Raw genomic sequence first — 142,622 nt, forward strand, 5'->3', positions numbered from 1 at the left:
TGACTGGGGTTTCCCAGCTGGTTCAAACAGTAGACCATGTACCTCAGGGCTGTAAGTTTAAGCCTCATGTTGGGCGTAGAGCTTACATTAAAAGAAAAAAAAAATTAGGAGAGCCTGGCTGGTCAGTTGGTTAAGCGGCTGCCTTCAACTCAGGTCATGATCCTAGGGTCCTGGGATAGAGCCCCACATTGTTGTTGGGTCCCTGCTTAGTGGGGAGTCTGCTTCTTCCTCTCCCTCTGCTGCTCCCCCTGCTTGTGCTCTCTCTCTCTCTCTCTCTCTCTCTCAAATAAATAAGTAAAATATTTAAAAAATGGAGTGGGCTTTGTTATGTCAATTGTATATCAACAAGCTGAAAAAAAAAACAAGCTGTCAGAAAATTTTATTAACACATGATAAAATTGCTATGGAAGATAAATCTGACTTCACCATGAAGGTAGTAGATCTGTGGCTGCCAGCCATTCCAGACTCACATGGTCACATTTTTTTTCCTCCAGAAAGGAAAAGAGCATTTTCCTCCCAAATTTGCTTTGAAAAATCTTAGGGAAAATATTGACTAACCTGTCTTGCGTTATACTCTCATCCTGTTTCCCTGGAAGACCACATGTCTATGTTCAGGAGAGAGGAGTCTACAGGGAGTCTGAAAACAAGATTGTGCTGCCTTAAAGAATATAGGCAGAGTAAATTGCAGAAATTGCTTAGAGAATTTTGGCAGAATCCAAGAGGAAATCTAGGAGCTTGAATTTCAAGAGTCTATCACCAAGAAGCAGCAAGTACACAGTTTGATCAGACTTCTTTGTTTGCTTTGAGGAGTTTCAGTAGAGATACAAGAGTTAGGGGATTAAGTAAGGCAATAACCATATGGGCGTCTGGCTGGCTCAATGGGTCGAGCATCTGACTTTTGTTTTCAGCAGAGACCATGATCTCAGGATCCTGGGATGGAGCCCCACCATGGGCTCTGTACTCAGGATGGAGCCTGCTTGACTTTCTCCCTCTGTTCCTCCCTCTCTCCCTTTCTCTGTCTCTCTCTCAAATCAGTCAACCAATGAATCAATCAAATCTTTTTTTTTAATGATTTTATTTATTTATTCATAGAGACAGAGAGAGAGAGAGAGAGAGAGAGGCAGAGGCACAGGCAGAGGGAGAAGCAGGCTCCATGCAGGGAGCCCAACGTGGGACTCGATCCCGGGCCTCCAGGATCGCGCCCTGGGCCAAAGGCAGGCGCTAAACCGCTGCGCCACCCAGGGATCCATATTTTTGTGGCATTTAAATATTTTGCAATATTTTATAAGAAATAAACAAAAGAAAGATTTTTAAAAAGATTTTATTTAAATTGAACACCAATAAAAAATTAATTTATAAAAAAAAAGATTGTATGTATTTATTTATTTGTTTATTTATTTTAGAGAGAGAGAATGTTCTGGCAGAGGGAGGGGCAGAGAATCTCAAGCAGACTCCATGCTGAGGTGCCGAGCCTGATGTGGGACTCCACCCCGAGACCCTGAGATCATGACATGAGCGGAAATCAAGAGTTAGATGCTCAACCAACTGAGCCAACCAGGCTCCCCAAAAGAAAGATTTTTTTAAAAAACAAAATCTGTCTGAAAAAGAAATGGGGTTCTCATTGTCATCAGACTCTCCTTATCTGGTGTTGGGTTCCCCAGGACTTTTTCTCTCTCACCAGCTATTAAAAGTAGACTGGAGGAGAAATAAGTATTAGAAAAAGAAAAAGAAAGCTTCATGCACTGTGGGTGGGAATGCAAACTGGTGCAGGTACTATAGAGAACAGTATTGAGGTTCCTCAAAAAATTAAATATAGAAATACCATACAGGGCAGCCCGGGTGGCTCAGCAGTTTAGTACTGCCTTCGGCCCAGGGTGTGATCCTGGAGACCCGGGATCCAGTCCCAGGTCGGGATCCCTGCATGGAGCCTGCTTCTCCCTCTGCCTGTGTCTCTGCCTCTCTCTGTGTGTCTCTCATGAATAAATAAATAAAATATATAAAAAAAAGAAGTGCCATATAATCCAGCAACTCGACTATTGGGTATTTACTCAAAGAAAACAAAATCACTAATTCGAAAAGATATATATATCCCTATGTTTATGACAGCATCATTTACAATGGCCCAGATAGGCAAGCAACTCAAGCGTCCATCCACAGATGAATGGGTAAGAAGATGGGACATATATAGATACAATGGGATATTACTCAGCTATAAAAAAAATAATGAAATCTTGCCACTTGTGAGAACACAGATGGCCCTAGAAGGTATGTTGCTAAATAAAATAAGTCAAAGACAAACACCATATGATTTCACCTACATGTGGAAACTAAAAGAACAAAGCAAATGAACACACACACACACACACACACACAAAACAGAAAGAGACTCATAAATACAGAGAAGAAACTGGTGGTTACCAGAGTGGGGGAAGGTTGGGGGAAGTAGATAAAGGGGATAAAGAGGTACAAACTTCCAGGTATGAAATAAGTAAGTCACAGGGATATGAAGTATGGCATAGGGAATGTAATCAATAACAGTGTAAAAGTTGTGCATAGCAACAGGAGGTAACTATACTTATTGTGGTAAACATCCCATAACTATACAAGTTGAATCACTATATTGTACACTTGAAACTAATAAAGCCATTATGTGTCAAGTATGTTTCACTTAAAAAATGAAATTTAAAAAAGTAGACTGGAGAAAAACAGTGTGCACCTTCTGCCCCAAGTATGTGAAACAAAAAGGGAGGGTTATACAGGCACAGATACACGGATTATCATTGGAATGATAAACAGGAAGCTGGTGAAAATCAATGATTCTTGGGAGAAAAAGGAGGGTGAGATTTGGAAGATAAAGGCAGGTAAGAGACTTGCTTTTCTCTTTTCTTTCTTTTTAAAAAGATTTTATTTATTTATTTATGAGAGACACAGACACAGGCAGAGGGAGAAGCAGGCTCCATGCAGGGAGCCCAATGTGGGACTTGATCCTGGGTCTCCAGGATCAGGCCCTGGGCTGAAGGGGGTGCTAAACCACTGAGCCACCCGGGCTGCCCAGGATTTGCTTTTCATTGTCTACTGGTGATGGTGTTTGAATTTTTTTTTTTTACCATGCAAATGAATTACCTATTAAAAATTATTTTTTAGGGATCCCTGGGTGGCGCAGCGGTTTGGCGCCTGCCTTTGGCCCAGGGCATGATCTGGAGACCCAGGATCGAATCCCACGTCGGGCTCCCAGTGCATGGAGCCTGCTTCTCCCTCTGCCTGTGTCTCTGCCTCTCTCTCTGTGTGTGTGTGACTATCATAAATAAATAAAAATTAAAAAAAAATATTTTTTATTTTTTAAAATAATTTTTTAAAAAAGCATTCAGGGACTCCTGGGTGGCTCAGCAGTTGAGTACCTGCCTTTGGCTCAGGACATGATCCCAGGGTCCTGGGATGGAGTTCTGCATTGGGCTCCCTGCCTGCTTCTCCCTCTGCCTATGTCTCTGCCTCTCTCTCTCTGTGTGTCTCATGAATAAATAAATAAAATCTGAAAAAAAAAAAAGCATTCAGAGTTTGAATAAAAGGGAAGGGGTAGTAATCTGAGGCCAGGGGGGTGGATAGCATGCTCGGCATCTGCACCAAGCCCCACTATCCAGCCTGCCTATACTGCAGAGGCTAGGAAGTTAAAACTACACTTCCAAGATCTTCTTGGAGCTTAGTCTCCAGATGCATTTTAAATTCCCCAGTCAGATACATGGGAGGGGGCTTGAATCTGAAACTGAATTTCTCTCTGGGAGAAATGAGGCAGCATGTGAGCATTTAGGATGTCACGGTTCTGGAACCAACAGCTCTGACACTGGTTTCTTTTCTCCCAGATCGTGTCTAAAGGGGTGCGTTCTTGGAGCCAATAGTTGGGACAGTGGCTTCCTAATTTCCTAATTTTCCCATGAGGAAGAAGTAACAATTTTCTTGGTGATAATATGTACCTGACTTAAATAGACCCTCATTCAATCACTGGCTCTAAGTACAGGTCATGACAATTTGTGAGCTTTGTTGGCAGCAGGCTCTGTGGGGGAACTAGAACCAGTCCAAAGTTGATTTTAATCCTTAGTTTAATTCAGAAGTCTTAATTTCATTAACTTAATTCTTTTTTTTTCCATTAACTTAATTCTTAAATTGATCTTAATTCCCTGGCAGGGGTGGTCTTGAAGTGGGTATATAGTGGACATTTGACATTTCCTTTGGGGACTTGGCATTGGAACTCCTGTCCTGCATTTAGGAAATTATTTCAGTTTATGAATCTGAGATATAGGGCCTATCATCCTCTACAAAAGGTAAAAGTGCTAGGTGTTCCCGTTGCCATATCCCTTGGCACGTGGATGGTGCTGTGCCGGTCACGTACCCCCACCTCGAAGCTAGCTGGAGAAACTGGCTTCAGGAAGATTGTTTCCTGGACAGGCAGTGGCCATAGGGGTGGTGGCCAGCCAGTACTTAGCCCAGCTGCGTGTCCAGATCTCCGCAGCAACAGCAGTGGTGTCCTTACCACCAGATCCGTCCTAGAACTTGATTTTGGCTGCTTTCGTTGCGTAACCCAGAATGGGATTCTTCTCCTCAGCCCTCTCTTAATTCTACTAGCTACTGAATCTCCTTCAAATAAATTGCTTTTCTGCTTTAAAAGACCCAGAGTTGGTTTTTGTTGCTTGCAATTTGGAATTCTGATGGTTCTCCAGGCACCTGGGTGGCTCAGTGGTTGAGCGTCTGCCTTTTGGCTCAGGTCATGATGCCAGGTTCCAGGATGGCAGGGAGCCTACTTCTCCCTCTGCCTGTGTCTCTACCTCTCTCTCTCTGGGTCTCTCATGAATAAATAAATGAAATCTTCAAAAAAAAAAAAAAAAAGAAGACTAATTCTCTCTCTTGGGTAGGACTTTTGCAGCAAGATTTTCAGTTTAAGGAACTCACTTTGCATTGACAGAAGTATGGCAATAAGTGACAAATGGATCCACTCGTGCTATCAGATTAGGACATTTCAAAAAAAAGATTAGGATATTTCATATGTATACGACACAAAATATGACACATTATTTACTTTAAAAAATTTAAAAATATTTTAAAGTGGAGTTGACACAATGTTATATTAGTTTCTTTTTTATTTTTTATTTATTTTTTGTTATATTAGTTTCAATGTTACACTAGTTACATAGTGATTTGACAAGTTTATTGGTTATGCTGTGTTTATTCCTTATGTTGTGCTCACTACAAGTATCCTTACCATCTGCCGCCACACGCTATTACAATACCATTGACTATATTCTCTACGCTATATTAGGTTTTACTTTTATAAGATCCTTATAAGGACACCTGGGTGGCTTAGTCGGTTAAGTATCTGCCTTTGGTTCGGGTCATGATCCTGGAGTCCCAGAATCCAGACTCTGTGAACTGAGCTCCTGGATGGAACCCCTGGACTAAGCCCCTTGTCCTTGCTCAGCGGGGAGTCTGCTTCTCCCTCAACCCCTCCCCCCCTACTTATGAGCTCTCTCTCTCTCTCACTCTCTCTCAAATAAATAAATTTTAAAATCTTTAAAAAAAAAGAGAGATCCCAATAAAAAAGCTTTTGAAAAATAGATTTATGTATTCATTTGAGGGGGTTGAGAAGGGGCAGAGGGAGAGAATCTTCAAGCAGATTCCTCAGGGAGCTCCGAGCCCATTGCAGGGCTGATCCCACAACCCTGAGATCGTGACCTGAGCTGAAGCCAAGAGTTGGAGGCTTAACCAACTGAGCCACCCAGGTGCCCCTAAAAAATGCTTTTTTTTTTTTTAAGATTTTATTTATTTATTCATGAGAGACAGAGAGAGAGAGAGGCAGAGACACAGGCGGAGGGAGAAGCAGGCTCCATGCAGGGACCCCGATGTGGGACTTGATCCCGGGACTCTAGGATCACGCCTTGGGCCGAAGGCAGGTGCTAAACTGCCGAGCCACTCAGGGATCCCCAAAAAATGCTTTTTTGTATGTGTTTCTATGTATGTAGGCATCCAACTATCAATCATACATTTAGAATCATAGTAGATTCCTGGTAAATCAAAGCTCTTTTAAAAAATATATGTAGGGACCCCTGGATGGCTCAGTGGTTGAGCACCTGCCTTTGGCTTAGGACTTGATCCTAGAGTTCCAGGATCGAGTCCCACATTGGGCTCCCTGCATGGAGCCTGCTTCTCCCTCTGCCTGTGTCTCTGCCTCTCCGTCTTTCATGAATAAATAAATAAAATCTTTTAAAAAAAGTATATTTTATTATTTTTTTCATTTTAAATAAGCTCCACACCCAGCATAGGACTTGAACTTACAACCCCAAGATCAAGAGGCCTTTGTTCTATCCACTGAGCCAGCCAGCCACCTCAAAGCTCTTTTCAACTCATAGTAACCCTCTTTTATCTCTGATAACTTTGTTAACTTAAATTCTATTTTCTGTGATACTGCTATATCAACTTTCTTTTGCTTAGTTTGACCATGTGTTTTTACAGCTTAACAAAAATCTTGCGGAGGCACTGGGCTGGCTCAGTTCGTGGAGCATGTGACTCTTGATCTTGAAGTTGTGAGTTCGAGCCCCATGTTGAGTGTAGAATTATGTAAAAACAAAATCTTTAAAAAAACTTAAGAAAAACTTTTATATACTTTAAACTTATATAATATTATATATCAATTATATTTCAATAATAAAAACCCCCAACCTTTACTACTTTCTTAATTTGGAGGTATGTCTTCTTTATTTATTTATTTTTTAATAAATTTTATTTATTTATGATAGGCACACAGTGAGAGAGAGAGAGGCAGAGACATAGGCAGAGGGAGAAGCAGGCTCCATGCACCGGGAGCCCGACGTGGGATTCGATCCCGGGTCTCCAGGATCGCGCCCTGGGCCAAAGGCAGGCGCTAAACCGCTGTGCCACCCAGGGATCCCGGTATGTCTTCTTTAAATAGATTTGTCCATATAGCCTTAGTTTCCTCCTGTTTCCTCCTAGGGATCTCTTAGATATCAGCCAAAGTTAGTCATGCACTAAATATATATATATATTTACATTTTATCTATTTTTTGGGTTCTGCTGTACTGGGCTTTCTACAAACGGCTACTATGTCTTTTTTCATAAACGGAATACCTTTTCAAAAATTCATATTTTACATATTTTAGACATATAATGCTAAATCCCAGAAGGAAAGCTACTTTATTGGGATACTCACATTTGCAGTTTAGCACATTTCAGGAGAGATTTCAGCATTTGGGAAACATATTCCAGGGAATTGGGAAAAATATAATGAGTAAGTTTATGCAGCCTAGATTATATTGCTTCCTGTTGAGTGGCCTGACACTCCGGTGCCTCGAGCTATGCCACAGACTGCACACCTCTGGGGACTCATCAGTAGTTGTACTACCCACTATGGATCACAATCCAGACAGGAAGCTTGGTGGCCCGAAGCTACAGAGATATGTCCTGACACCTGCTGGTGGCTGAGGGAGCCTTCACCTGCTAAAGGTGGGAATTGTTGCTCCTTCTGAGTTCAAAAGTTCAATAAACACTTACTGTTTCACACTTCTGTGCAAATTTTGGCATCATCGCAGGGATACAAAGATGACACAGTAGGTTACTGCTCTTGAAGAATTCATAACCTCAGGGCATGCCCTTTAGAGGGGCAAGAGAAAGACACATACGCCGATAATTTAAATACTTTGTGGTAGGTGTTAGGATGTGTGTGAGATAGTAAAAAATATATACTGGGCTCTCCCAAGTTCCTGGCACAGAGCTCCTAAAACCCTTGTAAATTCCTAAGGGATAAGAGCACTAGAAGCATCTTTTGTTCTACTGAGGTGGCTCTGGGTGGGCTTCTGGGTGTCTCCTGGGTGGAGCTGGTCATCAGAAAGACCAAGCCTCTATCTGAAGCTTGGAATTTTCAGCCCAGCCCCTTCCCATATCTTCAGAGAGGGGAAGGGATTAGAAATGGAGTTGGTAATTGATCATGCCTATGTGAGGAAGCCTCCATAAAATCCCAATAGTATGGGGTTCAGAGAACATCCACGTCTGTAAACCATCCATGAATTGGGAGGGTAACGCAACCCTTCTGTTTCCATGGGTACAGAGCTCCTGTGCTCAAGACTCTCCCAGACTTTACCCAATGTATCTCTTCATCTGGGTATTGATTTGTATCCTTTATCATACCCTTAACTAACCTAGTAATGATATATCCCTGAGTGAGCCACTCTACTAAATCAATCAAACCAGAGGAGAGGGATGTGGGAACGTCTTAGCCATGGCAGAGAGCTGTTGTGGGTAACCTGGGTACTTACTACTGGCGATGGGCATCTCAAGTGGGTGACAGTCTTGTGGGACTGAGCCCTTAATCTGTGGGATCCCATGCTATCTCCACGTAGGCAGCGTCATATTTGAGTTAAGGTGTATGACACCCGGCTGATCATATCACAGAGAATTGCTTGATGGGTAAAAACCTCCACACTTTTGGTGACCAGAAGTGCCAGAAGAGTTGTATGTGAGGGAAAGACTGCCCCCCCCCCCCCCCCCCCCCGCCATGTGGTAGGCTCACAGTGCAGGAAGGTTAGTTTACTTTGCATCTCCATCCAAGGAACTCTCTGTAGCTCCCAGATTTACTGCTTTTTATTTCAGCTACAGGCCGAGGCACAGTAGTCTTTCTGCCCCCAATGCAAATTTTTAGGAAAGGGAAATGAATTGCTTCCCCCTCCCCTTTAGTCAAATGTGTTTTCTGGTCCAATTGCTAGGACCAATGTTGGTCACTGAGTATGTATATATGACAGCCAAAGTCCCAAGGAATGGTGTGGGTACAAGCAGTTCTCAGAGAAATGGTATTGTGATGGGCCGGCAGGCTACTTGGCCCTTGGCCCTTGTCTTTCTGAAGCACTCAAACCTAAATCAGTCCTGCCACTGTCTTTGCCTGAGCAGCTAAAGCTGTTGGAGGAAACACACACACACACACACACACACACACACACACACACACACACACACACAAAAACCCCAAAAAACCCCACACAAATATTCGTGGGAATTTCAAATGGAACATCCAAATGGGAAGAAGTCCCCTGGGCTTCCTGAGGGTGGTTGGGCAGGGAGGGATGGTGCTAGGGGGGTAGCCTTGCAAAGACTGATCCGATGGCCCCAAAGAGTTAACATGAGCTTGGTGAAGTCACCAAGTTCAGGAGCAGGCTCTGAATTTTGCAAGCTGAGAAACGTGCGCTTAATATCTCAGAACTGAGGGACAACGGGCTGGCTCAGTCCGTAGAGCATAGGACCCTTGATCTCAAGGTTGTGGGTTTGAGCCCCACATCAGGTGCAGAGGTTACTTTAAAATCTTAAAAAAAAAAAAAAAGATTCTCAGAAGTGCGATTTTGTAGGTACGGATTCACATTAACAAGGGTCACAAGCCACTGGCGTACAAATCCTAAATAATGTGTAACAATTATTTAAGGGCATGTGGGCCCCCTCGGGGGCCTACTGCAATGGGAATTACTCCCAAAACGCATTGCATGAATAATCGGAAACTGGTAAACCTGTTTCACCAGGGACCAAGGTAGGAGCAGTTTGGTAGAGAACCCAGGGGGCTTGTGACGAAATCTGAGGGTCACCAAATCAGATGATTTGGTGGCCAGTGCCAGGCCTGGCGGGGTGACAGAGAGACCACCCTGCAGGGCGGTGGGGTGGGGGCTGTCCCAGGGGGCTGGGCCCGGAGGGACCTGGCAGGAAGGTAGGACTGGGAGGAGGGGCCACAGAGGACAACCTGCGACTGTCCCAGGTCCCCGGCTCAGACCCAGGCAGGATTCCTTCATCCAGGGCAGCCCCGCAAGGGGCCTGGGCCTGCCGGGCGGGGTGCGGACGGGGTGCGGGGGGAGGGGACTCCAGCAGGCTCCCTCCCCGTGGGCCGGGCGCCGGGACCTGCCGGGACGATTTCAGCTTGGGGAGGGGCCGGAGGAGCGGCGGGAGCGCTGGGCGCCGGCGGCCAGGAAGGCGGGGGCCCGGGCGCGTGGCCTCTGCAGGTGAGCGGGGACCCGCCGAGGGGCGCCCTGGGGCGGGGGGCGGGCAGCCCGCCTGCCGAGGGACACTCTTCCGGAACAATCCCCGGGAGGGCGGCTGGGGATCCCGCAACTTTCATTTTACAAGTTGCAGGCGGACGGGACTGGCGTGGGGCCCGCGCAGCCCCAGGGGCGCGGGGCTCCTGATCTGGGGGTCCTGAGTTCGAGCCCCAGGGTGGGCATAGAGGTCACTGAAATAAATAGACAATTAAACGGTAAAAATAAATAAAAGTTGCATGTTGAGTCAGGAGTGGGGGGCTATCTGGCTTCTCTCCTCCCCCACCCCCAGCTCCCCAGGACAGGGTGTGTGTGGGGGGGGGACGACCAGGTGATGCCATCCTCCTTTCCAGCCCTGGTCAATCACTGGCCTTCTGTCCCTACATCACACTTGCCACAATAACCAACCCCCCTCCCCCCCTTTGTCCCCCAACTCCTGTCCCTCCAGCCTGAGCCGGTTCTGCGCCCCTGTGTCGGGGCGCCGGTCCTGGAGACCTCAGCCCGGGAAGACAGTCTCTGGGCCCCTCCCCCTGGGCCCCTCCCCCCGGGGTTTCGTTTCCTCCTTCCTGCTGTGGGTGTCTGAGGGATTTCTATTATTCACTTGCTTATTCATCACTCTCAGAGCATATACCTGCCCTCCCGGGGAGGGGGGCACACAGGCTCCTCCTGGGAATAGGAAAACTGACATTTATTTCACACACATTTAATAATGATAGACTGGTGGGCAGGGGGGCCTAGGGTAAGATTATCTTGGAGACACTTGGATTCGGGTCCCATCTCTTTTCTGTTCACTTCCCGAGGCCTGGTAAAGTGATATTGTTAGGAAGATGCCATGAGCCAAGGCGCCAAGCCCTCCCCCCCCCCCCAATGGTGGGGCCTCAACAAACACCAGGCTCTTCCCTTCTTGGGCCCCTTTCCTTCCATGCCACCTCCACCTCCCTATGGGCTGGTAAAGATCTATAAGACAGCCCCTGGTCTTGAAAGGACTTAGGCAAGCTTGGAAATCCAGAATGGGTAGTGAAGGGAGAGGTGGAGAAGGGAGAGGGAGGCTCAGTAGGCGTGGGGGTGGCACTGGATGGGGAAGGTGCCTCCTGTGGGTCTCAGATAAGAACCTGGGACCAGGGCTGGGACCCCAGTGGAGGGAGATGCAGTTCTCAGCAGGATCTGAATTTGCACTCACACTGAGCAAGTGATGGCAATTACCAATTTCTAAAACCAAGTCTGCCTGGCCCCAGGCTAAGGGCTTTTAAACCCATTATCTCCTTGAATCACAACCCTGTTATGGTATTATTGTTAGCCCCAATTTACAGGTGAGGAAATGAAGATCCAGACAGGCTAGGGGATTGCCTGAGGTCAGTGGGCTAGTAAGTCCTGGATCCAGAGTTCAAGTCTAGGTCAGACTCCAGGCTCTATGCTCTCGGTTCAACTCCTTGCTGTCTTTCCAGCTCCTGTTGATCAGAAAGATCAAAAGGACGGCATCATTCTCCCAGCTTCCTAGACACGGGCTTCTCTCTTCTCCTACATCTACTCTGGGCCCCTTCATCCCAGTGGGGAGGAGCACACGCCTTCCCAATTCATTAATCCATTCATTCATTCATCCATCATTTATTCAATCAAGTGCTCTGTTGGTCACAAGAGGGCAGGGGCCATGTCTGTTCACAACTGTGTAACCAGCACCTTGTAGACCCGTGTAGCCATGGATGAGATGGTGATCATACAAAGAAGACATGGTACCTTAGGAGCAGAGGCTGCAGAGGGAACTAGGAGAGTTTAATTCCACCACGGCTCCTTTGTTCCCTACTGTATTCAGGGCCCAGCCAATGGCAGGCTCATGGTAGATGCTTATAAGGCTTTGCAGAGGAAGTGCTTAGGACAGTCTTGAAGCAGGTATTAGAAGTTCACCGGAAGAGGGGCCCCTGGGTGGCTCGATTGGTGAAGCGTCCAACTCTTGTTTCTGCTCAGGTCATGATCTGAGGGTTGTGGGATTGGGCCCCTCATTGGGCTCTGTGCTCAGTATGGAATCTGCTGGAGAGTCTCTCTCCCTTTGCTCCTACCTCCAGCTTGCTCTCTCTCTCTCTCTCTCTCTCTCAAACAAATTAATAAAACCTTAAAACAAACAAACAAACAAACAAACAAACAAACAAACAGAAGGGGCCCCTGGGTGGCTCAGTCTGTTAAACATTTGCCTTTGGCTCTGGTTGTGAATCCTGGGATCGAGCCCCATGTCAGGCTCCCTACTCAGTGGAGAGCCTACTTCTCCTTTTCCCTCTGCCCCTCCCCTTGCTTGTGCTTGCTCCTTCTATCTCAAATAAATAAATAAAATCTTAAAAAATAATATTTAGAAAAGAAATTCACCAGGAGAACAAATTGAGGAGGGAAGATATTCTAGCAGAGAGAGATGCTCCTGGAAAGGCCTAGTGGAGGGTGGGAGCTGGAATTGCTAGGGGCTCAATATGGCTGAAGTGTAGAATGTCTATGGAAGAATGATGGATAAATAGGCAGGGCTCAGGCCATGGGCCTTGTTAAGGAACCTAGATTTTACACCAAGGGTATTGGGTAACTATTGAAGAGATTTAGCAAAAGGAGGACTGGTATTTCAGAAGTGTGGCTGATGCATGGGGGTCAGGGAAATGGCACTCAGGTCTCTAGGCCTGACAGGGTTCCTCTCTGCTTAAGGAAATGAGCCTTCTTTAGGACCTGGGTTAGGACTTCCTTTTAAGGACATAATAATGGTTCCCAAAGGGCTTCCTAGGTTGCCTTGAGTCCTGATCCACTGTGTTTTGTCCTCAGCTGTGTGCTGGGTTGCAGCCAATCTCTTCTTTCTAGAAGTACTGATATTTACAAATGATTTACATTTGTATAATCTGGGGCAAATTCTGGGGTTTACCGCTTGCTGATCTGTGCTTTGTTATGTAAAGGAGAGAGTGGGTGGGGCACCAGGAATTATGTTGGGCTGTGAATGTGTCCTGGGAGTTTGTGTTGAACATGGTACTAGGGGTACATGGACGTGGATAGCTTTCAGAGAATCAGTTTCCAGACCCTCAGATTCTACAGGTATTCTTTCCTGAAAGGAAACTGCTTTATTGGATTTTTTTTTTTTTTTTTAGATTTTGGTGTTTTGTTATTATTATTATTTTTTAAGTAGGCTCCATGGCCAGCATGGAGCCCAATGTGGGACTTGAACTCACAACCCTGACATCAAGACGTGAGCTGAAATCAAGAGTCAGACACTTGACCTCTTAAGCCACTCAGGCCCCCCAGGCTGGATTCTTTTAAGCTCTCCTTGTGAACTCTTTCTTTCTTGCTTTCTTACTTTCTGGCTTTCTTGCTTGCTTTTTCCCTTGCTTTCTTTCAGTGGGCTTCATGCCCAATGTGGGGCTTGAACTCAAGACCTTGAGCCTGAGGGTTGCATGTTCCGCTTCTGAGCCTGCCTGGAGCCCCTAACTCAGCTTTGTTTCCCTTCTCTAGCTTTACTAGATTTGTCCTGAATCTTTTTATGGTGCATTGCTCGGGGCTATAAAACCAGAATGACAATTGGAGAATGCTTTGTTCCTTAGGGATTAGATAAAATAAACTGAAAGGGTGGTACCTCAGTGTAGGCTCTTAGAATTTACTTTTCATTTTATTTTATTGTTATTTTTAAAGTAAGCTCCACTCCCAATGTGGGGCTTGAACTCATGACACTGACATTGAGAGTCACATGCTCCCAACTGAGCCAGCTAGGTGCCCCAGTAACCAGAGGTTTAATAGGTTGCCCAAGGCCACAGAGCTATTAAGTGGTAGAATCAGGACTTTAATTCCAGAGCCTCCTTTCTAGAATTTGTACCCTTAACCGTTATGCTACTCTACTTTGAATTGAAGTGCCTTAGCTCTTTTATCTGTGTATTGTAGAATTAATTGGGACTTCAGTTGATTGTTGTGTGGATACAGATAAATTCATTTATAGAAATTTTTATATTTTTTTATTTTATTTATTTATTTTTTTAATAGAAAATTTAAAAAATGAAGATAGATTTTCTTACAGACAGAAAATTATTCTGGTTTGGCTAATTGGTTTGACGGTGAGGATTGGCTTTGACAATTGGATTACATGGCAGACATTTTCCAAACACTGAACGAGCTACATCTGGAGCTCCAAGGTTTAGATGAAAACCTATCTGAAAGCATGTTTCTAATAAGACAACACCAGAAAGTTCTGTCTTGGAACCTATTTTAACTTTTGAAAAATTTTAGTCATTATCGTAAAACGTGTGAGAGGGCCATGGCTTTTTCAAAATCTAATGGGGATTTGTGAGCAAAACTATGTGAAGACTTCTGGCATGTGGCTCGTGTACACATCACTGGCCATGTGCCTCAGGTGGGGATGAGGCTCCCGATCAGGTGAGCTGAAGTGACTTGTCCACGGGTAAGCAGAAGCCCAAGTGAAGCAAGATTAGGCATTTCTGACTGCTGTGATTTCTATCACTCCATGCTTCCTTCTTCATTCCTTGATGGTTTATTCGGCAAACATTTCCTGAGCACCTACAGATAGAGTAAAAAAATACACATTTTCTACTTTTTCTGGAATTTATATTCTAGTAGAAAAGACAATGAATAAGCATCCGATTTTTTTAGATAGTGACAAATGCTGGGAGCAAATGAGCAGGAGAATGTGCTAGAATATATGGGGCGGGCAGAGGGGTGGGTCAGGGAAGACTTCCCAAGGAGGTACTCTGTTATAAAGGAGCCTTGTGTATATATATGCTAAAGTGTGTGGGAGGGGTGGAGGAGAGATATTTAGGTCAAGGGAACAGCAAATGCAAAGACCCTGAGGCTGGAGAGAGCTTGGGGTGTTCTTGGGATAGAGAGAAGAACTCATGTATAACAACATGGAGATTTCTTTAAAAATTAAAAAATGGAAATAGCGTACAATCCAGTAATTCTACTTCTGGGTATTTACTTGAGAAAACAAAGACACATTCAAAAAGAGGCATGCATCCGTATGTTTATTGTAGCATTATTTACAATAGCCATGATACGGAAGCTACCTAAGTGTCCATCAGCAGATGAATGGGTAAAGATGTGGTATATATATATATATCTCCACTACTCAGCCATAAAAAAGAGAAGGAAATCTTGCCATCTGTAACAACGTGGATGGATCTAGAGGGTATTATGCTAGTGAAATAAGTCAGACAGAAAGACAACTACCATATGACTTCACGTATATGTGGAATCTAAAAAGCTAAGCAAATGCATAAATAAAAATAGAAACAGACTCATAGGTGAGGTGAGTGAAGGGGGATAAGGGGTATCAACTTCCACTTATAAAATAAATAAGTCATGGGGATAAAAAGTACGACATAGGGAATATAGTCAATAGTACTATTATGTTGTATGATGATAGATGGTCCCTACACCTATTATGGTGAGCATTTTGTAATGTAAATAATTGTTGAATCATTATATTGTACACCTGAAACTAATGTAGTACTGTATGTCAACTATACTTCAACTAAGAAATACATGTATTTGTATATAAAAGCAAGAACAGAGATATTGGGAGGGAGTGGTAAAATTCCACCAAGAAAGCAAGAACTAGGTCATATAGGACCTTACCAGCCCCAGTAAGGATCCTGTGTTCATCTCGAAGACAGTGAGAAACCATTGAGAGGTTTTAAGCTAAGTTGCTATACTCTGATTTATGGTTGTATTTGTTTGTTGTGGAGGGAGACAGGAGTGGAAACCAAGATGGAAAAGATTTCAGGTAGGACACTGGGGGTCTCCTCTGCGGAGAGGTAGTGAGATGAATAATGTTAATGGGAATGCAGAATGGTGTGGGATGCCATCTGTCTTCTGGTTCTGATGAGGTATGTTGGTAACTCTTGCTATATTAACAAATCACTCTAAAATGTGGCAGCTTAAAACAATCGTTTTATTTTATCGTGATTCTGTGGGTCTGGCATTTGGGCAGAGTTCAGCTGAGCAGTTCTGCTCTGTGAGCTGTCGGCTGGGGTCAGCAGCTTGGCTGTCTACAGATAATGGATGAGCTGGGCTGTACAGTCTAAGAAGGCTTCATTCAGGGGCACCTGGGTGGCTCAGTGAGTTGAGCGTTGGACTCTTGGTTTCCACTCAGGTCATGATCTCAGGGTCATGAGAGCCCACCCCGAGTGGGGCTCTGCTCAGTGGGGAGTCGGCTTGGAGAGTCTCTTCCTCTCCTTCTGCCCTTCTCCCTACTCACATGTGCACATGTTGGCTCTCGCTCAAATAAATAAATCTTAAAAAAAAAAAAAAAAGAGGAGCACAGAAGTGCCAGACCTGTATGTAAGTGGAGGCTTCTTTTCTCTAAGTGGCCTCTCTCTCCATATGAATAGATTGGGACTTCCTCATAGCATGCTAGCTTCAGGGTAATAAACTTTCTTTTAAAATTTAGTTTATTATTTATCTATTTAATTTATTTATTCCACTTTTCTTTTTTTTGTCTTTCACAAGAACTTTATTTTTATTTATTTATTTAAGATTTTATTTATGTATTCATGATAGGCATAGAGAGAGAGAGAGAGAGAGAGAGAGAGAGAGAGGCAGAGACACAGGCAGAGGGAGAAGCAGGCTCCATGCCAGGAGTCCAACGCAGGACTCGATCCCAGGACTCCAGGATCACACCCTGGGCCAAAGGCAGGGGCTAAACCACTGAGCCACCCAGGGATCCCCTATTTTTTTATTTAAATTCAATTAATTAGCATATAATATATTATTAGTTTCAGAGATAGAGTTCAGTGATGCATCAGTCTTGTATAATACCTGTGCCCATTACATCACAGGCCCTCCAACTTTCTTATTTATTTATTTTAATTAATCAATTAATCAATTAATTAATTAATTAAAGGTTTTATTTATTTATTCATGAGAGACACAGAGAGAGAGGCAGAGACAGGCAGAGAGAGGAGCCGGCTCCCTGCGGGGAGCCCGATGTGGGACTCAATCCCAGGACCCCAGGATCATGACCTGAGCCGAACGCAGACGCTCAACTGCTGGACCACCCAGGAGTCCCCCCTATTTATTTATTTTAAAAGCAAGCTCTGTACCCAGGGTGAGGCTTGCACTTATGACCTCAAGATCAAGAGTTGCATGCTCTACTGACTGAGCCAGCGAGGTGCCCCAGTCTTCAACCTTCTTATGGTCTTAGGTGTCCAAGAAGAACAAGACTGGGGTTGCTAATCTTTCAAGGTCTGGCCTTGGAATGTACTACTTCTGCTATGTATTATTGGTCAGAACCTGTCACAGGGCTAGCCCAGATCCAAGGGCAGGAGAAACAAACCCCACCTGTTAGTGGGAGGAATGGCAAATAATATACTTATACTCCATCATTAATCTATCACACTAGGCTTCTGGGAACTGATTAACCATAATCATCCTGATGGTGCTGACTCACTTATAAATCTAAATTGCAATATACCATGTTGGCACTATTTATAGATCTTTATTCCTCACTGGATAGGGAGGACCTGGGAACAGGAGGTGTTTTGGTTTTGTTTTGTTTTTTCCTTATGTTTCCAGAACCCAACATATATAAGGCATTCAGGGAATGCTTTTGCAGCGAATGCACACATCACATAAGAATTCATTGCTTATCAAGCCACAGTATACCTTAAGGGGCCCCCAAGGAGCTGTCAAAAAGGCATGCAGATTCCTGGGCAAGACCCCAGTCCAGACCCTCTGAATCTAAATCTCTAGGGTAGAGGTTTTTAGTCTAGGCTGCACATTAAAATATACCGGTACTCAGGCCCCAGCTCCAGAGGCTCTGATGCCACTGATGAGCTGGACTCCTAAGCCCAGACAGTCGTATTTGTATACAATCTCAGATAATTCTGACGTGTAGCCCAGGTTAGGAACCATTGCCAGAGGACTAGAATCGGCCATCTTCGCCTGACGTCCCCAGATGTTTCTGATGTAGGTGGTCCAGGAGAGGTGACTGTCCTCAGTTTGCCCAGGACTATCCTGATTTTAGCACCCCAAGTCTCACATCCCAGGAAATCCCTACTCCCACACAAACTGGCTCAGTTGGTCGCTATCAATGGGCCACTATTCAAGAAACATTGTAGATGAGGCAGTGAAAGCCCTCTTAAAGAATAATTACAAAAAATTTAAAAAAAAATTAAAAAAAAAAAAAAAAGGATCCCTGGGTGGCGCAGCGGTTTGGTGCCTGCCTTTGGCCCAGGGCGCGATCCTGGAGACCCGGGATCGAATCCCACATCGGGCTCCCAGTGCATGGAGCCTGCTTCTCCCTCTGCCTATGTCTCTGCCTCTCTCTCTCTCTCTGTGACTATCATAAAAAAAAAATTAAAAAAAAAGTAAAAAAAAAAAGAATAACTACAGATATCTAATGAAAGCAATGATTTTCCCTCCTTACTTAAGGGACCCACATGGTTGTACCATGCTATCAAGCAGAGTCAGCTCCTCGAATGAAGGCGGAAATGGCTCAGGGTCAATGTTTTCCTTCAGCCCCATACCCTGATGTACTTGGTTAACCTGGCTTATTTTATTTTATTTTATTTTATTTTATTTTATTTTATTTTATTTTATTATTTTATTTTATTTTTAACCTGGTTTAATAGGGTGTCCATCCCTGGTGATTTTTCCAGACTATATTCCTTAGTGTACATGAGGCAGCTTTGAAAGCCTGACCACAAACAGCAAGGATGTTGTGTTGAGGACAGTATGAGATGCAGGATGAAGTTCTTGTGTCTACACCAGTGTGTATTATTATTACTGTTACTTAAATTGTAATAAGGTACAAAGACATGTGTCCTATCTTAGCTCTGGGGGAAGCAGTGTGGTTAGTGGAGAGCCCAGGATCTCCAGATGCCTCAGAAAAATGGTTTTGTGTTTCAGCTTCGGTGTGGCGAGGTAGGCACATGAGCACGGGGGCCTCTTTTGCTTTAGTTGTTCATCTGTAAAATGGGCATAGTAATGACATCATTCTTCCCAGGGCAGCCAGGAAGACCCATTGAAATAGTAGAGGTAAAAGTGGCTGTCGACTGGGAAGGGGAGGCATTGTGATTTTGTGGAATGGGGGAGACACAAACAAATTATTCTGCTGAGAGAGGCCTTGCTGAGGACCAAGGCCCTGGCTCCCCCACCCTGAACCACAGCCACAGTTGTGTGGGATTCCAAGGAAGAAGTTTCACACGTAGTGGGCATGCACAGACCTCAGGAAGCACAGTGTCTCTACCTTAGTTGCCCTCACAGTGAGTGCAAGTTTGCTTTGCTTTAGGAATAAGAAAAACTTTTGGATAAGGGGGTTTGTGAGGGCATTTCTGTTTTGTTTTGTGTTTAAATCGCCTGCGTATTTGTTCCAAGTGTATCCTCAGAGAGGTAGCAAAAAGAAAACAACCACAGCCACAAACCCATAATATTGAAAAGCCGGTTCTTAATTTCTGTAGCTAAAAAAGCACTCTTTCAGGCTATAACCGCAGAGATGGCTGCAGGCCTCTGGAACTGGGCATAATGATGGTCTGCAGTGTGATGAAGGAGGCTGTTAATCTCCGTGGCCCAGAAGCCCAATCTGTGGCCTCTCCAATTACCAAGGTTGCCTGGCAACACCACCAAAAGCCTCCCCACGAGGCCCGGCTGGGCAAAAGTTGGGTACACCCAGCCCAGCCTGCCGCCCAGCCTCCTGGGCTCCCAGGCCACATCAAGGCTGGACTCAGCCTTGGCAGGGGCCCCGCCTGGTACCAGTGAATGGGTGGGGCCAGCGGCTTAAAGAAATAATTCAGATATTTAAAAACCTACTCATTTGAATGCAAGTAGGAAAGCGGCACAAACTAATGATCAAAAGTCTCTTCTGCCAGAGAGGAGTTGTCCTAAGGTGGGTGGCCTTGCCTGTGCTCTCCTGGGGGAGGTGAAGAAGGTGAAGGTGAGCCAGACTTAGACATTTGGGTTTTCAGAGAGGCAAATCCTTTTCCTTCCCTGGGTGCCTGTTTCTCTCTTGACTCCCGAGGGCAGCAGTGGGAATGGTGGGGATTCCCAGCCCCAGACTCAGGCCCATGACCTGCCCCTTCACAGCTGTCATTTGGAAACTCCCAGGCTCTGGTCTGGGTCTGTGTGTGGGGGAGTTGGAGGAAGATGAAGGAGATTAGGGGAGAGGGAAGGATGGATGCGAATAGTCAACGTGAAGGTGTGCACTTCTTTAACACTTGGTGTGCAGAAACCAGAGGGCAGAGGCTCACACCGGGTCTGGAGTCAGATGCCTGGGGCTCCTGGCCCAGCCCTCCCATCACTGGTGGGATTACCTTGATTAAGGTACTTGGAAGCCTGCATTTCCTTAACTACCCAATGAGGATGTTATAATCTTTTTAAAATTTAATTTTATTTTTAAAAATATTTTATTCGTGAGAGGCACCCAGAGAGAGGCAGAGACCCAGGCAGAGGGAGAAGCAGGCTCCCCATGGGGAGATCCTGATGCAGGACTCGATCTCGGGACCCCGGGGTCATAACCTGAGCTGAAGTCAGGTGCTCAACCACTGAGCCACCCAGACGCCCCTCTTATTTTATTTTTTTATTTTCATTTTTGGTTATTATCCTATTTTATGAGGTTGTTGTGAAAATTAATGAAGAGATTGCTCCTCAAAGGCTTAGCATAGAATCTGGCAGGTAGGAAGTGCTCACCTTTACGGCAAATCTTATTATTTCATTTGTTTCTTACAATAATTCTATAGGATACTGAAGGGAGAAGGGGGGGGTCTGCTTTATAGCCGAGGAAACTGAGACACAGGGAAATTAAGGGGTGTGCTGGGAGCAGAACTCGGGTCTTCACGGTGCCCAGCAAAAAGGCAGGTGACAAGCCCTGTTGTAGCCATTGCAGAGTGGTGGCCTTGGGGGTCTCCTCTGAGGGCTCCGTGACAGCAGAGCATGGGGTGGGGAGGGGGGTGCAGAGGAACAGGGCGGTGGAGGGCACTTTTCAACACAAAGTGTTATAAGGCTCTTGGTTAATGTGGTCTTCGTAGAATTCCCCTCTCCTTCCTTCCAGTATTCTTTTAAATAAACTCTATTTTGGAATAATTTTAGATTTACAGAAAAGTCGCAGAGAGTTTATTTACCCTTTACCGAGACGCTAGGATTTTCCGAACACCTCCTGTGTGCCAGGAACTTTCTGGGCACAAGGAATCCAGCAATAAAAGTGCCTCTGGTTTCCACTGGAAGATCACAGAGTCTGTGAGAGGAGTGGGCCCCCGGAGCCCCTAGTTTATGGTTCTCCATGTCACTTGTCAGAGACCTGCTACATCTATTAAATTAGTTTTTTCAGGGGTACCCGGTTGGCTCAGCAGTTGAGCGTCTGCCTTCAGCTCAGGTCATGATCCCCAGGTCCTGGGATCGAGTCCCACATCGGGCTCCCTGCCTGGGGCCTGCTTCTCCCTCTGCCTGTGTCTCTGCCTCTCTCTCTCATGAATAAATAAATAAAATATTTGATTTTATTTATCTATTCCTGAGAGACACAGAGAATATTTTATTTATTTATTCATGAGAGAGAGAGGCAGAGACACAGGCAGAGGGAGAAGCAGGCCCCAGGCAGGGAGCCCGATGTGGGACTCGATCCCGGGTCTCCAGGATCAGGCCCTGGGCCAAAGGCAGCCTGAAACTGCTGAACCACCGGGGCAGCACCTAAATAAAATCTTAAAAAAAAAAAAAAAAAAAAAAAAAAGAGTTTTTTCAGGAGTGGGGCCCAGGAGGCTGTATAAAAACATGTCGAAAAACAAATGTTCCAGGGGATTCTAAGGCAGAACTAGTTTGGGGGAACTACTGGTCTAGTGCAGACCATCCATTTGACCCCGCAGGTAAGAGCCAGGGCTCAGAGCAGGGGAGCGACTGGCTCCAGCCTGCACAACCGGGGAGTGGCAGGGTCTAGGCCAGAGAGCAGGTCCCCTGGTTCCATGTCTCCGTGTCTCCCCAACGCAGAACAAGACAGGAGTTTAACTTGCCAACAGGAAGACCCCACATAGAGCTTAGAAGAGTTTCTTGGCTACTCGGGTGTTAGCAGGTTCTTGGTGCCAAGGGACGGAAAACTGATTCTGGCTGATGGACACCAGTGAATGAATCTGATGGAAGGCACATTGGGTAGGAAGAGAAAAAACTATTTCTTGACTCGTACTCACATTTCTGACACCAAATATGTGGGTTTTTTCACACGGGGCATTTCTGACACCAGCTACCCCACCGGGTAAGGACTCAGTGCCCATGACTGCTCCCTGCTTCAGATGCCAGTTGCAGATCTGGGCTTCCAGTACTTTTGATCAACTGGCTATAAATTGGGGTTCCTATGACCCCCTCCTTGGCTTAATAATTTGCTAGAACAGCTCACAGACCTTAGGAGAGGACTTTACTTATTATTACTGATTTTTTTTTTTCTTTGAAATATATAAAGGAGACAACTCAAGAACAGCCAAATGGAAGAGATGCGTGGGGCAGGGCGGATGGGAAAGGATGCAGAGCTTCCATGAGATCTCTGGGTGTTTCATTCTCCCGGTGCCTTACTGTGCTTACCAACCTGGAAGCTCTCTGAGTCTTCTGTGGTTTTTTTTTTTGTTTGTTTGTTTTAAATATTCTATTTATTAATTCATGAGAGACACAGAGAGAGAGGCAGAGACACAGGCAGAGGGAGAAGCAGGCTCCCTGCGAGGACCCTGATGGGGGATCAAATCATGCCCTGAACCAAAGGCAGATGCTCAACCACTGAGCCACCCAGGCGTCCCCAAATCTTCTGTTTAGAGTTTTCATGGAGGTTCCATTACATAGGCGTGATTGGCTATTGACCATTGCTGATTCAACTCAATCTCTAGCCCTTCTTCCCTTCCCAGAGGTGGAAAATTCCAACCCTGTAAACACAGGGTTATTTCCTCAGGCAACCAGCTCCCATCCTCCAAGAGTCACTTCATTAGCATGGGCTTATTATGAATAACAGAAGATGCTCCTCCCACCCCTGTCACTCAGGAAATTCCAAGGGTTTTCTAGCTCTGTGCCAGGAACTGGGGATGAAGACCAAATATATGTATCTTTGTACAGCACAATATCACTGGTAGGTTACAAAATCCCTGGAAGGCTGCAGAAACAAGGTTTGGGAAATAAGCGGTGACAAAAGGAGACCAGGCACCTAGAACGACACCGAGATCACATTGCAGGGCCTGGTAGGTGAAGGCGGCCCCCCTGCTACTGCTGCTGCGTGCTCATTGCTACCACCTGCATCAATGATGCCACTGTGACCCCAAGGGCATGGACACTGGATCCAGCCACCACTGCTTTCGAGTGCACCAGTGTAAAGAACTTACCCAGTTTTGAAGCTCCAGCCTCAAAAATCCTAAGCAAGTGTGGCTAATGGGTGAAGCTTAAGTCACTACCTGAGCCTAGGGACCTGGCCGAACAAGGAGGACTGGGAGTTTTTACCCTCTGTAGTGGGAAGTGGTCCCTGCTGCCCATCATTCATGAGATGAAGGATTCCCCAAGAACCCTGACAAGTGACCTTTATCTAAGTGTTATCAAAAGAAGACACTGGGAGCCCTTGACGTGTGCAGATTCAACACTTTCAGTTTTGCATTTCATTATCTACCCTCAAAAGCCCCTTGTAAGTGGATGTGAATTGGATGACTTTGCTGCAGCCAGTCATTCAGGAGCTAGTGAGCCAGGCCTACTGTTCCTCTTGGGCTCGCCTGTCTTCACTCTTCTCTACTAGTTACAGCCTTTGGGTAACCTGCATGCAGTGACGAAGATCTTTCTTTTGTGTTGGAGAAGAGACTCCTAAAAATAAATCACTTGATAGTGCTAGAAATAGAAATGAGAAGAAAGTGAAGAAGCTTGAGAAAGTGACTTTTTTTGTGTATGTGTGTGTGGCCAAAAATAGAAGTGGGGGATAAAATTGGCATGGAATGTCGGGTTCAGCGGTGCCTAGGATTTCTGGGGGAGCTACTATGTGTGTCACATAGCTACAAGGAAAGGTGCTTTGGGAAATTGTCTTAATGGGTGTTTCAGCCAGTGCAGAAATTGCTCTTCGAGAGACAGGTTAAACTTGGCTTAAAGACGAAGAGGCACAGTGAACTAACCAAGGTTCTATTTTCTTTTCTTCTTTGGGACCTTGGGTGCAAAGGGTTGAACCTGGTCAATTAATACTCCTCATATAACAAACTTTATAAATAACCCTACATCTACATTTATGGAATTATTTAGGGTCTGAAATGCAATTGCTTAAAATTTTCTGGCTATAATTTATGACTTGATCTTGGGAGACACTATGTGGTATATTCAGTTTCCTGAAAGAGCTTTGGAAAAATCTTGTGCCATTGTACAGGATCTCCTGTGTAAATCTCCTTATGGAAATCTTTTTCTACTTTTTTTTTTTTTTTTTTAAGGCAGAAGAGTGTTCTGGGTAAATGAGTAGGACCCCACCCTTTCCAGTCCTTGGCCAAGACAATGGCTCTATGATTCATCACATGAGCAATGCTTATTCCAGATAAAGTCGGGATGTAGGGAAGTTCTTTCCACTTTTCCTCTTAAGAATACTTGCTGGCGCGCCTGGCTGGCTCAGTTGGTAGAGCATATGACTCTTGATCTCAGGGTTGTGAGTTTGAGTGCCATGCTGGGTGTGGAGCCTATCGAAAAAAAATTAGAATACCTGCCAGCCATTAAGGGAAGGTCTTTAGCTTTTGCTGCACAGGGGGACATCTTCATTTTTTTTTCTTTTTTATTTATTTTTTTTATTTATGATAGTCACAGAGAGAGAGAGAGGCAGAGACACAGGCAGAGGGAGAAGCAGGCTCCATGCAGGGAGCCTGATGTGGGACTCGATCCTGAGACCCCAGGTCATGCCCTGAGCTGAAGGCAAAGCCACTGGTGAGCCACCCAGGCGTCCCTCCTCTAACGTTCTTTTTAACAATCTACCTTTATTGCTCCACACTGGTAGGATGAGAACTTTTCACAGCAGTGCCACCCAGTTTTGATCTGTATTTGTGTGTGTGTGAGTGTGTGTGTGTGTGTGTGAGAGAGAGAGAGATTTCAACAAGAGTTGACAGCCACCTGATAAAGATAAAAGAGATAAAAGGTAGGAGGTGAGGCATCACATCAAGCCAATACTAAAGAAAGGTCATGAAACTTGGAAGATCTTTGCTTAGTGAGTAAGAAAGCACAGCCAGTGCAATAATAATTCCACTCCATATGCAACACCATGATGAGAGTGACCAAGTGAATAATTTCACAGCTGCAATGCTTTTATATCTCTCCAAGAGTATGATGTGTTGCCTTGTTTTGAGGCGCCTGCTTTATTTAATTGGGCCTTCAAAAATTCTAAATCTAAAGTATGTTTCTGGAGACTCTCTCCCAACTTTGACCTGTAGAACCCATGGAGTATCCGGACCATGCCTATGCAAGGACAAAATTAATGGCCTAACCTTAGATTAGCCTAGGGAGGAAAACCTTGTACCTAGGAGCAGAGGTCCTGCTGAGCAGACTTCAGCAGAGTATAAGGAAGAGCTACCTAAGAATTAGAACTGCCAGAAAACTGAAGTTCTTTGTAATTTTTCGCTACGATAAATAGTTCTGCACTGAACATTTTGAAATATAGCTTCTTGCACTTGCTCAGATACATTTGGAGGATAGATTTCTACCAGTAGAGTGGTTCTGTTGAAAGGTGTATGCTTTTCATATTTTGTAGCTACTGCCCAATTGCCTTCCCAGAAGGCTGCACCCATTTCTCATAGCCTCATAAATACGAATAATCTTTTTTCTTTTCTTTTCTTTTTTTCTTTTCTTTTCTTTTTTTCTTTTCTTTTCTTTTTTTCTTTTCTTTTCTTTTCTTTTCTTTTCTTTTCTTTTCTTTTCTTTTCTTTTCTTTTCTTTCTTTTCTTTTCTTTTCTTTTCTTTTCTTTTCTTTTCTTTTCTTTTCTTTTCTTTTCTTTTCTTTTCTTTTCTTTTCTCTCTCTCTTCTTTTCCTTTCCTTTCGGAAATCTTTTTCATTGTTTGATCGGTAATTTCTTCAAGGTGGTGAACTGGGCTCTCAGGAACTTAGGTGTGGGAGCAGAAGATAAACAAGAGTGGGAGGGACAGGGAATGCCAGAGACTGGAAGCACACCTGTGAGCATCGAGCAGCAGATGGTGGAGAGCTGCTTCGCCAGGGGGAGGCCCCTGTCTCCAAGGAACAGGGCACACAAACAGAGCTGGAAGTCAGAGTGTGAGTGTCATTGAGAAGAGAGGTAAAAACCAAATTGCTGCAGTTGCTACCAACATGTTCGTCTATTGCTGGAGCCAGAAGGAGCTAGAACTGGTAGTCAGATCTCATTACTGGACGTTTCAAGGAAGAGAGCAGACCCACAGTGAGTCCTGGCCAAGCTGAATGGGTTGTATATCTTTGTAGCACAGGGAATACATTTTTCTAAAATACCTGAAATGCTGGGCTTGACTTTCCAAAAATTCTAGAAATTTTGAAATCGAGAGAAGACAAAATTTTGAGGAAATATGATCCTTAGTTTTTAAAGCTCCTTTTAAGCTTTAAAGTTGTATTAACAATGTAGAATTAAAATTGTTTTTAAAGATTTTATTTACTTGGGAAAGAGAGAGCGCGAGAGTGAGCACGAGCAAGAGAAAGAGCAGAGGAAGAGGGAGAAGCAGACTCCCCGCTGAGCAGGGAGCCTGACTATGTGGGACTCCATCCAGGACTCTGGGATCATGAGCTGACCCGAAGGCAGACACTTAACCAACTGAGCCACCCAGGTGCCCTTAACAACGCAGAATTTAATTTCCTTATAAAATGATCATGTATGGTATCTGTATTTACAGTAGAGCTTATTAATACAATGTTAACCATCCCTAACTGAACTTATTTAGTTAATTTTAAGATTTTACTTTAATTTTTATTTTCTAAAATTTTTTCTAATGATTTTATTCATTTATTCATGAGAGACACAGGGAGAGGCAGAGATACAGAGAGAGGGAGGAGAAGCAGGCTCCATGCAGGAGCCCGATGCAGAACTCGATCCTGGAACTCCAGGATGAGGACCCGAGCCAAAGACAGATGCTCAACTACTTGAGCCACCCAGGTGTCCCTACTTCACTTTTTGTTTATTTTTTAAAAATTTTTATTTATTTATGATAGTCACAAGGAGAGAGAGAGAGAGAGGCAGAGACATAGGCAGAGGGAGAAGCAGGCTCCATGCACTGGGAGCCTGACGTGGGATTCGATCCCGGGTCTCCAGGATCGCGCCCTGGGCCAAAGGCAGGCGCCAAACCGCTGCGCCACCCAGGGATCCCCTACTTCACTTTTTAAAGAGTAATCTCTATACCCAACATGGGGCTCAAACCTACAACCTTGACATCAAGAGTCTCATGTTTTACTGACTGAGCTAACCAGGGGTCCTTGAACTTTTATTATTGATTTTTTAATAAGATTATTTATTTATTTATTTATTTGACAGAGAAAGGGAGAGCACAAACAGGGGGAGTGGCAGGCAGAGGGAGAGGGAGAAGCAGGCTCCCCACTGAGCAAGGAGCCGGATATGATATCGGACTCAATCCCAGGACCTTGGGATCATGACCTGAACTGAAGGCAGACACTCAACCAACTGAGCCACCCAGGTGCCCCCCCCTTTTAAGATTTTATTTATTTATTCATGAGAGACACAGAGAGAGAGAGAGAGAGGCAGAGACACAGGCAGAGGGAGAAGCAGGCTCCATGCAGGGAGCCCGGTGTGGGACTTGATCCCGGGTCTCCAGGATCATGCCTTGGGCCAAAGGCAGGTGCCCAACTGCTGAGCCACCCAGGCTTCCCCAGATGCCCCATTTTTAAAAGATTTTGTTTATTTATTTTATTTTATTTTATTTTATTTTTTATTTTATTTTTTATGTTTTTTTGTTTGTTTGTTTGTTTATTTATTTTAGAGAGAGTGAGTGGCAGGGGGTGGCGGAGGAGCAGCTGAGGGAGAAAGACAAGCAGATTCCTTGATGGGTGCAGAGCCTGACACGGGGTTTCATCCCACAACACAGATCATGACCTGAGCCAGAAACAAGAGTCCAACACTCAACCGACTGAGCCACCCAGGTGCCCCGAACTTATTTTTAAAATGCTTTAATATTTGCTGTTAAAAGCTGCAGATCTTAAATCCGCACTGTGTTTTGCCAATTATGAGAAGTTGTGAAACTAGAAACAATCACCAACATTCAAGGAAAATTCATGAAACAGTGAGGTCTATAGACTTAGTGTCTGACCCTGGGGAGGGTGGGTGAGTGGGGAGGGTAGAAGATGTAGAGGAGGGAACTTTCTTCTCAGAAAAGTTGCTGGGGAAAAGTAACATAAAAGGGGAATTCTCTTCTTCTCTAAATTTACTGAATATAATCTATTGTAATGTGGAAACTGCCTAATGAACTATTTTAAACAATAAATTCAGTATGAGTTGATTGCAGTAACTTGCAGTCTGAAAATAGGCCCTAGACTCAGCCCTATCCCTTTCATCTTTCCATCCATCCATCCATCCATCCATCCATCCATCCATCCACACACCCACTCATCTATCCATAGCTAATAATAACTAATAATTGTGGAGTGTTTATTATGTGCCAGATACTATTCCAAGTGCTTTACATGCATTACCTTGAATGATCTTTCCAACAATGCTACAAGGTAAGGTCTATCATTATCCCCACTTTATTTTTATTTTTTTGAATTATCTCCACTTTAAAGTGTAATCTGAGAGTTTTCCAGTAAGTTTTTTTTTTTTTTAAGATTTTATTTATTCATGACAGACACAGACACAGAGAGAAGCAGAGACACAGGCAGAGGGAGAAGCAGGCTCCACGCAGGGAGCCTGATGTGGGACTCGATCCTGGGACTCCAGGATCACACCCCAGGCCAAAGGCAGTGGTAAACCACTGAGCCACCAGGGCTGCCCTCCAGTAAGTTAAATATAGAATTACTATATAGCTTAGCAAGTCCACTCCTAGGTATAGACCTCAAATAACTGAAAGCAGGTGTTCAAACAATGCACAGGGATGTTCATAGCAACTCTATTCACAATATCCAAAGACAGAAACAATCTAAATGTCCTTCAACAGTCCAACAGATAAACAAAATATGTTTATATATCTGTACAATGCAGTGTTATTCAGCCATAAAAAGGAATGAAGTACTGGGTTGCCTGGCTGGCTCAGTCAGTAGAGCACGTGACTCCGTTTTTTTTTTTTTTTTAAGTTTTTATTAAATTCCAGTTAGTAAACATACAGGGTAGTATTAGTTTCAGGTGTAGGTTTAGTGATTCATCACTTACATGCAACACCCAGCAGTCATCACAACAAGTGACCTCCTTAATTCCCATCACCTATTTCATACATCCCTCCACCCTCCCACCTCCTCTTTCTCCCACCTGTGACTATTGATCTCAGGGTTGTGAGTTTAAGCCCCACACTGGGTGTGGCACCTACTTAAAAAAAAAAAAAAGGAACAAAGTACTGATACAGGGCACAACCTGGATCAACCTTGCAAACTTACTACTAAGAGAAGCCAGACTCAAAAGGCCTCATGTTGTATGATTCCATTTTCTTTTTTTTTTTTAATTTTTTATTTATTTATGATAGTCAGAGAGAGAGAGAGAGAGAGAGAGAGAGAGAGGCAGAGACACAGGCAGAGGGAGAAGCAGGCTCCATGCACCAGGAGCCTGATGTGGGACTCGATCCCGGGTCTCCAGGATCGGGCCCTGGGCCAAATGCAGGTGCCAAACCGCTGCGCCACCCAGGGATCCCCTCCATTTTCTTTTCTTTTAAAGATGTTATTTATTTATTTATTTGACAGAGAGTGAGAGGGAGAGAGAAGGAGAGAGGCGCAAGCAGGGGGGAGTGGCAGAGGGAGAGGAAGAAGCAGGCTTCCTGCTTCTTAAAAAAAATCTTAAAAAAAAATAAAATGGCTAAAGTGGTACACTTTAGGTTATGTGTATTTTACCACAATTTAAAAAAATGCAATCTGAGGCTCAGAGAATTTAAGTGACGTACCTAAATTTACAGTTGACATGTAGTAGAGCTGTGTCCTAATCCCAGTCTTCCGGCTCCATGGATCATGTTTTTTTAAAAAAGTTACCGTGAAAAACCTTATTTGGGGTCATTTAGGAAATTTAGATGCATGAACCTAAGCTGAAAATATCAGTATTATATCATTGGTGAAGTACATATTGGTGACACAAACACTGTATCTAATCTTCACAAGGACTTTGAAAGTTTCACATTATTTGTGTGTGTGTGAAATATACATAACTTAAAATTTGCCTTTTTAACCATTTTTTAAATGCTTTTTTTTAAAAAAGATTTTATTTATTCATGAGAGACACAGAGAGAGAGAGGCAGAGACACAGACAGAGGGAGAAGCAGGCTCCATGCAGGGAGCCCGATGTGGGACTCGATCCTGGGACTCCAGGATCATGCCCTGGGCTGAAGGTGGCACTAAACCGCTGAGCCACCTGGGCTGCCCCCATTTTAACCATTTTTAATTTTAACCATTTTTAAGTGTACAATTCAGTGGCATTAACTATCTTAAATTGTTGTGCAAGTCTCATTACCATCCATCTCCAGGACTTTTTTGTCTTCCCAAACTGAATCTTTGTACTCATAAAACATACAGCCCCCCATCACCCACCCCCCCACCCCACAACTACTAATCTTTTTTTCTTTTTTCCAACTACTATTCTATTGTTTATGCTACCAGGCCCTAGGCCATTGTCTATGGTTGCTAAGAAAAATAAGACAAGGTCATTCCTCTGGTCTGTCTGGTGTTAGAACCCCATCCTCTAGGGACCTTGCCACTAGCTCCTCTTCAGCAGGTTAGAGAGGTCCAGTTGCAGGATGAGCATGTTGCTGAAGCCCCCAGAGGGGATGCCCATGGCTGGGGAGGAGGAGAAGGCAGTCAGTGGAGGCAGTGAATGAATTATGGTTGAGATGAAAGACGGAGAGAGAGATTTCAATAGGAAAATCTGTTAGGAAGGTTGAAGACGAAGAGAATTGGGAACAGAATCATTGCCTTTTTACTTCAGGTAATTCTGAGGAGTACGTGAGATTTTGCAGTGAGGCTGTGCTTTGAAATGCCAAGGGGGCTCTGCAAACGTGGTTGGGACTCACATCACTCCAGAAGTGGATTTGTTTGAAGGGCATAACTCAGGAGATTGATTTCAGTGGGGCATGCAGATGACCAGCTGGTTAGGGTATAGATTCCTCCTTCAAGACACTGGGCCCCAAAGGGAAGGGGAGAAATAGTATAGGAGTTGAGACTCTAGGATCAGGTAAAGTTGTCTTAGATATGTCTTTCTTAGTTTTTTTATTTTTTTATTTTTTTATTAAAGTAGTAATACATGGATAGCCCGGGTGGCTCAGCGGTTTAGCACTGCCTTCAGCCCAGGGCATGATCCTGGGGTCCCAGGATTGAGTCCTGCATCGGGCTCCCTGCATGGAGCCTGCTTCTCCCTCTGCCTGTGTCTCTGCCTCTCTCCCTGTGTGTGCCTCTCATGAATAAATAAAATCATAAAAACAAATAGTGATACATACTTTAAAAAATCAAATAGGGGCACCTGGCTGGTTCAGTCGGTAGAGTGTGCTACTCTCGATCTTGGGTTGTGAGTTCAAGGCCCATGTTGGATGTAGAGATTACTTAAAAATAAAATTTAAAAAACTCTTCAGGGATCCCTGGGTGGCGCAGCGGTTTAGTGCCTGCCTTTGGCCCAGGGCGCGATCCTGGAGACCCGGGATCGAATCCCACATCGGGCTCCCGGTGCATGGAGCCTGCTTCTCCCTCCGCCTGTGTCTCTGCCTCTCTCTCTCTCTCTCTCTCTCTCTCTCTCTGTGACTATCATAAATAAATAAATAAAAAATTAAAAAAAATAAAATAAAAAACTCTTCAAATATAAACAGAGGTGGATTTTCTCTGAGACTAATAGAGCTTAAATGTCAGGTCTCTCATTTGCATGGGCTCCTTCAAAGGCCGTGTATCCACTTTTGCAATTTTTATATTTTGTAATTTTTTAAAATAAATTTTTATTTATTTATTTATTTATTTATTTATTTATTTATTTATTTATTTATTTATTTATTTATGATAGAGAGGCAGAGACATAGGCAGAGGGAGAAGCAGGCTTCATGCAGGGAGCCTGACGTGGGACTCGATCCCGGGTCTCCAGGATCACGCCCTGGGCCAAAGGCAGACGCTAAACCGCTGCGCCACCCAGGGATCCCTGTATTTTGTGATTTTAATTTTATATTATTTTTTCCAAGATGAAACTCCGAAGGGAAAGGAGATCGTTTAGCTGGTCAAGACTTGGTTCAGTTATGCAGTGTGCATGGTTTAAGCTCTGAGATGCATCACCTCACAACAAACACCTCATCTCTTACACTGAAGGTTGACTTGACAGTCCGTGGCAGAGGGGAATGAAGGGGTATACAAGGTAGAGTTTCTATTCCAAGGCCCTAGTCCATCCTTTTAGGTGGCAGCAATAGAGGAAACCAGAAGTGATCCCGGGGAGTTCTTTCCCTCATCTGGGGAGATCCTCATACTTTGTCACAACTGAATACTGATGATGAGGGTATGGATATTATAAGTATTTGGAAACCAGATGTTTAATTGCCTTCTATTAATATACAGGAAAGCCTTGGAAACCAATGGTTATGCTAGAGAGCCCAGGAAAGAGTCATGGCCCAAGGACTATGGGGTTATCTGTTTTTCACTGACATTCATGGCCCTTTCAGGTGGAGGGAGGACTCAGGACAATGGCTGCTGATGGTGATTTGGAGATGGAGGATGTGAATCTGAATATGGGTAGAGACATGAAAGGAGAGCTGGAAGAGGAGAAGGAAATGCAAGAGGACTGGAGAAGCAAAGATCGCTTCAAGAATAAAAAGGTCCACAGGGTTGTCTCAAAATGGATGCTTCCTGAAAAGGTCCGAAGAACATACTTGGAGAGAGCCAACTGCTTCCCACCCCCTATATTCATCATCTCCATCAGCCTTGCGGAGGTGAGCATGTTGGGCGGGGGGTGCTAGAGCAAGTAGCACTGGGTGGGGGAGGGAGGAGGAGGAGGCTTTGACCTCATCTGGTCAAAGTGGTAACACGTGGGAAAAGAGCTTGGTAGTGGCCAGTACAGCACTCATGGAACTCAACAGCACCCTCTCTGGAGCCCCCTTAGGTCCATCTTCCCTATGATTGCAGCCACTTTCAGCCAAGGGTTGAGGTTTATTTTTCAAGCAACCGCCCCACCCAGCAGTGACTATGATTTTCAGTGGCTTCGTTTCATTTTAGTTGTTGGGGCTTTAGAAGCCAAATCATCTTGGAATCACAAATTGGTCTCATGAACCGACTTGGATTGGTAAGGTCTTTCTGTGGAGCCATTATAGGAGCCTCACCAGAAGAGCTGTGGGCTGCCTCCAGATTTCAGTAGGGGGAAAAAATGGGATCCCCTACTGATGTCTACTGTGGGCAGCCTGTAGTGTGTTTTGACTCTGATCTAGTCAGCCCTTTGATTTTCCAGAAAAGAGTACAACACCCAGAGAAGTGGAATGACTTGCCCAAGGTCACATACTTAGTGGCTGGGCCAGGACTGGGCTTCTCCTGAGCCTCATTGTGCCTACCTTTTCCTCCTTCACCACGATGCCTCATAAAGGAATTGGCAGGGTATGGATGTGTGTGGGGTGTGACTTTGGGGTCATTAGGAAGTCTCTAACATAATCCTCTTAATTCCCATCGATGTCATCCCTGGTGACATGAGGCTTCATCACTTGGTTAAGGCTTCTGTTCTGTAAGGTTATTACTGTTCCCTTTCCCCTCATCTACCCCTTGCAAGCCAGCAGCGATTTAATTTCACATTAACTTGTAAGTGAAAGACTAAATGATGGGAAGGGGCAGTGAGAGCAGAGGGTATTTAAGGGGGTCGAGGGGTTCTTTATATTTGGTCTCGGGCTGCTCCTAATCACTGGAGGAAGTAGGATGTGACTGCAGTTACATGGTCAGATATATGGCAAGGGGGTTTCATTCCTGTCGTCCTCTGAGCACACGCTGTGGAGAGGCCCACTTGAGAGCTAATCGTTTGGAAGCAAGGTAGGGCCCACGGGGCTTATGTAATAGGGCCACTCTGGCAGAGAAAGTGGTTGACATTCGTGTCTGCCCCTCCCTGGCAGCTGGCAGTGTTTATTTACTATGCTGTGTGGAAGCCTCAGGAACAGTGGATCACCCTGGACACAGGCATCCTGGAGAGCCCCTTTATCTACAGCCCTGAGAAGAGGGAGCAAGCCTGGAGGTTTATCTCATACATGCTGGTACATGCTGGGTAAGGAATGACAGTAAGTCGCGGATGTCGGAGGTGACTGCAAGTACTCGTAACCCCCAGCATTTGGTTGGCGCTCTTATTGATAAGGCAATTACATGGCCATAATCTTTGATCCTCAGCGACCCTAGGAGGCAGGTACTAGTCCTGCCCTACTGTGTCCGAGGCTTGGGGGATGTTACTCGCTCCATGTCACTTGGCTAAGTTGCAGAGCTGGAACCATTAGTGCTAACTCCGCGTCCAGTGTACTTTCTATTTCATGATCATTGCCCAATATTGGTATTTATATAGGAATATTCATGAGAAGAGACCAAATCATTCTAAACGATATGTATGTTCCCCTAGTTGCTTTGATGTTGTTAAAATGTTCCCTTTAGGATATGAATCATCAATCCCTCCCTCCCTACACCTGCCACACACTTAAAAAAAAAGAATTCGTGAGCACTTTGCTGAGTGTGTAACACGGACTAACACAAGCCATGGGCAATGCCCTGCCTGCCATTTGGCTTCTTATATGCTCATCATCTTTTGTGACCTTGCTCAGAACCCATGAATCACTGTGCCCATGGCAGGCAGTGAGCAAGCTGCCTGCTGCTGGGTTCCCCCTCCAGTGGACGCCTGGGGGTTCAGATGGGGCCAACTTCATCTTTGTGACCTACCCAGCCCTGGACCTTGAAGGAAGATGCTGGCCAGCATCCACAGCAGGACACAGGGCTCAGAGGCTTGACAAATCAAGGACAAAATTGCTTATTGCCCAGTTTCTATGGATCCTTTCGGTTTGGTTTTTCATTTAACATGTTCTGAACAAACATGGCTCCTGCACTCAAGGGATTTATATGGGCGAGCAGTCGGTTAGATAGTAACTCAGGGCCATATGGCATTATAGTCATAGTAGTGACTTGGTAAAATGGGGCAATAGTATCTGTCCCATGAGGATGCTGTGATTAAATGACACCGTGGTTATCATGTAATTTCTGCAGTGTCCAACACATAGCAAAGCACTCAAAAAGAGGTCTCAAGGCTGTGTAGGACAGTCTCAGGGCTGTAGAGGTTTGGAATGCTTTTGGATGAAAGTAACCAAAAGAATCTAATGGGGGCCTAAACAAATGGAGGTAATTCTTTACCATACAAGAAGCCCAGAGGTTTGTGGTTAGTTCATGAGTCTTTTTTTTTTTCTTAATTCATGAGTCTAATGAAGCCAAGACTCCTGGTTCTGTGCTGGCGTCTCTGGTTTTCCCTTGACCTTTCTCTCATGGCTGCAAGTTGGCAGCTATAGCTGGGTGTTAAAAGCAGGAAGGGGAAGTGTAGGACCAGGTACTGGTGAAATCCATCCCGTTTGCCTGGAAAGCAGCTTTCTTACTAGTCTCCCATCAGCCCATCAGTGCTGCTCTGACCTGCATTTTGTTGGCCAGAACCATGGACACGACTACCCCTAGCTGAGAGAGGCTGGCCAAATGATAAGGAGATCGATGTGGGCTTAGTTATTGTAGATATAAACAGAAAGAAAGGAAGGTCAGAATGGGGATGGTTTCACAGATGACATGGGTTCCAGCTGGACTTGGAAGGGTAGATAAAATTTGGATGAAAAAAGTTAGTATTTCTGTTCCGAAGTTTTGATAGGATCTCATCCTTATGCCATTTCTACTCATGTTATTGAGCAGCAGAAAGAACACCGAGGGTGATTCCTTGGGGTTTTTGTGCTACTGGTCACTTTGTCCTCAAGCTGTTGCCAGAGGACAGGATGGGTGGCTTCCTTTGACTTTGTTCAAATTCACTAAGGGCACAGATTTCCAAATACTCTTTATGTCTGACGTCTCTCTGTAAGGCCAGTGTCACTGTCCTTGCTGGACTATTGTGTGCTGAATTATATGTTACTTCTTGTATGTCTTTGAAGATGCCTTGGGCAGTGATAGTTGTGGCTGGGTGCACACGTGGCCATGAAGGTAAGTAATCCGTTCTGCAGTCTATGCCCGGAGAACCTCTGCTGGGTATTTGTTGAGCAATTTATAATGCAAAAACACAATCCTAAAGCTAGTATGAAAGCTGCTACACTTTGTGGAAGATCCAACACCTATTTTGTTTTTTAACTTTTTCGTTTAACCTTGAAATCTCTTACGTAATAACTAAATTGAGGATTACTGTAATGTGGGAATGTACCAAGATACATCCAGAAATCCTCCAGAGATAACCTGTGGGGTTTGGCAGGCAACATAATGTGAATTTTATTTAAAAATATTTTTACCTCTGTAAAAACTAGAATAAAAGCAACGGGTGCTCAAATATGTCATATGCCAATACTACAGTTTGGCAGATGCTAACTTTAGCTGGTGTTACTGGGTAAACTTTCTTTTTCATCCTGGTAAACTGTTTTTTTCAGCTTTTTAAGGTAGAACCGGGGATGAGGTTTCTCTTGCCGTCTCTGTTTTATTAAAGAATATCCTAAGACGGCAAGAGCAGTTGTTTAAAAACCTATTGAAACTTGGGGGCATCTAGCTGGCTCAGTCGGTAGCGTGTGCGACTCTTGATCTTGGTGTTTCCACATTGGGTGTGGAGATTACTTTAAAAAACAAAACAAAACTATTGAAACTTAAACTCTCAGTCCTAAAATTAGGACTTTCTCAATACCATGCGAACAAAACAAAATCAGATGCCAGGGGCTGATGTAAGATGGTAATTGTCATCTAAACCTAATATCAAGTTTCTGTTCCTTAAGCCATCCTTATTGCTCCCTGATATTGTCAGTCACTTGTTTTTTGTTTGTTTGGTTGGCTTTTTAAGATTCTATTTATTTATTCACGAGAGACACAGAGACATAGGCAGAGGGAGAAGCAGGCTCCCCACTGGGAGCCTGATGCGGGACTCGATCCCAGGATTGCGTTGTCAGTCACTGTTATAAAACAGAACTTATAATATGAATGTACACTTCCAAAATGTCCTTTGTCTGTTTTACATACTGAGATTTTATTTAAAAGAAAAAAAAAGTCACCTAAAAATACTAGAAAATGGCATTTGAGTGAAGCAAGTCTGTCATCAGGAACAAGACACCAACGCCTGTTAATGTCCCAAAGAAATAACTATGTGCGTTGGTCATAATTTTTGACTACTGTGTTTGTCTCTGCAGAGTTCAGCACATCTTGGGGAATCTTGTTATGCAGCTCGTTTTGGGTATTCCCTTGGAAATGGTCCACAAAGGTCTCCGAGTAGGGCTGGTGTACCTGGCAGGAGTGATCGCAGGTTAGTGTCCTCAGGGTCAACACAGAATCGATGCCTCTGCACTCTGAGGAGGCAATGCACAAAGCAAAAGTAATCTACGTTTTAAAAATAATATTTATTTGTTCATGAGAGACACAGAGAGAGGCAGAGACACAGGCAGAGGGAGAAGCAGGCTCCCTACAGGGATCCCGATGCGGGACTTGATCCCGGGACCCTGGGATCAAGACCTGAGCTGAAGGCAGACACTCAACCGCTGAGCCACCCAGGTGCCCCCAAAATCCAGGTTTTGAATTAGATCTGCTGAGCCACCCAGGTTTCCCAGTAATCAACATTTAAGTCAAGATTTACTGCACTCCTAATATGGGCTGGGGAACCTGATGAGCATTAGAAATTAATTAGGGGCAGCTGGCTGGCTCTGTCAGAAAAGCATGCGACTCTTGATCTCGGGATCATGAGTTTGAGCCCCATGTCAAGTATAGAGATTTCTTAAATAAAGCTTAAACAAAAAAGAAGTTAGAAGGGTGCCTGGATGGCTCAGTTGGAAGAGCATGCTACTCTTTATTTTAGGGTGGCGAGTTTGAGCCCCACATTGGGTGTAGAGATTACTAAACGAAAAATAAACAAAAAAAAGTTAAAAATATCTGAGAGAAGATAAGCAGATGGGTAGAGGTCATGGTGCCTGTCCTCAGATATCTCAGAGTCGGACTGGGTTTTGCACAATTGGGAGTTGTGTGTAGTGTCCAGGTGCACAGATTGGGTAGAGACTTAATAGCTAGATCATGAAGGCCCAATGTGTCAGACTGGTGATCTTGGGAAGTAACACGAATTTGCGTTTAAGAAAACACAAATTTGCGTTTAAGAAAGACAGTTTGAAGAGAATGCAGAGAAGAGCTAGAGGGGCCCCCGAAAGCTCAAGAGAGACTAGCTGCATGCCAGTGATCTCTGAAGTTGGGTGTGCCTTAAGATGATCCACTTTGGTCGGAGCAGAAAAATCTTAGAATTCCCATCTACCCTTTTATTGGAGACTTTATTTTTTTATTTTTTATTTATTTATTTTTTAATTAAACTTTTTTACATTGCAGTTGTATGAAATCAATACGTAGTGGTCCCATGTGTCCTTTAACCAGTTACCCCCAATGGTAACAGCTTGCAAAATGACAGTACACAGTATCACAACCAGGATATCCACCTGGATACTGTCAAGGTGCAAAACAAGGATCCCTCACGTTGTATTTTTACAGTCACACGCGCTTCCCCCCCACACCCTCCTTCACCTTGACAACCACTAATCTGTTCTCTATTTCTATAATTTTCTCACTTCAAGAATGTCATATAAATGGAATAACACAGCATATCACTTTTGGGATTGGTGGTCTTCGCATGGCATAATTCTTTGGAGATCAGTGTAGGTTGTTGCATGTATCAACACTTCTTCATTTTTATTGCTGAGTAGTATTCCAATGGCTAGACCACTGTTTGTTTAACTCTTTTTGTTTGTTTCTTTGTTTTTTTGTTTAACTCTTGACTCATTGGAGACTCTCTGGGTTGTTTCCAGTTTGGGGCTATCACAAATAAAGCCGTTATAGTGTGTACAGGTTTTTGTGAACAAAAGTACAGAGTTTTGTGAACATACATTTTCATTTCTCTGGGATAAATGTCCACAAGCACAGTTCTTTGGTTGTATAGTAGTTGCATATTTCGTTTTTTAAGAATCAGACAAAACGTTTTCCAGAATGGCTGTTCCATTTTACATTCCCTCCAATATTGTATAAGTGATTCCATTTTCCACATCCTCACCACCATTTGTTTTTTCCTCACCACCATTTGTGTTGTCACCATTATTTCAGCTGTGCTTGTAAGTGTGCAGTGATATCTCATCATGGCCTTAACCTGCTTTACTCAAATGGCTAATGATGCTGAACACCTTTTTTTTTCCCCCTAAGATTTATTTATTTATTCATGATAGAGAGAGAGAGAGAGAGAGAGAGAGAGAGAGAGAGAGAGGCAGAGACACAGGCAGAGGGAGAAGCAGGCTCCATGCTGGGAGCCCGATGCGGGATTCGATCCCAGGACCCCAGGATCGCACCCTGGGCCAAAGGCAGATGCTCAACCACGGAGCCACCCAGGGATCCCCATGAACACCTTTTGATGTGCATAACCTCTTTTGTGAAATACTTGCTCATGTCTTTTGCTTACTTCCTAATTAGATTTTTTTCATTAAGTTTTTATAAACCATTAAATTTTGAGAGTTCTTTTCGTTCTTCTTTTCTTTTCTAGTCATTTATCGAATATGTAGTTGACAGGTATATTTTTCTCAGTGTGTAGTTGTCTTTGCATCGCTTTAATCGAGTCTTTCACAGAGCAAAAGTTTTTTTTTTTTAATTTTTATTTATTTATTTATGATAGTCACAGAGAGAGAGAGAGGCAGAGACACAGGCAGAGGGAGAAGCAGGCTCCATGCACCGGGAGCCCGACGCGGGATTCGATCCCGGGTCTCCAGGATCGCGCCCTGGGCCAAAGGCAGGAGCCAAACCGCTGCGCCACCCAGGGATCCCCGAGCAAAAGTTTTTAATTTCGATGAAGTCTGATTAATTTTTCCTTTATAAATCGTGCTCTTGATCATGTCTCAACTCTTCACTGCACTCCGGGTCCTAAAGATTTTTTCTGATGTTATCTTCTAAAGTTATAGTTTTATGCTTTATGTTGAAATATGATCTATTTTGAGTTGGCTCATTTTTGTGTAAGGTATGAGGTTTAGACTGAGGTTCTTTTTGGGGTTTTTTGGATATCCAATGACTTTGCAACAATCTATTAGAAATTCTATCTCCTTCATTGAAAAAAAAATTCTTTTTGCACCTTTGTGAAAAATCACTTGGCTTATTTGTAGGGCACTATTTCTGGGTTCTCCTGTTTGTTTTGTTGACCGATGTGTTACCCCTCCACCAATACCATGTAGTCAATACCACTGTAGCTATACAATAAAAGTCTTGAAATCAGTTAGAGAGATTCAGTTAGAGAGTTAGAGATTTTGCTCATTTTAAAGACTAAGCATTTTTCTTTTACAAAAAGATGAGTGTCTAATTTGCTGACTTTTCCCCCTGTGGTAAACACAAGGCTTTCAGTAGGATGCTACCTAACAGATGTTGAAAAAGCAAATGCAAAATATGTTTCTTTGGCGACATAATAGCCTTTTTCATACAAGGAGAAAGAACATAACTGCTCTTCCAAAAACACTAATGCTCTGAAAGGGCATTTTAAAAACTAATAATTGGATATCGTTCTCTTGTTGTTTGATTTTGCTGCTGGGAATGATGCAATGAGTCTTAGAAATTCACACTTAAAATGTGGTGAAACAATTTCCTTTTTTTTTTTTTTTTGGAAACAATTTCTTAATCGGTTTTAAGATTTCTCAGTTAAGAGCTTTAGTGGGTTTTAAACATATTTTATAATACTTTCTGATTAAGAACAAGTGACTGATGCTAAGAAAGGTGGGGATTAACAGTTAAATTACAACACATTTTTTTTTCATAATTGAAGCACAGTCAATGATATAATTCTCCCATTGGAAACTACATGTCCTTTTTATTTTTATTTTTATTTTTTTACATGTCATTTTTATTTTTTTTATTTTTATTTTTTAAAGATTTTATTTATTTATTCATAGAGTCAGAGAGAGACAGGCAGAGACACAGGCAGAGGGAGAAGCAGGCATCATACAGAGAGCCCAATGTGGGACTCGATCCAGGGTCTCCAGGATCGCCCTGGGCTGTAGGCGGCACTAAACCGCTGCGCTACCGGGGCTGCCCTCAAGTCATTTTTAAATTGTACATTTTGGCTATGATAGTAAGAGAAAATTTCTATAGAAAATAACCAAATTTAGAAGTATATATTTGTAATTTCAGGGTTATGATTTTCAATGAGGGTTTTTAAAAAGTAATGAAGCTTATTTTATAAATCTGCTCATTGAAAAAAAATTTTTTAATTAAAGACTATTTTTTTTTTAGAGGAGTTTTAGGTTTACAGGAAAATGAAGAGGAAGGCACAGAGATTTCCCATAAACTCCCTGCTCCCCCCATATATGTCCCCCCCCCCCCCAACAGATGGGCCTTTGTTAGAATTGATGAATCCTCCGCTGGCACATCATAATCACCCAATAGAGAAGTTTACTCTTGGCATTGTACCTCCTGCAGTTTGGGACAAAGGCGTGATGACATGTATCCATCATTAGAGTAGCATGCGGAGTATTTTCACTGTCCTAAAATCCCTCTATTCATCCCTACAGCCCCCCCCCGCACCCCCCCAGCAACCATTGATCCTTTTACCATCTCTGTAATTTGGCCTTTTCCATTATGTCATATAGTTGGAATCATACATCATGTAGCCTCTTCAGATTGGCTTCTTTCACTTAGTAACATGCATTTAAATGTCTCCCTTGTCTTTTCATGGTTTGATAAACATTTTTTGTACCAGGGGTGCCTGGGTGCTCAGTCAGTTATACGGCTGACTCTTGATTTCCACTCAGGTCATGATCTCATCTCACGGTTGTGCGATCTGGCCCCAGGTTAGGTTCCACACTTAGCGGCGAGTCTGCTTGAGGATTCTGTCTCTCCCTGCTCACTCTCTCTCTCTCTAAATCTTTAAGAAAAAGCATTTTTTGTACCATTAATAAAGTAAAAATGATAATCGGGGATCCCTGGGTGGCGTAGCAGTTTGGCGCCTGCCTTTGGCCCAGAGCACGATCCTGGAGACCCGGGATCGAGTCCCACATCTGGCTCCCGGTGCATGGAGCCTGCTTCTCCCTCTGCCTGTGTCTCTGCCTCTCTCTCTCTCTGTGACTATCATAAATAAATTAAAAAATTAAAAAAAATATTGTGTAATCAATGTTTCATCCTTTGAAAATCCTATTTTTATACTTAAAAAAATATTAGTATATGAAAAAAAACCAGTAAATGTACCTGCCATCAAAAACCCTACATTAGTACAGTGGTACTTCTATATGCAACCTACAAATAAGTTCATATGCCTATATTGCGGTGGGTGGTTGTATCGGTTTCCTGGGGCTCTTATAACAAAGAACCACAAATTGGGTGGTTTAAACAACAGCACTGTACTATCTCACAGTTCTGGAGGCTGCAAGTCTGAAGTCAAGGTGTCAATAGGGCCATGCTCCCTCCTCTGATCCTGTTGTCCGGGAGAGTCTGGGGTGGCCATCAGTCCTTGGCATTCCCTGGCTTGTAGCTGCAGCCTCTCGAGCTCTGCCTCCATCATCGTGTGGAGTTCTGCTCTCATATGTCCCCTTCTTCTCTAAAAAGGACACAGTCATATTGGTTAGAGCCCCACTATACTCCACTGTGACCTCATCTTAATGAATCGTATCTGCAACAACCCTATTCCCACATAATATCACATTCTGTGGTGCTAGGGGGTTAGAACGTCAATATGTCTTTTTGGGGGGACACAATCCAAACTTTTGCAGTGCTCAGATTTTTTTTTTTTTAACTGATGAAAACCTTACTGGCCTCCTGGGGCGGTGGGGCCAGAGAACAGGAAGCACTCCTGAGACACATTAAAGGGATAGAATTGTCAATGCTCTGTGACGTAGCTCCCCATTCTGCTTCCCTTCTACTTTTGTGGAACCTGTTCTTCTGCCTTCTACCTTCGTTCCTGCACACACCTGTCTTTCCTGCCCTTGAAAGCCTTTGCACTGATGAGGCCCTTCCTGGCTCTGGCATTTGCGCGGGGGGTTTCCCCCGCAGCTTGATTTCAACCTATGGAATCAGCCCTGCCCCAGTTTCAGAGGAGAGAGGGGAGGGAATGTGATTAACCTGTTCACATCCCCTGCTAATTTTTGCAATAGCTTCTTGGCAGGTGTCTCTTTGCTATTCCAGTCCTCACACTGTTGCCTGGGTCACCTTCCTCAAGCACAGATTAGATCATATTATATCCTTCCTAGAACATTGACAATGCCCAGAAGAAAGTCAAAACATCCAAGATTGCTCATTACCCTCCACTGCGTGGCCCCATTGCCTTTCTTTTCTTTCCTTACCTTGGAAGAATAATCTTTACTAATGTTCAAAAAAGAAAATTATAAATAAGAGGTTAAGGGGATCTTGATGTAAAATGTTTTTTAATAACTTGCGACGCCTGGGTGGCTCAGAGGTTGAACATCTGCCTTCAGCTCAGGGAGTGATCCTGGATCATTAATCCATTCCGGGATCAAATCCCGCATTGGGCTCCCCACAGGGAACCTGCTTCTCCCTCTGCCTATGTCTCTGCTTCTCTCTCTGTGTCTCTCATGGATAAATAAATAAATTCTTTTAAAAAATAACTTTTTTGAGGTCTTATTGACAGACACAAATCTGTACATATTTAATGTATGTGCCTTGATGGGCTTGGAGATAAGTATACAGCTGTGAAATCGTCCCTATGTCATAAACATATCCATCATCTCTAAAAGTTTCTGCTTGCCTGCTGTCTTCTTGCTTTGCTTTTTTTCCAGATTCCTTAATACATCAAATAACTTTAGTGTCCCCATCCTTGCTCCTGGCAAAGCAGGAGCTTCAGATTAACAGCATTAGTATCATTCCTCATAAAGGCATAATAGTGCCCCACCCCAACAGACCTACTTATCAGAATCTGCATTTGAATGAACCCAGAAGTGATTTGCATGCACATTAAAGACTGAAGAGTGCTGGTCTGCAATCCCACCTGGGCTCCCCAAAGTTGACTGATCATCATAGTCACCTGGAAAGTTTGTCATAGCTACAGCTATCCAGAGCCTATCCAGATCTACTGGATCAGAATCTCAGAGGATATGGCCCTGGCATCTGGTTTTGTTTTCTTCTCTGTTTGGTGAGGTATGATTGACATATAATAGGCTGCACGTATTTAAAATGTATAATATGAGAATTTTGCTATGTGTATACAATCATGAAACTATCACCACCGTCAAGGCAATAAACATATCCATCGCTCCCCAAAAAAGTATCTTTGTGACTCTTGAAAATTGCTCTCTACTGTCCCTGTCTTTTCCCTGCCAACTACTGATCATTATAGATGAATTTGTATTTTCTAGAATTTTATAGAAGTGCAATCATAGAGTATGTACTCTATCTTTGGTTCTGTCGGTCAGCATAATTATTTTGAGATTTATTCATGCTCTATGTCTATCAATGGTTGATTCTTTTTTATTGCAAGTGGTATTTGATTGCAGGGGCATACCACAAATTGTCCACTCTCCTGTTGATGGACATTTGAGTTGTTGGCAGTTTGGGGTTATTGCAAATGAAGCTTCTATGAACACTTGTGTGTAAGTACTTGTGTAATCAAATGTTTTCAGCTTTCTCGGGTTAATACCTAGGAATGGAATGGCCAGATCCTATCAGAGGGTATGTTTAACTTTTTAAGAAACTGCCAACTGCTTTCCTGAGATATAAGCTATACAATATACAACTCACTCATTTAAGTATTTAATTCAATGTTTTTTTTTTTTTTACTTAATTCACAGATTATATACTCATCATCACAACTGAATTTTACGTTTTTGTTCCCCAAAGAAACCCTGGACCCCTCCCCACTCCTCACCCCATTCTCCCTTTTCCAGCTTTAGGCAACCACTACTACTACTGTCTTTTTAGATTTGCCCATTTTGGACATTTCATACAAATGGAATCATATAATATATGATCTTTTGTGATTGGTATTTTTCACTTAGCATAATGTTTCCATTCTTCATTGATGTTGTAGCATATATCAGTGCTTCACTCCTTTTTATTTATTAGACTATAGTCCATTGTGTGGCTATACATGTTTTCTCTACACATTCATCAATTGATGGATATTTGGATTATTTTCACTTTTTGGATATTACGAATAACACTACTATGAATATCTGTGTAGAACTTTTTGTATTAATCTCTTGGATTTATATCTATAAATGGGATTGTTAGGTTAAATGGAAGAAAGTACAGCTTACCCTTAGGGGGTTCTGAGCCCCCTCACACAGTTGAAAATTTGCATGTAATGTTTGACTCTCCCAAAATTTAATAGCCTACTGTTGACCCAAAACCTTACTGATAACATAGTCAATTAACATATATTTTGTATATATTATTATTTACTGTGTTCTTATAATAAAATAAACTAGGGGAAACAGTTAAGAAAACCATAAGGGGGTGGCAGGCTGGCTCAGTCAGAAGAAAGAGCCTATAGGGCAGCCCCGATGGCCCAGCAGTTTACTGCCTCCTTTAGCCTGGGGTGTGATCCTGGAGACCCGGGATCGAGTCCCACGTCGGGCTCCCTGTATGGAGCCTGCTTCTCCCTCTGCCTGTGTCTCTGCCTCTCTCTCTCTCTCTCTGTGTCTGTCATGAATAAATAAATAAAATCTTAAAAAAAAAAAAAGAAGAAAGAACATGTAGTCACATGATCTTGAGGTCATGAGTTTGAGCCCCATGTTGGGTATGGAGATTACTAAAGGCAAAAAATAACAACAAAACTTAAAGAAAATCATAGGGAAGATAAAACACATTTACAATACTATGCTGTATTTATTGGGAAAAAATCTGCATAAGGGTGGACCTGAGCAATTCAAACCTGTGTTGTTCAAGGGTCATCTGTAGTACCATTTTACACCTTCACCAGAAGTTCCAGCTCTTCCACAATTCTCAACACTTGCTAACATCAGTTTTTTAAAATTTTAGTCAGTCTATTGGGTGTATGAAGGTATCTCACTGGGATGGATGGATTTATTATTTTTTTATATTTAAAAAAATTATTTTGGGAGCATCCAGGTGGCTCAGTTGGTTAAGTAGCCAACTCTTCATCTCAGTTCAGGTCTTCATCTCAGGGTTATGAGTTCAAGCCCTGCACTGGCCTCTATGCTGGGTGTGGGGCCTACTTGAAAATTTAATAATTAAAAAAATAAAAGACATTTTATTTTTGAGTAATCTCTCTACCCAATGCAGGGCTTGAACTCACAACCCTGAGATCCAAAGTCAAATGCTCCACTGACTGAGTCAGCCAGGTGTCCCTCTCACTGGGTTTTAATTTGCATTTCCTAACAATTAATGATGGTGAATATATTTTCATGTGCTTATTTGCTATCCACATATCTTCTTTTGGGGTAAGGTATCTGTTAAATCTTTGCCCATTTAAAATTGGATTATATTCTTTATTATATATAATAATGTATATTCTGATCATAAGTCCTTTATCAGATATATGACTTGCAAATATTTTCTCCTAGTCTGTTGCTTGTCTTTTCATGTTCTTAATATTATCTTTTGAAGAATAGGAGTTTTAAAGTTTTGGTGTATAACTTATCACTCTGTAGATTTTAGGAATTGTGCTTTCAGAGTCAACTCTTGCACATTTGTGTGTATGTGTGTGGGGGGGTCAGATTTATCTCCATATTTTATATTTTTGATATAAATACTTTACAGTGCTGTAAAGTACTATTTATCTCCATATTTTATATTTTAAAGTATCTGTATCTAAAGTACAGATTTATCTCCATATTTTATATTTTTGATAAAATACTTTACAGTGCTGTAAAGTACTATTTAAAAATTTTCTATTTCCAATTCTTCACTGCTATGACATGGAAATAAAGTTGATTTCTTTGATCTATCCTCCAATTTAATTCACTTATTATTTCTAGTAAACAGTATCTTCCCTAGGAATTTAAGTAATTAGGCAAAATCTTGTGGGTTTGTTCATGTTCTCACCATTTCCAATGCCCTCCATTCCTTTGTATAATTTCATATTTTCATTTGATATTTTTTCCTTCTGCCTGAGGATTTCCTTTAACATTTTTTTTAAATTAAGTATTTATTTATTTATTTATTTATTTATTTATTTATTTATTTATTTATTTATTTGAAAGAGTGTGTGAGCAAGTGGGGGGAGGGGCAGAAGGAGAGAGAATCTTGAAGCAGACTCTCTGCTGAACACAGAGCCCAAAGTGGGGCTCAATCCCAGGACCCTGACATCATGACCTGAGCCAAAAACAAGAGTTGGCCACTTAACTGATTGAGCCACCCAGGTGCCCCTCCTTTAACATTTCTTGTATGAGTCTGCTGTTTATCTATTCTTTCAGCCTTTGTATGTCTGAAAAAAGAATCCTTATTTTGCCTTCCTTTTTGAAATATATTGTTATTAGGCACAGAATTCTAGCTTGACTGTATTTTTTTGTTCAATGGCTTAAAGACGGTGTGCTCTACTGTTTATTCATTTGCATCATTTCCAGTGAGAAATCAGCTACCATCCCTATCTTTGTTCCTTAGTAGGAAACATGTCTTTTTACTCCGGTTGCTTTTAAGATTTTCACTGCTTTTGAACAATTTGATTTTGTTGTGACTTGGTATAGTTTTATCCATGTTTCCAGTGCTTGGGGTTTGTTGAAATTCTTGGATTGGTGGATTTATAGTTTTCATAAAACTTTGGAAAAATTTGGCCATAATTTCTTCAATTATTTTTTCTGTACCTGACTTCTCTCCTCTTCTTTGGGGACTCCAATTATGTATGTATTAGGTTGCTTGAAATCGACTCACAGCTCTTTGATGCTGTATTTATGAAAAAAAAAATCTTCTCTATGTGTTTCATGTTGGATACTTTTACTACTATGTCTTCATGTTCACTATCTTTTCGTCAGTACTGTCTAATGTGTCATTAAACTCTACTGATGTATTTTTTCATCTTAGACATTGTAGTTTTTGTCTTTAGAAATTTGAGTGTTTTGTATCCTGTATGTCTCAATTTTTGAACATACAGTATTACAGTCGTAGTAATTATTTATTCCCATTATCAGCTAAAACTTACACTTGTGTTAGTTTGGGAACGTTTTAATTGATTGCTTTTTCTTTTTCTTATGGGTCATATTTTCCTGTTTCTTTGCATATCTGACCATTTTTGTTTGGATGCTAGACATTTAATCTTTGGATGGTGGATATTATTGTATTCCTATAAGTATTCCTTAAATTTGTTCTGGAACACAGTTACTTGGAAGTAGTTTGAAACTTTTTGGTAAGCTTTGCTAGATGAAACTGTGTTTTTTTAGTGTGATTATTACCCATTACTGGTGTAGGATCCTTCTGTGTACTTTACCCAATGCCCCATGAATTATGAAGTTTTCTAGTTTGGAAAGTTACTTAGCCTCTCTGGTGCTGTGTGAGCAAAGCTATTCGTTCTTTCCTTTACTCCTTTCTTTTTTTTTTTTTTTTTTTGGAAGATTTTATTTATTTATTCATTCATGAGAGACACAGAAAGAGAGAGGCAGAGACACAGGCAGAGGGAGAAACAGGCTCCATGCAGGGAGCCTGATGTGGGACTTGATCCTGGAACTCCAGGATCACACCCTGAGCTAAAGGCAGACACCAACCACTGAGCCACTCAGACATCCTCCCTTTACTCCTTTCTAGTGGTCCTTTCCCTGGCTCAGGTAATTTCCTCATGTGCTCCTCTCTGGGGTTCCCTCTGTGGTGCTCCTTCCTCTCTGGTGCACTGTCTTGCAAATTCCAGTTGCCTGGGACTATCTGGACTTCAAACTCTATCTCATCAACTTAAAGTTTACTGAGATATACCTGGGTTTCCCCTTCATGTGTTGTAGCCTGTAATCTCTCTCAAGGCAGTAAAGCTGGGCAATCAGACAACTCACCTCATATATTTCTTATATGTCAGGATTCACTGTCCTTTGCTATCTGGTGTCCAGTATTTTGGAGACCACTGTTTCACAGAGTTTGTCCAGTGCTTTTGGTTCTTCCAAGCGGGAGAGATAATCTTATCCTTATTACTCCATCGTGGCCAGAAGTGGACATTTGTATCTGTTTTAAAAATAAATTACTCATATGATTAAGATGCAACCACCCCAGCCCTAGTCTGAAGGTTGATATTTGAGGACCATTGCCCTAAACTTATTGGACTACTCCTAATTTTTAGTCACCCATATACTTTTGTTTCTATGTTTTTGCTTTTCCAGTTCCCTAAGTCCTGAATGCTTTCTCCTTATCTTTTATTTTATTTTATTTATTTTTATTTATTTTTACTTTCTCCTTATCTTAAAAATATTTTAGAGTTTAATCAAAATGCTACATCCTCTTTCTCAGAGCAGCAAGGCTTCCACCTCTCTGTTGAAAAAGAAATCATTCCTTCCTAAGTGCTTCCATAGTAAATTCACTACTTTTAAGAAATCATAGTAGTTATTTTATTCTGCATCTTATAATTGTTTACTCATCTGTATGATTCCTAAGGCCACTTTGTCTTTCTTGCACAAAGCAGGTATTACATTGTATCCTAAGGAATGAAGGCGAGCCTTAAGAGCAAAAAACTAAGTAGTAGAACAAAGCAGTACAGAGAGAGCAACTTAGAGTTTGACTTTAGGTGATTTGAAAGTCTTGTTTTGGCTCAGGAAATCTAAGATTGGGTTGGCAAATAGGTTTCCTGTTGTTTGGCGAATCTGATTAATGCTATGTTGAAAAGGGTTCTGAGGCCACATCTTGACTCCATGAGAAAGCCAGCCATCAGATAATGAAATGTTGGAATGTCTCAGGTATTTGGATAGTTTTGACTAAATGCTTGCAATATTTTGAAACAATAGCTAACAAGTACATAATGCGTGTCAGGCAGCGTTCTAAGTACGATGCACATATCAATCCATTTACTTCCCCTGACAATGCATTCAGGTAATTTCTTTTAATATTCTCTTTATGTAGGGAAACTGGGGCACAGAAAGATTAAGAGACTTGCTCAAGTCACACAGGTGGTAATTTCAGCACTAGAGTTTGTGCTCTTGTCCCTGTTATACTGCCCTCATGCTGAACATTTATTATTTCAGAAAAATTAAGGTAGTTAGCTCACATAGCTATACCTTTATAGGATGGAAGAGACAAACAAAATTACTTTGTTGCTTGTTAATATGATAATGGTCCAAACTTCCCAACTTCCACCTCGTATTAGAAAGATTTACCTTTCATGATTCTTACAATTATGTGTCATCCTTTGTTTTTTATTTCTTTAGGGTCCCTTGCCAGCTCCATTTTTGACCCGCTCAGATACCTTGTGGGTGCTTCAGGAGGAGTCTATGCTCTGATGGGAGGCTATTTTATGAATGTTCTGGTGGTAAGAACTTTGGGAATGGAATCTTTGGATTTTTTTGTTCTTTTAAAGAGTTAACTAGTATTTGGTTCAGGGAATCTTCATCATATTTACTGAGCACTCATCTTCCTTCTGGGCACCAGAATTTTCCTTTTATATTTTAATCTCTTTTTTTTCTGATCTCAAAAGTGATGAATACTAAAAAAAAAAAAATTAAGTTGAAAAATAGTCAAAATCTCAAATATTGTATCTGTTAACAGTTTACTGTACATCCTTTTAAACCTTTTTCTATATGTATTCAAAATCCTGCCAAAATTAAGGCTACAAAAATTGACCCACCCTTAAAGATACCATTCTACATCTTAACATAGTTACTTTGATCCCATTTACCCATATCAGTAAACAGAAATCACTTCAATCTCTTCAAGTGCTCCACAGCGCACTAGCTAGGCTGCATCCTGATTTAATCCTTCAATGAAAAGAAATTGGGGTGACTCCACCTATTCACACTTGTAGGTAATGCTGTAAGGATGTTCTCTTACATTTATCTTTTTGCATTTGTGTGTGTGTGTGTGTGTGTGTGTGTGTGTGTGTGTATTTTGGTAGGATAAATTCCTAGATATGGATTTACTGGGTGAAGGGTTTAAATTTTCATAGATAAATGCCAAATTGCCCTCCAAAGCTGGCATACCATGATATAGTATGTAAGAATGCCAACCACTGGGATCCCTGGGTGGCGCAGTGGTTTAGTGCCTGTCTTTGGCCCAGGGCGCGATCCTGGAGACCCGGGATCGAATCCCACGTCGGGCTCCCAGTGCATGGAGCCTGCTTCTCCCTCTGCCTGTGTCTCTGCCTCCCTCTCTCTCTGTGTGACTATCATAAATAAATAAAAATTAAAAAAAAAAAAAGAATGCCAACCACTTTCTAAAACAACCTATAGTGTAATTCCTAACTAGTTCTTAAATCCTTTAACCATGTAGGTATGTATACTTTATAAAAATACTCTAGGAGGAAAATATGAAGCAATTATAAAACTATTCCAAAAATAGAAGTTATTTAGAAAAATGTTTTTCAAAATTTGGATTGCAACCCATTAGTGGTTGAGCAGTTTAAGAATTGTGACCAAAAATTAATCAAAAAGAGGGGCACCTGGCTGGCTCAGTGGGTACAGCACATGACTCTTAATCTTGAGGTCATGAAGTCAAGCCTCATGTTGGGCATCGAGCCTTAAAGTAATAAAAAAATTAAGAAAATTAAAAAGAAAAAATTACAAAAATTTCAACATATATCACACATAATACTGGCTCTGTATGTACTGGATTGTTATGTAAATTGTTTCTGTAGGCTTTGATTAAAAATAACTGATTTAGAATAAACTTGGGTATTTCATTGTCTACTCTTTGGGAAGAGAGTCAATAAATTGAAGAGGAAAGGAGAAGTAACTCAATAAATTAAAGTGGAGATGTCTTTCTGATTCAGTAGTTATTTTTAAAAGTTTTTTTAAAGATTTTATTTATTTATTCAGAGACACAGAGATTGAGATGCAGAGACACAGGCAGAGAGAGAAGCAAGCCCCATGCCGGGAGCTTGACGTGGGACTCAATCCCAGGTCTCCAGGATCATGCCCTGGGCCAAAGGCGGCGCTAAACCGCTGAGCCACCAGGGCTGCCCATCAGTAGTTCTTTTTTTAAAAACATAATTTATTTATTTGGGGGGGGGCATGAGTGGGGTGAGGGGCAGGGGGAGAGGGAGAAGCAGGCTCCCCACTGGGCAGGGTGCCCAATGGGAGCCTTGATCCTGGAACCCCAAGATCACAATATGAGCTGAAGGCAGATGCTTAACCAACTGAGCCACCCAGGTGCCCTGACTCAGTTGTTTTTTAGTAACACAGAAGGGTACTGTAAATTGGACTGAGATTTTTTTTTTAAGTTTATGTATTTATTTTGAAAAGAGAGGGGGCGAATAGGCAGAGAGGCAGAGGGAGAGAGAATCTCAAGCCGACTCCCCTTGGCTGAGCCCAGAGCCCCACACAGAACTTGATGTCACAGCCCTGAGATCATACATGACCTGAGATGAAATCAAGAGTCAGATACCCAAGTGACTGAGCCACTCAGGTGCCCCTGGACTGAGATTTTTCAACTAAAATCTAACTTGATCTTTTTAACCAATATTTTAAATTCTTTTAAATTATCTAAAAGATTAAGGTAATACTCAAATTTTAACTAACTCCATTGGGAAAGAGGATAAAGTATTGAATGAATATTAACCAATAAAACCTTAAAAATATTTCATCAGTTAGTTTGACAGCATCTATCTATCTATCATCTATCTATCATATCACTGACGTGAAGTATTGATTTCATATTACTTATATTTATATTTTTTCCTGCTAATGTAATTATGTCTATTTCATATCATGGAGTTAAATATTCATTTTGTTCTCCAAAGTGCACCAGCATTGTACTTCCCAAATACATTTGAAAACTGGCTGCAACAGCATTGCTTTATTTTGTAAATATTTGACACTCAAACTTCAAATGAAAAAGCAGATGGAGAGAGAGAGTACAGTTGAAGTTTCATTGGCCAATAGATAGCTTACATTATTTTTATTTATCTCTTTACAAGAATTTTCGAGAAATGATTCCTGCCTTTGGAATTGTCAGACTACTGATCATCATCCTTATAGGTAAGTTTGTTTTGTGAACACTTCGCACCTATAGTGTTATTGGTTTGACCTCCAGAGGGCCTCACTTTTCCTAAACACTAGCATGGAGTGACAAAGAACTGTGGCTCCATAGCCCTAAGCAGAAAGGTCCATGGAGGAGTTTTCACAGATGCCCATGGGTGGTTTTTGGAGGTGCCTCAGTAATGAGTTTTTGCTTTTTGTTTCTTTCTGGAGTGGGGGAAGTCAAGAGAGCAGAGCTTTAGGTACTCTGTCTACTTTAGCCACAACAGTTTCATTTATGTTTCTTTTTCTTTTCTCATTTATGTTTTATATATTGGATTTTTCTCATTCATACATTGGACCCTGTATATGATTTTGCCTGAAATGGGAAAGCTTGAAAACCACTGACATAATCTGTTTTCTTCCTCAATTTATACATTGTCAGATTAAAAAAAAAAAAAGAATAAAACACCAATCTAGGATCTAAGCACAGAGTGGGTGGCTTAGGGTTGAAGACAGAGGCAGAGGGTCCAGGAACAAGCAGGATGGCGAATGTGGCTTTTGAAATCTCTAAGAATTATAGCAGAGAATTACATGCTGAGGGAATTTAGGAAGGGTGCTCAATCTGGAGAGGAGGTGGAATTTTAGCTGAGTCGGAATGTCAGGGCAGATTCTGGGTGGGGGCAGGCCACCCAGGGTAGAAGAAGAAGGAGCCAGGGCAGGGCTAGTACCTCGTGTTTCTGCACCTGCTCTGGCTGAAGCTGTAGCTGCACAGGGAAAGACAGACCCTGGGTCAGACCGTAGGGTCACGCTTGGAGGCCAAGATGGAAGATTTGGGCTGTCCACATGAAAGGAAGAAATGAAAAAAAAAAAAAAAGAAAGAAAAAGAAAGGAAGAAATGGTTCTGCTAATGGGTATCAAGAGTTCAATTATCCACATTGCTGGAAACAGGGCCAACTACCTCTGAGCAAAGACACTAAATCCAGCTTATGGGCACTTCAGCTGTAAACACAAAACTCATCCTGAGAGAAGATAAGTGACTTGTTTATAGGTCACATATACTCTATGTAATATTTTTGTCCCTGAGAAATTGAAAATGGGAGGGAAAGTTGTGAGCACAGAAGGGAGAGCTAGTGTCTGGGCTTGGTGAGGAGAATCGCTGTGCAGAAGAGCTGCCACCTGGGCTGTTAAGCGTCACAACCAGGACCAAGGGACAAATCCTGTGACCAAAAAATGTTGCCACACACAAGTTACCCAGTTTTCAACCTGTTTCTTTTAGGTAATTATGAATGACTTTGTAAAGGGAGCCTCAGACCCTTGATGGGGAAATGGTTTTAATACTCTTCAATTTTGGAGTAAAAACCCTTTCCTTATGCACAGGGAGGCTCCAAAAATAGTTTATGTAACATTATGTCATTCCTGAGGTAAGTAATAAAGTCACTTCATTTTACAAAGTAGCTAAGACCCCTTGGCGTTACCCTTCCCTTCTCCTTGGCACGGGCCACTTCTGAAAGTTCTTTGGCCTGGTTTACCTGCTACTGAAGATGACGAAAGTTGCAACACACGTTAGAGTAACAAAATATGAGTATTTAAAAAATTTTAAACACATTTCCTTGGGAAATATATAGTTTTAAAAAAGGGCAAAAAAAAAGGTAAATTATTATTAATTATGAAGGTATTATAATACCTTCCTTCATGAAGCCTTATTTTTGGATGTGTCTTCTAGTAAGGCAACTGGGCTTCCCTTTTGAAAAAGGAAATCCTGCATTTTCACCTTTCAAAAAAAAAATCCATATAAAGGCAACTTCTCTTAAAATCAGTGTCAGATTTTTAGTGAGGACAATGAGTTGGTTTATTGGAACAGAAGCTTCTTTTCAGGTGGGAAGACATGTCCTAGTGTAGATATTGCAGCGGATGTAGAAGCAAGCTCCCCTGGGAAGCAGAAGGACCTGGGCAGAGATATGGAGGAAGGGCCTGAGCCGAGAGAAAGAGATTGGAGAAACTGACAGTTGAGGGTCACAAAAACTTTCTGAAAGGAGGCCTCCTCCTGTGGATGACAACGAGGCCAGAGTAACTGCTTCCAGTAAGTCAGCCCTGTCCCATGGGGTGGTTTTCTTAGACTTTCCTAGTTCTGTCTCTGTGGTGTGCCTTTACACTGGATTAGGAGATTCACATGAGGATTGAAAATACAACACAGCCGAGTTTAATCCGGTGTGTTATGTAATAGTCATTTACAGTTAAATTACTATTGAGTACTTCCTCGACCTCCATTCCGGTCTAGTCACTTGAACATCATCAATACTGTCCTGAAAAGGGAAACGAGCCACAACACAGGGTCGTGATGCTATTTTCCCAAAGGCAAGGACTAAGCCTTTCCATCTGTGAGGACACGACGGCTCACTAAATGGAGCACAGGGTGGGGTGGGGACAGTGGGTGTGGAATGTGACAGCTGTACGAGAGGTTTCCAAGTGCAGGGCACACGGAGGGCGGAGTTCTTCTAGGCCAAGAGACCCCCAGGATCTGGCTTCTTCCAAATACTGGCTTTCACTGTCCCATTGGAGATGTGGATGCATGTCATTCCTTGGTCCGTCTTCAGTGCTCCTGGTGGGGGAGAGAGGGGCCTCCACAGCCAGACTGCTTACGGTTCGGATCCTGCCCCCACCTCTGAGCTGCGTGGCCTTGGATGAGTACTTACCCTGGGTATTTTGGTTTCCCTATGGATAAGATGCCACCGTCATTTCTTGCCCGGACTGGTGCAGTATCAGTTGTCTCCTGCTCCATCCTTGCTCCCTTCCAGTCCTCCCTGTAGGGCAGCGAGAACAATCTTGTGAAAACATGAGTTGAATCATATCACTCCTGTGCTCAGACACCTTCCTAGGTTTCCTGCCACTTGGAGTCAAAGCCCTTACAGCGGCCCATAAAGCCCCTACAGGATTTGTCCCCTGTTCCACGCCTATAATTTTATCCCTACTTATAGTCCAGAGTCACCTGGAGGTCTTGTTAAAACACAGACTTTGGAGCCTCATCTTCAGAGTTTTCTGGTTCAATAAGGCTGGGGTGGGCCTGAGAATTTTTATTTTATTTTATTAATTTTATTTAATTTAATTTTATTTTTATTTTGTTTTGTTTTATTTTATTAATTTGAGAATTTAAATTTCTACTAAGTTCCCAGGTGAATGTTATTGCTGTTCTTGGAGGGGCAGGGAATCACTCTGAAAATTAGCCAGCCAGCCAGCTCAGCTCCAGCACATCAGGCACAGTCCTGCCTCAGGGACTTTGCACTTGCTCTTCCCTCTGCCTGGAAGACTCTTACTTCAGATGTCAGCATGGCTTGCTCTCTGATCTCTGTCAAATGGCATAGTCTCAGTGAGACTGTCCCTGACTCTCCTACTAAACATCACACCCTACTCCCAGCTTTCCTAATCCTCCTTCCTCTCTTTGCATTTTGTCTATTTGATGGAGCACTTAGCATCATTTGATGTAGTGTATGTTTTACTGGTGTGCCCCAACCTCTCCGCCCCAACTAGACCATCCACTCTATGAGGCAGGGCTGTTTGGTCTGTTCCCTGCAGTATCTCCACCACCTAGAAGAGTGCCTGGTGCATAGAAGATAACCAGTATACAGGTGGGATGAACGCATCTGTAAAATGGGATAATGATATACTTATTTCCTAGGGTCTTTGTGAGGATTAGGGAATTAATACCCATAAAGCTCTTACAGCAGCACCTGGCACAGAGTAAATCTCAATAAATGTTAGCTGCCACCATTATCAGAAGAGAACCCAAAACATCTGGTGCGTTGTTGTGGCGCTCCTGGGGGCTTCATCAGGCTGTTTTTCTTTCTAGTTATGTTGGATATGGGATTTGCTCTCTACAGAAGGTTCTTTGTCCCTGCAGATGGGTCACCGGTGAGTTCAGTTTATTATGTTTTTCAATGAAAGCTTGTTTACCTATCCTATCCATAGCTAAAAAGGCCCAGCAAATAGGGGCACCCATTTAGGGCAGCCAAACTTCCATTAGGAAGGCAAGCAAATTCCTGAGGAAATCAGACTTTTGGATTGTCCTTTTCACTTAACTCTCTCACAGCCCTGATCCCCACCAGCTCTATTTCTCTGCACCTGCCCTACTGGGAGCAAAACAGGGGAGAAGGGATTTCACTGTCTACAGGGTAATAAAAAGCTGATTGGAAAATAGCAATGAAAATTTGGGTCCAGATGACTTGGCAGTAAAAAAAAAAAAAACCATAAAAACATAAAAAAACACGTGGCAGAGATTTTCAGTTTTAAGTAGTCTTTGAATTGGATAGTTTGTTTGCATATTTGTGTGTATCCATCATCTGGGTTCTCATTCGGACATTCCATTTATGTGGGGTCAGACACGGCTCCTACTGAGATCCCTTGTGGTCATGCAACACATTCTCTTGACATATAGAACCATCCCGAACGTGATGGTGACAGAGAATGAGAAACAGTGGCTCGGTCCTGTGCACTCAGAGAGCTGATGAAATGACATTTTTTGGCTCTGCACGTTCTCAGAACATTTCCTCTCTGTGCACATGGGAGTTTTAAGTGTCTCTTTTGCCTTATTCTCCTTGTTCTGTGAGCTTTTGGGACTCTTGTTTGATGGCATTTGTGTTTTAGGAAGAGGGTGATGCAGCTCGAATATGAAAACAGCATTTTCTTCACTTATTTTCATTGCTTCCCTCTCCCTCCCCAGGTGTCTTTTGCAGCCCACATTGCAGGCGGATTCGCTGGAATGTCCATAGGTTACACTGTGTTTAGCTGCTTTGATAAGGCACTGCTGAAGGATCCACGATTTTGGATGGCAATTGCAGCTTATTTTGCTTGTGTCTTATTTGCCGTGTTCTTCAACATTTTCCTATCCCCGGCAAACTGATCTGCCTCTCATAGGAAGCAAGTAATGAAAAGAGCCATCTGGGAAAAGAACTGAAGTCTAGGAAGAGACAGAGAAGTCCTTGCAAATGCTGATAGTTTTATAAAGAGGTCAGAACACAACTGAAGTTCTCAGTTGCAAAGACTGTTTACAAAAGGGGTTAGGGTTTAGGGATGGGGATTCTGAAAGCAGGAGGAGGGAGAAGAGAGAGAGGGAGCAGGGGAGGGACGGTAAAAAGCAGGCATTGGCTCTTTCTAGACATGTGGTCTCTAAAAGAGACTTGCTCTCCTTGGAGGATATATTATAGAGACTGTTTGATAGAACCCACATATATTGTACTGTGCTGATAATAAAAACTTTTCATACTTGTGTCAGACTATTGATAATCACCTTCAATCACTGTTGGGGTGGACATATCACTGTTTGAGGTGGTTTATATGCATTATTGCTCATCTTTTCAGTGACCCAGAAAGGTGGCTATTACTCTGTATCTGGGGGGAGGACATGGAAACTCATTAAGAAAAATCAAGTAACTTGTCTAAGAGGGCGCAGGATTTAAAGGTTGGTAATGACTCGAAAGCCCATCCTCTCCTCCCCTACTGGTCTAATGATGCTCTTTCCCCCAAATCCTACAAGTTGCTGGTATCATGGGAGTATAGGAACAAACATTTCTGTGAGTGTGCCATAAGTGGTAGAAATATTTGTAAAAGACGACTGAAAATTTTCTGGACTCCCAGTTTAAGATTCTAGAAGTGTGTCTAGGACCCCAAGGAACCTAGAAGTAGCTTTCTGGTGCATACGAGGCACCTGGACTCTGGATTCTTTTTTTTTTTTTTTAAGATTTTATTTATTTATTCATGAGATACATAGAGAAAGAAAGAGAGAGAGGCAGAGACTCAGGCAGAGGGAGAAGCAGGCTCCATGCAGGGAGCCCGACGTGGGACTCGATCCCAGGACTCCAGGATCACTTCCCGGGCTGAAGGCGGCGCTAAACCTCTGAGCCACCCAGGGATCCCTGGATTCTCTTCCTTTACATGAGTGGCTCTCCTGGGAGTGGGTAGGATTTATTTACAAAAGGTAAAATGTCAGATCTGAAGGCTGAGAAGCCTGTCTCCTTTCTTATTATAGAACCCAGATTGTTGGCTATTTATTTTTTTTTTTTAAGTTGGCTTCATGTTGGGACGCCTGGGTGGCTTAGTTGGTTAAGCATCTGACTCTTGATTTTGGCTCAGGTCATGATTTCAGGGTCATGGGATGGAGGCCCCCCCCCCCCCCCCATTGGGCTCTGAGCTCAGCCTGGAGCCTGCTTGGGATTCACTCTCTGTCCCTCTGCCCCTCCCTCCCCCCCTCCCTCTCCTCGCTCAAAAAAAAAAAAAAAAAAAAAGTAGGCTCCATGGAGCCTAACACAGGGCTTGAACTCACAACCTTGAGATCAAGACCTGAGCTGAGACCACGAATTAGATGCTTAACCAACTAAGCCACCCAGGCACCTTGGTCAGTCTTTTCCAAAAATAGTAGTTTGGGGCCATGTGAACACAGGAAATACAATTTTTTCTTTCATCATTGGTGTGTTTTATTTATAAACACCTATGTAAACATGTTGCTAAATAAATAAATAAATAAATAAATAAATAAACAAACATACATGTTGCTGTATCCTGAAAGGAGCATAACTACTTACATAGATATATTGAGAAATGTATTATTTCACCATATTGAGAAAAATGGATCGGAGATTTGTTAAAAAAAATACATAGATATATTGAGAAATGTATTATTTCACCATATTGAGAAAAATGGATCGGAGATTTGTTAAAAAAAAAAGTTTTTCAATTTGAGTAGGAGAATATGCATGGGAGTTTTGTGTCTCTTTTGCCTCACCTCCTTGTTCTGCAGGCTTTGGGGCCATGTTTTTGGTTAAACAAAGATGTGAACAAGAAGTTAAAAGAGTCCTTCTTACCTTCCCACCCCGAACCTTCTCTTTTCCCTGGTGATGCCTGCTGTCGACAGCTGGGTGTGTTCTCACAGAACTTTTTCCATCCATCATGCACAGAAAGGAAAATGGATTTGAGTTGAGGCCTGGCTCACTCACTGCAGTGAACGGCACTGAATCTGCTCTGCACCCTCAAAGGGGCAAGTTCGGAGATCATGTTGAAGATACTGTGGGATAATTTCTAAGAATGATTTGCTTCTCAAGAAAGATCTGGGTTAATCTCTGTTCCAGGTAATTAAATATACGTATGAAATGCAGATTTTAACAAGATAAGTGAGATTATACTACATGTATTGCTCTGTAACTTAGTTTATAATGGGACATAGAGACCTTCATTCTCTGAGTTGCTGAAGGATAAAGACGTACTGTGGTTATTTAACCACGCCTCTATTGGACACTCAGGCTACTGATTTTGTACTATTATCAACCCTATGTGAATTTCACTATGTGAATTTCCTAGTACATGCAGTGTGCCTTTGAGCATGATTGCTGAATGAATCTTTTAAGCACCCAGAAGCAGAAATGTTAATTTTCAGATTTAAACTGCCTTTTAAGTAGCTGCATCCATTTATATTCTTATTGAAAGTAGATGATAGTAATTTTCCTCACTTTTGCAAAAAGCAGGTATTGTAAATCATTGAAAAATTTGCATTTTGATAGTTAAAAAATAAATACTTCACTGAGATTTGTATTTGTTTAATGAGGCTTAGTGTTTTCCAAGTTTATTAATAATTTATATATTACATATTATATGTAATTTATACAATATACAAATATGAATAAATATTTATACTTTTTTCGCTGTGAAATAGTTGCATTTAATCTGAAAAGTATCTATTAATTGGCAAAGAAGCCCAGAGAAGGGGTGCCTGGCTTGTTCAGTTGGTAGAGCATGCTCTCAAGGTTGTAAGTTTGAGCTCCAGGCTGGGGAGTAGAGATAACTTAAAAATAAAAAATCTTTGGGGCATCTGGGTGGCTCAGTGGGTTGAGTGTCTGCTTTTGGTTCAGGTTGTGATCCCGGGGCCCTGGGATCGAGTCCCACATTGGGCTCCCCGCAGGGAGCCTGCTTCTCCCTCTGCCTGTATCTTTGCCCCATTCTGGTCTCATGAATAAATAAATAAAATCTAAAAAACCACCACCAAACAAACAAATAACCTTAAAAAAAAAAAAAAAAGCCCAGAGGAGAAATACTCATCTGTCATGGTCAACCCATCAGGTCACTAGCTCTGAAGACTTGAGATCTTTAATGACCTAAACGGAAGTCTAATTGTTCATAACAGAAAACTAGACAGAGAAACAATTCATCGAACGATGAAACCATTTTTAGTCAGGGACTTTTTGGTACTAGAAACATGGTGCATATTATCCCAACCAGTACTATTTAATTCGTTTCCCCAGGGGGCAAAATTACTGTTAAAAAAAAAAAAAAGCATGCAAACATCTGGTATTTTAAATTTGACATCTCTGAATTATAGAGGAACCATCTGAACAGCTTAATTTGGGGCTTATCACTTCTGTCTTCTAAGCTGCTGTGTTATTAGAAATAGTGGAAATATTCTTCATCTGTCCTGTCCAATAAAGTAGCCACAAGGCACATGAAAGCCCTTACGTTTTATTTTTATTTTTTTTAATATATTTTTAAAAGATTTTATTTATTTATTCATAGGGACACAGCTAGAGAGAGAGAGAAGCAGAGACACAGGCAGAGGCAGAAGCAGGCACCACGCAAGGAGCCCGATGCGGGACTCGATCCCGGGTCTCCAGGATCACGCCCTGGGCTGCAGGCGGTGCTAAACCGCTGAGCCACCGGGGCTGCCCCAAGCCCTTACGTTTTAATTAAAATTAAGTAAGATTAAAAAACTCAGTTCCTGTGTTACACAAATCATGATGCGAGCACCCAATGGTTATCTGTAGCTAGTGGCTACCTTATTGGTCAGTCCAGAGAGAGTTTTTTACAACCCAGGGAGGGTTGTAGAAGCAAGAACAATGAGTCCAAATGATTTGAGCTGACGCTGACTCACTGCTCAGACTGAACTTTTCTACACTTGCAAAGGGACACTTTCAGAGAACAAACATGACCTGCTTCTCCGATTTATCTAAACAGGTTTGTGTTAATCTCTGTTTTTGCAAATTAAGAAAGAGTTGTTTGAAATGTTTTCTTTTTGAATTCTATGGGATTGAATCTGTGTATACTAGTATTCATGTCATTGGATATGAAAGCTTCAGAACCTAAGATTTGTAGCTAAATGATTTACTGCTCCTTCTTTCAGTAAATTCTATGCTTTTGTACTTTAAGGTGAAAAGCAACAACAGCATTTTTGGGGGATTATAGAGGTGCTCATGGTAAAAACAAATTAAAATACATATAATTATAACAAATTAAGTCGATTGTAATCATACACCCAGAGATTATCATAGTATCTTTTTTTTTTTCTTTTTTAAGGTTTTATTCAGTTAAGGCACACCACTTAACTGACGGGGCCTCTCAGACACCCCCATAGTTAATACCTTGATGAGTATCCTTCTAGGCTTTTTTGTATGCATCAGTACATATAAACAAATATACAATTATGGGGTCATACTGTTCTATTTTGTAAACTGAAATGATATATCAAATATCTTTTTTTTTAAAAGATTTTATTTATTTATTCATTAGAGACACACACACACACACACACACACACAGAGAGAGAGAGAGAGAGAGAGAGGCAGAGACACAGGCAGAGGGAGAAGCAGGCTCCATGCAGGAAGCCCGATGTGGGACTCGATCCTGGGACTCTAGGATCACGCCCTGAGCTGAAGGCAGATGCTCAACCGCTGAGCCACCCAGGCATCCCCCAAATATCTTTTTATATTAGTAGTATTTATCATTTTTGGTTGCATAGTACCATACTATAGATGGACTATTATTGATTATGGACGATACTCTTTCTTGTATTGATAATTATTTTGGACATTTTCATTTTGTGATTATTATAAACAATATGAATAATAACATTGTTTACACTTTTAAAGTGTTTTGGATTGTGGATCAAAGAATATACTATCATTAACATTATAAAAGGTAAATAGAGATTTTCTCTAACTCAGGAATACAACTAAATTTAGAAGGTTGATGCTTTTGCAACCTTTTAAACTGTACTAAGTTTTAGAAAAAGAACTAAAGACTTTAGAACCAGTTATTTAAAAAGCCCAGATGATCACTATTTGACATACCTAATTTAAATAAACTTTTAAGAGAAAACAGATGATTTCTTAATTTTTTTTCATGCAAATCTCAGTGCACCCAAATAGGAAAAATAACAGTTTAGTAGAATAGGATCTGACTTTAATCTGATTTTTTTTCCCCACACTGATTTTTAATGCCAGTTCCAGCTGTGTGACCTTGGGTAATTTAAAGATTTTTATTTATTTTTTTGTGGGGAGGGGCAGAGGGAGAAGGAGAGAGAGAATCCCAAGCTGACTCTGCGCTTAGTGCAGAGCCTGATATGGAGCTTGATCTCACAACCCTGAGATCATGACCTGAGCCAAAATCAAGAGTTGGATGTTTCGGGGATCCCTGGGTGGCTCAGCGGTTTAGCGCCTGCCTTTGGCCCAGGGTGTGATTCCTGGAGACCCGGGATCGAGTCCCATGTCGGGCTCCCTGCATGGAGCCTGCTTCTCCCTCTGCCTGTGTCTCTGCCTCTCTTTCCCTGTGTCTATCATGAATAAATAAAAAATCTTAAAAAAAGAAAAAAGAAGGGGATCCCTGGGTGGTGCAGCAGTTTGGCGCCTACCTTTGGCCCAGGGCGCGATCCTGGAGACCCGGGATCGAATCCCACGTCGGGCTCCCGGTGCACGGAGCCTGCTTCTCCCTCTGCCTGTGTCTCTGCCTCTCTCTCTCTCTCTGTGACTATCATAAATAAATAAAAATTAAAAAAAATTAAAAAAAAAGAAAGAAAAAAGAAGAGTTGGATGTTTGGTCGACTGAGCCACCCAGGTGCCCTGACCTTGGGTATAATGTAAGGTGTGTCTCAGTTTCTCTATCTGTAAACTGAGGAAACAACATACCTACCTTCTAAGATTTTTGCGATGAATATATCATTTAGCTATAGCATCCCAGCCTTTATTTTTTTTATAAATTTATTTTTTAATGGTGTTCAATTTGCCAACATATAGAATAACACCCAGTGCTCATCCCATCAAGTGCCCACCTCAGTGCCCGTCACCCAGTCACCCCAAACCCCGCCCACCTCCCCTTCCACCACCCCTAGTTCATTTCCCAGAGTTAGGAGTCTCTCATGTTCTGTCTCCCTTTCTGATATTTCCCACTCATTTTTTCTCCTTTCCCCTTTATTCCCTTTCACTATTTTTTATATTCCCCAAATGAATGAGACCGGTACCCTACACGTTCAGAGAAACTTCTCTAGTAACAAACTATAGAAATGATCCCTGAAAGTATAGTCTTAGCATCCCAGTCTTTAATTGTGTAACATTTCCCTTTACATATAGGATATAGGATACACATTGATATTTTAAATTAAAGTTACAAAAACATTCCTCTTTGTATCTTTCCTGTGGGATGTAACTTCCTCTTAGAACTAGGATATCTATCTTAATATGGAATGTACTGCTTGATAATCCAAGCATGTAAATTATAATTTGCCCACTGCTCCTTCCACAAAAGCAAGCTAAAGTGTCTTAAATAGGTCAAATATTGTTACAATGAAAAAATATCACCACCACAACAGCCATCAGTTTATTTCAAGAACTATCTAATATCATTCTGGTAGCACAAAAATAGTTGAACATTTTTGGAGTTCTTTTTTTTTTTGCATTAATCTTTAAATTTTACTTAGTTAACTGGAGTTCATTTTAAGATGATAAAAATGTATACAATTATTAAGGATTTTACAGATATTCATAAATATTACTGAAATTTGTTTCGAAAATGCTCAACAACTGCCAGAAAGCCACCAGAAATTTGACACTTATATGTGGATTAAAAAACAAATCTAAATTCTTTAGCAAAAACCAGATCTGTTTCCTATGGTTTCATTAAGTGCTGTATCTTACTGACTTATCAAAAGAAACCCATTCATTTTCCCTTGAGTGTATAAATGAGGTTTTTAAAAGCACTGACTTTGGTTATAATTTTTATATAATCTTAATAAAGAGGTTTATAAAATCATGTCAGTAGTCTTAGAAACCTCTCCAAAAGTTCTCCGTTAAACAAAGTAAAACAGTAATAAACTTCAGCTAACAATAACAAGATTCCTTTCTTGTAGGGAATCCTACGATTGTTGTTTTTTTTTAAGTTTTATTTACTTATTTTAAATAATCTCTATACCCAACATGGGACTTGAACTCACAACCCTAAGATCAAGAGTCACATGCTTTTCTGAGTCAGCCAAATACCCATCTACATTCTATTCTTCATAGAGAATATATACAACCGCCTCCTCCAGGTATCTTTTTTTTTTCTTCACTGCATTATGACGTCTAAACATAAGTGATTTTAAATTCCTGATATCTTACATATATTCTTGATAAAATGATCAGTTCTCTAGGGAAAAAGTAGAGCAACCAGTACACTTAGAGAGTGATGCTTTGTTCATGTTTTGGCCATAGGTTTGCTTTACGAAACAGCACGCCCTTCAGAATAGAAGAATTTATCTGTCTCCTATCTGATGGGGTTCAGAGTGAAGATGGCTGAGTAAATAAGCATGGGGAACTGGAATTTCCTTGGAGGCATCCTGGAGGAAGTTCACATCCACTCCACCATAATTGGAAAGATCTGGCTCACTGTCCTGTTCATATTTCGAATGCTTGTTCTGGGTGTAGCAGCTGAAGATGTCTGGAATGATGAGCAGTCTGGCTTCATCTGTAATACAGAACAACCTGGCTGCAGAAATGTGTGCTATGACCAGGCCTTTCCTATCTCCCTCGTTAGATATTGGGTTTTGCAGGTGATATTTGTGTCTTCACCGTCCCTGGTCTATATGGGCCATGCTTTGTACCGACTGCGGGTTCTGGAGAAAGAGAGGCAGAGGAGGAAAGCTCAACTGAGAGGAGCACTGGAGGGGGTGGGGTTTGAAGTGCCTGGGGATCGGAGAAGACTGGAGCAAGAACTCTGTCAGCTGGAACAAAGGAAACTAAATAAAGCTCCACTCAGAGGAACCCTGCTTTGCACTTATGTGGTACATATTTTCACTCGCTCTATGGTTGAGGTTGGGTTCATGATTGGACAGTATCTTTTATACGGATTTCATTTACAGCCTTTATTTAAATGCCATGGTCACCCATGTCCAAATGTAATTGACTGCTTTGTCTCAAGACCAACAGAAAAGACAATATTCCTATTATTTATGCAATCTATAGCCACTGTTTCACTTTTCTTAAATGTTCTAGAAATTTTCCACCTCGGTTTTAAAAAGATTAAAAGAGGGCTTTGGGGACAATATAAGTTGAAGGATGAGCATAATGAATTCTTTGCAAACAAGTCAAAACAAAATCTTGCCAAATATCAGAGCACATCTGCAAACTCACTGAAGGGATTCTCTCCTGCACCTGATTATTATCTGTTAATGGAAAAGCAAAAACACCCAGCAGCGTGTCCTAGTTTAAGTTCACCTGCGTTCCAGGCAGATCCTGACAACCACAGTGTAAATGATGAGAAATGCATTTTGGATGAACAAGAAACTGTACTTTCTGATGAGATGTGTACACTTAGTGCTACGTGTAGTCATCTTCAACACATCAGCTCATGTAATAATGAAGACACTCATAAAATATTTAGAAGAGAAGTGGGTACCCCATTAAAGGAAAAGAGAGAAATGGCCTGCAAAGACGGCAAAAGGAACCACTGCTCTAGAGGTCATTGTTCTATTCCAGGTGTTGCTATAGAACTGGACAATCACATGGGGCAGTCATCCCAAACAGCTTTCCCTCCGCCTGCTCAGGGTGCTTGGGAACAGTCGTGGCTTAGCACGACATGGAGTCCCTCTCCAGAAGAGGAATATCGGGGGTCACCCCCTAAAGGAAACCTCAAGGGTCAGTTCAGAGAGGGCACAATTAGAACCCTTCCCCCTTCGCAGGGAGACTGCCAAGCACCTGACATTTCAGACACTCCTGATTCTTTGGGACAGTTGACCTTCGAATCTGATTTGGTCAGAGGCTGCAATAATCCTACTGCTTGTCCTCCAAATCATTTAGTGTTGCTGACAAACCACCTCACTGGCAGGCGGGCTCCCACAGACCTGCAGATCTGAGCAGCTGTGGGCTCCTAGACTTTCTGCATATTGTTATCACAGAGGTAGCCTAGTGGTGGTGGAGCACAGGTTAAGGGCAGCTCTAAAGACCAGCTGTTCCGACAGAACATTGCAAACCCATCTCAAGAAGAAAAACACACGCATCAATTCTGAATGGCGAAGGGGCAGTTTTAAATTCAAAGCCATAGTTACCAAATCAGGGTTACTGCTTCACAGGCTCCCTTCGGAATCCATGAAAACTGATTCTTGCAAAGTCACAAATTCAGAACTGAGGCTTCACGGTTTGGAACCAGGTTTTTCCTTGAAGGAAGTACAGCCTTGCGAGATGGTTCTGGATCTACATCATCCTCCCTTTTGGTTGCGAATCTTTTGTTTCTGGACGATGGTTAATTTGTTTGTCAATGGGACTTAATTTAGTTTCCTTATAGACTGCAACTTGCTGCCTCTTGAGTGTAACGATGACGTTGCTATCTAGTAAATAAAATCTTAAAAAAGATCGGTGGCTTCAGAGCATCGTGATTCATTGCCCAGGTTGGCGGGCGTAGCTCCACACTCCCCTGGTTCCTCTAACCACTTCACTCACCAGCGCCTACCTTGCAGGAGAATGAAAAGAAGAAACCTGTTTAACACCGGCACCCAGTACGACGTCACTGCTCACCCTCCAGGGGCCCTTCTCAATCACGCCGGCCACAAAACAAACTCTGAAAGTGAACAGCTGGAGCTGAAACACAACGATTCCAAGCGCTCGGTCGACCGGCGGCGGGTCGCGCGCCCCTTTCCGGGAGGAGCGCCGGGAAGTCAGCGCGTCCAGGTGGGCTAGCGCCCCTACCGAGGTCCCGGGGAGGCAGGTGCGCCCAGCCCCGCGCCCGCGCAGCCCGCCGCGCTCCGGCCCCTGCAGGCCCCGCCCCCGGGCGCCCCGCCCCCTCCGGCCCCACCTGGACGCCCGTCCCGAGTCCCCTCGACCTCGCCTCTCGCTGAGCAACCGAACCGCCGCAGGGACCGGAAGAGGAAGGCGAGGCGCGGCCCCGGGAGCAGGAGGCGGGCGCGCGCAGCCTCCCTCGGCCCGGCCAGCGGCGGGGCCCTCGCAGCGTCCCCGTCGTCATGAAAACAGGCCACGCCCCCGCGCTCGCCGACCGCGGTTCGCAAGTGCGCAGGCGCGCGCGCCCTGCGGCGCATGAGCAGTGCGGCTCGGAGCCCGCCAGCCACGGTCTCGGGCGCCAGCTACGCCGCTGCCGCTGTCACTATGGCCCATTACAAAGTGAGGGGGGCGCGGCGTGGCTGGGGGCGTGCGGGCGGGAGCCAGCCGCTGGTCGGCCCCGGGAGGGCGTGGGGGCGCGCGCGCAGGTTTGGGGGGCCTGAGTAGCCAGGCGGAGGCGGAGGCGGGGCTGCCGGACTCCCAGCGCCTTCTTCCTGCTCCGGCCCCTGCGCTTCGGCCGCTGACCCGCCGTGTCTCCTCAGGCCGCCGACTCGAAGCGCGAGCAGTTCCGGAGGTACTTGGAGAAGTCGGGGGTGCTGGACACGCTGACCAAGGGTGAGCATGCGCCGGAGGGGGCTCCTCGTGTCCACGTCGTGCTCCTCGGCGCTGCGCCCCTGCCGGGCCGAGGCGCGGGGCGGGGGCGGGAGGGGCAGCAGGTGGGCGCTGCCAGGTGGGCCCGGGGCTCGGCGGGGACGCCGCCCGCGCCGGGCCACCGCGCTCTCCGGGCGGGGAGTGGAACTCTTGCAGCTGTTGCAAAGTCCCTCCAACTTCCGTTGCTTTGCCTCCAGCGGCCGCACAAGGCATGTTTGCTAAAGACCCTGAGATCCCAATCCCTCCCTCCTGACACTTTTTGCGGAGTCAAAATTAGGTAAAGCAGCATGTTTCCCCCCGGACAAAGGGCAAGGGGGAAAATGACCGGATTTCCAAAGTTGCGGATAAAAATAACCAGGTGAACCGAATCCCCCAAATAGGCGATTAAGAATCAGTTTGTGGTTTTACAGCCCCGCTTTCGTAGGCTATGCCAGTTCCTGCCCTGTGCAGATTTCCGAAGTAGAATTAGAGTTTAAAGAGCTTGAGGGCACATGAAAATGGTTATATTGTTTACACTTAAGATGGAAGCTGTGACACTGTATCTCTTTCTGGGGGGGGGGTGTATGTCTGTGTGTGCCTGTGTTCAAGACCTGAGATGAGGAAGGAGCTTGAAACTGCAGCGTTCCAGGAGACAGTTGGGCTACTGCTTATTAGCTCAGCAATAATGTGAATGCCTGCTATGTATCGTTCAACTCACTGGCTAGGACTTTCAAGGGTATAGAACAGAAAAGCTGTTCGGGATGATGACTGCGTCCACACGAGAAGCGTCTGGGAGATAATTTGGTAACTGCTCTTTGGCCAGAAGCAAAGCTTATTAGGAGAAAATCTGGGAGAGTAACAACTGGACCTTAGCACAAAGCAGGGCTTTTAATTCCCATACCTGGGCTGATGATTTTGAATTGCTACCTACCTTAGGTTTGGGTACTAGTTTCCTTCTATCTGCAATTAAATTAAATACAATTAATTAATACAATTAAATTTCAGCAAACATTACAGGAGTACTCTATGAAAGTGCTGTGCTCTGTCCTCTCTTGAAATGTCACAGAAACTTGGAATTTCAATACCGACCCCCCCAACCTTAAAAAAACTCCATGAGTTCTTTTCTTTCATTTGTTAAACTGTTTTATTCAGGTCTCTGTTCTAGGCACTGGGGATACATCAGTGGGGAAAGAAGAAAAGAAAGACCCTGCTCCAAATAAGCTTCTATTCTAGTTGGTGGAGACAGATAAATAAGTAGTGCCAGCCAGTGGGAATTGTTATGAATGAAAATACAGCAAAGGGGGATAAAGAGCAAGAGGTGGTGGGGGAAGGTTTCTTTTAAGTAACATTTGAGCAGAGATCTGAATGAAATGTGATGTCAAGAGTTCCAGGAAGTGCAAGGAGGCCAGGGTGACTGCATGAAATTAAAGACAGAATGTAGGAAGGCAGAGAAGTGACCTTGGCAGGGGGTAACAGCCTTGTGGCCATACATGGATCTTCCCTCATGAGACTGGAAACCACTGAAGGCTTCTTTTCTCTTGGTCACATCTATTGGCATCTAACTCCTCCATCTCTGTAGACTTCCAGTCTCCTCAATATCAGATAACATAGTGTCTACTGATGTGACCTATCTAAAATTTGATTTTTCAGCTCCAAACGTGGGTACTTTCCACAAATTTATGATTTTAATACAGCTTATTTCTAAGAGGATCTGAAACTGCTTCTAACATCAAAACACTATAAGGATGGCTAAAGATAAAGAGAAGTCATTTGGAAAAAGGCATTTGAGTACCACACTAACCTCTAAAAAATCCCACCTCTAAGGCAAAAAGGGAAACACCAGCTATCAAGTTCTTGTCTGATTAAAAGGAAGTATATTTCATCTATAGAAAAGCACAGGAAGCTTGACATTTACATTGTGTTCTGTAACTATCAAACTCATGGTAGCACTGACAGAAATTTAGAAGCTGAAAGAAATGGGGTGCAGAAGAGGTAGAAAGGCTAAGAGTTATTCATGTCTTATAGAGTTAGTTGGCAGAGATCAGTAGAAATTAGTGGAAGAAGAAACAGGCTTGAGTATGTAATTTAAAGAAAAACATATTGAAGGGAGAGGGGGCTGGTGATGTAAACATACCAGATTCTTAAAAAAACGGGTTGTAATACATTTAGAAGAGTATCAGAACTCAGTCCAGGTTGTTAAAAGTCATTGATTGTCATTTGACTTTTTCATACTGTGTATTATTTTGATGAATTACTAAAACTAAAAAAATAAAAAAGGAAACGTGTAAGTTTTACAGCAGTTCTTGGAGTCTAGAGATGCACATTTTTTTTGTGTGTGTAGTTACATTTTTGGCTTTAGTCATTTTTCAAAGGGTTCCATGCACAAAAATTTAACCACTGGTTTAGAGAGATTTTTGTCTGAGTAGTAAATCCTAGGAGGAATTTGTTCAATAGAAGATGAGAAAGGTAGTGCTGACATAAGCTTTTGGGTACAAACTAAAACATCTATTTTAATGTTGATCTGAGCATGTCGATTACTGGTAAAGTTTTTGGTTGGTGGTTATTTAGCATGTTGTATATGAAACTATTCTTGAAGCACACTTTGAATTCAAAGCTTCTTCCGGTAATTACCATAAGTCCTGTTGATTCTCCAAAATTTTTCTCAAATTAATCTACTTTGTTTTCACCCCTCCATCACGCTAGCGCAGGTTACTATCTTTTTCAGATCGATTAGGACACCTGCCTCTTAACTGCTCTTCCTGCCTTCATCCTTGTCCCACTCTGGATCTTTCACACAGCAGTCAAGAGCGATCCTGTCACTGTCCTGCTTAAACTGTTTAATTATATGCCTCCTGTTCTGAGCATCAAAGTCCAACCAAACTTGCTGGATCCTTCCTGGTCTGCCTCCTGACCACCTTGCCAGCTTCCTTCCCTGCCACATAGTTCATAGCTCCATCTAGCCATATTTGAATTTTCAGTTCCTCAATATGTTGTTCTCTTGCCCTCCCCACCCCCTCACCTTCCCATTTTATCTGAAACCCTCAGAGCCAAGTCTCACATCTTATTTCCCTTCATTGGGGAGCCTTCCCTGGTGCTTTGGGCTGAGTTAGGTGTTCTTCCAATGTGCTCCCATAATCCATCATCCTGTATTGCCGCTTGATGCTCTTTTTTTGTCTAGTTCCTTGCCTTTGCACTAGACTGTAAATTTGTTGAGAGCAGGGACCTTATCTGCCTTGTTTACCATGGTATGGCAGCCCTAGCAATGTGCTTGGCATATAATGGGCACTTAATATTTACTGGGCTATGGAATATAATTTCAGTCAAATTTAAGACTTTAATTGTTGCTTTTTTCTGCTTTTTGATTTGCAGTATTGGTAGCCTTATATGAAGAACCAGAGAAACCTAATAGTGCTTTGGAGTATCCTTTTCATCTTTCAAATCAGAAAAAGGACTTATTTTTGGAACTCTTATTTTTTCACATAAATAATATTTGAAATATTTTTGATGATTGAAAAAGTTACTTCAAGTTTTGTGATGATGATCTCTGGGTAAATGGTGGTGGTAAGATGGGGTGACCGTGATCAGAGATATTGATACTACTCTGAGATATTTCATTAGTTTCATTCAGCTCAAGTAAATTCTTAACTTTGATATTAGTTTCTTAAAGCATCACTTAGGAGCTGCTACCCCAGAAAATCCAGAAATAGAGCTGCTTCGCCTAGAATTGGCAGAAATGAAAGAAAAATATGAAGCTATTGTAGAAGAAAATAAAAAACTGAAAACAAAGGTAAATGTTTTAAAAGAGTTCATGTTAAAAATAATTTCATCTTTAATGATTATAAGATCAAAGCCTCACTAAAACGGATAGCAGGGAAGGGAGGGGGATTAATAATCTCAATTAACTGCAAGGCTGAACTGATGCCCTATCTAGAAAACCACAGACAGATAGTAAATAGGACAAGCTACGTGTGGTCAAGAAGAGGTTCTTAGGAACCTACATCAAGAAAAAGATGAGAGGGATGCCTGGGTGGCTCATTCGGTCTTGACTCTTGATCTTAGCTCAGGTCTTGATCTTAGTAGGGGGTGTGAGGTCAAGCCCTACACTAGGCTCCATGCAGAGCATGGTGCCTACTTAAAAAAAGATGAGAGTACTGGTTACTGCTGCTTATGAGTAAATGGAGGTTTCTGGGAGTCATGAACAGTTGATTTAAGTAGGTCAGTGTAGGGTCATTGCTTTGTGAATAGCACCTCTTAGAGTTGTGCAGTACATAATCTGCACAGTCGTATGTGTTGGCCTATCTCTATAAATTTGTTTGCACCTGATTTTGTCTATTTGCTAAAGTTTTCTCTTTGTTGAAACGCCTGTGAGAATTTTCATAAACTTCAAATTAGTCAACTCCAAGTCTTTGAGGTTTTTCCACATTTGAATCACATAACGCATTTTACATTAGGCATTTCTCATAATGTGATTTATCTTCTCAACAACCTTGCGAGATAAGTGAAACAGGTACACAGACCATTTTATATTTAGGAACTGAAAGCACTTTGAAGTCTAATTATCTTCTCAAATCTGACAGCTAATTGGAACAACCTAAATCTTAGCCTAGTGTTCTTTCAGGGAACCACAGCTTAGCATAACAGAAAATGCAGCATCTTAAATTATCCAGGATTCCACAACACAAATACCAGTTAACTTTTTGGCACTTTTAAGTCAAAGACATGAGCTGCTCTTCATTGACTGGCTAGATTAATATATTCTTTTTCCTGCTTTTTAAGAGAAAGTTCAGTCAACGTTTGGTAAAGAGAAAGATTAAGTACCTTGCCAGAAGCCACAACATCTTTGGGAAGATACAGATTATTGCATATCAAGTATTTGAGTAGTGTAGTCACGAACTGGAATTCAGTTTTGGTTTCCCAGTAATTTTAAAGGCTTTTATGAAAAGAGTTTTCTTTCTTTTTTTTTTTTTTTTAATTTTTATTTATTTATGATAGTCACAGAGAGAGAGAGAGAGAGAGAGGCAGAGACACAGGCAGAGGGAGAAGCAGGCTCCATGCACCGGGAGCCTGACGTGGGATTCGATCCCGGGTCTCCAGGATCGCGCCCTGGGCCAAAGGCAGGCGCCAAACCGCTGCGCCACCCAGGGATCCCTGAAAAGAGTTTTCATTAGACTTGATTGTATTAAATCTTAAATTGTATTAATCTTAAATGGTTTAAAAGGGATAGGATATTCATATAATAAGTTACTGATTCAGTAATTAAACTGAACATAATAGTTAACTACTCGTTTTGTTACTATTAAGTTTTTTTTTTACCCAACTTAGAATAAAATTCACCTAAACTCCTCTGTCTTTGCCCTATAGCTTGCTCAGTATGAACCACCTCAGGAGGAGAAGCGTGCTGAATAGGATTCTTCTCAGTTGAAAAGACACTGAAAAAATGGTTTTGTATGACTTGAATAGTTTGTATAGTATATAATCTTTTCTGAACAGATGCTCTAGAACTCTTTTAATATGTTGAATTCACCTATCACACTTTAACTGTTATAAACACATATACTTAGAATCATCAATAAAAACTCAATATAACTTTCTTTGGGTCTTAAAAGCAGGAGAATCCAAAGTGAATCCTGAAAAAAAATCTAAACACAGCCATTTAATTCATTACCTTAAAGGACATTGTTTATTTGTCTTACTAGGAATGATGGTACTGGTTGTATGTAGGCCAAGAAGTTCAGCATGGAACTGTTCCTTGGTTTAGTGCAGGATGTGAGCACAGGTACAGTCATTCTTTAAAATTAAGAGGACACTGTTGTTTATATCCTCTGTAGGTAGCTGGAGAGATCTGTGTGACAGAAGATGCTTTTGCATGGGTTCCCATGAATATTGTACTCTTGTTTATATATTGTGGAACAAATAACTCTTCTTTGCCACCACTTTGCCTTAGATAACCGTGTGTGTGCCAGTTTGAACTCTGACACCACGTTTCCTTCTATGCAATCATGCCCTATCTGATAATGTTGCCTTGCTTTGCTCTGTGCTTCAGTGGGTTCCAGCTGCACATTGGCCTATGTTGTTTTTCAATTTGCTATACTAGCAGTTACCCTGATTGTAATTTATATACCTTCAAACAGGATCACACTGTTCCCCTGTCTTACTTAGTTGCTTAATTGACTGAGCACAGAACTGAGGCAATATAAATTTCTGGGTTCTCGCACAAGCTGGGATAAGAAGGGGAATGAGCCATATATCGTGGAGAATTATAGTTTGCGGGTATAATTATATAGTGCTTTTTTCCCCTCAAAGTATTTTTCTAGCCTTGAATTCATTTTATCTTCATTATCCCTGTGAAGTAGGTAGGGCAGGTATGAGGGGAGGTTGGGTGCTGAATTTTTAGGCCAAAGACTGATATTAATACAAATTCTTCACTAACTATAGAACCTTGGGCACTTCAGTTAACTGCTCTGAGAGTCACTTTCCTCATCTGTTAAATGAGAAGAATAATATCAGTGCTGCCTACCTCACAGGGTTGTTGTGAGGGTCAAATGGAATGTATGTGAAAGATTTGTCAATGGTAAAGCACTATATTCTTGTTTGTTAGTCCTTTTCCTTTCTTTTGGAAGACCTATAGTCAGATGTTTCATTTTAGTGGTCATTTGTTTTCCTTACTGATTGACTGACATTATTAAGAGTCATCCTGTTTTGTGTATTCTAACCCTAATGTTAGAGAACCTGTCTTTACTGTGGTCAACACACACACAGAACACAGAATGCTCCAATGAAAGCTGATTTAACTAGCAAAAGCCTCAGCACAGCTAGGAACTGTGACCAAACTAATTGTAAAGGCATTTTAGTCAGTCATGTTGGCAAGAATGTGGCAATGGTCTGTGTCTCTTCTAGTCACAAGTTCGTTTTTGGAGGGGGGCCAGATACTGTTGGAAGAACATTCACTTGAATCAGTTTATCTTTTACCAATTTGAGTGCTTCCTACATGCTCAGCGGTAGGCTGAGTGCTGGGTGTTATAGAGATGAATGACTTGAAGTTAGTTATAGACATGTACATAAGCAATTACAATGAGGGATAGGAAGTGCTAAGAACCGTAAGAACAATAAAACATGGCCCCATGGGGATTTTGAGAGAGACAGACAGACAGACACTTGGCTTCTTTAAGCAGTTGCTATGACAGTCCCTTTGTGGAATAGAGACAGGCAGAATTTTTTCTGGCAGCCAACCCTCATTTGCTTTTCTCCCATGGGACTAGTATTAGGGTATATATGTCAGGTTGCTGTCTCTTGTACCATACTTTTGGACAGAACAGCAACCTGTGAGTTGGATAATCACACTTTGAAGGGGGAACCGACCTGTTTTAAACTGCTGTACCAGTCAGTGCTATTTAAGAATTCAGAGTCAGCCTGGCCTCTGGAGGTCCTCTTCATTTCTATCAAGGATATGGATGAAGAGAATGTACAAGAAGATGCTCAATGAAGTGGAAAAAGGATGTCATCCATTCAGCTCCTGCTATGCTTCAGCAGCCTTACCTTTAAAATGTAGATTTCATATCTTGCCTACCTCACTGGGTTGTTGTAAGGATCAAATTAAATATAATGGATGAAAAGTGCCTGGTAAACTGTAAAGGACTACATATGGGTCACATGGTGTAAAGCCAAATCTGTAAATGCCACAAAGTTGGCTGGTTGGTAAACTATAATTGAGACAAGCTGGAAAATGAGTAACTCAGGGTACCCTAACTTTTGGGCTTAAACCAAAAAGCTGAAATGTCAGGTCTTACGTTTAGGTTAAAAAATGCAGTGGTACAAGTTTAGGCACTAGGATTGCTGACAAAATACTAGTCCCAGTGATTATCAGTGTGAACCACATATACTCTGGATATTAAAAAAAAAAAATTCCATTCTGGAAAGCATTAATAGAAATACTGTCCAGGTGCTAAACAGGCATCCTGAAGGCTGTATTGGTCAGTATCGCATTGCAGGTGCCAGACATTTGGTAGATGTTGACAAACTCAGATGCGTGTAAAAAAGAGTGATCAATAGGGAGAAGGCATCTGGAAATACAAGGTTGTGCTGTCCAGTATGGTAGCCACTAGCCACATCTGGCAACTTAAAAGGTTAAAAAAAAAATTCAGTTCCTCAATCATAGTGGCAACATTTCAAATGCTCAATCCTCACTGGCTGCTATATTGAACATTATGGTTACAGAACAGTTCTATCATCACAGAAAGTTCTGGACATCACCAGAGAAGGGATGGTCAAAGGAACGGAGTATATTTAACGTGAACAGAAAGACTTAGTGGGTCTTGAAGACAGCAATCTAATATTTGAAAGGCTGTCATGAAAAGAGATGAAGACTGCTCCTGTGTTCCATTTTAAGCTCCAGGGAGTGTGATTTTTGGTCTGAAGAGAAGACTTTCAAACAACGTTCTACTTCGGTGGAAGTAGCTGCTTTTTTAGATAATATGCTCTCTTCCTTTGCAACATTGAAGTGTATGCTGATTTACCAGCTAGAGGTGCTATAAAGTGGACTCCCTTTAGGTGAGACATCGGACTAGACCGCTAAGGGATGTAGCCTACCTTTAACTTACAGCTTCACAAATAACGAAGTCCCAGACCGTCAAGAACATGCTTTCCGTTCATAATCAAGAAATTCGTCTCTTTGGAAAAAATCAGTGCCAACGCCATCACCTCCATTTTAAGAGGAGGCTCTTTAGTCAGATTTTCATTTCTAAAACCTGACTGTCCAGAGCGAACATTCCTGTAGCTTTCTGAAACGTATTTGGTGAAAGCATTTCAGTTTGCTTTCATTTTTCATCCCTTTGGTCTGTGATCCCAAAGTCCTAGAAGATGTAACGTTCTGTTGGGGGGGGGGGTAAGTTACATGAAAAGCAGATCTGGTGGGAAGGAGGGAGAAACAGTCCTTTTGAGTCTGAAGTGGTAGTAGTAAATAACCGCCGCCTGATGCTCTAGCTTGGCTGCTGTGGCTTTCTTCTCCGGGTCCTGCGACTTGCTAGATCCAGCTGTGCGTCACAGCCACGACTCGGCCTTTGGTTGAGGCTTCGCCCTCCCTCGGGCTGGCTCCTCCCCGCTCCCCTCGCACATCCCGACCGCATCCATCCATCTAGACCCACCCAGACGTCACCTCCGTACAGACTTTTCTCACCCAACTCCCGAGCATTTTTGTCTCTCTCTCTATATATATATATATATACACCCCCTTGACCTTTCCAGTTCCTATCTCGTACCGGAGCTACTTACGCGGACGGAGATCCCGAGCTCTGTTACTCTCCGAGCAACTGGAGGGCGGGCGGGGTCCGGGTCCGTTGCAGGCTTGTGTCCCCTTGTCCCCCGCAGGGCATCGCGGGCATCAGCCAATGCGGGTCGGGCGCGTGCCGCTGTAGGAGCGCCATCGGTTCTCCCCCCGCCCCCCCACGCCCGGGGGGCACCTCCCGCTGCGGCGGCCTCGGCAGCTCCCAGGAAGGCAGGGGCGCGGCGGGAGCGAGGCGCTCGCTAGGGCGGAGGGCAGAGGGCTCCGCCGGCCGGGCCGCCCTCCTCGTGACTCCTCCTCCCCCCTCCACGGCTCCGGGTCAGGTGATTCCGGGCACGTGACGGGCACCACCTACCCTGCTGCCCCCGAGTGGCAGCTCGGGCGGCCAATGAGGGGCCGGGCCTCGGCGCGGAGCCAATGGGAGCCGGGCTCCGGGGGGCGGGCCGCACGGCGGCGGCGGCTGCCGGGGGCGGCGGCGGCGGCGGCGGACTGGGGAGGCGGCGGCCTGGCTCGGCCTGGCCTGGCCTGTCAGGGCGCGGGCGGCGGCGGCTCCGGCACCATGTCCCTGCAGTACGGGGCGGAGGAGACGCCCCTGGCCGGCAGTTACGGCGCGGCCGACTCGTTCCCCAAGGACTTCGGCTACGGCGTGGAGGAGGAGGAAGAGGAGGCGGCGGCGGCGGGCGGCGGGGTCGGGGCGGGGGCCGGCGGCGGCTGTGGCCCGGGGGGCGCTGACAGCTCCAAGCCCAGGATCCTGCTCATGGGGCTGCGGCGCAGCGGCAAGTCCTCCATCCAGAAGGTGAGCGGCGCCGCGCCGGCCCCTCCTCTCGTTCCCCTCCCCCCTCCCGGGGGCTCGGGCGGCCGCCGGGCACGGACTTGGGGGGGGGGCGGGCTGCCCCGCGCGCTGGTTCTGGTCCGCGGAGCCCACGCCGAGGCCGCCGAGGCCGAGCGGTCCCCGCCGGCGGGACCGGCTGGAGCGAGGCAGGTGCCGACGGCGCCGCCCGGGACCCAGCCCCGCGGTCCTTTCGGAAACCGAGACGTACCCTGCGGTTGCAACTTGGAGAACTTGTCCGACTCCCTCCCCTGCCCTGCCCGGGTTTTGCGTGTTTTCTCCCACTTCTGGTGACCTGGGTTTGCAGGGCTTCCCAGGTGAGCCCCAGGGAGCAGCGCCGGGAAGAGCAGTGACCAAGCCACTCCTACTACGGGGGAGGCTTCACACCCCCGGGCCTGGAGGGCAGGGGCTGCTGCCGTGCCACCAGCTCTCGCACTTGGGGCCCGGCGACTGCAATCGCCGGTGACAGTCCCTCCCGTTCCGGGTGCGGATACGGACATCTGAGACCTCGAGAAATAGTTGCAGACCTCTGTCAGGCTCGTGTGCTTTCACTTCGGGTCTGTCAGGAGCAAATGGAGGGCCAGACCCTTTAGAGTAGGGGGTAAACTGAGGCAGGACTCCGTTGCCCATCCCTCTGACACACAACTGAGCCGGTAATGAAACGCCAGAAGCCTGGTCCGTCGCCCTTTCCACTCCGTTGCAAAGGTCTATTCAAAACAAATGTGTGTGAGATTTTGTAAACATGATGGTCCTTAAAAAAGAGTGGCCTTCTTCTGAGATTACTGGATTACTGTGTTTTATTTACTTCCGAATTTACTAGATTGCTGCGTTTTGTTTGTTTTTTTTCATCTCTACAAGCAGGTTTTGGTAAATTCGGGGTAGGATTTTTTTTTATTTTTTTAGCAAGCTGAATTTAATTCTTCTCACTTGTTACTCATTGACTAAACTGATAGTAACTACCCGTTTTTCTCTTCTACAAAGTAACAGCGAGACACAAATTTAGGTTTATGTTAGAGTTGTATGGATTGATTATCCTGATTCTTCTTTTCTTTTCTTTTTAAAGATTTTATTTATTTATTCATGAGAGACACACACGGGGGGGGGGGCGGGCAGAGACACAGGCAGAGGGAGAAGCAGGCTCCATGCAGGGAGCCCGATGTGGGACTCGATCTCGGGACTCCAGGGATCACACCCTGGGCCAAAGGCAGGCGCTAAACCGTTGAGCTACCCAGGGATCCCCCGATTATCCTGATTCTTAACAATTACTTTTACCACTTCTTTTTTCATGGGAGCTGTCTTTTCCCTGTCAACTCAACTCCCACCTACCCCCCAATATAATTTTCTGTTAGGTATAATTGCTGTCCATTTGGTTTCTTCCACAAGACTGCAGACTCGGTGAAGGCAGAGTCTAATCAGTCACCTTTCTGATTCTCAGAGCCTGATTTAGGCATTCCGATAAGTTTTCAGTGAACAAAAATTCTTAAACCTCAGCTATAAGCTTTTATAATCTTAAAGCAGATTATGGCAGAATTAATACATTTTTAATAGAAAAAATCGATTGACATGAGTAGAGGCATTCTACTCCTACTACTGGGATTGAATGAATGATGCAGAGAAAATAGACAAGTTTCAGCTCCAGAATAGGCTTGTTGGAGAATAATTTGGTGTCTTCTCATCTCATAGAAGTTAAAGGATAGTGAGTACTGAGGATACACTGTTCACTTTTTATCTCTTTTTAAATTTTTACTATAGGTTGAAATTCTCTATATGTTAATTCAGAGTGGAATTTTGAACTTTGAATACAAAGTTGAATAGTTATAAAATGACCTTTTTTCTTTGAACAGGTGGTGTTTCATAAAATGTCACCCAACGAGACACTCTTCTTGGAAAGTACCAACAAGATTTATAAAGATGACATTTCCAATAGCTCCTTTGTGAATTTCCAGATCTGGGATTTTCCTGGGCAAATGGACTTTTTTGACCCTACTTTTGACTACGAGATGATCTTCAGGGGAACAGGAGCACTGATATATGTCATTGATGCACAGGTAGTAGGAATAATGACGCTTATTTCTTTTTTCTGGTGTCAAAAGATGTAGACACAAAGGAAAGGTGTTTACCATCTTTATCATGTGCTTCTTGCAGCTTATTTCTTTGCTGGTAGATTCCTAGCAGTATGAGAGATGCAACCGCAGAGGTGTGTTTGGGAGCAGGCTGCCATCCTGCGAATTCAAAATATGCAATGATTAGGAGATAGTGGCTTATTATCTTTGAGTTCTAGTTAATGAGTAGTTCTCCACTTTTATTTGTCCAATAGTGGATATTGCTGTACTTCATTAACTATTATAGTAGTGATGTCACTCACTGGAAAGATCTCCTCGGTGCTTATATCTAAAGAGGAATAGGAGAACTGAGTAAATATTAAAGTGAATAGTTTTCTTGGTTGCCCAAATTGGGTTTGGCTTAACAAACATGTATTGAGGGCCTAGCAGGTGACAGGCCCTGAGATGAATGGGACATGTCCCTGACATTAAGAAGCTTACTTTTGTAAGTTTATAAACATTAGTTAGGAATGCTTTCTGAGTGACAGGCTCTGTAATCGATGCTTTCACATACATGATCCAACTTAATTTATTCTTCATGATACTGTGAGCTGGTTACGGTAATTCCAATTTTATGGATGAGTAAACTGAGATCTCAAATTTAAGTGACCTGCTTAAAGTCACACATCTAGTAAATGGCAGAGCTGGGATTACTTTTAAAAAATTCTATTCGGAAGACATGTCCATTTCCCTTTTTCTTTTTCTTATATTATGGATATTAAAAATTACAAGCATTAACTTGGTAATTGATTTTTTTTTTGTCTGGAGAGATTAAAGATTTAGAGAGATAAAGGAGGTTAATGTATTGGAATGTTTGGAGTATTTGTGAATGGTTAGGGTAATATATTTTCTGTGGTTGGGGAAAGAGGTGGTTTGAGGCTTTCTTAACTCGTTACTGACTTTTACAAGATTTCTTTTTAAAAAATATTTTGTTCTGACTTACAGGATGACTACATGGAGGCTTTAACAAGACTTCACATTACTGTTTCTAAAGCCTACAAAGTTAACCCAGACATGAATTTTGAGGTTTTTATTCACAAAGTTGATGGTCTGTCTGATGATCACAAAATAGAAACACAGAGGGACATTCATCAGAGGGCCAATGATGACCTTGCAGATGCTGGGCTAGAAAAACTCCACCTTAGGTAACAACATGTGTGTTTGATATGAGAGCCCTGAAAAATGTGTAAATGTATTCCCATCTCTGTCATTACAAACACATAGCTTTCTGTTACTGATAAACCCTTCCCGAATCTGTAATGTTCTTGATCACTTCTTTGTTGAATTCAGTTTTGGGAGTCTGATGTGATTTGAGAAGTTACTTTCCCAGTGTTTTGCATTTTCCTGGAGATTGAAGTTATACGAAGTGTTCTCATTGGTGCTTTTAGAAATTAATCTCAGGAGACTGGAATCAGCCTGTTTCCTCGTGGCATAAATCTGCGTTGGGACTCCCCTTTCTTGATTCCTTATTTTATTTTATTTATTTAATTTAATTTTATTTTTTTATTTTAATTTAATTTAATTTAATTTAATTTATTTTATATTTTATTTTTGCCTCATTTCAAGGACTGTCAGATTTGTAGAACTGTTGCTTGAGTCTTCACAGTATTTTCTTTTCAGTAGGAAAAGCCTTTTAAAGAGGGTACATTTTCAAGCCTGGATTCTTTTTTTTTTTTTAAATTCTATTTATTTATTTATTTATTTATTTATTTATTTATTTATTTATTTATTTATTTATTTATTTATTTAATCTATCTATCTATCTATCTATCTATCTATCTATCTATCTATCTATCTATTTATGATAGAGAGAGAGAGAGAGAGAGAGAGAAGCAGAGACACAGGCAGAGGGAGAAGCAGGCTCCATGCACCGGGAGCCCGATGTGGGATTCGATCCCGGGTCTCCAGGATCGCACCCTGGGCCAAAGGCAGGCGCTAAACCGCTGCGCCACCCAGGGATCCCTCAAGCCTGGATTCTAATGTATCTTGTATATGTTTTTAAAAACAGTTTATGCTTTTATGAATCTCTATTGTTTAGGTTAGCGACTTTATTCTATCAATCCGTTTAGGGTTCCTGTTAAGCTTAAAGAACTGATTCATAATTGTCTTTAAGAATTATTATTATTAAAGAACAACTACTAGAAAGGATTGATTTATTTATCTGCTGATGTTCTGAAAGTGTATGAGGAATATTTTCTATATTTTGCATTTTTTTGGTGGTATAGGTAGATATGAGTAATAAAAAGTGCCCAAGAAAATATTCTCTTGATGATATAAACAAGTTAAAGGGGAAGCAAGGGAGAGACACATGTGTAGCTATTTCCTTAACCCTGGTCTCTTACGGTGACTTCCTGATAGCCTCAAGCCAACCCCTGTCCCTACCCCTAATATTCCTTAGGGCCTCAGGCTCCAAGGTCTTTCAGTTACTTTTCTAGGAAATACTGTAGAAAAAGTCTTTATTGATCTGTAGTTTGTCTGGATTGAAATTTTAAAATACTTTCCAGTAATTCATGCTTAAAAAAATTCAATATTTGTAAGATAAAATTGCCTCCCTATGAAATTCCTCAATCTTACTTTTTGGAAATCTATTAACAATGGATTTTAGGCTGCGATTGTCCTGTGTCCTCTAGTGTACATGGGGATTCTCTTAATCCTCTTTACACCACTTCTGTGTCCCTTTTTGGGGCTTCCCACCCCAGTGGTACACACCATCCCTTTCTCTAGTTCCTTATAGGGCCTGAGGCCTTGTTAACCTCTGTAGAATCTTTGCGCTGAGCTTTTATTAATTACTAGCATGCCTCTGGATTAGGCTCTATTTGATTTCCGGAAACTCAGCATACTAAAATGCCCTGTATGGTGTACAGCCCATGTCCCTATCTATTTCCAAGCCTCACAGTTCCTCAAGGACCTTTCCACATTGCTAACCTTTTTGCCTAAGGGAAACAATAAAATATTCCTTTGTCCCTAGTGTGTGTATGGGGTCATTTTGGCTTCATTTGTTTTGTTGCTCTAACTTCGGGAGTCAAGCTTCATCTTGCATAGGGTTAGGTTCCTAGGTCAGCGTCTTTGAAGTATTTTTAAGTTGCTTGTAAAGTTTGATATCCACAGTTCTGTATTTTCTGACTTCGTAATATATACTTATAAATAAACAGAACAACTATTAACGAGGAATGTACTCCCTGAGCTAAAAAGCAGGTAAAATTGTCTCTATTGTTTAAAATGTTCAGGGTCTCTCTCATATATGTTTTGTTAAATCTGTGGATGTTACTTCTCCACCATATGTCATTTTAAGGCCACCAGATTCCTGTTCCTTTCCTGTTCTCTTTAGGGCCCCAGCTCCTATCCTTCTAATCTAAATTCGAAGCTTCAATTGTGTGCATTTGTTTATTGAACAAATATTTATGAGCACTGTTCAGGACAGGGGGGGTTATAGCTATGAGCAAAGCCGTCAAAGTCTCTGTCCTCATGGACCTTATGTTCTAATGAATGAGACAACTCAAAAGCACTTATAAAATAAATGTGTAATATAGTTTGAGGTACTTAATGGTACTATGCAGAAAAATTCAGGGAAAGGACTGCTGTTTTAGGTAGAGAGGTCAGGAAAGAGCTTTGTGAAGAAATGACATTTTAGTAGAAACCTGAATTATATTGCTAAATAAATGTAACCCCTCTTTCTGTGCTCTCCCTTGGTTTTTGTCTTAGTTTTTATCAGTACGGGCTTAGGGATCCAGGTTTTTTTGGGCCAGGTTGCAAAGACTTAGGTGACTATTCAGGTTTCTGCATCTGGAAATGCTTGCCTGGGTACTAGGAAATCGCCCTCTTTTGTAAATGGTGTAAAGCAATGGATAGTTACAAGCCAGGTGGTAAAGCTCCGTGGGTCTTTTTGAACAGTGGGGACAACAGGCAAGATAAAAAGGCTTTATTTGAACTTAGTGACATCACATGTTAGGAAACTTAAAATTTTGTATTTTATGATAATTGTCATGGAACTTAAGATATTTTTCAAATTAATTAAACTGTGTTGTGTTTTTCAGCTTTTATCTGACTAGTATCTATGACCATTCGATATTTGAAGCCTTTAGTAAGGTGGTGCAGAAACTCATCCCACAACTGCCGACCTTGGAAAACCTATTAAATATCTTTATATCAGTAAGTGAGCTAATTCACTATAATTTCCGATTCCATTTTCTTGAATATATTTGTGTATTCAAATTCTCCAAAAAATGGTTTGAATTAGTCTGAATCAGGCTGAAGACTAATGACACACATAACATGCAAAATAAATCATAAGAACGTTAAAAAAATGGCTTATTTTCTGAGTTCTTTCCTTACAGCTTATCCTTTTGGTCTTAAAATGAGATGAAAATTTTTTCAGACTTTCTTAATTAATAAAAGTTTTCATGATAAAAATCTTCATAATATCTGTTTCCTGAATGAAGAGTAGTAACTGGAAAAGACTGGGTTTTGGGAATTTGACTCTGCTTAATCTCTGCTTTATAGGAGGTCACATTGAAAAATTGATCTTTCCTTTCCTTGCTAACTGTAATCTTAGTGTCATATTTCTTATTTTGAGGATTCAGCTTAATAAAAAGGATGTTCCTCAATTAATATAAGACTCAACTATTATATTTTTCTAGGCATTACTTTGAAGGACTCAGGGTGTAGCGATCCCCAGTTCTTTTGGGCTTTGGGGTTATGCTAGATGTTGACATCAAACTAATTCTTTATGTTTTGTTAATTGCCATGGAAAGCCTTTCTGGTAGCAAGCTCATTCAAATCAGGGATTATTGTAACAAAAAGGATTATTGAAAATGTAGCACAACTTGATTTTTGGAGGATTTTTTTTTTGTTAATGTTTTTTGGTGTAGTGTCTTAGCAAACAATTCATTTAAGTAGAGGAGGAAGAAAAAACAAATTTAGTGCAGTTCAGTCAGTAAATCAGATAAATAATTCCACTTTCATTCTTTGGATAACAGAAGTGTCTCTCAACCAAATACTATTTGCTTGTTTGGTACGGGGTTATACAATTAAAAATATCTTTGTGTATTAATCAGTAATTTCAGGATCTTAGGTAAATTACAAATTTTGACTCTTAAAACTGAATACTTCCCCAATTTTGTTTTTCCAAGAATTCAGGTATTGAAAAAGCTTTTCTCTTCGATGTTGTCAGCAAAATCTACATTGCAACAGACAGTTCTCCTGTGGATATGCAATCTTATGAACTTTGCTGTGACATGATTGATGTTGTAATTGATGTGTCTTGTATATATGGGTAAGTTATGTATATACTTTTGCAAGGTCTCAGACTGGTGGAAAACTACCTGTTTGGTTTGTCAGGGATTAATTTTTGAGGCCTCTAGCAGGTATCATATGGAATGGAATTGTTCTGACCATTGCTTAAACTTGGAGCTTGATTTCCCTGTAGATAGATGGCTAGGTCTTACTGCTTCAGAGAGGATGGGTAAGAGCAGTTGAAAAAGTGTGCTTGAGCCAGATTTAATTGTTACTGAAAGTTTCTCCTGCCATTTTTCTTAAAAAGATTTTATTTATTCATGAGAGACAGAGGCAGAGACACAGGCAGAGGGAGGAGAAGCAGGCTCTATGCAAGGAACCCGATATGGGACTCGATCCTGGGACTCCAGGATCAGGCTCTGAGCCAAAGGTAGATAGTCAACTGCTGAGCCACCCAGGCGTCCCATCTCCTGCCATTTTTTGAGGGGTTTGCACTGTGTCTTCTCCCTTAGGGGCTTTGCTAGATCAAAAAAGTAGATTGATTAACTTAAAACATTTTGAAAAACAGAATTAAGTACTGCTTTCTGATTTAACTTCAGGCTTTATGGAAATGAGGGATCCTGATCTTTCAGACAGCTAAGAAACCAGGAAATCAGAATTTTGGATGTCAGGAGGACTTACACATAGAAGAAAAATTTGACCCAAACCTCTGAGTATCCAAAATAAATGTCTAAAATGTAAACTCTTTCTTTATGTAAATTCATCAAACTCCATACAGAGATTTATAAATGCCAGCAAAGGTGTGATTTTGTGGAATAGTCTAGAGGACAAGTGAAAACTTTGGAGAATTACTGGTATTTCAAAAGCCAACAACCTTGTTCCTAACAGCCCTGATCCCCCTCCCATATGAACATCAGCACTCCCAAGACACTTTCCGATGCGCTAACATAATCTCTGCTTTCTGTTTCCTTTATCTGTTCCCTTCTTCACCTGGTCTGGTCTTCTCTCTCTGTCCCTGCCCTTCACCTTGGTCTCTCAGCCTAATTTGTTGGTGTCTTTCTACAGCTGACTGAGTAGGAGAATGCATTTCTCTCACATGTTCTTTACTTGTCTATTCCTGTCTTCTATTTATTTTTTCCTTTTGTGGTTACGTGCTCTCCTTTGCTCTTTTTCCATAATGAAACTGTGATTTTTATCTTTGTTGTATTATTCAGTAAAGTTTCATGTTCCCATTCCTGAGTTAAAAAATGGATGAATAGAACACTTGTTTTTTCTTTAAAAGAAGTGAAAATTTCGTAACTTTTTTTTTATAATTTAAAAATCAAATTTAATTGCAAAGGTTTTTTTTCGTATAAGGTACATTGTAAAATCCATTATGTTATAAAGCACATCAAACTTTTTTTTTTTAAGATTTTATTTATTTGAAAGTGAGTGAGAGAACACGAGCAGGAGAGAGGGGCAGAGGGAGAAGCAGGCTCCCCACTGAGTAGGGAACTCAATGTGGTGGTCCATCCCAGGACCTCAGGATCAAGACCTAAGTCGAAGGCAGACACTTAACCAACTGAGCCACCCAGGTGCCCCTTTAAGGCACATTATAAAAGGGAAGAAAAAATATTCAATATCTCATTTTTTTTAAAGATTTTATTTATTCATGAGAGAGGGGGGGAAAGGGGGAGGGGGAGGGAGAGGCAGAGGGAGAAGCAGGCTCCATGCAGGGAGCCCGATATGGGACTCGATCCCGGGACTCCAGAATCACGCCCTGGGCTGAAGGCAGGGGCTAAACTGAGCCACCCAGGGATCCCTCATTATTTCATTCTTAACACAATCCATGCATGCAGTTTGGTGTGCTTTATTATGTTTGCTTCTTCCTTTAGTCTTGATTACATTTTTTGAAGGAGAACTGCATATAATTTTGAGAGTTCTAGTAAAAATAATAGCTTTCAGACCCTGATGGCTCACTTTGTAAGCATTAGGATTCCACAGTATCTTTGATAGACTATATTCATTTTAGTTTTTAATACTTTTTTTTCCTACGAAATGGGAGTTTTCTTATGTTAGGTCCTTTTTTATTTGTATACTGCATCAGTACAGATTAGTGTGAGGGGAGATGTGAAATCTATATTCCATGCATCCTAGGTAACCAGGGTGAAGGTGTGCACACATGGGATACTGCATCCTAGTCTGGGAACCCTATTTTCTCTTCTCTTCTCTCTCTTCTCTTCTCTTCTCTTCTCTTCTCTTCTCTTCTCTTCTCTTCTCTTCTCTTCTCTCTTCTCTTCTCTTTTCTCTTCTTTCTTTTTTCTTTCTTTTCCTTCTTTTTTTCTTCTTCTTTTCTTGTAGACTCTATGCCCAGCATGGACCCCAAGTGGGACTTGAACTCCCGACCTGAGATCAAGACCTGAGCTGAGATCAAGAGTTGCACTCCTAATCAATTGAGCTACATTGGCACCCTTGGGAACCCTATTTCTTAAACGAGAACTTCTGTTGCTGTATATTAAAGCCAGTATTTTTTCTTAAAAGACACTTGGGAAACGGTGGAAAGACTTGTCATTGTGCAAATTAAATGTGACAAAATACGTCGTTGGGAAACCCATAATGAATACTTTCTTTTAAAACAGGTTAAAGGAAGATGGAAGTGGAAGTGCTTATGACAAAGAATCTATGGCAATTATCAAGCTGAATAATACAACTGTCCTTTATTTAAAGGAAGTGACTAAATTTTTGGCACTGGTCTGCATTCTTAGGGAAGAAAGTTTTGAACGAAAAGGTAATGGCATTTTAAAAGGCATTTTTTATGTTACATTCTTTGTAATAATTTATTAGGTTTTTGAAAAATCAGAGAAAACGATATTGCAGTGTTAGGTAATTTTCAGCTCAAACTACTTCTGTCTCTTCCTTTCCAGATCTAGTCCAGACTTTATCCTCCACTTGATCTTTTATGTTAAATCAAGTATTTAATTCCAGCCTTTCTGATTTGGGTCCTTTTAATACATGTCTAAATGCCGGCAGTTGGGCTACCACCTGTACCTGTTTACTGAGATGATTCTTTGGCAGGTTCCCAGGTTACCTTCTTGCTTTATGCAGAGATGGTCCCTCATTCTGTAGCCCTTCAGCCTTCTGAAGCGTGTGGTCCTGCCAGTCCCTCCTTTCTTGAAGTTTCCCTCTCACTTTGCTTCTCTAAAGCTAAGCTCTCCACGTTATTTTATGTATTTGTTTCTCTGACCTACACTTCTGTTTCTTCTGACCTTTTTTCTCAGCTCTGAGCCTTCTTCACAGCCAATCCTTTTGCTTGCTTCTTCCGTTATTCTCCTGGTCAGCTCATTCAAGCCATGGTTTCAGTTAATTTTCTCTATGTGGTTGATCGAAAAATTCACCTTTCCAGGTCTGACTTGGACCCATATTCCAGTCCCATATTTGGAGCTGTTAGTAAGACGTTTTCACTTAAATATTTTATTGTCTTGTACATGGCGTCAGAAGTGATGAAAATTTTCCCCTCTGTTTTATGACCCTCTCGGCTACCGTAGTGCTGTTACCAGTTACGACATTTTCTGGTACCCAAGCTCAGATATATCGTAGTCAGGTGATGATTGTGTGGTGGTACCACGAAGGGGCCCCTGTGGGGCATTTCAGAGAGGACCTTCCTTCTGTGTTCTCCATTTTCGATTCTTTTCGTGTATTGTTTACATTGAATTTTCACCAAATTTTATTTGTTTCTTGGGTTTCCTTTCTACCCCCACTGTCCGCGCCCCCAGTGCAGGTCCTCATCCCTGCAGGCCCATGGCGCTGCAGTCATGTCCTCCTTGAGGTTATGCGCTCAGCCTGTGTTTCGAGGGGCTAGGATGTGTTGTCTTTTATTCCAAAGGCAGATTGACTTTCAGGAAGTTACTTTCAATATGTTATTTCATTACTCAAGGATGCATCCTCGCTCTCTGTTCACTGTAACAAGTACCTGCTCTATGGTCTGCATTTTTAATATTAATTTATATGGGGTGAATTAATATTCCACTAATGTTAATATTAATGAACTCTGTCAGATACACACAATTTTTGGATAAACAAAAATGTGTGTATTCACCTTTGAGCTCCAGAACTGAAACATGGCAGAGACATAGTTGTCTTCTATGTATGTCTCATTTGGAAGTCTCTTCCTGTGCTATGTGGAATGTAGTAGTTAATTTTCCCATTTATGATGTATTCTTTTACTTTGTATCTTCCTTAACCAATACAGAGTTTTGTATTGTGTATCTCTGTGTAAATGATGCAGAAGACTACTTACATTTTTACAGCTTGCTCACTCTTTTCACTCATTATCTTGAGATTTATTTGTGTTGGTAAATGTAGCTTTAGTTCATTCTTTCATTTTCACTCCACACCATAACATGCAGGCTAAATATACCACATTTATTTTCTTCTTGCTGGACACATAGATTGTTTTTAAAATCACAAGTAGCGGGGTGCCTGGGTGGCTCAGTTGGTTAAGTATCTGCCTTGGGGCAGATCTCGGGGTCCTGGGATTGGGCTTCCTGCTCAGCGGGGAGCCTGCTTCTCCCTCCCCCTCTATCCCTCCCCACCACTTATGCTCTCTCTCTCATTTGCTTTCTGAAATAAATGGATAAAATCTTAATAAAATAAAATCCAAATAACTTTGTGAAAAATACTCAAATGCAACACATGAATATGTTTCCCTTTGTATGTGTGGAGAGTTTCTCTTAGAACATATTTAGTAGTGGAATTTAGAGAGATGTATTCATACGTCTTCAACTTTATTAAACATTGCTCTCCCAAGTGGCTTTCCCATTTTTGCCCCTGGCAGTACTGTGTGGTGGTTCTTGTCACTTCATGTCCTTGATAATGCTTGCAATCTGTTAAATGCAAAATGGTATTTCATTTTGAGGTTCTAATTTTTACTTCTTTTTTAAAAAAATATTTATTTATTCATGAGAGACACAGAGAAAGTAGCAGAGACATAGGCAGAGGGAGAGGGAAAAGCAGGCTTCCTGCAGGGAGCCCGAATAGGGGACCCGATCCCAGGATCCCGGGATCATGACCTGAGCCAAAGGTAGACGTTCAACCACTGAGCCACCCAGGAGCCCTAATTTTTACTTCTTTATTTTAGAGATTTTATTTATCTGACACAGAGAAAGCACACAAGCAGGGGGAGTGGGAAAGGGAGAAGCAGCCTCCCTGCCAAGCAAGGAGCCCAATGTGGGGCTCAATTCTGGGACCCCGGGATCACGACTTGTGCTGAAGGCAGACGTTTAATGGACTGAGCTACCCAAGCACCCCCAATTTTTATACTTCTTTAATTACTACTTAGGGCGGGCATTTTCTTCATGACAGGTACCTTTTATACCAGTTCAGGTTTCTTCTTTGGTAATTTACCCGTTTCATGTTACCTTTATCCTTTTTATACTTCTTAGGAGTTCTTTATTTTTCTGCATTCTAATCTGAGAAATTAAAACAAAAAGGTTTTGGTTATGGAAATTTTAAAATTTATCCAAAAGTAGAGCAACACAGTGAGTGTCCATGTGCCCATCCTCCTGCTTCTGCAGTCACAAGCATATGATCAGTCTTGTTTCCTGTTTATCCTATCAGCTTAATTATTATTTTTTACCCTTTTGTTGTAGAAACTGTCAAACATAAAACAGAGGGAAGATAACAGAATGAACCCCTTTTGTCTATCACCCAGATTGGATAACTATCAAAATCATAGCCAATCTTACTTCATTTCTGTACCTCTTTCCCTACTGGATTATTCTGAAACAAATCTTTGACTTGATTAAATAATTTTGTCTCTACAGATTTCAGTAGGTATCTGTAACAGTACTATTAATAAAACATTAAACCTAACGGTACCATTGATAAACATAAAAAAATGAACAGTGCTTTCATAATATCACATCGCTGGCGAGAGTTCAGATTTCCCGGATTGTCAGTTTTATTTTACCATTTTCCTAGAAGTCATTTTTAATGTAGTTAAACTTCAGAATTTTTATAGTTTATTTTTTCTGAGCCTGAAGGACCTCCTGGATTTGGCTCTAATCCACTTATTCAGACTTGATTCTCAGTACTTCCCAGTGAGAATTCTCTGCTCCTTTCCCCAGTCATACCAGTTTCTTTCCTGTCTCCCACCTGTGCCATGTTCTCATTGCCAGCTCCCTGCTGTTTTTTTTTTTTTAATATTGTCTTTCCTGCCTAATTAAATCTTGCCTGTATCCCCAAAGTTCTGCCTCATTCCTGAGGCTTTCATTGGCTGCTTTTGCCCTGTCCTGGGCTCTTCTTCCTGTAGTCATTTTGACACCATGTTGTTTTGATTTGTGTCTTGTGTGGTCATCTTCATGTCCTAGTATCCTCAAGGGCATTGATGCTTCTCTTTCTGATCTGTAATTCTTCTGACTAGCTTCCTTTTTTTAAAAAAAAAAAAAGATTTTATTTTTTCAAGAGAGACACGGAGGCAGAGACACAGGCAGAGGGAGAAGCAGGCTTCATGCAGGGAGCCCGATGCAGGACTCGATCCCAGGACCCTGGGATCACTACCTGAGCCGAAGGCAGATGCTTAACTACTGAGCCACCCAGGTGCCCCCTCACTGGCTTCTATTCTTAAGGTCACCTCATAGTTCACAATGGCTCCTGGAGCTCTGTATTCTAGGCAAGGAGGAGGAACAAGGCTGGGGATGGAATACATCCTTTTCCTTTTAAGATTTCACAGAGGTCCGGTGTGCTTGCACTTATCTCAGTGGCCAGAATTGGTCGTGTGGCCCTACATAACTGCAAGGGAGGCTGAGAAGTGCAATGTGTTAGCTGAGCACCATTGTGCTCATCCAAAATTGGGTTTCTGTTACTGAGGAGGAAGGGGGAACATGGATTTTTGATAGGCAGCTAGCCATTTGTGTCATAAAGTAGAACTGTTTGACCAAAGTCTTACTTGGAAGCCAGTTCTTGAAACCGACGAAGAAGGAGCCGTGTTGCCTGGAGAGCAGTCTAGGCTGCCTGAGGCTCTGGCTGGTGGGCCTCTCGGGGACCTCTGGGACCCCTGGGCTCCTCTGAACAGTCTGCCAAACTACTGCTCCAACCCTTCCCTTCAGCTCCTCGCTGGCTGCCCGAAAGACTTGTGAAAGGAAAAGCTTGATACTTTGAAGAGTATTTTACTTTCACTTTAGGTTTTATTGTAGATTTTCATAGCAAATTTACCTTCCTAATTGTTTTATTTATTTACCCAGCTCGTTCCCAGGCCCCAGAGGTAGCCAGTGTTAACAGTGTGGGTATACGCTTTATCATGTTTCTAACAGAGCACATTCCTCAGTGGGATGTGTATCTAAAAATACATACCAGTTTTTTTCTTTTGTTACCAAATATTTTTTAACAGATAACTTCACAGTTGACATTCAGGGGGCCTGATCTTCCTTTACTCTTTTGCAGGTTTAATAGACTACAACTTCCACTGTTTCCGGAAAGCTATTCATGAGGTTTTTGAGGTGGGTGTGACCTCTCACAGGAGCTGTGGTCACCAGACAAGTGCCCCCAGCCTGAAATCGCTGACACACAATGGCACGCCGCGAAATGCCATCTAGCCTGAATTCCAGCTGTCGGGGCTCTGTGCCAGCTTACTCTTCACTCCAGGGTCAGATGCCACGTGCTACAGGACAGGGAGCTGCCGCTTGTGGGAATCCTGGTGCCTGTCCCACTAGAGACAAGGGGTAGAGTTTCTCATTTGGATGAAGACCCCCTTCAACCAGTGGTGTGCAACTGAAGCTACTATTTCTTTTTTTTTAAAAAAAAAAAAAGGCAAAAAAGAATTCTAGAGACCACAGAACTCAGTGTGTCTTTCTCCTCTTTGGGGTCCTATTTTGAGTAGTTGGGATATTTTGGACCTGGCGATAACACCACTTACCCATCCTTACCAGAGAATGTTGCTGTCAATTACCAGTTGGAAATAATAGAAAGAACTGAATTTTTATATGCTTCACTTAGGTTTTCATTTGAGTAGTCTCTAAAAATCCTGCCTTGCTTAAGTTCTAACACTGCCTCTCAGATTTCAATTTTGGACATTACACACCTAAGACATTTTAAATGCATTTGCTTGCTAACTCAGAAGACATGATCTGACCGCAGCAAAGGACATTCCTTGTATTTGTTACTGAAGAAACGAGAAAGTTTTATGCTGCATCAGTTTGAGAGCAAGGCTCAACAGTGGCTGCTGCATTAGTTCTCTTGAAGTGTTGAAGAAACTTTAAAACAGAAGAAGTTTGCACCTGTGTTTTGGGTACCAGATATCTGGGTTCCTTCTCCTCCATTAGATAAGTGATCATGATCAGTGTAATGATGGGAATTTTAAAAATTTGTTTTCCCCACAATTTCCTCCTCCTAGGGGAGATACTCATCATGTCATTGAAATACTTAGCTCACATCTCTTTAAACTTGGTACCAGCCGCTACATACCTTTTATTCTAAGCTATCTAGATTCTCTAAGAATTGCTGTTTTGTTGGCCATGAATGACCCTAATAAGGCACTGGTGGACTGTCCACTGGGAGTTGGAGAGAGCACATGGCACCACAACATGTGTCATTAAACATACTTTGTCTCCAGTATTCTGACACCGAGTGTCAACTGTGGTACTTTCTTCACCTAGGATATTAATTCATAATTATTTCTTTTTGTTGATGGTTGATACCCTGTCCATTGATTTAAAGTGACACATTATTTTTATTCGACATGCCCAGTAGTCCTGTATTCCAAAGCCACTGGACCACTTGAGTACATAAGTGCCGCTGTTTAATGAAATGTGTATATTCAGGTCTGTAAACCTAACAGTGTGACTTGCAGCGCTTCCTGCAGATGATTCTGACTGTTGAGTATTTACATGGACCATGGGGATATCCAAAAGAAAATGCTTTTATATTTATAGATTATTTCACTGAACTATACAAAATGGGTATCAATAAATGTATTTACTCCAAAATCAGTTTTTTATTTGCCTGAAATAAGAGGGTGGGGTGATGGGACTTTGGGTCGTTTCACTTTATCATTCTAGCATCCATTTCTTTTGCTGCTTCAGATGGTTAGCATGCTATATGTTTTAGGACTTCAAGCTCTGTCCCAGTGCTGCAGGAATTTCATGCTTTGTGTCCAAACACTTCTCCTGGCCTATTCCTGCTTAGTGTAGGAGGTCCAGGCCTAGGTGAAAACGGTTTTTTGGTTGTAGTGTTTCATACCAACAAATCTCTTGTGAGGAATAACTGATGTGCTATAGCCAAGCCAGGGTGCAGGGGTAAAGAGATGAATTAGGTGAAACACCATCTAAAAATTCTGTACCAATTCCAGCTTGTTCATTTCTTCCATTTCGTGGGATACTCATTACTGAACCTTAAGTGTCAGGTGAGATCTACGCTGATTGGCGTAGAGTATACGTTAGTTTATAGAAGGGAGGAAGGTGGATAGAGATCGAAAGATCTTTTGATTTTCATGATTGGATTACTTTAGAATTCAATTTTAAAACTTTGAAACGGAAATCACAAAAACATTAAAAACCCCACCCAAACCTCTTAAAATACTATCTAATCCTGTATCTTTTTCCAAATTATGGAAACAGAAGTGCAGAGGAGTAGAGAAGCTTGTCTAGGATGACCATATAAATTAAACTCCAAACCGGGATACTATTGAGATAGAAGGGATGCTGTTAATCATGATGCCAGAGCGACAGGTGTAGACTGGCACTGTCTTGGAAAACCCAGGTTGGCAGCCTAGTCCTAGTTGGAGATCGTGTGCTGTGGGGCCTGCGCTCCAGATGCACCTGCCCCATGGGGCCTGCCTGTGTCTTCACCTCACACTCTGGTTGGCTCAGTGGAGATCATGCCTCAAGGTGAGCATACCATGGCACAGAGGTGCCAGAGAATTATTTTTTCCCCCTGCTACTATGGAAAATGACAAATTCAGGGAGGATGGAGGAGAAAACTTGAAAAATGGTGAAATAGAGAAAATGAATGAAGGAGACAACTCGGAATTAAAGGAAATGGAAGAAGCCTATAAAACTATTAAGGGAATTTGCCTCTGTATCTGTTCCAGGCTACCTCTGAGAGCACTGCAACAGATGGCTGAATAAAACCTTTACAGTCTTCAGCAGGGAGCACTCCCTCTCCCGTTCACTCACCCGGTCTCATACACACAGATGTGTGCGCACGCACACACACACACACTGAAGTCCCCCCATATAGGATGCTGGAGGTGTTTGTGAATTAATTGGCCTTCTACGTCTTGAGTTCTGTGCTTTTACAGAGAAATGATTTTAAAGATCATCACAAGCTTTGTAGTTGGGGAAAGCAATTGTGTATAATTTGTTGTTTTGTTTTGCAAATACTGAAAGCTTTTCAGAGTTCTATCCAAGAGAGATTATTAGTGAATATCCTCATCATTTTCCATCTAAGCTAGTAGAGTAACTTAAAACCCTCTCCTATTTCCCCCAGAGATCCGAAGGAACATAGTCTCTCAAGGGAATGTGGGCAGCAGTTAGGCCTGGCTGGAGTGTGTTTCTTGTTTAACAGCATTTTCCCTGAACTCCCACAGACCCGGAAGCCAGTGGGTCTAAAGAGAAGCCAAGAGAGACACACTAAGTGGCAGCAACTACTAGCAATTATTTTAGGTGGTTTATATGTATGACCTCACACAATCTTCACAGTATCTTGTGAAGCAGGTACCATATTCCTATTTTGAGGAAGGGAAAACGAGACACAGGGAGGGACTCAATTGTGAGTGGTGGAGGTGGGACTGGAATCCACACAGCCTGAGTCTAGAACTTGCATCCTTAAACCACCACTTGACCTTGCTTCCCTAAGTAGGGAGGGAGGGTTTGCTTATGGGATGTTTTGCAGAAAATTCTATAGTCAAATTTTGGAAATTGCGTTCTATAGTCTGTGGGGACTTATGGTTTTCAGCCAAATATTAAAGGTTCTGAGAAGACTGCAATAGAGAAGCCTTTTTGCCACAGTTTATAAAACCCCATGTTCTTAAGTCCATGTGACACTTTAAGAAATGCCTATTCAATCTGTATAATGAATACACTGAAGGGCACTTCACTGAAATGTTTTCTGTGGGATTGGAAGTAGGATTCCATTTTCCAAGTATCTTTTTTTTTTTTTTAAAGATTAGAGTGTGCATGAGCAGAAGGAGGGGCCGAGGGGGAGAGAATCCTCCACGCTGAGCGTGGAGCCCTCCGTGGGGCTCCATCCCAAGACCCTCATATCATGACCTGAGCTGAAATCCAGTGTCAGTGTCAGTGGCTTAACCAACTGAGCCACCCAGGCACCTCCCTTTTCCAAGTGTGTTAATACAGCCTTCAGGGACCTGGTTGTGTAATAAAACCTGTGTATTTTCACAATATAGGCACTGGCACTCTCTTGGAAAACCCAGGTTTTCCTAAACCAGGCTATGAGCTAGCCTCGTAGCTCATGCTTTTCTTCCGACCTGGAATTGGCTTCCCTTGCCCTGTAGAAATTCTCTTCCTCCTGCTAAGCTCAGCTTAAATGGCAGATCCTCCCTCAAAGCCCTCTACCCACTGCCTTTTCCTTCACCTACACTCCACCCCCCGCACCTTGACACGTGTGGGGCTGTTCTCTGCCTCTTTCTTGCTCACTTGGTCAGCCTCCATCCTTGCTGGGCGCCGTGCGGGGGGCACACCTTGATGCCCTGCAGCACTTCCTTGCTATTCCACCTGCTGTGGAAAGCCCGAGCTCACTTAAATCGCCTTTCTTGGCGGGTTTGACGCGAAGAGGGGGATGCACCCCCCTGTTCTAGGCAGCCCCTTGCCAGGCTTTTCACCTGGTTTGGCTGCAGGGTCCGAGGCCCTGGTGTGTGACCTCTAGGTGGCGGTGTTGTACTGTTCAAACAGCCTTTGGCTTTTGGGACTCCTGCCTATTTGCTCTGAAAGTTCAAATTATTATCACCCAAGTGTACACCCCACTTAGAGATCCAAGGGATTGCTGGAGTTATTTCCCCTGAAATGATATTCAGGGCTGATCTGAGACAGTTTAGGAGGGGAGCCGTTTGTGATTTTTCACGTTTTGTATCCGTTATCAGCTTTTTAACAAGGGGTGGGATAGGACGAGGGTCATAACATCATTTGCTTCGTGGATTGTGGGTTACAAAGGGGCCTTAAGGAGACAGCTCTCTCCACATTCCTGTTAACAGGACTATTCGCCCCCCTGAACCATCTGTTGGGGATGCGTGTGCTCTTAAAGGCTCCCCTGGAAGGAGAAGCCACATCTTTGAATTGAAATATCTGCTTTCATCAGTTTCCTTGGCCTCAGATGAGGTCTGTTGTGATTATTTCACTCTGGAGAACTAAAACACTGCAAAGGAAAAGGCTGGGCTGCATTAGCCTTCCGCGGGCACTTGCTTTTCTTTCTTCTGGGGCCACAGCAACTCTCCACAATCCCCAGCTGTGACTCCGTTCTGCAAAGACAGATTTTAATGTGAAAAGAACTAGATGCCTCTGTACACCTTCAGGGCTGTTTAAAATATAACTGAGAACATTGCAGAAGGGCAGTTATAATGAGGAACTGAGTGGAAGGAAGCGAGCTGGTGCCCCCCAGCCCCCACTTCAAACCACCTGTTACTCCCCACGGGTTGTGAAAGTGTTACAACTTCCACTTTAAGACCCTCACACTGTGAAAAGCATCTCTTGAGCTAAAGTGAGCAAACATCAGAAGGCACGTGGCAGGTGAGTAGTTTGGTTTAATACAACATAACCTGCAGAACAAAAGCCTGGGCCACAAAAATGGAATATTAATCTTATACACTTTCCTCCCTCCCTCCCTTCTTTCCTTTTTTTAATTTTTTTAAAGATTTTATTTTTTGGGATCCCTGGGTGGCGCAGCGGTTTGGCGCCTGCCTTTGGCCCAGGGCGCGATCCTGGAGACCCGGGATCGAATCCCATGTCGGGCTCCCGGTGCATGGAGCCTGCTTCTCCCTCTGCCTGTGTCTCTGCCTCTCTCTCTCTCTGTGACTATCATAAATAAATAAAAATTTAAAAAAAAAGATTTTATTTTTTTATTCATGAGAGATACAGAGAGAGAGGCAGAGACACAGGCAGAGGGAGAAGCAGGCTCCATGCAGGGAGCCCGACGCGGGACTCGATCCCAGGTCTCCAGGATCAGGCCCTGGGCCGAAGGCAGCGCTAAACCACTGAGCCACCCGGGCTGCCCCATTCCTTCCTTTTTTTAAAAAGAGAGGTGCTGGGTATACTCATTTTGGTAAGTTATAAACATTGCTCTTCTCTTTTTTGGGTCCTCTCTATTCAAATAGGCATGTGAACTTTGTGCTCCACGTAATGAGTCCGCTGAGAAGGGAGTGTTCATGTATTTGAGCAGAATGGACCAATCTTATTCTGAAAAAGCAGTGCTGGAAGTCTCTGTATTGGGACTTCGTCCCAGAAAAGGCATTGGCTTTCCGGCTTTGGAAGATGGGCCGAGAAGTCAGCTTATGGTCCTACCGGCCGTTTCCCTGACACTTGTCTTGACTTGGAACTGCCTGCCATTTCCATGCTGGAAGGATGCTTTTGTGCTGCATGGTTGCTCCTCCTAGTTAGATGTCTAAGACCAAAGGTTCTGTGGGCTCTGTTTCCTCACTATATGACCCTTGGTGGCTGTCTACCGAGGGAAATAGGATTATTAAGAAAGGTAGGCTATTTGGTAAAAAGGAGCTCATTTAGGTGTTGGGGGGCCTGGGATCTCAGAGGAGAGGATGCAAGGGAAGAGAGCTGAGCGGAATGAAGACCGAGCTGGCACACGGACAGGGCCAGGACAGGACTTGGGGAAGGCCATGGCCAGTCAGCAAGGGGAGGGTGGCAGGGAAAGAGGTCAGAATGATCCTCGCAGCCAGAACACCAGGTAGACTGTGCGGTGCAAAGTGCAGCACAGATGGAGGGTGAGGACGGAGAAGAGACCTTAATTTTGCTTAGGAGTATTGGTGGCTTTGAAAACCCCCCAAACTGGAGATCTGGGCCACTTTTTGCTTCTTTAGGCCCTCGACTATCTTCTCACAGTGTATTTATTAGAACCTGAAATTATTTATTCTTGATTTCTCTCAGATTCGAGAGAATGGTCATAAAAGTGCTTTTTTTCAACTGGTATTCTTTTTTATTTTCCCCCAGGCCAGGTGCTTGCCACATTTTATCTCCATTCTTACAGGAATCTCACTTTGTCTCTCAAAATTTTTTCTTTGTTTTTCAAAGTCTGGACTAGCCTATAATAGTAGTAGAATTGTTTTTGTTATAATTATTAGCAGTGGCGTTGGTACTATAATATGTGCGTGCTTACAACTCCCTAGACATTGTACTGCGAGCTTTGCGTATGCCTTCCCATGAACCTACCCAGTGTCATGAGGTTAGAGCCATTGCGGTGGTCCATTTTGGAGATGGGTAAACTGAGACACAGAGAGGCTAAGGAACTTGCAGGAGCATATTGCTAGTTATTGGCAGAGCTTGGCCTCAAAGTCCCATCTGTCTGATGCCAGAACGAAGGTCGGCCTTCTTGGTAGTAGCAGAGCACCTTAGAGGCGGAGCCAACAAAAGGAGGAAGGGGAATGGCTCCATGGGGACTCTGAGCAGCTTGCCCCAGAGCTCCTAGTAGCTGTAGACACCCACCATGGCGGAGGCCTGATACCTGTTCAACAAACGAGCTTTCTCTTCTCAGGCCCAGGGATAGTACTTCCAGCCTCCCTTGAAATTCATTTAGGGATGGCTATGTGACTGAGCTCTGGCTGATGGAAGGCCATGGAAGCAACACATGCCACTTCGCCCATAAAACCCACTCATGCGTGATCCTCTACACAAGATCCTTTCCCTTTCCACCAGATAGCTGCCGATGAGTGTGACAACACCGCCAAAAATACAGAGCTTCGACGTGCAAGGGGCCTGGACTCCTGGATGACCTTGTTGGAGGGGTCATCGGATGACCAGAAGCACTTGCACTGGACTGTTACATAACAGTGAATAAGCACCTCTGCTGTGAGGTCTTTGAGATCATGAGCCTTATTTGTTACAGCAGTTGGTGTTGTCCTAACTTATACATCTACACACCTAACTCATGCACCTGCACACCATGTCCTAACTTATGGACCTACACACTTAACGTATGCACCTATACACCATGTCTTAACTTATGGACCTACACACCATGTCCTAACTTATGCACCTACACACCATGTCCTAACTTATGCAACTACACACCATGTCCTAACATATGCACCTACACACAATATCCTAACTTATGCTCTACACACCATGTCCTAACTTATGCACCTACACACCTAACTCATGCACCTGCACACCATGTCCTAACTTATGCACCTACACACCATGTCCTAACTTATGCACCTACACACCATGTCCTAACTTATGCAACTACACACCATGTCCTAACATATGCACCTACACACAATATCCTCACTTATGCTCTACACACCATGTCCTAACTTATGCACCTACACACCTAACTTATGCGCCACACACCATGTCCTAACTTACGAACCTACACACCTAACTCATGCACCTGCACACCATGTCCTAACTTATGCACCTACACACAATATCCTCACTTATGCTCTACACACCATGTCCTAACTTATGCACCTACACACCTAACTTATGCGCCACACACCATGTCCTAACTTACGAACCTACACACCTAACTCATGCACCTACACACCATGTCCTAACTTATGCTCTACACACCATGTCCTAACTTATGCACCTACACACCGTGTCCTAACTTATGTACCTACACACCATGTCCTAACTTATGCACCTACAAACTTAACGTATGCACCTACACATAATGATTCTTTTTTTTAGATTTTATTTATTTATTCATGAGAGACAAAGAGAGAGAGAGAGAGAGAGAAGAGAGAGAGAGAGAGAGAGAGAGAGGCAGAGACACAGGCAGAGGGAGAGACAGGTCCATGCAGGGAGCCTGATGTGGGACTCGATCCCCGGTCTCCAGGATCATACCCCGGGCTGAAGGCGGCACCAAACCGCTGGGCCATCGGGGCTGCCCTACACATAATGATTCTTGACTAGGAGCTCAGTCAGGTAGTGAGTGAGGAGGCAACCTATCCCTGGAAGGAAGTGAACTAAAAAGATCAATTTTTTGTTCCCAGTTGTAAAATGTCAAAAAATGATATTTTTCAGGCCAAGGAGATTATACTGATTACAGAATTTGAAGTCTGGGTTTTGCTGGATCTTCTTCTAATGCAAACTTCTAAAGCAAGAAACTCACTGTATGAACCTAGGAGTCAGTGGGAAGATTTGGAGAGTCCTGAATTTGCGTGCAAAATCACACAGACCAACTGGACAAAGGGGACCTGGCTTTTCCTGACATTCCCCAAGGGGTATGCACTCAAAAAAGCAAAGAACCAGCTGTGAAGCACAAAGCACTTAGGAGGCTTATTTAGAATAGAAATGAAAAACCCGATTTGGCTGAATGTTCTGGATTTCACATTTTTTCTTGGGATCTCCATTTCCCCCCACTTCTATATGTAAAACTATAAATGCAGAGCTTTTCTTAAACCCAATACATTTGCATATGGTACAAGTGTCAATGAGCAAGTGAAATAATCTGGGTGAGGGAAATCATGAACATAAAACATAATTATCTTGTGGTCAAGTAGCACATTAGTAGACTATTGAGTCTTAGGACTAAAAGTAAGCCTAGATCATGGTTTACCATCTGGCCTAGCAACTTGCTTTCCTCCGTACCAGTAGTCCCCCTTACCACAGGGGATATGCTCCAAGACTCCCAGTGGAGGCCTGAAACTGTAGGTAATACCCAACCCTATACATACAATGTTTTTTCCTATACATACATACCTATGATAAAGTTTAATTGCAGCTGAAGGGCCAGGGCTGTGTATCAGCCCACTTTTGGAACCACCAGGAGTTCTCGGGAGAGGCCTGGCCTCACACCGCACACTCTGGCCGTGCTGTCCCGTGGTGGGGCGTAACATGGAAAACACAAGCAGCAGGACTGGGAAATACAGCTTCTGATCCTTAAAGACCTCTTAGGACCAGGGTAGCGTGGGATGACTGCTGGTGGCGACATTTACCGATCGCATGTTCGGGGCGAGGGTCCAAGCCAGATACTTATTCATTCAATCGACAAATATTTATTGAGTGCCTGCAGGGTGCAAGGCCTGCAGGGTGCAAGGCTCCATCCCCAGGGTGCTGGGGATATACCAGTGAATAAGATAGCAAAGTTGTCCCCATTAGAGTGGTGACTGAATTTCATCCTGACCAACGTTAGGACGCAGATGGGGGAAAGTAGAGGCTCAGGGAAGTGAAGGGTGTGCCCTAAATCACACAGCTGCTGAGTGTTGGTCTTCTGACGCCGGGTCTCAGGGCCTTGTCAACACATAAGGGTGGGGAGGAGAGAAATGAAAGGTAACAGAGGCAATCTAATAAAGAGTTATGTTTACTGTTCCTTTTTTTTAAACATATGAATGAAAAACTTCTTAATGTCAAAATATGCTACTATACACAAGACAGGAGAAACTAGGAAAAAATATTTGCTAATGTGTAACACACAAAGTTAACATTCTTTATCTGAAAAAGATTTTTAAAAAATTTATTTGCGAGAGAGAGCATACATACCTATGATAAAGTTTAATTTACAAAGTAGGCACAGCAGGAGGTTGATAATAAAATAGAACAAGTATAATAATATAGTGTAATAAAAGGAATGTGAATGTGGTCTCTATCTCAACATATCTTACTGTCCTGGGGCTCCTGGTGGCTCAGGGGGTTAAGTGTCTGACTCTTGATTTCGGCTCAGGTCATGAGTGGAGGGAGGAGGGGCAGAGGGAGAGGGAGAAGCAGGCTCCCCACTGAGCAGAGGGTCATTGAGGGGGGGGCCTCAATCCCAGGACCCCAGGATCACAACCTGATTGCAAGGCCTGATGCTCAACCTACTGAGCCACCCAGGCACCCCTGGTGTAGAGATTACTTAAAGAAATACATAAACAAGTAAACAAACTTAAAAAGAAGAATGTTGGGGTGCTGGGTGGCCTCGGTTAAGTATGGCCTTCAGCTCAAGTCATGATTCTGGGGTCCTGGCATGGAGCCTTGAGTCTGGCTCTTTGCTCAGCAGAGAGCCTGCTTCTCCTCCCTCTGCCTGCTGCTGGGCCTATCTGTGCTCTCTCTCTCTCTCTTAAATAATAAACAAACAAACAAACAAACAAATAGGTAAGTAAATAAATAAATAATAGTTTAAAAAAATAGTAACTTCTACATCCAACATGGAGCTCGATCTCATGACCCTGAGATCAAGAGTCATGTGCTTTTTCTTTCTTTTCTTTTTTTTTTTTTTTTAAAGATTTTAGTTATTTATTCATGAGAGACAGAGACACAGGCAGAGGGAGAAGCAGGCTCCATGCAGGGAGCCCGATGCGGGACTCAATCTCGGGTCTCCAGAATTACACCCTGGGCTGAAGGCAGGCACTAAACCGCTGAGCCACCCAGGGATCCCATCATGTGCTCTTTCAACTGAGCCAGCCAGTCGCCCTCAAAGTTAACATTCTTTTTTTTTTTAATTGTATTTTTTAAATTTGAGATACAGAGAGAGAGGGAGGGAGAGCACACAAGCATTGGAGAGGGGCAGGGGGGAGGGAGAAGCGGGCTCCCCAGTGAGCCGGGAGTCCCATGTGGGGGCTCAGTCCCAGGACCTGGGATCATGACCCGAGCCAAAAGCTTAACTGACTGAGCCACCCAGGTGCCCCCACAAAGTTAATATTCTTTTTTTTTCAAAGTTAATATTCTTAATACAGTTTTATAAATCAGTAAGAAACACATTCCAAAAGAAAGTGAGGAACAGATATTAGTATGTGACATGTACACACAAAGAAGCCAGAAACATGAAAAACGACCAAACCTCACAAGGAAGAGAAGAAATACATATTAAAATAGCAATGGGTTTCCCTTTCTCTTTATCAAATGGGCATTTTTTTAAGGGATGATACTCAGTGTTGATGGAGGTACAGGAACAGGGTCTTTCATTCCTGCTTTAGCAATCAATTTTAAGATGTTTTCAGATGGATTGATTCTTCTACCTCTTTAAAATAACAGGGATTTGAAAAGCCTCTTTTTCCCCCTACCTTTTAAGCAGTGTTTTCCAATTTTTTTCTACAATGAATATGTATCCTTTTCTATAATTAACAATATACATAAATGCATTTTAAAAAATTCTATAAATATTGAAGAGAAGATGAGGAGGAGATTTTATCGGCTTTTTACATGCGGTAGAGCATGGTCCTAAGCCTCAGAGTAGGGAAGCAAGTTCATTGTCTGCACTTTGCAATGCGCCCGATTGCCCTCCTTTTACGGGTCCTCACCTGGCCCATCTGTGGTTCTCCTTTCGGCTCCTGGGCAGAGCCTGGTCTCCAAGTCCTCCAATTTCCTGAGTGTGGTCTGTGCAGTTTCTACTGCTACTGTGCCGGGTGCCTTTGAGGTGATTCTCAACCCCAGTTGCCCTCCGATACTACTTGGAATGATTTTGAAAAATAGTGATACCAGGTCCACCCCAAACCGTTAAATAAAGACTGTGATTCAACGTTAGTTAGTGCTGTTGAGAACCAGGGGCCTACAGACTGGATTCAACTGTGCACGTCTAGTTATTTTGTGTGCCTGGGCCTAGTCATGTGATATAATATAGGCTTGTTGAGTTGAGTTAAATAGGTTTGGTTTCCCAGGCTTTCCAGCATAAGGAATTCTGATTTTGCTTCTTCTGGGCTTTTTTTTTTTGGGGGGGGGTGGTAACCCAAGATGTCAAACAGAGACACATGAGAGGTGTCAGATGTCTATGGGCGTCAGTACACCGTTCTTCTTAAATCTAAATTCCTGGGTTGTAATAGCTCAAAGCTCTTGCTGTTAGTTCCAGGTTTATTGTGTGAATTTCAAAGCAGGGTGAATTTTGATTCATTTGGTTAAACAAAGAATATGTTGCATTGCACTATTTGACAGAAGCAATAGTTAGCCACCAAAGGGTGGTCGCTGTATTTGCCCATCTCTGGCACTTGGTAGGTGCCCAATAAATGCAAAATGAATGAATGAATGAGTGAATGGTTAAATGAATGAATAAATGACAAAAAAACCAGGGCAGTACCGTGTCTCTAACTTCCTACTCATCTCTTTGAAGGCTTTCTAGCTCCTCCAACTACTACCTATGCTACTTTTCACCACTAAATTTGTATTTGGGGGTCACCTGGGTGGCTCAGTCAGTGAAGCATCTGCTTTTGGCTCAGGTCACGATGCCAGGGTCCTGGGATTGAGCCCCCCACCCCACATCGGGCTCCCTGGGGAGTCTGCTTCTCCCTCTCCTTCTGCCCTTTCCTCTGCTCATTCATTCTCTCTCTCAAAAATAAACAAAATCTTAAAAAAAAACAAATTTGTATTTGGAACTTAAGTTGGATTTCCCTGTTTTGGTGAGTGGCTGCTCAAAACAACTTGCGAGCCCTCGATCTTCTTCAAAGTAAACCAACTTAGGAGCTAGGGCAGCACGCAAGAGCGTTCCCTGCAGAACCTGGGCACCCGTAGACGGTCTATCGGTTTCTCAAACGCCAGCATTTGCTCTCATGCAAAGTTCCCCCTTCCTCTCTGCTCTGATTAAAGCCTCTTAAAACACAGGTATGAGCCTCACCAAATTTCTCCCGTGGCATCTGCTCTGTCGACAGGCATGGTACCGTGAAAGCGAATGTCACTGCAGCAGCCATAATTTAAGACGTCCTTTTAAAAAATTTCAATTTCATCATTTCACAGAAGAATAGATCAATATTTCTACAGTTAAGAGTTTAGTTAAAAACCCTGCTGTGCAATGAAATAATGCATCTGCTATTGGCGTAGAGCGACTGGGATGTTAATTCCCTGGTTTTGTGTCAGTTAAGGGCAAATTAGCCTTCCAGCACCAGTCATGACTCATTATGTCATTATGTGGAAGGCACTTACTGTACCTCTACTACTATGCAATTTAGATCCAATAAAAATTGTGACAGCGTTTTTATCCACTTCATTAAGCTACTAATTTCTTGTAAAAAAATGTACATTAATCTTTTTATAGCTTCATGCAGAGTGGCATATTTTTAGACTCTAACATTGATTAGGTCCTGGTTAAGAATAATTTTCACAGTACTTTTAAGAAATGTAAATAAAGTTACAATAATTTAATTTTTCAACATAGTTATGACAGTATTGATCTTAAAATGAACATGTTGGCTGAATTAAATGTGTAGCCCAAATGAAATACAGACTGAATATTTAAACATGCAACAAATTACAAAGCATGGCTTAACAATACCCTGCAAACAGAATGAAGAGAGGGAGCGTGAACCTCCATGGAAAATATTAATTGCTCACATTTTAAAAGATGTAAATGGGGACTTTTTTTTGACATCTGACTTTTCTTACCCAAATGTTTAAAAAATACAGTAAAAAATTGTCTTCCTCTTTTGATTTTTCATTCTTTGTTAAGTATTCATGGCCCTTCTGCCTGAATGCATTAGGGAAAAGTAGAAAAGGGAAAAGTTCCCTCTGCCGAGGTTGTGATGTTAGTAGAGCAGAGTCAGGGAAGATGTGTCCGAAGATTCCAGAGGCTTCTGTGGTGGGCAGTCTGGGGTGCTTGGCGGCCAGAACTGCTCCTGCCTCGTCACTCCAAGCACCCACTCTCCCCAGGCCAGTTTTGAACAGGGTGGACCGAGCCATGAGTCAGGTCCTCACTGGCCATAAAGGTGATGCTCTAAATGCTGGCTGGCATTTGATGCAATTGTGCAGACGTCCCATTAGATCCCATTCCATTAGATCCCTGCCTGCTGGACCTCGTCTCCCCGCCGTGGACTCTGTGCGCTACATTCTGACTTAGCCCCCCTCTGACAGCAGTGCCTTCTGCTTTCCCACACCGGGGCGCCCCAGCTCTGTCCTGGTCTCTCTCTCTCTCTCTCTTTTTTTAAAAAGACTTTATTTATTTATTCATGAGAGACACAGAGAGAGAGGCAGAGACACAGGCAGGGGGAGAAGCAGGCTCCCCGCAGGGAGCCCGACGTGGGACTCGATCCCGAGTCTCCAGGATCACACCCTGGGCTGAAGGCAGATTCTCAATCACTGAGCCACCGGGTGTCCCTGAACCCACTGTGTTCTAGCCCCTTGGCGACGGTCCACGGCATCAGGCTTGGGGGGCACTCAGGGAGTGAGGGGAGGTGCGGGACCCATGCCGCACTGTCACAGGGGACGCAGCGTGGATGGCACTGCACTGGAGTCAGACTTCTGTCCTCCCAGAGGACAGCGGTGTCCCCTCTGCAAGCACGTCCCTGGCTCCCGTAAGGAGGCTTTGTGCTGCGGGGGTACAGAGGCTGCTCTAGAACCCCAAGCCGAGGACGGAAGGGCCTCCCTCTCTGCGTGGGAATTCCTCCCGGGACATCCCGGGCGGCTGGCGTGGATGCTTCCGATGCTGGGGAGAATGACTTGAGCGTATCGAGTCCGGCATCATGCCCGGAAGGGTTTCAAGCGGGGGTAGAGTTTCCTGCCTCATGACATCCTTGTGGGCACTGAGGCAGCGCACGTCGGAGCGGCTCTGAGTGCTGCTGGCAGGTGGTCATGATGCTGCAGCTGCTGTGAAGGGTGATGACGATCCTGCTACCACTGCCCGGCCCGGTTCTGATTGTCCCCGGCTAGGCCTGCGTGGGGCCGGGGCTTGTCCTTAGCCGGTGGCCATGCGGCATCTCTCTGGTCCTTGGTCACTCTCCGAAGGGCCTGGGGATGGATGGTCAGGCTGCTGCGTGGGGCCGGGGCCTGTCCTTAGCCGGTGGCCAAGTGGCATCTCTCTGGTCCTCGGTCACTCTCCAACGGGCCTGGGGATGGATGTCCAGGCTGCGGCCTGGCTGCCCCAGGCCCTGAGCTCACACGGAGCCTCCTTCCCTGGCATTTCTCTAAGGCCACTCCTCATTGCTGCTGCCCCTTCCTTTCATCCGAGCAGGGCTCTACCCTTCAGCCCATTAGGAAGCACCGTGGGCCTCAGGCTCCTGCTCGCAAGAGCATCACCGCCTCCCTGTGGGGCAGCCCGAGAAACGGAGACCCAGAGAGACAAAGTGACTAACCCACGGCCACACAGCTGGAAGGCGGTGGGGCCAGGACTCCAAGAACCCTGGCCTTCTAGCCCCAGAGCCCATGCTCAGCCCATCAGAGCTCACGAAATGGTCAACGGCTTGGGCACCCGAAGGGGGTAGATTTGGGCTCAAACTCCAGCTCCCACTTCCTAGCTTACTTGGCTCGCGGAGGTAAACCTGACACCTCTGAGCCTCTGTTTCATCCTGTATAAACGCTTTTTCGCTTCACATGGTCGTGGCAAGGCCTGCATGAGATAAAATGTGCAACACTCAGGCTCCTGCCTGGCTCATACTGAACTCAATAAATGGGGGCCATTATTATTATTATTATTATTAGTAGTAGTAGTAGTATTACTATTACTTCATTGGAACCTCACTATAACCGCATGTGGCAGGTATTTATTTATAGATATTTATGATCATCACAGCTGAAACTGGCAGAGGGGAGGAGGAGGCTGGGCATGGGTTTGTTAGGATCTCCTGGGAGACTGCTCCTGCATCTCTGTGCCTGGCGCCCAGCACCACTTTGTCAAACCCCAATCCTATAAGGTCCTGTCTCCTTTCTTCCTTTCACATGCCCAGGCTCAGGGCCGCTGGGCCCCGCGGCTGGGTGGCCCCTGGTTCTCAGGAGGCCATCTCGGTGGCCCGGGAGGCAGTGGCTGGGGCAGCAGGCCCCGGCCCAGAGGAGGAGCTGAGCAGTGCCCCACGCACCCAGCCTCTCTCTCCAGGAAGAACCAGTGTCCTGGGGTCAGGTAATTACTCCCGGAGAAATCTCTTTCAACTTAAGTATAGGGTCGCACAGGGACGCTGTTTGCAAGGCAGGCCTGAGCACTGGCGGGAGGTGAAGTCCCGCTTCTCCTCAGGACAGGGATCCCTCCGAGGATTTATATAAATCCCCCATCAGTTTCCTATGATGACGCCGCCAAGGAGCACTTGGTTGCATCTTCATAATTAAGACTTGAAGAAAAGTCAATGACAGGGAATAAATGATAAGGACTTGGAGGTTTTGTCGCCTGCCCCGTCCTGCACCTTGGGACACTGCAGGGACAGGCCCGCACCCCAGCCCCAGGCAGGAACTGAGTGGCCCACGCCGTCCTCTCCCCACCGGCTGCCAAGTCCCCGAGTGGGACACGCTTGGGTTTGCGAGCTCTCCTGCCAGATGGCATTTGATACGAATATTGATGTTAATGGCGTTTGGATAATGACACTGTCTGTGGCAGGGGCTTTATCACTGTTAGGAACCGCGCGGTCCTGGAGGGAACCATTCCGTTTAGTTACCTTTGTGTGTGAGTTGCAAATGTTTAACAGACAATTACCGGGAGACGATGTTCGAGGGGATTCGGGTGATTCCTGGGTCCCCCCGCAGGGCCTGCGATCAGCTCAGGCGGAGCTCCGGCGCCTGGAGGAGCGGTCGGGGCGCCTGAGATCATTTCCTTTCTGCAGCCACCGGTCACCCTAGTCTTTTCCCGTTCGTCCTGCCACAAGGCTTTCTCATTCTCCGGGGAGGGGGTGGGGTGGGGGTGGGGTTCTGCTTTGTTGCAACCTCTCCATCCCAGATACATCAAAACCCTACCTTTTACACTTCCTGGGGGAGTTTGAGCTTCTTCCTATTAAAAATGAATAATAAAATCCTCCGCTTTCATCCTAATGGGGTTAGTAGGAGGTGTTTAGCTTTTTATAGCTACCTCGATGATCGAAGGAGGCAGATGAAGCCATCACAAAATTAAGGAAGAGGTCATCATTAGGAGGCCAGGGACCGAAGTCTTTTAAAAGCATTTCTGGTCTTAATTCAAAGCGCCTCTCCGGAGAGCTTCAGCGAGCACAGGGGCTCCACAGAGGTTTCCTCTGTTGGAACCAAAGCTGGGGCAGGCTGCTCTTCGGGGCCTGGGAAGGGCCAGTCTCCTTAGAGCAAGTATGACACCTGCATGATGGATAATCGGGGGGGATAGTTGGGCCTGTTCCCCTACATCCGGCAGCAGCCTCCTGCCCTGGTGAGAATTGGAGGAAGGAATGAGCGGGACCTCAGGTGTTTTCGGAGTCCTGGACAATGGCTCCAGAGGCTGGGCTGGCGGATGGTTCTGCCCAAATGCTCCTGGGATCTAAGACATCAGGCAAAATGGGAAATCAGGAGGCTGAGCTGAACTTCTGGAAACAGCATAAAAATGGATTGTTGTGTGTGCTCCCAGCGCAGCTCTGAATCTGAATACAAAATAGAGAAGATGCTCTTTTGCTCCTTTCAGACTAATGATTTTGTCCTTTTTCCCTCTCCTCCTCATTTTATTTCTTCATCTATAACATCTGCAAGAGGGCAGCCAGACTAATAAAAGTGCGCTAAGCTCGCCTAATGCCAGCCATTGATCCAAGGGTGGGACCCGATTAATCAATGGGATTTTAGCCGAGCTCATGTCCCCAAGGGACATCAGGCCCAAAGACAGCTCTTGCCTCTGCAGAGAGGAAGAATCTGAGAACTGATGGAGCTGATTCTGTGTGCGGGTTCTGGGATGTGGGGAGAGGCGGGGTGCTCACCCCCCTAGAACAGCCCTTGTGGCAGTTGGATGTGGGTGTTTGATGGCCTGGCTTTGGGGATGTTTGCTTGCTCTGCAGTGTGATCTCACTGCAGGATTTGCTGGGCTCCAGGGGTGGGTCCTGCAGGAGATGGGAAGAGGTTTCTAGAACGGAGAAAACCTCGCCCAACCTACTAGGCACCTCCCACATAACGACAGGTGTGACGGGGGGAATCATCTCTAACCCCCTCATTGTGTGGTAGAAGAAGGGGGTCCAGGGAGGGAAGGGACTTGCCCAAGGTCGCACAGTAAATTGGAAACACCATTGAACTTGAATTTGGGTCTCCTGGGCCAAGCTCTCTGCCTTCCCTGTGTTTGTAAGGCTGAGTCAGGAATCTGTTGCAGCTGCATGACTCAAAAGGTTGATACACTTGGCTATAGAGAATTCAGGCAGGATATAGATCCCCAAATTGAAGAATTAAATTTGAAAAAATTATATTTAAAAAATAGCCTGGAAAATCCTTCTCTTCCTTTTTCCTTGAACACATTTTTAGGGTAAGCTATCACGCATACACAGAGAAGTTCATAAAACCCAGATACGATCTCATAAATAATTAATAAAGGAAATACCTTTGCAAACACCATGTGGGTCAAAAAATAAAGAGTATTGCCAGCCCCCCAAAAGGCCCACTGTGTGCCCCTCTCTATCTCAAGCCCCTTCCTCCTAGAAGTAATCCCTATCTCCACTGTTGTGATGACGACTTACTAGCTTTCCTTCATAAATTTTCAACCTAAACAGTTTCTTGCTGCCTGCTTTTAGACTTTGTATCAGTGGAACCATCCTTTATGCATGTGCTCTTTGGGTCTTGTTTCTTTGATTCAACATTGTGAGATTCACCAGTGTTGTTGCCCATAGTTGAATTTTATTCATCTTTAGCACTAGTAATTTTTAAATTATTTTAAAGATAATTAGATAATAATTTTTATTATTTTAAAGAAAATTATTTTAAAGAAACCACTGGAGCTCCGCCCTGTGAAATAAAGTGTGATTTTTGATATAGTTCAGTCTAGGGGTGGGTTTTGGGACAAGAGTGCCCCAAAGACGTTTTTTTTTTTTTTATTTAAAAAAATTTAAAAATTTTGTTCTGGTTGCCCTGACAAAATACCAATCTCTTTTTATACCCTTTAGGGACTTGTTTCATGAATTCCCTCAAAGCAATTCAAGGGATGCAGGATGGTGGTGGGGTCCAGATTTCCACATTGCTGGGAAGGGGAGGGAACCCCAGAATTCCTTGCTTGCAAATGAGGTGCTTAACCTTGACTGGGAGCCCCCTGGGGGTAGGAGCTGTTTTATGGGTCTTATATCCCCAAGGCCCTGTAAAGAATCAGTCCCTAGAAGGAGATCAATAAACATTTGTCCAATGAACGAAAAAAATGAAGGTCATTCAGAACAGCCCTCTGCAGGAAGTCTGGATTTCCTCAACGATATGATCAATCTTCGATCTTCGGTTACCAGTGATAAAGGAACTACTTCACTGGTCTTAGGGAGATTCCCTCCAATGCAAAAAAGCCCAGCTTAATGGTGGAGGCAGGAATCTTGATCATCCTTAGTACATTTGTGACTTAGATTCAAAAGGACCTTAGAAAGCTCAACTTTGACCAGAGATTCACCATTTCTCAGGAAATCAGGTAAGGGGAATGTGGGAAGAGATACCCATTAAAAACAAAGTATGCCACAAGCACCTGCAGGTTGCTGCTGGGGGTGGGGGTGGGGCTTGATGGGGCTGCTCCAGGTCTCCTGCTCTGAGGTGTAGGATTTGTGGCCACTGTGAAGCTTCTCTAGGAGGCTCTTGAGCACCTCTTGCTGGGAGGGGAGAGGAAGCTGAAAGTGAGGCCAAATCGCTGCTTCAGTGGGTTGGGCCTGATGGAGGGCAGTCTGAGGATCCTCTGTGATCCACACCTCCTCCTGCTGGTGTTCAGTGACCCTCACCTGACCCAGCCAGGTCAGACAGCAGGTCAGCTACCCTGGCAGCTGCAGAAGCCTATAGACATTGCTTGAATTATTTTTAAGTTTTTAAAAAGCTCATTATTTACATAAATGTCTTAAAATATTTAGGACACTGAAGGCTTGTTTCAGGATCACTTCTCTGCCATCCTTAAGGGCCTGTGGAAGCTTTTAGAACTTTCGCGGTATCCATACTAGAAGAGTAAAAAAAAAAAAATTCTGTTTTTTTTTTTTTAAGGCATTCGCTGTAATTTGCATGTATTTATTTGTGAGATTGTTCGCTAAATCAACCTTCCCCACCAGATGTGAATCCCAGGTCTGTTTTGATCACCAGCATTCAGCTAAGGACTTAATAGGTACTTGGTGATGGGTAAATATTTGTTGAATGAATGGTGGGTGAATGCTGAGGGGTCTGGCTCCGTGGTGGATTGAATTCAGGAAAAGGATCGGTCCTCCTCTGACCCCATTCAGGCCTCAGTGAAGGAAGGTTCGGAGCCCTCAGCCGAGAACCCCGCACCGCCACCCCCAACCCCCAACCCGTGATCCCCCGGAGAGCCCTGCAAGGCGCCGCGGGGAGGCCCGCCTTCCTGGAAAGCCTGGCTTGGAATTGTCTTCAAAAGCTGCGACGCAGCCCCCGGAGTTTGAGCACGAATAAATCATTAGCATTTTATTTACAATTCTGGGTTTACAATTCCTCGAAAAGGATCCTGCTGTTCAGTGCGGAATCCTGCTCTGCTGCCTTTCCGCAGCGCCCCCTTCCTCTCCCGTCCCGGGAAGGGGTGAGCCCGAGGTCCCGCGGCGGGAGCGCGGGGTGCGGGGCCCACGCCCCGCAGGGGTGGCCTCGAGGAACGAGGTGCGCCCCTCCCGGGGTCTCGCCTCTCCCGACGACCCTGGGCGGAGAAGCCGTCCCCGCCCCCTTTCCCCGGGAAGGGAGGTTCGAGTGCGGCAGGGCCGGGGGCTGGTCCCCGGTCACGGCCCGCGCTGCGCTCCCCGGGCCTCGGCCTCCAAGCCGGCGGCCGCACCCCCGCGCCCCCGCCGCCCGCCCGGGGCCCCCGCGCCCGCTAGATGGCAGCCTTGGTCTCCGCCGCGCGCGCCGCGGGCTGCAGGCGGCGCGGGCGGCTCCGCGGGAGGCGCTGCACTTGGCACCGAGCCCCGGGGCTGCCGGGTCCACGCGGCGCGAGGAGGAGAGTTGTTGGACGCCGACCAGGCTCGCGTGCTCGGGGTGGGGGGGCCCTTCCGGCCTGGGCAACCCCCTGGGCGACCCCCTGGGCAACGCAGGACGCGCATCCAGGGCCGGGGCGGGAGGTGGGGGGGGGGTAGGGGGGATGGGGGCGCTGGCGAGGCCAAGCGGGGTGGAATCCGCGGCGGGAGATCCGGCCCCCTTAGACGCCGCTTGTCGGTTCATGAAGCCTTCCCCAGACTTGCTTGCGATGAGCCTCGTAGTAGCAGCGCAGCGATCTGGGGTCGGTTTCCGCGGGGCCCTTGGCCGCAGCGACGGCCCACCCACTCAAGACCCCCAGTGGCAGGTGGGGTCACCCCCGCCCCTCCCCACGGTCCAGCCATGGGAGAGGGAAGGCTGTTGGTGTAGAGGAGGTGGCCTGGGGTGTGTGTGTATGTCAACACTGCCTTTCCCAGTGCAGAGAGAAGGTGGGACCCCGGGCGGGGCTGGGGGGGCTGGGGTCAGCCCTATTGTCTCTGGGGTGTATGATATAAAGTATGGGTTGATTTTATTGCCCTCTTTCTTTCAGGCTCCAATGTTCAGGGCTCTGCCCTCACGGGTCCGCATCACCCTGCTGAGAGCTGCCTGCTGGGCAGAGGAGCTCTGCAAACACCTCGCACCTCCCCTCTGCAGTGGGGTTCCTTCGCTGCTTTTTAGGAGGAAGGGGGCCTCAGTCTGAATTCGTCTTGGCCTAGGGGCTGTTTCTAGGCACTGGTCAGTCACAGACTTGCACCGCTTCAGGGTCTGAGAAGCTGGGCCTTGCCTTGGCACCTGGAGACGGGAACCCCGAGGCTCAGAGGAGACAGACCTTTGTCAAGGTCACTCCGGGGCACCCGGGTCTTCCACTTTAGGGTTCCTGCTGCCGTCAGGCTTGCTCAGGAGACTTTTTTTGTTTAGTCCTTGCCGAGTTCTGCAGTTTGCGTTGCTCTTGAGAAGCATCTGAGGCTTTGTCCCCCCAGCGCACGGACCCCTGGGGTCGCAGGAGTGGGGTCAGGCGTTGAAGGGGTGCTGCTCCCCCGCCTGTGGGTCTCCAGGCCTGCAGGTCAGGTCTGATGAGCGCGCCCCAGAGTGAGGGGGCGGCGGTGTGAGCCTCCGGGGCTCCGGTGCCCCTGGGGAGGCGGCCCGCCTGGCAGTGGGGCGACGTGCAAGTGTCCAGCACGTACCGCTCTGCTTAGACGGCAGCTTCCCTGAAAGAGGCGCCGGGTTAGGGGAGCCCAGGGCACGGCCGCGCAGAGCCCCCCGACGGCGGCGGGTTTGGGGCGGCCCGGGGCGGGGGTTGCACCTGTCAGGCGGCCGTCGCGCTCCCCGGTCAGTATTCCGCAGGGCCGTGCGGTCCGCTGGGTGGCGGCGGGTGTCCCCAGGCCCCGGGGGGGGGGGCTCGGGCGGGGTGTGTGTGTGTGCAGCTCCGACCCCCCTGGGCAGCCCCCCCACCCCCCGGGGGCGCTGGAGGCTGTTGCGGGAAACTGCGAGACCTGCGGCGGCGGCGGCGTCTGTGCAGCAAAGCGGCAGCCGAGCAGTTTGCAGCGCGTTCCGCTCCGCGCGGCCGCCACCGCCTCGGCTCCGCAGCGCCTGCGGGGGGGGGGGGGTGACCGAGTTCACGTCCCCGTCGCCGCCTCTCGGGGGTGATGGATGGCTGTCTACTCAGGCGGGGGAGCCCCAGCTCAGCTCGCCCTGCAGGGAGCCGCTCAGCTCCCGCCCCCCGCGCCGCGGCTGCAGCAGACGCCGGGCCGGGTGCGGGGGTGGGGGTGGGGGTGGGTGGGGTGCGGGCTCCGCTCCCTCAATCCCGCCGGCTGATTGGCGTTAATGAGGCCGTCGTCCTCGCTGTCACCCGGACCCCTGGCGACCTTGCACAAACCTCCATCCGACTCCCGACCCCCCCCCAGCCCCCCTGGGGGTCTTCCCTGCTCAGGTCCCGGCGGCCGCGGAGGTGCCAGCACTCGCCAGAGTTTTCCTTGGGTGGCCTTTGGTGCCCGGGTCAGGGAGCCCCGTACCTCGGGGAAGACAGATCACCGAGGCTGGCTATTTGTCCCCCTCCTCGTTACAAGATAGGACATTAAAAGTTCCATTACTGGAAGACTATGGTTAATCAGTTAATTATAGGAATTAGATTCTATTTTGTCTTTCTTCTCTCCCCCCTCCGCCCCCACCTCCCAGGTTCTTCGTGTATCTTTTGTAGTCGGGAATCCTGAAAACCTGGCGGTGGGAGGGGAGGGGTGGGCTGGGGAGAAACCTCGCCTCTGGGAAGGCCCTTTATTTTGCAGTTTGCCTCATTTGGGGGCTCCTGGGGTCCAGCTCACCATGGGGAACCAAACCCCAGCTGTTGCTTTGGGATAGGATCTGCGGATGTTACTGCATCTGGGGGCCAAAGTGCTTTAAACATCGACCCCACCAACAATAAGGATGATGAAAATAATAATAATGTGGGGCAGCTGATATTTCTTGGGCACTGAGTATGTGTCAGGTACTGTGTATTTAATCCCCATTATCTTACTTAATCTTCAGAGCAGACCCTATAAGGTAAGTGCTATTATTATTCTCCTTTGGGGATCCCTGGGTGGCGCAGCGGTTTGGCGCCTGCCTTTGGCCCAGGGCGCGGTCCTGGAGACCCGGGATCGAATCCCACATCAGGCTCCCAGTGCATGAAGCCTGCTTCTCCCTCTGCCTGTGTCTCCGCCTCTCTCTCTCTCTCTCTGCGACTATCATAAATAAAAAAAAATAAAAATATTATTCTCCTTTGGCAGAGGGAGAACCCGAAGCTCAGAGAGGTTAATTGACTTGCCTAAGGTGACACAGCTGGAAGGGGACGGAGGCAGGACTCAGCTTAAGTTCTGATTTCAAAGCCTTGGACTTAATTGCTCCTCTCTGTTATTACGGAACCGTGCAGGTAACTTGCTGCAAAGCACATTCGTAGGCTGAGAAATATCCTTTAAAATACTTTTACTAAATAAATAAATAAATAAATAAATAAATAAATAAATAAATAAATAAATAAATAAATAAATAAAATACTTTTACAGTTTTGCAGCGAGTGAATATTTGGCTCTGCTGCTTCTCTCTCCCTCTTTTCAAAACGGACTGAAAACGGGGAATCCCTGGGTGGCTCAGAGGTTGAGTGTCTGCCTTCAGCCCAGGGAGTGATCCCGGGTCCGGGATCGAGTCCCGCATCGGGCTCCCTGCATGAAGCCTGCATCTCCCTTTGCCTGTGTCTCTGCCTCTCTCTCTCTGTGTCTTTCATAAATAAATAAAATCTGAAAAAAACAAACAAACAAACAAAACCCAGACTGAAAAACAAAAACCAAAACACCCTGTCACTTTCCAGTGGGTCAGCGAGATCAGAGGAAGAAACCTCCGCGTTCCACTGCTGGCTTATGTAAAGGTGAGGTTACCTCAGAATTATTTGCCTTAAAGAAAAAGATCCATTAATGTAACTAATATTCGGTGCACTTACTGAGAAGCCATCTGGAGCGGCTTCCTTTTGCCCCTGTAACCCTCTCCCCATGCTCCAGAGTCCAGCTGGAGCCAGCCAGGTCTGTCCTCCCTTGGCGCCCCAGGGTCCTTGCCTTTCACCTCCCGTGAGGGTGCAGAGGGCCACCCAGGGAGAAAACTCTGCACAGGCCAGTCGGCAAAGTTGGCCCAGAGCCATGGAGACTGAGTAACTTTCAAATTTCAAAACTGCCCTGGGCCAATTTAATAAATTTCTGCCACTTCCGTCCTCTCCACATTTTTGAATTCTCAAAAATTCACTCCCATCTAAGATGCGTACAGAGTGGAAGGATTTGGGAATGTTAATAATGCAGAGTTGTACAGCACAGCAAGGTGAATTCTCAAGGGGGTAGCAGTTACCGTCTGCTTTCTCCCCGCCAGGTAACAGTGGGGGAAACCTGCGCTCACACACACGCACACCAAGCCAGGACTGCGAGAGTTGAGTTTCTCACTCGGCAAAGAGGTAAATTGTCCCCAGATCCAATGCCAGGAACAATAATGAGAAAACCTGGATGTGGCAAGAGTGACAGTGATAGCAAAAAAAAAACCAAAAAACGAAAAACAAAAAACAAAAAACAAAAAACAAACAAACAAACAAAAAAAACAAAAACCAACCAAAGCCAAATCTCTCAGGGGGCGCATTCTGGGCTGTGAACAAGGCCCTTTCTTCCAGGGGGCAGATGGCAGATGGCAAAAAAGCTCTGCTTTCTCCGAGCAGGGCGATTCTTGGCCATCGTATCAGAGCTGTGGTCCTGACATGTCCCCTGGGAAGCAGTAGGATGCTTTGTACCAGAGGGAGACAAACGGAGAGAGCTCAGTCTCTGTTCTAGATACAGGCTCTGGCGCATTTGGGGAAGGGGTCTTGTGCTTGTCCTCTGGGCTTTCTGTGCTCTTGCCACCACATCTGTCCTCCACCCTAAAGGGTAGTGACCACCATTGGGCTCTGGAAACAGAGGATCCTGGGACCCAGTTCCATACCTGCCCATTTGTACTCTCTGGGCCTCATGGTCTTCTCAGTGTAGAATGGAGAGCTAGCCATCCTGGCCCTGTGGGTTTGGGGCTGCTTAGCCTAGAGTCTAGCTCAATACATGGTAACTATTTAAAAAAAACACAGGTACATACAATCCATGCTTGTTTTCTAACCCATTTCACACCCTTTGAGCTGCCCATTTTAGGGAAGAAAATGTTCTGTGAATTGGAACCAGGTGACCCAGAATATAATTTCTGATCTAGCCTCGCCCTATAGATTCACTCGGATGGCTCTATGGAAATGATCCAGATTCAAATCTAGGAGCAGCGCAGACACGCTTTTTGAGGGAATCTCTTGGTTAGTTCTATCGGTAAGAAAAAAGATGACCCAGAAGTTATTTTTAAAAATGAAGGATGCCAACCTTTTGCTCGCAGCTACCTGGGGATTTTTTATCACGGGATTTTGGAGCTGCAACAAATGTTCCTGTATGTTGCGACGATATCTTGGAGCTGGCGGAGAGGCGAGGAGGTGGCCCGGTCTCATTGTGCAGATGCCATTTTAGCCGAATATTGGAAGCCCTGAGCTGTGCACGCGCTTCTCTGTGTCGCTTGCATAATGCAATTTAAATCCCTTGTTAATTTCCAGGTCGAGTTTCATTCATGAGGATAATCTTTAATTGATGTTAAATATAGGGATCAAGTTAAGTGCATTATTTCTTTTTTTACAAAGTGCTAATTGTTCATGTTCTCATAAATTATTTTCTCTTCTCGTGTAGCAGGTTTTATGAAAGAACTTTTCAGCCAGTGCTTTTAACCTCATTGTATGAATATTATCCTGTAATCAGCAGACCGTTCAGGTCCCTCCTGGGCTGATGATCGCTATGTCACCCTTCAGAGCAGAAAGGAGAAGAAAAATGAGCTCGTTTTGAGCGTATTTACATATGGGTGGTTCGCAGACATTAAAAAAAATATATTTATACTCAAACATTTTAAACCTAAATGCCTCTGTTCAGCTACTCTGTTCCAACTGGGACCTTTAAGGGATTCAGCCTAAATCTACTTTTTTTTTTTTAAGGTCCGAAGAAGTTACTGACTTTATTTTAGTTTTTGCTGAGTTTTAATGGTGGTAAAATATACATAACATAAAATTTCCCATGTTACTCATTTTGAAGGGTACAGGTCAGTAATGTTAAGTACATTTACGAAGTGTAGCCAGAATGCTTTTCATCTTGCAAAACTGAAACTCTGTATTCATTAAACATCTCCACGTTCCTCCCTCCCCCAGTTCCTGGAAACCCCCTTTCCACCTTCGGCATCTATGAATTGGCTCCTCTAGGTGCCTGATGTTAGTGGAATTATACAGTGTTGTTGTTGTCGTTGTGACTGGCTCATTTCATTTAGCATCACGTCCTCAGGGGTCCTCCATCCGTTTGTCAGAATTTCCTTCCTTTTATTTTTTTATTTTTATTTTATTTTTATTTTTATTTATTTTTTTATATATTTTTTAATTTTTATTTACTTATGATAGTCACATAGAATGAGAGAGAGAGGCAGAGACACAGGCAGAGGGAGAAACAGGCTCCATGCACCGGGAGCCCGACATGGGATTCGATCCCGGGTCTCCAGGATCGCGCCCTGGGCCAAAGGCAGGCGCCAAACCGCTGCGCCACCCAGGGATCCCTATTTTTATTTTTTTAAAAAAGATTTTATTTATTCATGAGAGACACACAGAGAGAGGCAGAGACATAGGCAGAGGGAGAAGCAGGCTCCATGCAGGGAGCCTGATGCAGGACTCGATCCCAGGACTCCAGGATCATACCCTGGGCCGAAGGCAGGCACTAAACCGCTGAGCCACCAGGGATCCCCCAATTTCCTTCCTTTTAAAGGCAGAGTAATATTCTATTTCGTGATTACACCACATTTTGTTTATCCATTTATCCACTGATGCGCAGTTGGGTTGCTTCCACCTCTTGGCTGCTGAATAATGCTGCTAGGGACATAGATGTGCAGCCTAAAGCTACTTCTCATCGTTTCATTTATTCCAAAAATGTTTAGCCGTGTTCAGGAAGGACTGTGCTGAGCTTCTGTGAGGAGAGGAGAAAGGCGGTATGTCTGCCCACAAGGAGCTTGCATAAAAAGAAAGCCAGCAGCAATGCTACCCACTATTTACTGAGTTCTTACATGCATTGGTTTGATCTTCTCCAGGACCCTCTGAAAGAAGTGCTGTTTTATTCCTATTTTACACCTAAGGAAAGTGAAGTTCAGGACCATTAAGTCACTTGCCCAAGATCATCACAGTTAAGGGACCTGGGATGTGAACCCAGCCTTGTTTGACTCACAACCTTGCCCTTATCAGTATGGTGCCTCTTCACGGGGGGGGGGGGGGCATAAAACTGCATAAAAAGGAGGTGAGGGAGCTGTGTCTCTTGGGAGAGTGGCAGACATTGTGCTGGGGGTGGGGGTTCAGAGGGGATGAGATGGCTTCTCTTGGGATGGGGCAGCCTTCCAGGAGGAAGTGATGTTTGGACTGGAGCTGGGAGGACAAGGAGGATTGGGGTGGGCAGAGACAAGAGGGGAGAGGCTTTATGGGAAGGGACAACGAGAACAAAGGGGAGAGAGAAGGCAGGAGGGATCCAGGGCAGGCCAAGTGCTTTGGGTGGAGTATGAAGGCACCAGCTGGGAGGTGAGGCCGCAGATACTCATAGAGTCAGGCCACCTGAGAGGCAAATGCTGAGAGATGCGACTGTCATTTCACCAATGGGAAGCCAAGGGCCCGGAAGGAACACAGAGCCAGGACTTCAGACTCCAGGCGGTGCTTGTTTCACAGCAGTGGGGAAAGGTGAGGTTCTGGTTGTGGGGGTGATGGGAAAGCAGTGAAGGTATTTTGACCTTGTATTCTGAGCCCCGGAACCACAAGGCAGTCTAGACGTGAGGGTGGTGTCAAGGCCAGTAACACACCCACACCAGGCGCTACTGGCTTTGCCTGTGAGTGGAGGGGACAGCTCCTTCCTCCAAACTGCTAGCAGCCACTCATCGCCTCCCTGCAAAGCTGCTGGGGGTGCTTCTTCCATCATGGGTACATTTCCAGACACCCCCCCACCCCCTTTTTTAAACAACTGAAGGCAGTAGGTGCAAGGGTGGTTAGGAACACAGGCTCTGAAATCTGACAGATGTGGGTTGGAACCCGTCCCTCTGTGCTACACATTTCTCAGTTGAAAAGAAGAATTCGGTAGAACTCCGGTGCAGATTAAGGGGAGACCGGTGCGGAAGCAAGGAAGGAGGGTGCTTGGCATTAGGGATCACTGGTTCCGCGATAGGGCTACTGTGGGTGTTCCCAAGATGGTTCAACAAGAGGTTTTCTTTCCAGTAGGAGCAGCCCCGTGGTAGGTGGTCCCCACTGACCTTGAGGCTGCAGGTCCTGCCCTTGATCTAGCACAACCCAGAAACCAAAGAGGGCCAAGGTTCTGAGGTCAGGTGTTAAGCATCTAATTTTGGATTTTGACCGCCCCGCTTAAGTCAGGAAAGCTTGCTGCTTGGGACTGAAGAAGTCAGACTTTTCTGCTCCTTCATCGTTCCACAGATCAGTACTTGTTGATGGCCCGCCCTGGCAGGCATTTCCCAAACGGTGTCTGCACGGAGAGGTAACTGAAGCACCGCACCTGCGGGGCCTGGCGCTGTGGGACCCCCACCCAAGGCGTGGCCCTTCACAATCTATTCAGGCTTTTTGGTGCATGCTCTTGGCAGGATCTATTTCAGATGTGTGAATGCATTTGGCTTATTTTTTCTGTTCCCCCGCCTGCATGCTCCAGCCAATAGTCTGGCCCTCGGAATGTCTCTGCCTCACGGATCCTTGCATGGGACAAAGCCAAAGTTATTCTGTAAAAGCCAGGGCTCCTTGAATGAACGGTGTCTTAGAGAGTGGGGAGTGCCTTGGAAAGCATCGAGAAAGAGAAGACTGAGCCATCGGGGAACTGGAAAGGGAGAGGGCACTGGGTCTCTCCAAGGGATGGCAGGGGCCCATTTCCAGGAGAGAGAACGTGACCCCGGAAGGCTGACCGTGGCAGTGGGGCTGTGAGGTTGGGTCTCCTGGGCATGTCCTTGGGAACCAGCAGGGCAGGGTGCGTCTCTGAGGCTGGTGCTGCCTGAGACTCCAGGATCCTGGGGGCAACTCCGGAGCAAGGGAGAACCCCAATAATGAGTGATAAAATTGCCCATGGTTTAGAGGATTGGGTCTTCAGAACTGGGCTTGAACTTTTTTTTATAATTTTTTATTTTTTATTTTTTTATTTATTTATGATAGTCACAGAGAGAGAGAGAGAGAGAGAGAGAGAGAGAGGCAGAGACACAGGCAGAGGGAGAAGCAGGCTCCATACACCGGGAGCCCGATGTGGGATTCGATCCTGGGTCTCCAGGATCGCGCCCTGGGCCAAAGGCAGGCGCCAAACCGCTGCACCACCCAAGGATCCCTTATAATTTTTTAAAAAAGATTTTATTCATTTGTTCACGAGAGAGACAGAGAGAGAGAGAGAGAGGCAGAGACACAGGCAGAAGGAGAAGCAGGCTCCATGCAGGGAGCCCGATGCGGGACTCGATCCCGGGACCCTAGGATCATGCCCTGAGCCCAAGACAGACGCTCAACCGCTGAGCCACCCAGGTGTGCCAAGCCCGTTCTCTTTTAAAAAGCAATTTTATTTGAGATATAATTCACGTATCATAAAACTCACTCTTTTAAAGTGTACAATTTAGTGGTTTTTATATATTTACAGAGTTGTGGAACTGTCACCTCACCTCTCTCCAATTCCAGAACATGTTCATCACCTTCCCCCAAAGAAACTTTGTACCTATTAGCAGTTACTTCCTGTTACCTGTTCTTGTCTCCGTGTGAGCATCACCCCCCCGAACTCCTGACCATCTGTCTTTATGGATTTGTCTATTCTAAACATTTCATATAAATGGAGTCATACAATACGTTGTCTTTCCTGACTGGCTTCTTCTACTTGGCATTACGTGTTCAAAATTCTCCCCTGTTGTAGCACAGATCAGCACCTCATTCCTTATTGTGGCCCAATAATGTTCTACTGTACAGACATTCCATATTTCATTTACCCATTCATCAGCTGATGGGCATTTGTTTTGTTTTGTTTTCTTTTTCTTTTCTTTTCTTTTTTTTTGTGTTTTGGCTATTATGACTAATGCTGCGGTGAGCATTCATACACAAGTTTTTGTGTGGACATATGCCTTCCATTCTATTGGGTAGATACCTAGGAGTAGAGAAGCTGGGTGGGCGATAACTCTGTTTAACTGTTTTCCAGTGGCTGCACCATTTCGTGTTCCTCCTGGCAGCGAAGAGGGCTAGAATTTCTGCACGGGCTGTGGGTCTGTTTGGTTATTGCCACCCTAGTGGGCGTGAAGTGGTATCTCACTGTGGTTTTGATTTGCATTTCCCTCATGGCTAATGATGTTCAGTTTCTTTTCTTGTGCTTATTGGCCATTTGTAAGATCCCTTTTTTTTTTTTGGAGAAATGTGTGTTCCAATTCTTTTCCCATTTAAAAAATTCAGCTATTTGTCTTTTCATTATTGAGTCATAAGAGTTCTTTACATATTCTAGATACAAGTTCTTTACTGGATATATGATTTGCAAACAGTTCCCCCTTTTGGGGGGATTGTTTCTTTCTTTCTTTCTTTCTTTCTTTCTTTCTTTCTTTCTTTCTTTCTTCTTTCTTTCTTTCTTCCCTTTCTCCCTTTCTTTCTTTCCTTCCTTCCTTCCTTCCTTCCTTCCTTCCTTCCTTCCTTCCTTCCTTCCTTCTTTATTCCTTTGCGGCATGGAAGTTTTTTAGTTTTGGTATAATTCAACTTCTCTTTTTGGTGTATATGTGCTTTTGGTGTCATATCTAAGGAAACCATTGCCTAACCCAGGGCCACAAAGATTTACCACTATGTTTTCCCCTGAGCTCAATAGTTCTAGCTCTTATAATTAGGCCTATGGTCCTTTTTCAGTTAACTTTTATATATGATCCTGTGGCTGTCTGTACCAGCGCCATTTGTTGAGTCTTTCCCCATTGAATTATCTTGACGCTTTTGTCAAAAATCAATTGGCCGCAAATGTCAATGTTTAGTTCTGGACTTCCGATTCTATTTCTTTGATGTAGATGTCTGTCTTTCCCCAGTGTCACACTGTCTTGATTACTGTACCTTTGTGGTAGGTTTTGCCGCCCCCCCCACCCCGCGCCCCCGTGCCCTGGGGCAAATGCAGGTGCTCAGCACCTAGCTGGTGCATGAATGGGAGAAAGAGGCAGCCACTTCCTTTGATGCTGGGGTATCAGGTGCACATGCACACAGCCACCTGAACCTTGGAGCTTCCTAGCTCCTTCTTAAAAGGTGCCACCCCAAGCACAGGCTTCTTCTCCAGCCTCCTCTTTTGAATTCATTTGTTCCTGAGAACCTTCCGGGCCAGAGAACTTTAGTTCAAAACAAAGTGCGCCCCTCACTCTACTCGACTCTACAGAGACTTCTGCTCTTGGCTGCTTCCCCCAGCAGTGCAGGAGCTTCCTAGCTGTCAAGACCTCTGCCACTTTACCCCTCTGAGCCCCATTTACTGTGACAGTATTAATACCCACCTCTCAGGATTGTTGAAGAATAAATTAGATAATGTGTCAAGCACTAAGATAAGTGCTTCTACAAGCATTTACTCCTAGGAGATGAGTACTCGGCTTCATTTATAAAGGTGGGGAAACTGAGGCACGCATAGCCGAGGCTGGAGACCAGGCTTGGAGATCCTTCCACCCAAGCCCACGCCAGTCCGGCTCCAGAGGCTGCGGCTCAACGGGAGCTGCAGGGACGGAGGCCAGGGGCTTCCTGGGGGGAAGACCGGGTCAGGCAGAAGGGGCGGGGGGGGGGGGGGGGGAGGGGAGGCGCCTCCTGAAGGGGGTGCGTGGTGGTGGGGAGAGTGGCCGGCGCAGGGCGGGAGGCAGGTTCCGCCCCCTCCCCGTCTCCCCCACCAGGCAGCCGCGCCACCGCCTTCCGCATCGGTGGCCCCGGGGCTTGGTCCCTGGCCCGGGATGCGCCGCGCGCTCGGGCTGGAAAATGACACAAAAGAACGCACAGGAAGGCCTCTCGCAGGCTAATGCGGCGCCGCGCGGCTGGCGGTCCCCGCGCCCCGGCTCCTGATCGCCGCCGGGTTGTGGCCGGAGCAGCGGGGACACGGGGACATGGGGACACGGGGCTGCGGGGACACGGGGACATGGGGCTGCGGGGACACGGGGACATGGGGACATGGGGCTGCGGGGACACGGGGACATGGGGACGCGGGGCTGCGGGGACATGACATGGGGCTGCGGGGACACGGGGGCCGCGGGGCTGCGGGGACACGGGGACATGGGGACGCGGGGCTGCGGGGACATGACATGGGGCTGCGGGGACACGGGGGACGCGGGGCTGCGGGGACACGGGGGCCGCGGGCTGCGGGGCTGCGGGGACATGGGGACGCGGGGCTGCGGGGACATGGGGACATGGGCTGCGGGACACGGGGCCGCGGGGCTGCGGGGACACGGGGACATGGGACGCGGGGCTGCGGGGACATGGGGACATGGGGCTGCGGGGACACGGGGGCCGCGGGGCTGCGGGGACACGGGGACATGGGGACGCGGGGCTGCGGGGACATGGGGACACGGGGCTGCGGGGACACGGGGGCCGCGGGGCTGCGGGGACACGGGGACATGGGGACGCGGGGCTGCGGGGGACACGGGGGGCCGCGGGGCTGCGGGGACACGGGGACATGGGGACATGGGGCTACGGGGACACGGGGGCCGCGGGGCTGCGGGGACACGGAGGACACGGGGCTGCGGGGACACGGGGACACCGGGCTTGCGCGCTCCGGGGCCCCGCGGTGGGTGCGTGCGCCCGGCCCCGGTTCCCCCACGTCTTCTGATGAAAAACTCTCATCAGCTTCCTTGAAAGTCCGACGGCGCGGGAGGCCCGCGGGGAGGGCGCGGGACAGGAGGCAGGACGTGGCGCAGAGAGAAGGCCCACGGCCCTCCCACGCGCGTTCAGGACCTGCCAGGGGACCAGCCCTTACCCCAGGGCGGAGCCCGGCCCACTTCCTAATACAACACTTTGATTCAGAAAACCCCCCAAACATGCAAAGGGGATAATAGTTGATCGCCCTCACCCTAAAGACCGGCCTGGTGATCACCTGGCCTCTCGCCTGCTTCTTGGGCGCAGGGTCGTGGCCGGAGGTCTTGCCGGTCCGAGGCCCAGCTCCAGAGGATTCTCTCCCACAGCCCGTCAGATTTCAGGGTGTCGGGGTGCGATGGTCCATTTAACCTTCCTTCCGTTGCTACTAATTAAATGCCTGCTGCAGGCCAGGCCTTCCCAGGCGCTGTACCAGGACGGTCATTTCAGGGCCACAGGGGCAGGTGTGATGAAGGCTTCCCTTCGGGTGAAGCAACAGGCACAGAGACCTGAAGGTTTTGCCTGGGGCCACACAGCTAGTAGAATAATAAAGGCAGGATTTAAGCCCAGGTGGACTTGACCTGAGGTCTTGAATATTGGTAGGGGGCCCTTCCTGGGTTCTGATGGTTCCTTTTCCCACAAACTCTGCATCAGTGTTTCTGTGGGATTCTGCTGATTGCTGCGGGTGATTTGAGCCCAATTATTTTAATCTAGGGATTAAAAAGAATGAACATACTATTTACTTGGTTATAAACAAGTACTAGTGGATATGAAGTGAAAACTAGAAAACTAGTTCTCCCACTCCAGACGTCCAGTTTTCTTTGAGAGAAAACCCTTGTTGCAGGGTTTTTTTTTTTTTTTTAGATTTTTTAATTTTTAAAAAAATTTTTTATGTGTCTTCCTAGACATTTTCTTTTTTTCTTTTTTCCCTAGACCTTTTCAATTCATATACTTTCCCATACAAATGATAGCACAGCACACCAGATAGGCTTCTGCACCTGGCTTTTCCCACTTAACATTATATTTGCAGATCATTTTGTATTGGCATGTACAGATCGATCTCATTCTTTTTCTTGGTTGTTTTAAAATTCAGTTTTGTTTTTGGAATAGGTAATACATTCAAAGGATTCAAAAATCAAAATAGCAGAAACCAGAATACATTGAGAAGTCGATTCCAGTCCCTATCTCCCCTGTGGGTGTACCTCCCTCACCTTGGGCATCTGCTTTTTTTTTTTTTTTTTTTTTTTTTAGTGTCTCCTTACACAACATTCACTATACTTCTTATGTATTTAGCCTATTGGTGAATGTTTAGGGTTTTTGGTTTTTTTCTTTTTCTTTTTTTTTGGAGATCGCATAAAGCCTCAGTGAACATTCTTGTGCATGCTTTCTGCACACGTGTGTGAGTATATCTGTAGGAAACATTCTTAGAGGTAAAATCCCTGGGTCAAAGGACTTGTAGGTTGAAAATTTGAACCTCATTGCCCATTTGTCCTCAAAGAACTTCATAAATTTATACTCCTGTTGACAGTACATGAGCATGTTGGCATTTCCCTGTCTTCACCCACACTAGGTATTATTAAAATTTTTTTGCCAATCTGATAGGTGAAAAACAATAATCTTGCATTATTTCATGATGACTGAAGCAGAATATCTTTTCGAGTGTTTAAAGTGAGTTGTATTCCTTTTTTTTGTCTGCCACCATTTTTCTATTGGGTTGTTGGCCTTTTTCTTCTGAGTTTCTGAAAGTTCTTACATAATGTGGGAATTAACCTTTTCTCAGGCTGCCGGGTTTTTATTTTGTTTTGTTTTTGTTTTATCTGGCAGACATTTTCAATTTTTTGTGTAGTTATATTTGTTAGTTTTAAAACATTCATGAGATACGTATCTTACTTTGACCTTAAAATACTTCTCAAAAATTTCAATTTTTTTCCATGTTTTCTTTTGTATTTTTATTTTTATTTATTTATTTTTTTAATTTTTATTTATTTATGATAGTCACAGAGAGAGAAAGAGAGAGAGGCAGAGACATAGGCAGAGGGAGAAGCAGGCTCCATGCACTGGGAGCCCGATGTGGGATTCGATCCCGGGTCTCCAGGATCGTGCCCTGGGCCAAAGGCAGGCGCCAAACCGCTGCGCCACCCAGGGATCCCTCTTTTGTATTTTTATAGTTTATTTAATATTTAGATCTTTTATCTATCCAGAATATGTTTTGGTATAAGAAATAAGGTCAGGATTTGACTTTTCCCCTCAAAGTGCCTAGCCAGTTGTTCCAACACTGTTTATAAAATAATAAAAAAATTCCTTACTGTTTAGAAATGCCAGGTTTATTATATGCAGAATCCCAATACGTGTTTTATATCTATTTCTATACCCTCTATTCTTTCCATTGATAGGTTGGTCTATTTATGTCTCGGTACCAAATTGTTTCAATTATTAATGCTTTGTAATATGTTTTCATGTGTAGTAGGGCGAGTCCCCATACCCTTTACTTTTTTTTGCCAGAATTTTCCTGGCTATACTTACATGTTACATACTTACAACTTAAGATATACTGATCTTGTTCCAAGAAATATCCTGTTGGCAATTTATCAATTAATTAATTAACTCATTCATTCAAAGTCACTTCTACACCCAACATGGGGCTTGAACTCACAACCCTGAGATCAAGTGTCTCATGCTCCACCAACTGAGCCAGCCAGGCACCCCTCCTGTTGGTACTTTAATCGGGAATTATATTACATTTATAGCATAACTGAGGGAGAATTGATATCTTTTGTGAGTCTTTCAAAATTCAGATCACCTTATGACTTTCATTTACTCTGGGGCAGATGCAATATTTAATTTAATACTTGGTGAGTATAAATTCTCACCAAGTATTTAATTCATTCTCCTACATTTTGCAGCCTCTTGCACATGGCAGGGCTACATACCTGGTTCTGGCTGGTGAACTATGAGCAAAAGTGACATGTGACACTTTGGGGCCAAGGCAGTGACAAGCCCAAGTGTGGTTCTCTGTGTTCTCTTCCCTCGCTCTGGTGATCATGGAAGCATGAGGTATCACAGGATGAAAGCAAGCTTCTTGCTGAGCCACACACAGAGGGCAGCCGTCTTGAACACTTACCCAGATACACAACTCACTTCAGTAAAGAAAAATAAGTGTTGTGTTAAGCCACTGAGATTTTGGTGCTGATTGTTTATTTATTTATTTCTTTTTTTTTAAGATTTTATTTTTTTATTCATGAGAGACACACACAGAGAGAGAGAGAGACAGAGGAGAAGCAGGCTCCATGCAGGAAGCCTGATATGGGACTTGATCCCGGGACTCCAGGATCATGCCCTGGGCCAAAGGCAGGCGCCAAACCGCTGAGCCACCCAGGGATCCCCAAGTGCTGATTGTTTCTGCAACATCATTTGGCCTTTTTCTTTCTTTCTTTTCTTTTCTTTTCTTTTCTTTTCTTTCTTTCTTTTCTTTTCTTTTCTTTTTTTTTCTTTCTTTCTTTCTTTCTTCTTTCTTCTTTCTTTCTTTCTTTCTTTCTTTCTTTTCTTTCTCTTTCTCTTTCTTTCTTTCTTCTTTCTTTCTTTCTTCTTTCTTTCTTCTTTCTTTCTTTCTTCTTTCTTTCTTTCTTTCTTCTTTCCTCTCCTTTCCTTCTTTCCCCTTTCCTCCCTCCCTATTCCCCCTTCCTTTCTTTCTTTTTATTTTTTCCTTTCTCCCTCCCTTTCTTTCAATCTCTACACCCAATGTAGGACTTGAAGTCACAACCCTGAGATCAAGAGTCAGAGGCTCTATTGGCTGAACCAGCCAGGTGCCTCTAGCCCATACTTTCTTTTCTTTTCTTTTTTTAAAATTTTTCTTTTTTTTTTTTTAGCTCATACTTTTTAATACACCCTCGGTAGAGTTTTAAAGTTTTATCTTTAAAAGATTTATTTCTTTATTTGAGGGTGGAGGGGAACAGGGCAGAGGGAGAGGGAGAGAGAGAATCCCAAGCAGACTCCCTGCTGAGCACAGAGATCTTACAAACCTGAGATCAAGCCCTGAGTTGAAATCAAGAGTCTGATGCTTAATGGAGTGAGCCACCCAGGCATCCTGAGTTTTAAAGTTTTACTCATGGATCCTATACATTTCTTATTAGGTTTATTTCCCGTTTTTGCTATTATTAAATAATTTCCCCTCTTCCTGTATATTTTCTAATGGCTTGTGATTTATGTATAGAGATGCTGTCAATTTTTATGTATTATATATCTGCAATCAGTCACGTTACTGAAGCTCTTAGATTTTTAAAAAAAATTTTAAAAATGTATTTATTTGAGAGAGAGCGAGAGAGAGTGAGAGAGCACTAGAGAGACAGAGCAAGCAGAGTAGGGGGCAGAGGGAGAGGGAGAAGCAGGCTCCATGCTGAGCAGGGAGCCTGACATGGGGCTCCATCCCAGGTCCCTGAGATCGTGACCCGAACAGAAGGCAGACACTTAGCTGACTGAGCCGCCCAGGTGCCCCAAAGCTCTTAGATTTTTGAATAGATTTTCAGTTGATTCCTTTGGTTTCACCTTTCCTTTTTTTATTTCCCTTCTTACCTATTTGCTAGTATGGAGGTTGAAAACTACTCTAAGACCAGGTCTATTTTATGTATTTGCAAAACAATTCAACTATCTTTAAGAAAAAAATCAAGAGTTTTTGCCCCTATATTAAAGTTAGAATTAAAAAAAAATAAAGCTAGAATTCCAGCTTTGCTTGCAATTTTAGGTCATAAGACAACACCGGGCTGGTAGTACTGCTGTGGAACATACACTGGAGCCCATTAGCCTCTGCCCTCTGGTAGGTGATGATTCTAGAGTTTAACCAGTCTCTGTTGTTTAAAACCTGATTATCTTCACTTTTTAAAATTACCTGCATGACCCCTGAAGGCAATTGAGTTTGCAACCTTGCTGGCATTTTCAGAAACAAATGACATGATATTGGTGATAGAAGGTATCCTTGACTTATTTCTGACTTTAATGGCAGGGCTTCTCTTTTACTGTTAAGTATGAAGCTGGCTCTTTCCTCTAACATTTTATTTTTTTTATATTTTTTTAATTTTTATTTATTTATGATAGTCACACAGAGAGAGAAAGAGGCAGAGACACAGGCAGAGGGAGAAGCAGGCTCCATGCACCGGGAGCCCAACGTGGGACCCGATCCCGGGTCCCCAGGATCGCGCCCTGGGCCAAAGGCAGGCGCCAAACCGCTGCGCCACCCAGGGATCCCCTTCTAACATTTTATTATGAAAAAATTCAAACACAGAGAAGTTGAAAGAATTGTACAGGAAACACTCATATTCTCAGTGCCTGGTTGCTACAATTAACATTTTACTATACTTGTTTTATTATCCACCTATCCTTCCCTTCATCCACCCATCATCCATCTTATTTTTAGTTATTTTTATTTTTATTATTTTTTGACATTTTATTTATTTATTTATTCATGAGAAACACATAGAGAGAGGCAGAGACATAGGCAGAGGGAGAAGCAGGCTCTCTGCAGGGAGCTTGATGCGGGACTTGATCCTGGGACCCTGGGATCACGACCTGAGCCGAAGGCAGATGCTCAATACTGAACCACGTGCCCCACGTACCAAGTTTATACATGTAAGGGGAAAATGAACCAGCCACGTGCCCCATCTTATTTTTTTGGATGTATTTTATTTTATTTTATTTTATTTATTTATTTTGGATGCATTTTAAACTAAATTGAAGACAGCATACACTTTACCTCCAAAAATTTCAGCATGCGTGTCATTAACCAGAGTTCAATGTTTGTTTAGGCTTCTGCTGCTTGTTTTTCTTCTTTTTTAAGGTAAGATTCACATATAATTTAATCATAATTCTTAAGTATGCCATTCAATGAGTTTTGACAAATTCAGACACTTATGTAAGCCAAACTCCTATTAGGATATAGAATATTGCTATCATTTTGGAAAGTTCTGTTGTTCTCCTTCCCAATTTAGACTCTATCTCCCCACCTCAGGTGACCACAGTTCTGATTTTTTTCCACCATAGATGAGTTTGACCAATTCTAGAATTGTATAAAAGAAGGTGTGCTCCTAATGTAAGGCTTCTTCCACAAAGCATGATGTTTCTGAGATTCAGGCACGTTGCTACAGGTACCAGCAGTTCTTTTTTGTGGCTGAGTATTGTTTCACTGATATGGACTGAATGTTTGTGTCCCCACGAATTCATATGTTGAAGCCCAGACTCCCAATGTGATGGTATTTGAATGTAAGGCCTTGAGGATGCAGTCAGGGGTACGTGAGGTCAGCAGGGTGGAGGCCTGGTCTGGTGGGATCAGTGCCCTTATGAGAAGAGATGCCAGAGAGCTTGCTGCCTCGCTCCTCCATGTGAGGATGAGGCCATCTGCAATTGCATGACAGAGCTGTCACCATAACCTGACTGTGCTGGCACTTTCATCTTGGGCTTTCAGCCTCCAGAGCATTGAGAAAATAAATTTCAGTTCTTTAAGCTGCCCAGTCTGTGCTATTTTTTCATGGCAGCCTGAGCCGACTCAGACACGCATTATATGAATACACCATGGTTTGTTTGACCATATCTTGTTGGTGGGCCCTTTCCGGTTTGGGGCTAGTATGAATAATGGTGTTGTGACCGTTCATGTGCAGGTCTCTCTCTTTGGAGACATTTGCTTTCATGTCTCTTGGGAAAATATGCAGAAGAATTGCTGGGTTGCAGGGTCAGTATATACTTAGTTTTTTTTTCAAGATTTATTTATTTATTCATGAGAGACACAGAGAGAGAGAGAGAGGCAGAGACACAGGCAGAGGAAGAAGCAGGCTCCATGCAGGGAGCCCATGGCGGGACTCGATCCCGGGTCTCCAGGATCATACCCGGGGCTGAAGGCAGCGCTAAACCGCTGAGCCACCCCGACTGCTCTATACTTAGTTTTATAAGAAAATACCAGACTTTTTCTCAAAGTGCTTTGCATGTCTACAAACACTGTGTAAGAGTTCTGGTTGTTCTGTGTCCTTGGCAACACTCAGTGTTGTTTTGATGCCTAAGGTGTATAAATCATGTTAATGAAATACCCATTTATTCCTAATTTCTTAGGTTTTCTTTTCCCCTGTTTTTAAAATCTGGAATGAATGTTGAAATTTATGAAGTCTTTTCCAGCATCTAGAAGATGATGCTTATTTTTTGCTTTGTTATTACAGTGAATTATAGTGACAGACTTTCTAAAATTGAACCAGCCTTGCATTCCGGGGATGAACTCCATTTAGTCATGTTACGTTAGTCTAACCTGTGGCAGCATTCTGTTTTTTTTTTTTTTTTAAACCTGTGGCAGCATTCTGGTCACTAATAATCTATTGAGATGGTTATTCACTATTCATAAATTAGACAAAATGTCTTCATTTTGGGTTTTTCCCTTTTAAGGTTTTAATGTTATACATGTTGTTGCATGAGCGTCAAATGTGGTCAAACTCCAGCTCTGCCCCTTTCTGGCTCCAAGAGACAAATACCTGGTTAAGAACAAAGAGTCAAAGATATCTTTCAAATCCTCATCTGTGAACAGGGGTGATGATAGTAGCAGCTACTTGCCAGGGCAGTTGGGAGATTCAGCGTCAGGTGAGGACACCAGCAGGGAGCCTGGTACACGGTCAGCATGTGGGAGACGTTATGGCCAAGCTCGTTCTGGCCCCTGAGTCAAGCCACATCAGCCAAACTGCTGCAGTCCTCCGCCAATCCACAGCATCGGTGTCCTTTCCTTGGGAGCAGCTTTTTCTTTTTTTCCCCTGGATGCAGGATGAGGATGCGAGACAAGCCAACCCAAGGTTCCCTGGAAGTTTCACTGGGTTGGTGACAGGAACCATCATCGTCCAGATGGGTCCACCTGGACTCACTCAGACCTACGGAGATCGGGTACCAGGTGGGATGTTTTCTCTATCACCCATTTCCTTGCCCTGCTCCTGTTTTCCCTGAAGGAGTGAGTGTGAAGCTGATGAGCGCTTTGGAGCAGGTAAGGATCCTGGATGTTGCTGTATTTTCAGTCCCCCCGCCCCCCCGTATTGAATGGTTCTTGTTGTTTTAGAAGGTAGGTTTAGGACTTTCCTCTTATCATCCTACCTCCGTGGGGGTTTAGGACTTTCCTCTTATCATCCTACCTCCGGGGGGGGGGGGAACCAGAACCTTCCTGGTTCTCACTGAGGTGGGGAAGAAAGCATGGGGGTGCTGGTGGGTGCCTCGGAAGGGCACGAGCCCTCTATCGCAGCAGCTGTTTGAGCAGAGGCAGGATGGCCACTAGATCTGGATGCTGCAGGAGGGATTTGGATATTGGAGGATGGGGTGGGCATGGGGAGTGAGGTGGGGGGAACTGTGAGTAACTAGCGGGAAGATCTCATAAAGGTAGCCCAACCTGGGTACACGTTCCCACTTCTCCAACTTCCCAGTGGTGTGATCTCCTGGCAAGTAACTGCTTTTCTGTGCTTTAGTTTTCCTACCCCGGAGGTGGGCACAATGATACCTCCTGCAGAGGAGGATGTGAAGGACAAATGGGATAATGGGGCTAAAGTGGCCAGAGATTCTGTGAAGCAGGGATGATTTTCCTAACATTTAGTCGGAAGGACATTGCTGTTCTGAGCATCTGCTCCTTGGGCACACCCCCACCCTTCCCACAAAGCACAAAGCTTGGGTTTAGAGGTAATCTGGGGGCTGTGGCTACAGGGACGGGAGATGTCACTATGAGTGGGTTCTGCTAAGCGCACGGAAGGTTTTGGTTATATTTGGCCTCATTTGGCATATTTGACCTCATTGGCCATAAATCAGATGCATGGGCCTCATTGGAACGCCCACTTTGGCAAAACCACCTTCCTTGGACTAGAAACGCAGCTGCCCAGTGGCTCCCCGGGGGCCCAAGGGGGGTCAGGCTGGAGCGTCAACTCCCTTGTGCTGGGAAGAAAGACTACGGTTGAAGACCGGTGCAAACCATTACATTTCTGGGTGTTCAGCTAGCGATTTATGGTGCAGAAATTTCCAAGAGAGGAAAGATTTGTAGCTTGACGTATAAACCTGTCTCGAGGGTTTGATGGTTAAACATTATATTCTAGAACTACAAGATGTAATAATAAAAAAATTTGGGAAAATTTCCCTATAATGGCAGATGGAGATTAAAATGCATTTGGGGACATTTCCAACATACATGAACATGGTGGAGGAAAGCAAGTCCTACACGAGCTAACCTGCAGGAGCCGAGCTCGGCCCTCCCACCTCCACCTGAGGGGGGAGTTTAAGAGACCTACCTGCCTGTCGGTAATTAGGCTGTAAGGGAGGGGAGGGGACCAGAGAGCCACAGCGGCAGGTCGGTGCGATGGAGCGATTCAGTGACAAAAGTGGTTTGGGTGTTGGGGTTTTGGATTGTGAACGATGCCAACACCAGTGAAGATCTAACCAGAGCCAATATGGACAGAGATTGTTGCCCATTCTGCAGTGGGGGTAAACGGAACTTGGAAACACAGAGATTTCTAGAGGCTAGCCAAGGAGTCAGGTGTGCTGAGACAATAACGCACGTCTCCTTGTCCCCGTCTTCCACATGGACCCCGTCCATCTGGATCGGAACGCTCTGTCGTTGAGGCTGGGCTGGCATGAACACCACCAGGATTAGAGAATCACCTTCTGCAGGTGCTAATTAGCAACGTGGAGGAGAGAAGCCTTCAAATCCCAGCCACGGGCTGTATCCCAGGAGCCGCATGTGCGGGAGATGGGGCTGTATCAGCACCCCAAAGCCTGAAGTTGTTGCCCCAGGAGGCCCCGAGAGTGGGTGACTCAGGGTGCCTGGTAGAGGAGGCATCCTCGCTGGGGTGGAGGATGCTCGTCACTGCTCTTTGGCTGGGAGGTGTAGCAGCTGGATGCTCATCAGCCCCAAGCTGGGCCTGAGGGGCAGGTGGCCGCCCACCTTGTGTTGCCCGTGCGGGCCCTCTCTGTCCCCTCTCCCCACCCCCTGTGCCACTCTCCCAAATCTTCATAAATTCTGCTGGAACGCATCAGGTGCTCCGTGCACACAGATTTCCAGTGGACGCTGGTCACGGGGCTGAGTTTTGCACCTGGGGAGATGTGGGGCCTAACAGAGTCCTCAAAAGGAACAGCAAGGGGAGCGCAGGTGCATGAGCCTGGGGACTCGACTCCTCCTGGGAAGGCCCGAAAAGTATATACCCGGGAGGTATGTTAAAAATTTTTTTTAATTTTTATTTATTTATGATAGTTACACACACACACACACACACACACACACAGAGGCAGAGACACAGGCAGAGGGAGAAGCAGGCTCCATGCACCGGGAGCCCGATGTGGGATTCGATCCTGGGTCTCCAGGATCGCGCCCTGGGCCAAAGGCAGGCGCCAAACCGCTGCGCCACCCAGGGATCCCTACCCGGGAGGTATGTATATATGGATGTAAACCTCAGGCTGGGACTGTGTGTTCCCCTGTCAACACCCCCTCTTTACAGCCCAGTCTCGAGGGGCTGTCGGATGCCTGGCCATCGTTTCCCATCTGGAGCTTTAGATCCTGGTTGCGATGCTCTCTGGCTTGCTTCTGCAATCCCTCGTGCCTGGAGCGAGAGTGGTTCCCCCCTTGGGGGCCAAGGGGAGACCCACTGAGAGCTGAGCTGTGAAGGCAGGGAACAGAGCAGTCCGGGAAGCAGGACTTTGTAATGGTCAAGGCCACTCAGCCCATGATTGGTGAGGATTTTGGAGGCTGCTTCCTGGAAGCCCGAAATGCCCAAGGACCTCTTTGTCCCTAGCTGGCCGAGGGCCTGACCCCTCCCTGCAGCAGCCTGGGCCTCCTCTCCATCTCTTTGTACCTTGGGCCCTGGGCCCTGGAGGTTAGCTTCCCATCCCAGCGTCCCCAGCGGCCTTACGTGCAAGCATTTCAGTGCCAACAACAAAAGCGCTAGAGAAAAGGGGACTCTTTTCTCTAGAGCATTTATTATTAGGGGCCAATGGTACTTGGAGAAAAAAAAAAAAGTAAACCCACTGACTTCCAAATTCTGCTCTGGAAACCAAACCTAATTTAGGGAAGTACAATGTGCTAAAGAAAGATTGCCTCTTAATTTTAGATTCATGCGGAATGCAGGCAGGAAGCCAGCATCCCTTAACATAACACAGGCCTTTTGGTGGTGTAACAGAATAATAAATCCTTGAGGAATTCCCCAAGCAAGGTAAAGTAGGATAATATACATTTCTTAATATTGCAGAAGTTCCCTTAATCTTATTGTTTAAACTTTTCAATAAACCGTAATGTTTATTAGTAGTTTTTCATTTCCAACTGTCAGATAATTCCTCTTGCTAAGTTGGGATAAACAGGGTCCCCCAGTGCCTCTGGTTTCAGTTTCGTGTGATCTATATCTGACCAGACACTTGATGTAATAGAGAAGTATTGTGTTTTCCACTGTGTTGAACTTAGAGGTTCAAATGTGTTAATGCAATTGAATTGATTGTAATATTTTATAAAAGTTTCTCCAACGGAAATATGGTTAGCGATCTGAGTTGTTGGAGGTTATGAGAGCACATAGAGGCTTGCTTGCAGTGCTGGAAGCTTCCAGCTAAGTACTGGGGGAGGGATGAGAAGGCTCAGCATCGGGGAGCTCATTCCCTGTTAGTTCGAGGAAGAGATTCACCACAGGGCACAAGAGGTTTGCCCCAGAAAGGTCTGCCGGAGGGACATCTGTGGTTTGTAAAGGGGAGCACTTGTCCATGGGTGAGTTGGGCATGGTTGGCTCCCCAGAGGACCTCCTCTGCCGAGCCCCCCAAAGGTGAGTGGGGTCAGATAGTCCAGAAGGCTACATCTAGCTGGAGACTTTATCAGAAGAATTCCAAGCCCCTTCTGCAGAAAAGAGGGGGAGATGGCAACATGAATCACCAGAGACAGAGAAAGAGAGCAAGAGAGAGAGAGAGAGAGAGAGAGCACTTTTCTTTATCAGATGCCCCAGAAGTACTGCTACGGTTCATAGTATCCCTGCAGGGGAAAATCCTGTCCTAAGTGATCAGCACAAATGATAAAGAAATTCATTTTATACCCTCTCCCTGACTCTCTTTTAATTGATTTTTCCCCCTCTCGGAAATGGCAAATAATCTAACATGGTTACAAAAGTCCTTCCACTCAATCGTAAAGGGGAAAAAAATACCCCACAGTTACAGTAAGGAAAAGGGTAAAAATCCCACGTGGTTAATGAGGTCCATAACTGAGCCCTTAGCTGTGCTCGAAGCCCCCAGGTTAACCTGACGGCCCATCCAGGTGTTCTCAGATTCCTCTGGTAGCACACTCTGCGTCCCTCTTCACCACCTGCAGGGGGGCCCTGGCATTCTGTTCTCGCAGAATAAAAGGATGGCTATATGTTGGCAAATTGAACTCCAATAAAAAAAATACAAAAAAAAATTTAGAAAGTTGATGCACAAACTACAAAAAAAAAAAAAAAAAAAAAAAGAATTAAAGGACGGAAATTTGGCCCGGGATGTTTTCTGCTTTCTGTGCAGGTGCCGCAGGATGATGGAGAGGATGCTCAGGGCAGACGCCTGTTGGTTTTCTGATGCTGAATTCCAGCTCCCCAACCTTCTAATGTTTAGCGGGAGAAGCAGTCTGAATATAATTTTCAGAAAAGGCTAGACTGAATGGAGCAATCAGTAGAGAGGGCTTCTGAACTCACCTTTTGTCATTTCTTTTCCCCTCCTTTCAAGGATGTCCGGGCTTGTCAGGAGCCATGGGGGCTGGTGGCACAGAGGTGAGCCTGTCCCCGGCAGGGTTGTCCTTGAGCCTTCCGTCTCTCTTCTGCCTTAGGATTCGGACCTGCTCTAAGGCCTGAGAACGGCGATCTGTGCTCTCCAACCCGGTAGCCAGCAGCCACATGCGGCTCTTGAAATTTAAGTTCCCTTTAATCAAATAAAGGTACAATGAAAATTTAGCTCCTCAGGGGCACTCAGTTGCACTTTTTAAGTACTCAGTGTGGCTAATGGCCACTGCCTTGGACGGCACACAACACCTCCATCATCACAGAAAGTTCTACCGGGCAGTGTCTATGTGAAGCCCCGGCTCTGGTTACCTGCGCAGGAGGCCTCCAACATACTCAAGGGCCTAAAGCTGAGACGGCCACAGGATTTGATGTTGTGTAGACAGCAAGGCTTGCTGATTATTGACTGAGAGCAGGAAGGAACCGTTATAGAGCCTGTAGAAAAAAAAAAACAGATAAACCCGAGTTCTCCTTGAGCAAGGCTGCTGGCAGCCACAGGCTGGGGCCAAGTGGGGCTCTGCTGGGTGACCACGATGTGATGCTGTGATTCGCTTCATGCAGTTGGCCCTGAGGGTTCCTAGCAGGGGGAACGGAATATACCAAGGCCCTGAGGCAGGAGGAGGTGCCATATTCCGGGAATTAGAGGGTATCACTCAGCTCGAGGAGCTGGCAGGGTAAAAGCGAGGCAAAGGCGTTGGCTGTGATCGAATCCACTGCGTGCAGGGGCTGAGCATGGTGTCAAGGGAGCGTCCTCAAGACCTCTTCCCGCTCAGGGGTTCAGAGTGTCCTGCGTGTGACCTTCACCTGACACCCCAGGTTTCTCACCTTTTCCAGAGCTGGAGCCTTGAGCCGTCCCTGACGATGGTGTGTCTGGTTTCCAGCCCCCAGGACAGTGCTGGTAGACGGTGTGGCAGGTTGTCGTTTCCAAAGATAGCTACACCGATAATACATCCGACTCCGGCTCTCCTTACAGCGGGAGGTCAGGTTTCTTCTTGAAATTGGCCAGAGCTTTGTAGCTGCCTTGACCGAGAGAGTGTAGAGGAAGTGAGGCTGTGTGACCTGGGAGGTGAGGTGATGGAAGGTGGTAGGTGGCCTCTCTTCCTCCTCCCTTTCACAGCCTCCTCTTCCCCTCCTCTCCCCTCCCTCTCCTCTCCAGGCCCTGGGGAACTCGGGCTGCCACCTAAGCAATCTGACTGCCTCGGAGCCCACGTGCCGGGGAGATCACGCGAAGGGGCTACACGGAGGAGATGCCCGAGGAGCCCCAGTGGTCCAGCGTGTAGCCAGGACCCAGGGTCTCGCAGCAGAGACGAGCACACCCCTGCCCTGCCCCGTCTGGATTCCTGACCCGCACAACCCAAGCGCGTAATACACGGATGTTTTATGTCACCTAGTTTGGGGATAATTTGTTACACCTGGCGTCATAACTGGAGCAGGGGTTCTGGTGGGATCCTTGGAGGTTGTAAATGTACCAGCTTTTCATCTCGGGTGGCCTGGAGCATCCCTGCCAGGTGCTGGAGACGGGAGGGTGCTTTTTGCAAATGCAGTCAGATTTCGTGATTTTGGGATTTGGAGTTTGGTTTGTTTTCTAATCAGGGTTGGGCTACAACTCCCCAGAGCCCCTTCCATCAAGAAAAGCAAATAGGAATGGCAACCGAGTGAGGGGGAGCGCTTTAGTTACCTAAGAGGACAACTGATTTTGAAGAGACCCAGCCAAGTGTGTATTACTGTTTACACATAAACGATTGATATGCTTACCACAAATCCTTGTCAATCCACCAAAGCGGGCCCCTAAGGACCTAGTTATGGGAGCTACAACCAGGTTTGTTAGACTTGGAGCTTGGCTACCGTCAATATAGTCACTTGCACTTAAAAAAAAAATAATTGATGAGCATTTCCCAATGGATCTTAAAATCCGATTTTTTTTACTTTTTGAGATGAGACCAGCCCCTGCACTGATCGGGTGTGAAAAATCGTTGCTATTATTTATTGAGAGCTTCAAATGCACTGGGCAGGCGCTATGCTGGGTAGTTAGCCTGGAATATCGGCCTTTACCTCTTGCAGCACGCCTTTGAGGAAGGTTCTAGAACTATCCTTGTTTGGCAGTTGAGGAAAATGTGGCTCAGAGAGGTTAGATGACTATCCAGCGTCA

At 44.4% G+C, this 142,622-nt stretch overlaps 4 protein-coding genes, 1 long non-coding RNA gene and 1 pseudogene across 14 annotated transcripts; 4 read left to right on the forward strand and 2 right to left on the reverse strand.

The window, feature by feature from the left end:
- The first annotated feature begins 9,979 nt into the window (after nt 1-9,979).
- Nucleotides 9,980-58,598, forward strand: RHBDL2 (rhomboid like 2). 8 transcript variants are annotated; one of them, XM_055341978.1, is made up of 8 exons: nt 9,980-10,034; nt 32,793-33,059; nt 34,218-34,366; nt 37,485-37,597; nt 50,589-50,689; nt 53,291-53,351; nt 57,178-57,239; nt 58,048-58,598. In XM_055341978.1, exons 2-8 carry the CDS (start codon nt 32,814-32,816, stop codon nt 58,225-58,227), a joined length of 912 nt encoding a protein of 303 aa, XP_055197953.1. In that variant the 5' UTR covers nt 9,980-10,034; nt 32,793-32,813; the 3' UTR covers nt 58,228-58,598. The 8 variants fall into 8 exon arrangements, with proteins under 8 accessions (XP_055197953.1, XP_055197955.1, XP_055197952.1 ...); XM_055341980.1 differs by lacking the exon at nt 9,980-10,034 and adding an exon at nt 19,859-19,914; XM_055341977.1 differs by lacking the exon at nt 9,980-10,034 and adding an exon at nt 26,164-26,256.
- On the reverse strand, nt 42,665-68,534 carry LOC129520783 (uncharacterized). Of its 3 annotated transcripts, XR_008666670.1 has the most exons (4): nt 67,660-68,342; nt 56,027-56,134; nt 49,230-49,395; nt 42,665-42,880 (listed from the first exon to the last, which is right to left on the reverse strand). It is a non-coding gene; the product is annotated as an uncharacterized LOC129520783 (long non-coding RNA). The 3 variants fall into 3 exon arrangements; XR_008666672.1 differs by lacking the exons at nt 42,665-42,880; nt 49,230-49,395 and adding an exon at nt 68,403-68,534 and having other exon boundaries at nt 53,359-56,134; nt 67,660-68,168; XR_008666671.1 differs by lacking the exons at nt 42,665-42,880; nt 49,230-49,395 and adding an exon at nt 63,994-64,109 and having other exon boundaries at nt 53,359-56,134.
- GJA9 (gap junction protein alpha 9) lies at nt 64,483-67,661 on the forward strand. Its single transcript, XM_055341975.1, has one exon. It carries the CDS (start codon nt 65,923-65,925, stop codon nt 67,465-67,467), a length of 1,545 nt encoding a protein of 514 aa, XP_055197950.1. The 5' UTR covers nt 64,483-65,922; the 3' UTR covers nt 67,468-67,661.
- On the reverse strand, nt 64,559-64,664 carry LOC129520944 (small nucleolar RNA U3; annotated as a pseudogene).
- A 99-nt stretch (nt 68,535-68,633) lies between the features above and the next one.
- MYCBP (MYC binding protein) lies at nt 68,634-75,603 on the forward strand. The gene is made up of 5 exons (XM_055341984.1): nt 68,634-68,725; nt 68,926-68,998; nt 72,383-72,431; nt 72,671-72,800; nt 74,375-75,603. The coding sequence occupies exons 1-5, from the start codon at nt 68,642-68,644 to the stop codon at nt 74,417-74,419; spliced, it is 381 nt and encodes a 126-aa protein (XP_055197959.1). The 5' UTR covers nt 68,634-68,641; the 3' UTR covers nt 74,420-75,603.
- A 3,161-nt stretch (nt 75,604-78,764) lies between these two features.
- Nucleotides 78,765-95,413, forward strand: RRAGC (Ras related GTP binding C). Its single transcript, XM_055341985.1, has 7 exons — nt 78,765-79,086; nt 80,964-81,167; nt 82,167-82,366; nt 85,256-85,370; nt 86,351-86,493; nt 89,072-89,220; nt 93,873-95,413. Exons 1-7 carry the CDS (start codon nt 78,850-78,852, stop codon nt 94,022-94,024), a joined length of 1,200 nt encoding a protein of 399 aa, XP_055197960.1. The 5' UTR covers nt 78,765-78,849; the 3' UTR covers nt 94,025-95,413.
- The last annotated feature ends 47,209 nt before the right edge of the window (nt 95,414-142,622 follow it).

The sequence above is a fragment of the Nyctereutes procyonoides genome, unplaced genomic scaffold (assembly GCF_905146905.1).
Source record: "Nyctereutes procyonoides isolate TBG_1078 unplaced genomic scaffold, NYPRO_anot_genome, whole genome shotgun sequence".
NCBI classification, from domain to species: Eukaryota; Metazoa; Chordata; class Mammalia; order Carnivora; family Canidae; genus Nyctereutes; species Nyctereutes procyonoides.

Excerpts from the sequence above, each read along its gene's own strand:
- RHBDL2 (XM_055341978.1), top strand. The coding sequence starts at position 32,814 with ATGGCTGCTGATGGTGATTTGGAGATGGAGGATGTGAATCTGAATATG. Across the intron at positions 34,367-37,484 it reads TACATGCTGGTACATGCTGG|AGTTCAGCACATCTTGGGGA; the intron begins GTAAGGAATGAC and ends TTGTCTCTGCAG. Across the intron at positions 53,352-57,177 it reads ACTGATCATCATCCTTATAG|TTATGTTGGATATGGGATTT; the intron begins GTAAGTTTGTTT and ends TTTTCTTTCTAG.
- GJA9 (XM_055341975.1), top strand. The coding sequence starts at position 65,923 with ATGGGGAACTGGAATTTCCTTGGAGGCATCCTGGAGGAAGTTCACATC.
- MYCBP (XM_055341984.1), top strand. The coding sequence starts at position 68,642 with ATGAGCAGTGCGGCTCGGAGCCCGCCAGCCACGGTCTCGGGCGCCAGC. Across the intron at positions 68,726-68,925 it reads TCACTATGGCCCATTACAAA|GCCGCCGACTCGAAGCGCGA; the intron begins GTGAGGGGGGCG and ends GTGTCTCCTCAG. Across the intron at positions 72,432-72,670 it reads AAACCTAATAGTGCTTTGGA|TTTCTTAAAGCATCACTTAG; the intron begins GTATCCTTTTCA and ends CTTTGATATTAG.
- RRAGC (XM_055341985.1), top strand. The coding sequence starts at position 78,850 with ATGTCCCTGCAGTACGGGGCGGAGGAGACGCCCCTGGCCGGCAGTTAC. Across the intron at positions 79,087-80,963 it reads GCAAGTCCTCCATCCAGAAG|GTGGTGTTTCATAAAATGTC; the intron begins GTGAGCGGCGCC and ends TTCTTTGAACAG. Across the intron at positions 81,168-82,166 it reads TATATGTCATTGATGCACAG|GATGACTACATGGAGGCTTT; the intron begins GTAGTAGGAATA and ends TCTGACTTACAG.